We start from the raw sequence: 144,179 nt of genomic DNA, 5'->3' as shown, positions 1-144,179 counted from the left end.
GGATACTAAGTGCTGTGAGCTATAGATGGCAACAGAGAGAAGCTATAGTTCTTACTCTTGCTAAGCTCCATAGTATGATATAAATAAAAGACACACACAACCAGATAGATCAACCAATACAAGGTTAAATGCTGAAATTATGTATAGAGTAAGAAAAGTTGTGGCTTCCTTTGGCCGCATATGGCTCCCCAGAGCTATTTACTTTCCAAGGCAGGTGAGAGTTCTTATGGCTATAGAATTTCTTAGCCTAGATATTACATTATGTCCCTCTCATATGTTATGATTTATTAATAACTAAAACCTATCCTTCAAGAAACTCTGACACTTGCATAAACAACTACACTCTGCTTCATATTTATAGATGCAAGCTTGAAAGTTTAGGTGTAGCAGTATGAGAATTGGTTATTTTATCTTTTCAGTTACGTTTAATTATATGTGCCCTTACCTTTCAAAATATTATTTATTGGCTTCCTCAAGTACAATGGTCTTCTAGAAGTTAATACATCAAATTGTTATATATCCTCTTAATTATTCCTCTCTGATTTAGTTAGAGGCTGCCACATATTGTAATGCTACTTCAGGATAAGAGAATGTGTTCTTTTCTATTAGTAACAAAAGCAATTACTCAAAGGGAAACACAGTGTCTTCATTCTGCCTATGTTCTGTTATCCAAATTACAGTTCCACTTTTATGAGAAACAGCTGGTCTCAAAATTGCTAGCTTGTTGTAGTTGCCCAGTGATTCACTTCATTTCTGAAGTTAAACCTGTTTGATTATGCATAATTGTTATTTATGTAGGTTTATGAATTTCAGTTATTTCAAGACTGTAAGAACTTGGTTCATATGTTTTGAAGGAGGAGCCAAGCTGTTTATATTCTCTGAACTCTATGAGTTTAAGAAAATCCTCACTCTGCCTCCAGCACTGGTTGTCAGATATTGTATTTTTAGACTTTTATTTTCACCATGTATCCCTGTTCTTAGAACACAACCGTGGTGGAGATATTCAGCCTTTCATCGAGAACCTGAGGAAACATGTATTTTCCTGATCCCGAGTCATTTTGTCTCTTTTGTATATGTACTTTACCATTGTAGATTCACAAAATGAAACTGGTTACTTTAGGGATGATTTCTTTTATGTCTCCTTCTGACACTGACTCCTTGAGGAAAGTGACCATGCCTGCCTTATTACTTTGTACAATTGGATGAATGAATGAATAGATTAATAAATGAATGAAGCTTTTGGTAGTTTTTCAGCACTGCCTTATTGCTTTTCACTGCCGTTGTCCAGCCAATTCCTTCTGCTTCTTTTAATCAATGTCGTAACTCTCATTACCCCATGCCTTTTCCAAGGCATCAGTCACACTCAAGTATATACGCTGTCATGGTCAGAACAGGAGTTAGCTTTTTCCATTCTTTTTTTTTTCCCTTTGCACAAATGAGGAAGAGTATTGTCACTCTTTAATAAAAAAAATTACAGACAGCAAAGTTTTTCATTGAAATGTCATATATCACCATTATCCACTCTCTTCACCCTTTTTGCAAGTCAGAAGTCTTTTAACAAAGCTTCCTTTCTACCTTTTTTCTCCCTCCATTCCTGCCTTCTTTCTTATCTACTTCCACTTTCTTTTTATTTTCATCTTTCTTTTTCTCTTCGTTTATTATACCATTATGTAAAACTGTTCATTTACAGAAGGTAAGACCCTTTATGACATATATAGATAAGCACAACTATGTGTATATAGCCCAGCTCTCTGATGTTTATGTGCCTGCTAAAGTATAGTCTTCTCCATAATCCTTTTTCTTGGCTCAATTTATGCACTTGGGATGCTGTTTGCTTTCAGAATAGGTTTTAGGCTCTTTGTTAAGAGTTTTGCCTAGGAAGTAGGACTTCCTGCTTGTTTTCTAGTCATTTGTGTTAGTCATACTGCAAAGTGGAACAATGAACAAGAACCATAGAAATGCTCCCCAAATTATATTTTATATAAACTTCAGATTATTCCTGCAAAAACTCTACCTGCAAATTGCTACGGCCTTGAATATCAGCACTCATCTGCGTTCAGTATATTCTTTAATATGGAGATTTGGTGATACTTCTTGGGAGCATTCTGGGTGATGCAGTAAAACCCATTCCCAGCTTCCTACACTTTCTTTTGAGTTCTGTCATCTTATCTCACTGGCCCTCCCACTTTATAATAACATATAGTAATTATATATTTTTTATTTTAAGTCTTATATTTGTTTAAAAAACAGCCTACGTGCCTTAGAATAAAATTCTGATTGAATCAGGAAAGCAGAAGAATAATCAATATTTTGCTTTTGCAGGAGCCAAATAGGGACAGGGTAAGGGAGCTAGTGGAGTCACATTCACAGCATGTAGTTAGGAAACTATTGTCATCATTAAGATATAGAATATCCTGGTCAAGAGAAACACAGCCATTTACTAGTTCAAGGTTCTTATCATTTACTGTATTCTGTGATGATTAAAATTTATGTCCAATAGTGATGCATATTCTTCATGTCGCAGGTATAACAAAATAAGAAGAATTAAAAAACAAAAAAATTCAGTATTATGAATTATTATTTTTGCAAACAGCCTACTAGTATGCTTCATTATAATGGAGTAAAATTATATAGTAACTGATTCAAATTTATTTTATTGTAGACTTTATCAAACAGCAGTAGTAAACACTCACTGCATGCTCAGGCTTCTAGTTTGCTCTAAACCTGTCATGGCTGTATGCTCATGTGGAACAGTTCACTGGCCATCATGTAACTTTATTAGAAATATTATTTCTGGCCGGGTGCAGTGGCTCATGCTTGTAATCCCAGCACTTTGGGAGGCCGAGGCAGGTGTATCACTTGAGGTCAGGAGTTCAAGACCAGCCTGGCCAACATAGTGAAACCCTGTCTCTACTAACAATACAAAAATTAGCCGAGTGTGGTGACGCATGCCTGTAGTCTCAGCTACTTGGGAGGCTGAGGCAGGAGAATCGTTTGAACCCAGGAGGCGGAGGTTGCAGTGAGCCAGGATCCCAACACTGCATTCCAGTCTGGGCAACAGAGTGAGACCCCGTCTCAAGAAAAAAAAAAAAAAAAGGAAAAGAAAGAAATATTATGTCTGAATTATTTATTGAATTACATATGATTCTGGTATCTATATATAAACTTTTCAAGCAATATTCTTATTTCACTCTTGTTCTCCTTGCTTTGTAAAATTTAACTATTAAAATTATAAATGACATAGTCAATATCTGGGCCCATATCATGTTATCAATGTTATTACCATGGTAAATAGATAATTGCATTATCATGTTCTAAAAATTGTATTTAAATGACATAGTGATATTGAATAAAACAATATTTACTTTATTCATGAAAATTTAAGAAGAAAACATAACAAACATGGAGAATGAATGGCAGAAAAAATTTAGACTAGACTATTTCCTAACTGATCTTCTAAAATCTTCTAAACTTATGATAAAAGTACTGGCACTATTCAGTTCTTTTGAATATAATCATAATTGCTTCTTTTCTGAATATTGCCATTTATGGCAGTTAACTTAGAATTTGCTGTCAAACAGGAAAAAAAATTGTATTACATTGTAGCTGGAAATTGCAGTAAGATATTCCTAAAAGAAGTAATACTTGCGTGAATTCTCAAAAAGAAAATAGGATATACCCAGGATAAATAAAAGTTTCTAAGATTCTGTGATGATGGGAAGCACATACATACATCTCAAAAGTAAAGAAGTGCAGGTATTTGGCTCCAGCATTATAATTAAAATGAAAAATGAGATTGGAGATTTAGGTAGAGGCTAAATTATAAAAACATTTTGAAGTGTAGTTTAAAAGATTGGAATTTATCTCAAAGGTAATTGTAGTATTTCAGTCTAAAATTTAAGAAGTATTTTAAGCAAAGGAAAGGCATGCTTAGATTTCTATTTTAAGAAGGGTCATCTGTCAGGAAAATGGTAGACAGGCTAGACTAAGGGAGTAATCAGACAGCTATCACAGTGTTGCAGGTTCTAAGCCTCTGTGGTGGCAACGGAAGTAGGAGATACACCTAAGGGATGGAATGTGGGGAGCTAGGTGAAAACAAAGCACTTTTCAAGGTTATTTTCCAGAAGATAAATTGAACAACCAGTTTTTTAGTTGCTATTCATTGGGCAAGATACAATTGGGATAGGTGGTTTTGGAGAGAAAAAAGGGCATTATGAGTTCAGCTCTAAAAATTTCAGGTTTTCTAACTGGAATTCTGTAACTGTAAGCTAATTCTCTACTTAAACATTAATTATACAAATACCGTATGTTTACAAAATGCTTCCTGCAGCTGCTTCTTAATGTTTGGGGAATACTGTGTTCCTCTGCAGGTCTGGTGAAAAGCTCTTTTAATTTTTAGCAGAAAGAGAACAGCATTTAGGTAAACTACTACCTGAGAGCGTCTCTGTTCCTGCTCAAAAATGCTTGGTTATATTGTCATATTCTACATTTTTCTGTAGAAGAGCAGTTAAGAGTGCAAGCTCTGGATCCAGATTGCGTTAGTTCATGATCCTAATTAGATTTGGAAGCTGTATTACCTATGCTTAGTCTTATATTTTCTTTACTTCACTTTACCCATCTGTATTAGTCGATTCTCATTCTGCTAATGAAAACATTCCCAAGACTGAGTAGTTTATAAAGGAAAGAGGTTTAATTGATTCACAGTTTCATATGACTGGAGAGGCCTCACAATCATATTGGAAGGGGAATGAGAAGCAAACTCATGTCTTGCATGGAAACAGGCAAAAGAGAGTGTGTGCAGGGGACTCCCTTTATTAAACCATCAGGTCTTGTGAGACTTATTCACTATCACGAGACCAGCATGGGAAAAACCTGCCCTCATGATTCAATTACCTCCCACAAGGTCCCTTCCACTACATGTGGAGATTATGGGAGCTACAATTCAAGATGAGATTTGGGTGAGGACACAGACAAACCTTATCATTCCACCTCTGGCCCCTCCCAAATCTCACATCATCACATTTCAAAACCAATAATGCTTTCAAAACAGTCCCCCAAAATCTTAACTCATTTTAGCATTAACTCAAAAGTTCACAGTCCAAAGTCTCATATGAAATAAGACAAGTCTATTCCACCTATAAGCCTATAAAATCAAAAGCAAGTTAGTTACTTCCTAGATACAATGGGGGTATAGACATTGGGTAAATATACCCATTCCATGTAGGAGAATTTGGCCGAAACAAAGGGGCTACAGACCCATGCAAATCCAAAATCCGAAAGGACAGTCAAATCTTAAAGCTCCAAAATGATCTCCTTTGGCCTCATGTCTCATATCCAGGGCATGCTGATGCAAGAGGTGGATTTCCATGGTCTTGAACAGCTCCAGATCTGTGGCTTTGCAGGGTACAGCCGCCTTCCTGTCTGCTTTCATGGGCTGGCATTGAGTGTGTGGCTTTTCCAGATGCACATTGCAAGCTGGCGGCAGATCTACCATTCTGGGGGCTGGAGGATGGTGGCCTCCCCTCGCAGCTCCAATAGGGAGTGCCCCAGTAGGACTCTGTGTGTGGGCTCCCACCACACATTTCCCTTCCACACTGCCCTAGCAGAGGTTTTTCATGAGGGCTTTACCCATGCAGAAAACTGCCTGAACATCCAGACATTTGCATACATCCTCTGAAATCCAGATACAGGTTCCCAAACCTCAATTCTTGACTTCTGTGTAGCTGCAGGCTCAACACCACATGGAAGCTGTCAAGACTTGGGGCTTGCACTCTCTGAAGCCATGGCCTGAGTTGCACCTTGGCCCCCTTTAGCCATTGCTAGAGCCCCAGTCCTTACGCTGCACACAGCAGGGGGGCCCTGAACCCTACACATGAAACCACTTTTCCCTCCTTGGCCTTTGGGCCTGTGATGGGAGGGGCTGTTGTGAAGGTCTGTAACATGCCCTGGAGACATTTTTTCCCATTTTATTGGTGATTAACATTCTGGTCCTTGTTACTTTTGCAAATTTCAACTGTTGGCTTGAATTTTTCCCCAGAAAATGGGTTTTTCTTTTCTACTGCATCATCAGGCTGCAAATTTTTCAAACTTTTATGCTCTGGTTCCTCTTGAATTCTTTGTTGCTTAGAAATTTCTTCTGCCAGATACTCTAAGTCATCTCTCTTAAGTTCAAAGTTTCACAGATTTCTAGGGCAGTGGCAAAATACCACCAGTCCCTTTGCATAACAAGAGTGAACGTTGATCCAGTTCCCAACAAGTTTCTCATCTCCATCTGAGACCACCTCAACCTGTACTTTATTTTCATATCACTATCAGCATTTAGTCAAAGCCATTCAACAAGTCTTTAGGAAGTTCTGAAATTTCCCACATCTTCTTGTCTTCTGACCCATATCCAATCTTTTTCTCAGCCTTCCTAACTGTTTCAACCTCTGTCTGTTACCCAGTTTCAAAGTTACTTCTACATTTTTGGTTATCTTTACAGCAGCACCCCAGTGCCTGGTACCAATTTACTGTATTAATTTGTTCTCATGCTGCTAATAAAGACATTCCTGAGACTGGGTAATTTATAGAGGAAAGAGGTTTACTTGACTCATAGTTCCACATGTCTGGGGCCTCATGTTCCAATCATGGTGGAAGGGAAATGATAAGCAAACTCATGTCTTACGTGGCATCTGGCAAAAGAGACAGTGTGCAGGGGATCTTCCCTTTATCACACCATCAGATCTCATGAGACTTATTTACTATCACAAGGACTGTGTGGGAAAAATCCATCCCCATGATTCATTTACCTCCCACAAGGTCCCTCCCACTGCATGTGGGGATTCTGGGAGCTACAATTCAAGATGAGATTTGGGTGGGGACACAGCCAAACCATATCACCATCTCCTAAAATAAATACATACAATGAAAAAAATAATAGTAATAATTCCCACCTTATAAAATTGAGTGATGCACAATGTGAGTTCTCAACAAAAGTTAGGTAGAAATGTCAATGTCTGTGATTAAAATTTTCTACTTGCTCTCTTCCTTGGATTTTGAAATTTAGCTATTCAATCCCCAATACAGCTGTTTACAGACACACTAGTAAATTAAGATCTTCCGATTACCTTGCTAAATTGTAAGAACGTGTTAAATCAATTGTTGAATTTTGAAATGGAACCTTCAGGCATGATTCTGTAGTAAAGATAAGAAGATTCAAAAAATTAAAGAAGGGTGAAGAAGAAATTAATCTCTGTCACCTATGGGGTTAGTTTTTAAACTTCTAGCAATTCTATTTGAGTAAATGTAGAAAATAAATTAGTAGTTGAAGATTTGTCCACAGATTTCATATATTGTCACTGCTGCTGGAATTCTAATGTGTCTCTAAGTTAGTAGTTCTTGATTCTGCCAGCTAATTGGAAACTGAGTCTGATTTCATTAGTGCAAGGTATGCCCTGGAATCTGATTCTGATTTAATTCCTTTGAGATGTGACCTAGGCGTTGAGCTTTTTTAAAGTCCTCATAGATTCTAATGACAGCCACTTTTGAGAACACTACTCTACAGGAATCTATTATTTCACATTCTCCCACTCTGAATTCCTGCCATGGAGTTTTACAGTCAGTTATAAAAACAGAAAATACAGGGTTTCATTCTTTTATTATTATTTATATTATAGATTTTTTCAAATAACATCGGCAAATATAAATCTTGAGTCATGAGATATGTTTATTGTGCTTTATTCAAATTGCTACAAAGGATTAGAAAACAATAGTAGGCATCTAAGGTATTCTAATCCTGCTATTTTTAATTAAAATCAAATTTCTAAATATTTGAAGTTCCAACACTAAATAACAGTAGCACTTTTATTATATGCTATATACTAATGTCACATTTATATATTATACATTCTTCCCATGTCACACTAAAATCTTTAGGAATTTTCTTTTCTCTAGCAACTATCCTTGCTCTCTGGGTTTCTAGATATTCTAGAAGTGTAGCTTTAGTACATGCATTTGTCTTTAGATTGTGAGTGCTAGAACTGATAAGCACTGCATAAAGTGTTTACCTCAAGTGTATATGAAAATTGTATTAAACAGAAAAGAAAACCTGCGCATAGAAAAATATTATATGGCATATTATCAAAGCATTTTGTAATACCATTGTTTGTAAATATGTGCATTTATTTGCTTGTAGGTTGGCTGTCATTTAACACATTTTTACTGGAAATCTGCTGTAGATAGTGGCTGGGTGTGGTGGCTTATGCCTGTAATCCCAGCACTTTGGGAGGCCCGGGAGGGTGGATCGCTTGAGGTCAGGAGTTCGAGACCAGCCTGGCCAACATGGTGAAACCCCATCTCTACTAATAATACAAAAAGTAGCCGGGCATGGTGGCAGGTGGCCTGTAATCACAGCTACTTGGGAGGCTGAGGCAGGAGAATAGCTTGAACCCGGAAGGTGGAGTTTGCAGTGAGCCGAGATTGCACCATTGCACTCCCGCAACAGAGTGAGAATCCGTCTCAAAAAAAAAAAAATTGCTTTCGGCACTGAGGGATACGTTATGTAGAAAAATGTTGTGCTTCTTGTTTGCTTACATATAAGAAGTAATTTATCTGCCCCAAAGAACATTGTTGTTATTTTTACTTATATTTTATACATTTGTATATGACACATTAGTCCAAAATAGTTTTAAGTATCTGCTGTGGGCAGATTAATGGGCCTCCAAAGATGTCTACATCCAAATTCCCAGAACCAGTGAATAGGTTATGTTGCAAGGCAAAGGGGAATTAAAGCTGCAGATAGAATTAAGTTTTCTAATCATCTGATCTTGAGATAGGGTAATCATCCTGGATTGCCTGATGGCACTAATATAATCACGGGGCCCTTATAAAGTGAAAGGGGAGGGGCAGAAGAGCCAGAGTCAGAGTGAGAAAGATTGGACTAATCATTACTGGCTTTGGAAATGGCAAGGGGCTAGTTGCCAAGGAATGAGGGCACCTTTTGGAAGCTAGAAAAAAGCAAGAGGATGGATTCTCCCATGGAATCATCAGAAAAAATATATATACACTGCTGACACCTTCATATTAGTCCTGTGAGACCCATTTCAGATTTCTGTCCTCCAGAATGATAAGGTCATAAATTTGTGTTGTCTTAGGCCAGCAAGTCTGTTCTAAGTAACAGCAGCAATAGGAAATTAATTCAGTAGTTTAAAGTAACTTAGGGCATATACCAAGATAAAATAAATTGAAAATATGTAGCAAGCATGACATAGTAGGAAATAAAAGTAAAATAATAATGTGGTATTAGGAATAAGGTTGCAACAATAATGGCAAGCTAAAAATGAAAAAAAATGCAGGGAAGGGAAAATGTTCAGCTACAAAATTAAAATGCCTATAAGGTAAAAAACAAAAGGATAATTTGGGCCACAGATACATGTTATAAAACTGTCATAGTCAAGTGTTTTTCCACAATGTGTTTGTCAGAATGCCAGTTCCATTAGATGCTTTGTACAACATGGGTTCTCTGATCCATGCTCCATTCTATCTAACCCTGCTGGAAGCACTGTTGAAATGAAACTTTTTCAATGAATTTCTGCCAGTGTTTCCAAACATAATTAGACATTTACTAGTAATATTTGTTACCTCATAAAAGTAGTATTATACTGTGAATATATTTTAGGAAATGAGTTAGAGATCATTGGATCTATGGTTGCTCAGAAGAAAGGAAGATTATTTTCACGTCTCATCACGGAAGTCTTTGCAGCATAAACATGCTATGTGCTGGAGCTTGATGAGATGAGGGGAAGGAATGGAGCATAGAGAACAGCAGTTTAGAGAGGGAATCAATGTGAGCAGAAATGTTCAAATGGAAAAGTGCAATGTGTGCTACAGGGATAGTAAGTAGACTTGCTTAGGGTAACCAAGAGAAATGTAGAGGTGGATGACCTGGAAAGATAGTGTGCGCCCACACCTAGAGGGAGCCTGAATAGAAAGATAAGGAGTCTGGAAATTATTCTGATACAGGAGTTGGGAAATTGACGCTGCTTGAGCAGGGTAGTAAATTGTCCAAATCCTTGCCTTCAGAAGGCTAGCCTGGCACTTTTATGCAAGATGAGGATTCAAACTTGATAAAATCCAGAGATGAGGAGACCCCTGAGCAAACTTTTAATGGTATGGAATAATAAGACTCTTCACTAGAGTAGGAGAGGAAATAGTTGGCAAAATTGAGAGATATTTTAAAGGAATAAAAATAACAGCTATTTTTAATTAATTAGGTAAAACCCAACTATTTGGGGGGAAAGATTTGGCACAGTGGCTAAACTATATGTTCTCTGATTCTCTATTACCTAGAATAGAGATAGCATTCATGTCTCTTTATAGAAATAGTATTTATATGATGCTTCTGTTCAGGACCACAAAATGATATGCAATTTTTCATTATTTCATTCAATCAGTGTATTCATTCATTAATTTATTCATGTAGCAAGTACCTCTTGAACTTATTGTGGCCCACACACTATGATAAGCCTGAGGATACAATAAGGAACATAAAGATTAACTGCATGCGCTATGTATTACATTATTTATTATCATTAGGAAAGGAACTTGTCAGTTGTTCAGTCTTGTGATATATTTCAATCTAAAAGGAAAATAACTTTGTGAGGAGCAGGGCAATGTTTGCAATATCCATAACTATACAGCTTCGTCTTCTTCATTTTTCCCTTTAATCAATTCATTTCTTAAAGTACTAAGTCTTGAACACTTGCTGTTTGCCATGGATATGTAGATTATGATGGCCCATTGTGTGTGCTTGTGCATGTGGGTATGTGCACGTGAACTGCACATATGAGTGTTGCTTGTGTGTGTTGCATTTGTATTGCTTCCTTGGTGCTTGTGTGTTGTTTCTGTGAGTGTTGTGTGAGAGTGAGTGTGTGATCCTGTGAGTGTATAACCTGAAGATGGAGGTCGGTATTGTTTCTTCTGTGTGCTTGTTATGGCTCCAGGACTGTTCATGCTATGGATCAGTGAAGCAGGCCCTTTTTCTTGTTCACAAATTGCTAGTTGTCATATGGTTTCTCCTCCCGTTCAAGCATTGCTTCCCCCAAATAAATGCATAGTAATGAAAAGAAGAATGTTTAACATTTAATAAATCATCTTTATAGCAGAAATTTTATGGTCTTTGTGCTTCCCATTTCTGACAAATAGAAATATGATCAACATTTCCAGCTGAACCAGCATGTAGGGTAAGGATGGTTTAGATAACTAGCTTCTGAAAGTTTCTTATAGAAAATTCATTGAGAAACCCTAGAATACCCCTTTCCCACGATACTTGCAGTTCATTTATAAAACATACAACTTAAAATGTCACTTAAGAGAATCTTATGTCATCATTATAATTTTTATATTGTCTGAATAATAATTTTTAATTTTTATATATAGTCTGTCACACTAACATCAGCACATAGGCTTCTATCAGGAAATTTCTGCAGGTTAGAAAAGAGGAATATTTGTTAAGTATTCACTAAGAAAAGCAGTCAAAATGCTATCATTAATAATACAACTGCCGGGCGCGGTGGCTCGCGCCTGTAATTGCAGCACTTTGGGAGGTCGAGGCGGGCAGATCACAAGGTCAAGAGATTGAGACCATCCTGGCCAACGTGGTGAAACCCTGTCTCCACTAAAAATACAAAAATTAGCTGGGTGTGGTGGCACGTGCCTGTAGTCCCAGCTACTCAGGAGGCTGAGGCAGAAGAATCGCTTGAACCCGGGAAGCAGAGGTTGCAGTGAGCCGAGATCACGCCATTGCACTCCGGCCTGGTGACAGAGCAAGATTTCATCTTAATAATAATAATAATAATAATAATAGTAATATTAATAATAATACAACTAACTGCATTTAAATTTCAAGCTCTTAGTTACAATATATAAAGAGGTTTCTTAGTTGCTGTCTGGGTAAGTCATGGTAGTGTGGATGTATGTGTGTGCATATGTCTGTGCATGTGTGTAAATGTTCTCTTCACCTTTATCAAGGATACACCCATGCTACTTGATCAAACTGAATGTGTATGCTTTTATTATGGTGCACTTGATTTTTGGATCATAAAAATGAAAAGAAGGGCTGTTTCTGAGTTTTATAATTAGGTTTAGGACTATGTTTGTTCATCCCATGGTAAAATAGAGGAGATTTCTGGAGATTTATTTTGAGTATTTTCCTATGTAAAGTAGAAGTAACTAATACAACACCTAAAACATAATTTCAAATGGCATTAAGTATTATTACAATTCAAGAATACTATAACTTTGTTACATTATTCAATGCATCTTTACTTGTTATATAAATATTCTTATTTTTAGTGAAAAACATATGCAACCAGGGCAACTAATTGATTTTGCATGTCCATCATGACTGGTTTAGCCTGTTTGGTTTCTATTTGACTGTCGTATTAATCTACCAAATGTAGGCACAGTCTCAGATTCAAGGTGGGGATTTAACAACAGCATTGGAACAAGAACAGTCAAAGAAACCTCATTGATTCCTATTTTTGCTAGGTTGGGAAACTAATGTGAATTAATGGTTTTCTCACCCAAAATCAATTCAAGAATTCTAAAGACACACTGACTTAAAAAATCCATTTTATTGTGATAAATTAAGTGTTGAATTTTTCTTCTAATTAAATGTAATACTTTGAGTGTACAGTTTAATGACTCTTTTCTCCAAGTGTATAAACCATTATCATCCTAATCATGATATTAAATATTTCTGCAGAAAATCCCCTCATAGTTCTTTGCAGGTAATCACACACCACCTTCTACGCATGTCCAAAGCAACCACTGATTTGATTTCTTTTACTATAGATTTACCTGTTACACAATTTCAATATATAGAACCATACATGTGCATATCGTTCTGTCTAGCTTCTTTCACTCAGCATGTTTTGGGAATTCATCCATGATTTTGTATTTATCAGTAGTTTATTCTTTTGTTTTGGTGAATAGTATTTCATTAAATAAATATAATATATAATATAATGTGTTTATCAATAACCATTTGATGGACATTTGTTTTATTTCTTGTTTTGACTCACCAGTAAAGTTGTTTTGAGCATTCCTGGTATAGACAAGTATTTTCTGTTTTTGTGTAAAGACCTAAAAATGAAAGTGCTGGGCCATACTGTAAACAATGCTTAAATTTATAAGAAATAACCTAACTATCTGCAAAAGTAGTTACATCATTTTACAATACCACTAATTGCTCTACATTTTCACTGACATTTGGTATTGTCAGTCTTTTATTTTCTTAGCCATTCTAGTGGGAGTGAAATAATATCTATCTCATTGTTATTTTATTTTATGTTATTTTTTTTCTTTTGAAACAAAGTCTCACTCTGTCATCCAGGCTGAAGTGCAGTTGGTCAATCATAGCTCACTACAACTTCCATCTCCTAGGGTCAAGCAGTCTTCCCACCTCAGCCTCTCAAGTAACTGGGATTATAGGTGTGCACCACCATGCCTGGCTAATGCTTTGCTTTTCTTTCTTTCTTTTCTTTTTCTTTCTTTCTTTCTTTTCTTTTTCTTTCTTTCTTTCTTTCTTTCTTTCTTTCTTTCTTTCTTTCTTTCTTTCTTTCTTTCTCTCTTTCTCTCTCTCTTTCTTTCTTTCTCTTTCTTTCTGTCTTTCTTTCCTTCTTTCCTTGCTTCCTTCTTTTTTTCTTTTCTTTCTGTTTCTTTCTCTCTCTCTTTCTTTCTTCCCTCCCTCCCTCCCTCCCTCCCTCCCTTCCTTCCTTCCATCCTTCCTTCCTTCCTTCCTTCCTTCTTTCCCTCCCTGCCTCCCTTCCTCCCTTCCTTCCTTCTCTCTCTCCTCTTCTCTCCTCTCCCCTCCTCTCCTCTCCCTTCTTCTTTCAAGATGGGGTCTCCCTGTGTTGCCCAGGCTGGTCTCAATCTCCTGGGCTCAAATGATCCTTCTACCTCTGCTTCCCAAGGTATTAGGATTACAGGCTTGAGCCACCACACCTGGCTCTCATTGTTAATTTAATTGGTCCTCCCTGATAATTAACAATGTTGAGTGTCTTCATAGGCATGTTAGCCATTTGTATGTCTTCTTTTGTTAAATGCCTGTTCAAAGCTTTGCCCATTTTATTGGGTCATCTTATAATTTTGAGTTATTCTTTATGCATTCTAAATACTACTACTTGTCATATATTTGCATTGCAAATATTTTCTCCATTTTATCTTGCCCTTGCTCTTTTGTCTCCTATTTTATCTTTCCCTAGAAGAGAAGGTTTTAATTTAGTTAGGCCCAACGTATCTTTTTTTTTTTTTTTTTTTTAGCATTTTTTTGTGTCTTGTCTGAAAAAATCATTAATTTTCCAAAGTCACATAAATTTTATTTTATACGTTCTTCTAAAATTTTATAGTTTTAGCTTCTATGTTTACGTCCATGGTCTATTTGAAGTTATAGTTTGAGGTAAGAGTCAAAGTTCACTTCTTTTGCATATGGATATCCAGCTGTTCCTGCACAATTTGCTGAAAAGACTGTGCTTTCTACATTGCATCACCCTGGTAATTTTGTGAAAAATCAGTTAAATACATATATGTGCATATACGCCTATTGATACTCTTTTTTCTTGAGTTGATTTGTATATGTCCTTATACCAATACCACACTAGCTAGATTAATGTAGATTTATAGTAATTCTTGAAAGCAGGTGTAAGTCTTTAGCTATCCCATTACAAACAAGGATATTACATTAAGGAGAATAGTGCAACCTCTGGCTCTGCTATGATTAGAAACTCTAGGTATTAATGTGCAAATTAATTTTTTACTTTCAGCCTCTATGTTCACTCATAACTGATACTGGTGGAAAATAATATCAACAGTTATTGCTAATAATAATAATTATTATGTCTAACATATGTTAAACATTCAGCATTTTGAATGCACTAAATAATTTTATCTTCACAAAAATTCTATCAGCTTGGTGCTATTAATAATCCTATAGCATAGGTGAGGTAACTAAGACAAAGAGAAAGTTAATTTCTCAACTGCATATATCAAATAAGTAGTGATGCTAGAAAGTTTAATCCAAGCAATTTGACTGCAACCTCCAAGTTTTTATAGCAACTAGTAACTTAGGTTATTACTTTAAAATGCTGGATGGCTGTATTAGTTCAATTTGTTAAAGCCAAACATAAGAGTTAGAATACTGAAACTATTGTATATTCATTGAGGTCAATTTTATGTGTATACCTTCTAGAATGCCCTTCAGAGCCATTTAGAAAATTCGGGTTTTTGACTTAAGTTCAATTTGCAGCCTACATAATAACCATTTATTAATATTTATTTATAAGTACAGCCACTTAATCTATCAAGACATTTCTTAGTTAAAATGAAAGGATACAGACTTTTTATTTCCCTTTACTGAAACTAAATGGTTAAAATATTTGTTCAGACTGTAAAGATTAATTATTTGAGGGCTAAGTTTAGAGGAAGTTTAGGGTAAATAATTATTTAATATGAGTTTTCATTTTCTGAGTATGTGATTTCAAGGGATAAAAAATATAAAATGGTATTTCGAATCATAAATAGAGAAAAATGCTTCATTCCAAAGAGGATTTTAAGAATAGAAAAACCCAATTATTGGTTATATTATCTAGTACCCGCAAGTTATCCATGGTACTCCCAGAGTAATGTTATGAATGAAGGTTTTTCCTTCTGTGAGATGACATATCCCACTTATTGAATCTAGATCTTCCAACTTTGTGATCATAACAACACCATGTTATGTACATGACAAAATATGTACATGACATTCTCATTTGGAGGCAGATCATACTAAATGTCATAAATTATTTAGTTAAGTGTGAATAGATGACCTATTTGCTTGATAATTGTCCAGGGATAATGCTAAACTTCCTTAAAAGTGCTGTATAGGCAGTTCCTTTACAGTCGTGCCATGTTAATATTCAATGATGTGGTCCTATCTAATTCCCTGAGTAAGAATGGAAACAAAAAAATAATAAATTATCACTTAAGAAATAATATCAATGAGATTGAGATAAAAATATAAGAATTTCTTAGTGTGTTTCACAGCTATCAAATATATTATTTTAAAATGCATGTATATATGACATACATGTCAAACATTTTATATATATATATATGTCATGGAGCAAAAATGCTTACACATAATTATATGATTTGAAAACACTTGATCAAAGTTAAAGAAATTTCCTTACTGGAGAAATTCTCCTTGCTTGCAATATTCTAACTGAGTGGTAGATTTAGAGAAGTATATAGAATATATTGCCTCCAACTTGTTTTAATGTTGTATTTTTTCAAGTATTTATGTTGATATGTGGTTCTAAACCTGAACAAAACTGAAAATTCAGAATAATTAAGTAGAACTACTTGTTTCTTTTGATGCATTGGAATTAATTTCATAGATTGTAAAGCTTGAAAGGAAGACACCTAGAAAACCATATAATCAAATCCCCTCATCTAACTGGTGAGGTCACTGAGAATCAGATACAGTAAGAATTGCCCCAAATCACATGGTAACTGCGGAGCTAAGACTGCAAGTAAGTTTATAACTTCAGCTGTCAAGTTCTATATTTAATACATTCGTGCTTTGGTATTAAAATTTTACTGTGGTTTGTTTACTGATCATGTGTCTTACTTTTCTGCCTCTAACTTAACCAAAAGTTCCATTAAGGAGTGGGGCCTTTCATTTTCTTTATGTTCCCATCGGGATTGAGTTATTCTGAGGCACAGAATAAGCGCTTAGTAAAATCTTGCACGTCGATTGTTCCATGCATATCAGAAGAAGTCAAGCAAAGAGAAGTCGAGCAACAGCTTTCAGGGTATTCAGTTGCAGCAGTATCAAGGCCTCAAATGAGGAAGACTTGCAGGATAGTCCACCCCCAACCTGAACCTGCTTTTGTCAGAGGTGAGTTTACTGGGGTCACAATGTGTCAAGTGTTCTGCTCTGCTCTTGTTCAGTTACAGCTTCAGAGAGAAGGATTCCCTCTGCCAATATTTGAAATCTGCTCTTAGCCATTAATCTGCCAAAGCACACTCAGATATTGACTCAGGGATTTCTGATAGCTGGATGTGGCTGTGCATTCTTCTAGTCACACAAACACACACATAATTGAGAGAGGAGTGAATGAAAGCAAAGTTGTTATCTTTTGTTATATCCTCTATTGATCAGTTGGACCATATACTGCAGGTGAAAATGTTGTATGACTTAATTGAGAAGGAAAGATCTTGCATTCTAATTATTTATTTGTCTTTGCATTTTGTGCAAATTTTAATTATCTCACTTAAATTTGTCTAATTATTTAATTGCCTTTGCATTTTGTGCAAACTAATTTTCTCACTTAAATTTGCCATTGTCTTTGATGACCTCATTACCTTTATCATTTACAATTTAGATTCTAATAAGTGGAAGTTGAAGATACATAATAAACTTATTTTTATTTTATTAACATTTCTATTGTGTATACATTTATGGCTTTTGTTTGTTCTGAATTATTATTTTGGTAGCTGAAAGTCCCTAGGCTTCAACAGCCCATGGATATAAAAAAGGTCAAAAGCATCTTATTCACATTTAACTTTTTTTTCCTGCGTGAAATATCTGTGTGCATACCAGGATATGACTTACCTGCTTTTTTTCATCCATACTAGTTGCTTCTTATGCTCTCCACTCTTGCACTCTTGCTGCTCTCTCTAGGCTCTCTCTTTATGCTTGCTATGCCTGAGCTGCCTTACCACACTGGTACCACCCTGTCTAGAGCTCCCCTCCAGCTTTCACATAAGCTGTAGTTCTGCCTAACACGGTCACTCAAGCCCAGGTGGGATGGAAGCTGATGCCACCTCTGCCACTAGTACTGTTAATTAGAAAAACTTCAGTTGAATTAAATTTAAAGGAGCTTGAGAGCAATGAACGATTCGCGAATCGGGCAGCCCCAAGAATCACAGCAGATTCAGAAACTCTAGGGGTGTTTCGTGGTCAGACCAGATTTATAGACAAAAAAAGTAAAGTAAGGTACAGAAATCGGAAGTGAAGTGTAGAAACAGCTGGATTGGTTACAGCTTGGCATTTGGCTTATTTGAACACAGTTTGAATACTGGTTGAAGAATGGCTGCTGGGATTGGCCAAGACTCAGCCGTTGTTACAGGCACATACTCCTAAATTAGGTTTTCAATTTTGTCTACCTATTAAGTTAGGTTGCAGTTCATCTACAAGGTCTCAAATATAGACTTACGGAGTCCTTCTCAGGCATATTTAGTCTGCTTTAACAGTACTCGAAAAAGACCATTGTTTGTTGCATGCTACTTCTGCATCTTCACAAGTAGTGATGCGATTGTATCTTCTGCTCCACCATGATGTTACGACAAAGACTCATTCCTTGGCCAAACGTTAGTCAGGTCCCTCTGAGCCCTCTTTTCAACTAGACCTCATCCTTGGGCTTCCATGTCCATCCTTGCAGTGTCTAGTTTTAGCAACAATCCTGCTAAGTCAGTGTAGAGAGAATCCTCCCACCCTCAATAGCTGATCAAATTCCTTAATCCCCCACTATCTCCTAGGTGATAACTGATTAGCCTGGCTGCCTTCAACGAGAATCCTATTAGGTCAGTTTAGCATGAATTCCCCTAGAATGGATGTCTTCCATGGTAAATTTGTGTTTGTTTGTTTGTTTTTGTTTTTTGTTTTGAGACGGAGTCTCGCTCTGTCGCCCAAGCTAGAGTGCAGTGGTGCGATCTCGGCTCACTGCAAGCTCCGCCGCCCGGGTTCACGCCATTCTCCTGCCTCAGTCTCCTGAGTAGCTGGGACTACAGGCGCCGGCCACCACGCCCGGCTAATTTTTTGTGTTTTTAGTAGAGACCTGGTTTCGCTGTGTTAGCCAGGATGGTCGCCAGCCTTGGCCTCCCAAAGTTCTGGGATTACAGGCATGAGCCATTGCGCCCAGCCCTTCCATAGTAATTTTTTATCAATTGACCCCTCACTTGGCTTTAGCTATAAATTCCCACTTTTACTTTTTGTTTTTGGATTTTAGCTTATTCCGTCTCCCCTATTGTTATATCACTGACACCTATCACAATAATCCTGAATAGTCTTTCTTATCATTTTGACAAATGTCAGAATAATTTCGTCTTTAACAGATACACTCTCTAGTAGGCTTGTTTTGGTGGTAGAGTGATATCTTTTTAAACTGAGGCCTTTCCTGAATAGAACATCCTAGTTGAAGTCTATGGCCTAGAAAGGATACAGAAAGTGACTCACAAAGCTCACTGATTCATAGAACAGTACTTATTTTCCTGACAAGTGTCATTTAGTAACCTTATTAATAGCTTATATTTATCAATACATATGTCCACTATTGGCAGTAAGCATCTATAAATTTCCAGAAATAATTTTCTTCCATCTTACGTGAATCTCTAAAATTCTAAGATAGAGAGGTTAATGAGATAGATATTATATCTGCAGTGTTGAACCAAACTTTCTATTCAATGAATGTATACATACACAAATACACACATATCTGATTTTAGAAAGACTAAAGGACTATTGTACACACATACACATATGTGAATATATTTATATATAATTTATGTATGTTTGTGTGTGTATTTGTCATGTAATCTTTCGAGAATTAATGTTATGTACAGTATGTGGTATTCTCTTGCTTTACTGCATTCACTTTCATTTCAGGAAGGGCCTTACAGATAAACATTATTCAAAGCAAGAAAGCATTTAAAATTACATTAAGGCAGAATCAGGTATTTTGGTAGTCATAATAGAGCTAGAAAGCAGCATGAAGTGAACAAAGGGCTACACAGCGGGAAATTTATGCTTCTGAAGAGGCAATTCACACCTGTTAACTACTGTGAACAGAATGAGACACAATACCAAGCTTTCCATCTAAATACAATGCTATTTTTTTTAATTCTTAACATTTAAATTTTTGGCAAAAATAGTTACTGAATTAAATGATTCCGTCTATAGAATAATATAAAATAATGCCTAAACAAGGATAATGTGACAAAAAGAAATGCAAAGACATAGAATAGTAAACAAAACATATGTATCATTATATTCCATAAGGATATTAGGAGAAAAAGGGAAAAAATAATGACTAAATTAGTTTAGAAAACAAAAATATGCAGAGCCAATAGTCAGCTGTGGCTGAAAGTGACCAAGGTACAGCTCGGGCCGTGGCTTCAGAGGGTGCAAGCCTCAAGCCTTGGCATCTTCAACATGGTGTTGAGCCTGCCAGTGCACAGAAGTCAAGAATTGAGGTTTGGGAACCTCTGCCTAGATTTCAGAAGATTTATGAAAATGCCTGGGTGTGCAGGCAGAAATTTGCTGCAGAGGCAGGGCTGTTGTGGAGAACCTCTACTAGGGCAGTGCAGGAGGGAAATTTGGGGTTGGAGTCCCCACACAGAGTCCCTACTGGGGTACAACCTAATGGAGCTGTGAGAAGAGGGCCACTGTCCTCCAGAACCCAGAATGGTAGATCCACTAACAGCTCACACCGTGTGCCTGCAAAAGCCACAGACACTCAGCACCAGCCCATGAAAGCAGCCAGGAGGGAGACTGTATCCTTCAAAGCCACAGGTGTAGAGCTGACCAAGACTATGGGAACAGACCTTTTGCATCAGTGTGACCTGGATATGAGACATGGAGTCAAAGAGATCATTTTGGAGCTTTAAGATTTGACTGCCTTGCTGGATTTTGGACTTGCATGTGGCCTGTAGCCCCTTTGTTTTGGCCAATTTCTCCCATTTGGAATGGCTGTATCTACCCAGTGCCTGTATCCCCATTGTATCTAGGAAGCAACTAACTTGCTTTTGATTTTACAAGCTTATAGGCCAAAGGGACTTGTCTTGTCTCAAATGAGACGTTGGACTGTGGACTTTTGGGTTGAGGCTGAAACGAGTTAAGACTTTGGGGGGCTGTTGGGAAGGCATGATTTGTTCTGAAATGTGAGAATATAAGATTTGGGAGGGGCCAGAGGCAGAATGATATGGTTTGGCTGTGTCCCCAGCCAAATCTCATCTTGAATTCTTATGTGTTGTCGGAGGGACCAGGTGGGAGTTAATTGAATTGTGGGGGCAGGTTTTTCCTATGCTGTTCTCATGATAGTGAATAAGTCTCACGAGATCTGATGGTTTTAAAAAGAGGAGTTTTTCTGCACAAGCTCTCTTCTCTTGTGGGCTGCCATGTGAGATGTGCCTTTCACCTTCTACCATGAGTGTAAGGCCTCCCCCAGCCATGTGGAACTGTAAGTCCAATAAACCTCTTTCTTTTGTAAATTGCCCAGTCTTGGGTATGTCTTTATCAGCAGTGTGAAAATGGACTAATACAATGAGGCTTTGGCTGCCTTCCTTCTGCTACACGTCTAAAAGGCAAGACCAAAAGGATCAAATCCCATTCACAAAGCAGAACCCCAGGACAACTTGGAAATTTGAGGCAACATTTCTTTCTGAACTGGGGATTGCAAGGTGGAGCTGAAAACAGAAAAATATATAATTGCTTTTTAAAGAACACCTGCATCTTCTGCTTCCTTATCCAGTACAGCCAGGATGCTGTGTCTGTCCTAGGATGGTACAAGATGAAAGGCTCTCTATCTCGTAAAGGTTAATAAAGAATTATTTAGAGATATTCTGGACCTGAGAAGTTCTAAAAGCAAGGTGATTAAATAATGGAACCTCCACTCTTTTTCATCCTTGGCTCATAGAACACTTGACTCTTGTTACAAATATACAAACTGCCAAAAAGAGAGGTGAGTATATCTGTATATGATAAGTAATATAGACATTGGGGTATTTCTGAAAAAAACTTTCCACTACAGGACCCACCACTGAATACACTTAACATTGACCACAGATATTTCAATAAAGGGCACCAGAAATTTGAAAAAAGTTCCTACGGAAAAGACACATATCAAAGCAAACAAAAAGGAGAAAAAAGAGAAAAATAAATAAAAATTACAGGGAACAGTGACAACACTAAGGGAAGGAACCTTTAGAAAGAAAACAGATCAAAATACATTGAGAGAAGTTCTATTTCTGCATGGAATATAAGAAGGTATGAGAGTACATAGTTCCCACTCTATAATCAAACAAAAAATTTGAGTAATTGACAAAATCAGAACTTTTCTTGAGCCTACCAAATAGCTGAGGTTGAGGACAATGGAGTAAAATAAATTTCAGGGAGGATCAAGCCCCTCACAGAAAGCAGGGAGGGGCACAGAAAGCATTCCACCTTTTGCCAGAGTGGGGAACTAGGGTGATCTCCATTAAAAGGAGATCAAGAGAAGTCAGTTAGATTCTAAGGAAGGTCTATAGGCTGACCGTGGGCCAGCGAGACTGGTTAGATCAACTGAGAACCACAATATAAGGGGGACTGCATTCACTTGTCAGCTTTCCTCCCAGGGTGTCCACAAGGAAGACTGGGAGCTGTGCTGGACAGAGCGAGCTACATAACAGCAAGGACGTTCAGGAAATGCTCAGCTATGGCTGAAGAGGGCACAAAACCCATTTCCCAGACCTTTCTCTTCTAAGAAACAAGAACTTTAAACTGCTGGGATGGGGACTGGAAATCTACCCAGAGGAAAGCAGGTATGGTTTCTAGAGGAGGGAGAGGCAAATGGCTTGCACTCATGAGGGAGGGGTAGAAAAGCTTTCTGTCCCAGGATGCTGCTGTGGTACCAAAAAGTAAACCGCTATTGCAGGTGGAGGGGGAGAGGAGTTGGGGCAGAGTGTACTCCCACAGTGCAAACTCTGCACCGTGAAAGAAAGCTGAATATTGCATGTTCTTACTCGTATGTGGAAGCTAAAAAAAAATAAAGTTGATCTCATGGAAGTGAAAGGTAGAACAGAGGATATCAGAAGCTGGGAAGGATTGGGAGAAGGGAGGGACAGGGAGAGATTTATTAAAGGACACAAAATTACATCTAGATAGGAGGAATGAGTTCTAGTGTTCTATAGCACTGTAGGGTGACTCTAGATAACAATAATATATAGCTTTAAATAACTAGAAGGAGGCTAGTGACTGTTTCCAACACAAAGAAGTGATAAATGTTTGAGATGATGGATATGCTAATTACCCTGATCTGATCAGTATACATTATATTTATCACCTTATTATGTGTCCTATGAATCTGTACAATTATTATGTGTCGATTAAAATATTTTTTAAAAAACTGGAAAGAAACCCTCAAAAAAACTGCACCTCTGGGGGCCAGACTCACCAGCTTACTGAGAAGTGTAATCAAGAAATGAAAAGCCCCCAAACACCACCGACTTGGCATCAAGTAACAAGCAGCAGGCAAGGCCTACAGGGAAGGCAGGGACCTGGAGAGAAATCCCTCCAGCTCAAGGGGACTGTTGGATCCTGATCAATTTCTCTCTTCCTGTACTTTGGGCCTAGTAAACTCAATTCATTTTCCCTTCTCTCAGGGATCTCTGGCCTTCATTCCCTGTTGTTCAGTATTTGAAAGCTTTTCCCCAATATTTTGCCTAACTGTTGTTTATGGTGCAGAGTAAATAAATCTCAGTAATTCTGTTATGGACACAAGTGGAAATCACATTAATGCTACATTTCTGTGATGGGGTGTTCTCAGTACAGACCTACAAGGATAGGCCAGTGTGCTACAGAGTAAAATAGTCAGAGGGGATCCTAAAAGAAGAGAAAAATTCTTTTGGAGGTGTAGAGTTTCTCATAGGATTAGATATTTAAGGCTCTCCTATCTTGATCTCAAGAGCTGGATTAAATTTAGCTTGGATTAAATATTTACCTGTCATCTATCAATCATCTGTCTATCTATCTATCATCTATCTACCTACCTATCTACCAACTGTCAGATCGATCTATCTATCTATCTATCTATCTATCTATCTATCTATCTATCTATCTATCTATCTATCATCTATCAGACCTGTCTATCCATCTATCTTTCCATCTATGTGTATACATACAGCAGGTACAAAGTGACTAGCCTGTTGTAAGCACTCTAGAAATTAAGATAATAATATTATTACACAGAGCATTAGGAGAAAGTTTAAATACTAGCAACAATGATAATAAAACAGTTAAAATATTAAAGTGGATTATGAAAGCAGGCTTAAGTTTACTTAAATAATATGTAATAAGTGAATCCTGGACTCTAAAAGTACATAATAACTTAGGTAACTTAATTAACATTCATTTTTCCTCATATATGTCAAGCAAAAGCATGACTTTAAGAGTGACATTAATTAAATGATTATGCAAATACAACTTTCTCTCTCTCTCTTTTTGCATATTGCCACAGTCCTAGTTTGAATGTTGGATTGCTATCCAGGAACCTAATCTAGGACCAACTAGCTGTTTAAAATTTAATTTATTAAATCTGCTACAACATAACTACAGATCTCATTTCTGGCACAGTTCTTAAGGTAACCATCATGATGTGAAGTAAATCCAGGGCCAGCTTTATGAGTTTACAACATATACATTCACACAGACTTCTGTACCTGGCTTAATGCCCTACTGTCACCATCTTGAAAATCCTAATAATTTTTGAACAAGGGGCCCAGAATTTTCATTTTGCACTGAAACCCCCAAAATTGTTTGGCCTCATCCTGACTAAATTAGGAGTTTGCTTCATGAAGGCCCAGGCTGTTGAATTCACTAATGCAAGGAGACATTGCTACAAATCCTGGAAATGAGGAACGTTTCAGGTAGCAAGCATATGATTTTGCTTCAATAGTTGGAGCTCTGACTCTCATTGATCGCTTGTCAATAATGGTAGATTAAACAAACATTCTTACTAACCTGGGTTCAGTATTTGTCAGGGCTGATCACTCTAAAATTTGGTGGTCAATCTGTGACTCTTCATTGTAATATAATAGGATTTACTCCAGAACAGATGTTGTTAATTTATATTTTAAAGCCAGGACTTTTTCATTTGCACAGACTAAAAAATAATAATAATTTATGTGGAAAGTTTTATTGCCACTGTCCATTAGATAGAGAGATATTGACAGTATAAAAGTATTAATCTGGGGCTTGTTATGTGGTGAACACAAGCAGAAACTAAATGCAATTGAATCACACTATGAAGATTTTCCACTACAGCTAAAGAGAGATTGATAGCTAAATATAAATATCTGGAATGGTATCCAATGAAGATGAATGGAAAACTCGTTTTTTTTCACTTAGTAGCATAAATTAAATTCTATTTTGTATGCACATATTCTTTTAAGGTAACTTTTTCCCTCTTTTCTTCATTCTCTAGGTTTCATGATTTTCAATTTTCTCCATTGACATAGATCTCTTTTCTTCTATCTCAAGACCAATTTTCTTTTAAAAGGAGTTCTACAAGGGTAATTAAGTATATTTCATGATTGCAAATGTTTTTCTAGGGATCTATGCTCAAATGAACTATTCGGATTTTTCTTTGATGGGAGGGAGAGGGAGACATTTCATAAAATGTCTTACTTGTCTTTGCATATTTAACAATATTATTTCATTTAATCATCTCAAAATCTCAACCCTGAGCGATTATATGTATAATTTTACTAGATGTTTTTGTTATTTGGAAAATTATATAGCACACTTCATTTTACTACCAAAGAAAATGTGCCCATTTAAACATATCTGAAGACATATTTGATTTTTTTAAATCAATTGATAATTGCTTATTTTATTTATTAGCTAATACCTCTTGAGCACTCAATATATCCCCACATAGATTTTATATACATGGTTTGACATGATGTTGGTATTATCAACATTTTTTAAATGACTAAATTAAACGATGTAGAGGTTGCCTTACATTTACATATGGATGAACTTTAAATAATTCTTTATGTTTATACAATTAGTAGTAGCAGAATACAAAATTGAATTTGGATCCGCCTAACTTGAAGGCCATGCCATTTCCACTGTATTATGAGAGAAGTGGAGATTTTTGACCCCTAATGAGGTAATTGGAAAATTACTGTATTAGAGCCTCAAAGTGAACAGGGATAATATTTGGAGTCAATAGAATGGAAAAAGGCCATGGGTGTGCATCATGAAAAGTTCACAGGGTAAAGAAACTTCCAAATGTAATATCTGTTTTTATTAAGATATTTAAATTTAGACTGTTTGGTGCATAAGAATTGCTTGTCAAGAAATCTGCCAAGCCATGTATCTATCTACCTACCCACCTATAATTGCACTATACAGATCCTCAGATTAATAATATAGTTAAAACAATGTAGCTACAGTCTAATATTTTATAATAGTTATTGTTAACTAATTTGGTTATTTCACAATCAATTCCATGAATGCTTGATAAAACCTGAGGTCATATAGTAATATAGTCATTAAAATATTATCTTTTTATATTAGACCATCTGGGTTCTAACTTGGTTTCTTCATTTGCAAGTTAATTTAGCAAGTAATTAATCTCTCTAAGCTTAGGTTTTTCTCATCTAAAAAATAGGCTGTCTAAAGTTAACTATCCCTTAAGATTTTTGTGATGTAATATATGTAAAAGGCACTATCTGGGACATAGGTGGCAGTCAATATATGCTAACTGTTATAATCAGATGAGGCTTCAAATTTCTAAAATTGCTAGACATGTTCTGGAAACTATCCAATTTAACTGAAAATGAGTTAGAATATATTCCAATTACTGAATGATTGCAAATCACCAGAAACACACATAATGAATACAGTTGAGTCACAAAAATGGATACATAGAAATTAAGTCAAGTAGTGAAAAGTCTAGATACACTTCATATTTAATTTTTTATGAATAGTAATCTGTGAAAGTCAAAGAATATGAAAGATGAAAGCATATTTTCCATAGCAATGAAAAATCTATCTAAATATAGGTCTCACAGGGCTAATGTAATTTATGTGCATTTTCTATACGTTCTCTTTGCCAAGGACATTGTCACACTTCACATATTGATGTGGAAGCAAGATTTCTGTATCAGTTAAGAATATCCATTCTTAAGTTATATGACATATATATGATATATAATATATATAAAATATGACAGATATACAATATATAATATATACATATGTAACATATTCTATATACATACATTTTATATATAACATATAATATATACATGTTATAATATATAATTTCCTCTGCAAAACTGTGAAAATGTAGTTTTAATAGAAGCCCTACTTAGTTCTTTGTTCCTCTTAAAGTCTCTAACAATTTTTTGATAACAGATACTTTTCTAAAAACAATTAAATGAATTATTCATAGAATTGTTTTTTGTTCAATTACTTATAATACTGGAAATGCATTATAATGTGTAATTATATTTTTCCAACATAATTACTAAGTGTAATGACAATGTATAATTCTTTATGAGACTCCATGAAGAAAATTGTACTGCTCATGCATAATGCTATAATAGTTACACTTTGTTATTCCAAAAAATTATTATGATTTACTGTTTTAAATAGGCTGTGAGATAATTTTACAGACAGAAAAAAAATGATTTTTTGTTTAGGGTGAGTGAGATAGCACTTTGAAAATTAAAAAAAATTTGAAAATTCTATCACAATGTACTTCAAGCTCATGGGTTTTTATTTATAGTATAATATAATTTACACAAATTGGTACTTGATTTTCCATAAAAGACATGATAAAAAGCATTTTGGTGAAGTAAAATTTTCTCATACAAATCAGCCTCTTGTGTGAAAATAAAATAATGTAAATCAAATTATATTTTTCCAGGACCAAAATACATGTTAGTGTTATATAAGGACTTTTGGGAAGCTAGGTTTTCTATTTTTGGTCATTGAATCTCCTTCACTAAGTGATTGTTTTAGTAAAGTCAGCTATATCAAATTAGTTAGCAACTTATGCTCCTTTCTTTTGAGTAGTTAGCAAGCTAGAAAACCTGAGTCACTCTAATGTTGGTGAGTTTTATAATTTACAGTTACTCTTCACTCATAATTCAAAAGAACATCATAACAATAGTACTTCTAAATTCAAGTTTTCCATATAACACAGTTTAAAAGCTAAAGCAACAAAATTTGCTGTAATTATGTTTATTCAACAGCAAAAAGCTTGTTTCAACTATGTCTAAAGATAAGTTATCTTGAATTGTTTTACCTCACTTTTTTCTACGTAATAAAAATGCAAATTGGAATTTGCCTGAAAGAATAATTTTGTTTTATTGGACATGTTAACAGTGTGAAATTTTTCACATATGTGCGCCAAGAGAACTACAAAATTCTTTGTCAAGGTAACTGTCCACAGTTCCATTTAAAATGCAGTTTTTATTTTTATGAGAAGAAAAGCACCTAATTTCAGAGGTATCAAAAATACAGTTAAAAGTAGGTCCATGTAAATGGCTTGGAAGAAATCTAAATCACACCGTGCATGAAAAGCACAGAACACAGAAATAATGTAAAAACCTCTGTTTCTCTTCTTTTAGGCTGCCCTGTCCCCAGATTTATCTGAATGCTAAACATAAACTTTTGGGGTGGTTAGGTATGGTTTCATATGGAGTCTCTGATTTTGGGTTCAGTTCCTTTTGTTAACATGCAGAGACAAAAATATTTCATACATGTAGAATATTGGTTTGTGAAAAATGGTTAACAGCACTACTGAAATTTCTCTTCTAGTTAGGGCTTTTATTTGTGATTTTGGTTTATTTGAAATTATATACAAACATTATTGAAAACTGAAAGAAAAAATTTATGAAAAACTCTAAACTTTGAAAGTTTGGTTACCCCCAAAAGTGTGTACTTATATATTGGTAAGTTGTCATTTTTAGAACACAATTTTAATCACAAAATTTACTTTAGTATATTTAAAAGATGATACATAAAAGCAGGCTGATGAAGAAAATTAACTGAATGAATCTGAGATCAAGATTAGAATATGTAAACTATTTCCTTAAACGTTCCAGTTCCTGAATGTGTAAAAATAAAAATACAATAAACATAGCTGCAACAAAATTATAGCAAAGACAATATTTCTGAAATATTTTATATATCAGAGACATTAAATTTTCCTGCACAATTTTGTATTCTCTCATTATAAATATCGATTAGTTTATTTAAAACCACTTTGCTACGTTAATACAAGTAGATAATATGGGTCTACACAAATAACTCACACATTTGAATTTTAATATTCTTTATTTAATGAAGAAACAGTAACTTTTGCTTCCGTTAGGGAGATTGGCTTTTGCTTTGTTTTATTTAACTCTTAAAGTTAATTTGAATTATGTTGCATATTAAAATATTTTACTTTTTCTATACAAGTGTTCTGGGATAAGGCGTGAATAGACACATCTATTATACTGGAAGTTAAAATAAAAGAGATGAAATACATATGAGAGGTTTAGGACTTTTTCCTCAGAGTGAGTGAAGTAACAGGTTGGATAATATTCTGATAATGTAGCTGTATAGCATATTCTAGATACATTATCCTTGTTTAATTAATACTAATATACATAAATAGGTATATAGGAAGAAGACCCAGTAGGATGTAAGTTTAAAACATTTAAGTGCTATTCACCAAAACATTTTGAGGGACTTGTGTGTGCCAGACAATAAAGAAAAGAGAGAATTCCCTGGATCCTTTGATTCGTGGAAACGCAGTCCACTTAACCCAAGTATTGTAGCAATAACGTGGTCTTTTTAAAAATGTGTTTTTTTAATGGGTTGAAAAACAACATTCTATGAGTTTCCAATCATATATATTTATATAATTGTGTGTGTCTGTTTCTCTGCATAACCGTATATGTGTAGTGAATGGCTCAGATAATTTCTTATACTGAATAATCTAAAAACTACTTCAGCCTTGGCTTGTTAATACATAAGAGTTAAACTGATAAATATTTAATTGTTTTTTATGTTTTCAATTTTCATGACTGCAAATCAGGTAATATTTCCTGTACCCATTGTCATCCTAATTAGAAGGTAGAATGAACTCTTCTGTCCATTGTACCCTATATATATATTTCTGCCATAGATCCCATAATTACTCATTGTGATTATTTCATTGTGTTGTATTTTTTATTTAATTTAATGTTTTATTTCCATTTTTATTTTAGATTCAAGGGTACATGTCCAAGTTACTTATTAGGATATATTGCATGGTACTGAGGTTTGGGCCTCAAAGAGCAGAGAGAGAGTTCTTCTGCGAGTTCTTCCTGTCACCCAGACAGTGAGCATAGTACTCTCTCTAACAATATTTATCTTAAAGGTAATGATCATATATCTTTAATCTTTGTTACCCTCATTCAGCATGATTCAGTATGGATATATGCATTATGAATTGATGATGGTTTGTGTTTGAATGAATCATGACTGGTTGGAGAATGTGGAGAATTCACCCATAGAATTAAGAAAGATTAAGATTAAGAAAGATGCAAAGGCATAAGAATGACACAGTGGACTTTGGGACTCAGGTGGGAAGTGGGAGAGGGATAAAAGACTACAAATTGTGTGCAGTGTATACCACTTGGGTGATGGGTGCACTAAAATCTCACAAATCACCACTAAAAAACTTACTCATGTAACCAACCACCACCTACTCCCCAAGAACCTATGGAAATAAAAAAATTTAAAAAAAATGAAGAAAGATAAGATTAATTAAGATCACCACAAAAATAATTCTAAAACAGAAGTCTTCCTATAAAAATCAAGGTCTAGCTGGGCATGGTGGCTCACGCCAGCACTTTGGGAGGTTGAGGCGGACGGATCACGAGGTCAGGAGTTTGAGAACAGCCTGGCCAGTATGGTGAAACCCCATCTCTACTAAAAATACAAAAATTAGCCAGGCATGGTGATGCACGCCTGTAACCCCTGCTACTCAGGAGGCTGAGGCAGGAGAATTATTTGAACCAGGGAGGCAGAGGTTGAGTGAGCAGAGATCACACCATTGCACACCAGCCTGGGCAACAGAGCAAGACTCCATCTCAAATAAATAAATAAATAAATAAATAAATAAATAAATAATCAAGGTGCACCACTAAAGTGACATATTCTGATAAAGAAATGAATATAAAACTTACCTTAGAGATGAAATTAATGTAAGTTAGTAAAAGTATTAAGAGTTCTTCTGAGAAACAGAACCAATAGGATAGATAGATAGATACATACATACGTACGTACATACATACATACATAGACAGACAGATAGATAGATAAGATGCAATTTATTAAGGGAATTGGCTCAGATAATTATGAATGCGGGGAAATCCAAGATCAAGTCACCAGTAGCTTAGGGCCATATCTCTCTGTTTGTTTTGTTTGAATGCTGCATCCTCTGGAGGGGAGGAGCTCTGCCTTCACATGGCAGAAAAGCAGAAGAGAGTGAACTCACTCCCACAAGAATTTTTAAAGCTGCCTGAATATACATTCATGAGAGTGGAGCCCCTAAAAACCTGACACCTCCCATGAGGCCTCACTGTTGCATTGAGAGTTACGTTTTAACATGAATTTTTGGAGGGGTCAAAACATTCAAACCATAGCAGTAAAAAGCAGTGACAGGCATGAAAGATGAAAGAAAGAAAAAGAAAGAAAGAAAAGAAAGCAAGCAAGCAAGAAAGAAAGAGAAAGGAAGGAAGAAAGAAAGGAAGGGAGAGAGAACAAAAGGGAGAACAAAAGAACGAAAGAATGAAAGAATGAAAGAACGAAAGAAAGAAAGAAAGAAGGAAAGAAAAAGAAAGAGAAAGAAAAAGGAAGGAAGGAAGGAAGGGGAAATGGACACAAATTATTCCTTCTCTGGAAAAAAACAATTGGTTGAAAAATTTTTTAAATGAAGAAATTAGCAGCTAACTATGTTTATACTTCAGGAATTTTTTGTTTATTTTTCTTTTAGATATAGTCATTTAAAAATTTTGGGCTAAATATAACGTAACAGAATATTATAATTAACATGTGAAGAGAACTAAATAAGTTAACTTATGTATAAATACTAATCTATAAACTTGAATTACCCAGCCCCATTGGATATCCTGAAAACTAACTGAGTAAATACAAAGTGGAGATTTTGTTTAGCCTCATAAAATGTGATTAAGTGCCTCATTAGTCATTTAAGAAGTGTACCAGTGAAATAACTCCCTGGAAGTATGTCTGGTGACAGATTAGAAGGGATCAAGGTTAATGGAGTAGTTGGAAATGATACTTATACATAATGCAGGTTGGAAATGAAAGATGTTATATAGGAGAAAGATTACTTTAGGAAGTAAATGGGAAACAAAACCTCATACAGGAACTAAAGTCTTAAATTTCTATACAATGTAAGAAGCAAAGGATAAAGTATTTAATAATACAATTACACAATTTAAAAAGAGATGGTTTCCCCTGGGTACATTCAAATATCATTAGTGCTTTACAAACTATGAATACAATATAATTATTTGGGAATTAATATAATTTGTTTTAAAAATCATGTTTCCAAATAAGTTGCATTTCAAGAATTCTATTTGCCTTTCATTGGTTAAATTTCGGTTCATCTATATTTATACATATTATTTCTGACCACTCCTTACTATACACCCTTCTTCAATCATTTCATATGTTATAATAGCAGTGAACTTTTCAGTGGACTTCAAATTTAACATATTTGGAGAATATGCTGACATATTCATAGTTTGCTTGAATATGCATTAAGCTTTAAGATATATTTTAATGAAAATACAATTGATAAAATTAACATTTTTTTCAAAGTAGAACTATAAATTATCGGACTAGAAAATTGAGAATTAGTAGAAATTGGCAATAAAACTATATTTGCAAAAGTTACTGCAGTACGTATTTTGAAATGACTTACTTCGGTTAACTCCACAGCACATGGATTGAAGTTTGAAAGCAAGTGACATTTTAGAAATTTCTTTAATGAATTTTTCATTCAAATGGCATTGGTGAGCCTTGAGGAATATCTAACTCTATTATAATTAAAGTTTAGTAAGAGTCAGGAAAGAGACGATTGAAAATGGCAAAGTGATGTGTTCTTGTATCAAGATATTTTTTCTACTTTAAGAAACCGTACTCCTCATTATTGATATGGTTTTATTCAACATGATTGTCAGTAGAAAGAGTTTTTTACTGGAAAATATATAATGGCATATACATGACTAATGGACTGATAGTTGGTAGAAAGTGTACTTCAATAGTTTTAAATCCCATTTTGAATTTAGTTCTGGAAAATTAATACAGACAGTCCCTGACTAATTAAGGGGGGAAGAAATCTTTAAAATGGCATTAAGAAAAAATACATTTTTACTATTTGTAGGAATTTTCTGTTATTTTCAAAATGTAACTTGCAAAATTAGACTGGAATATTCACAAGGGAGGGCACATTCTCAAAAATTATATATGGAGATGCTTAATGGACAGAATAACAGCAAAGAAAGAATAATAAATGGAGATTTCTTAGAACTCTAGGATGACTAATTTAGGCCATTTGAACGTGGGCTTATCCAAGGAATACACCACTATTTCTGATTATGACTTTGATAGCTGAGAATTATTTTCCATTTCAAGTATAAAAGTGAATGCTTTAATAAAATAAAAGAAAACAAAGATTAACATGGTTCTAGAATATGAAAAAAATAATCGTTTTTGCCTTTTTTCAGTTAATTAAAATTGAATTGCTTTGTGGTTGCTTTCCACAAAAAGCCACAAAGGAAAGGTTAGTTTCCTTTGTTTTTAGGCAGAATTAACTTATACATAACAGTAAAGCTTGCATGGAAAGTGTGTCCTCCACGCCCACATGTTCACAGAGCAGTGTGTCGGTGAAGCACAAGAGCTGCACCCACTTGAGAGCCTTTTGCTCCTCTTGTGAAAGGCTATTTTATGACAGGGCCATATATGCAAAAGGGCCCCCAAACTCAGAATGAGCCAAGAAAACAAAGGATGAAGCAGACGAACCCAATTTGTTGCTATAGAGTGATTTATTTGGGGGAACTTATGAACAGAAGCATGGTGTTGGGTGGCTGAAAGACACACCCCGCTCCATTACTCTCCAGCCTCCCCGCTCCATTACTCTCCAGGCACAAGGCTTATCTACCATAGAGAAAGTGTGTATCTGCTCTATAGAGACAATTAAAGACAATGCTAGAACAGGCAAAATACTTTATGTGTAATAGTCTGTAACTTGTCCCATAACATCAAAGTTCACATGTTCTTATACTGAGGACAGGAAATAAAATAAAAGTCAGGAGGCATAGATGGGACTGGGCTAATCAGAAGTCAACATGCTGGATTAGCATCCAAGATAGAGTCACTTTTGACTCCATAAGACTGTCAAAAGCAGTCACACACTGGCACAATCCCTGAACAAGAACCATATGGTGAAGTAAAGGTCTGATGTGCTGTTGGACTTTGTGCTGAAATAAACACAAATATGCACGTGTCTTTTTAGCTTCTTTTCCACTAACTTAGTAGTGGGAGAGCTGGATTGAGTGGTAGATCTTTCAGTTCTCTGTGAAATTTTGAAACTGTTTTCCATAGACGTAGTATTAATTTACATTCCCACTAATTTACATTCACAGAGCAGTGTATACATGTTCCCTTTTCACTACACCTGCAGCCACGTCTATTATTTTTTTTATTTTCTAATAATGACTTCTGGCTGGGGTAAGGTGACATATTGCAGTTTTAATTTGCATTTCCCTGATGATTAGTGATATTCAGCGTTTTTTCAATATATTTTTGAAAATTGGCCAATATGGTTTTGGTCATTTATATATCTTATTTTGAGAAATGTCTGTTCATGTGATTTGCTCACTTTCTAATGGGATTATTTGTTTTTTTTTCTTGATGATTTTTTTGAATTCCTTAGAGATTCTAGATATTAATCCTTTGTCAGAGTTTGCAAATATTTTCTCCCATTCTTTAAGTTGTCTGTTTACTCTGTTGATTATTCCTTTTGCTGTTCAGAAGCTTTTTAGTTTAATTAGGTCCCATTAATTTTTTTCTTGTTGCATTTGCTTTGGGGGTCTTGGTCATAAATTCTTTGCCTAGGTTGATGTCCAGAAGAGTTTTTTCTAGATTTTCTCCTAGACTTTTTATGGTTTCAGGTCTTAGATTTAAGTTGTTCATCCACCTTGAGTTAATTTGTGTGTATGGTGAGAGACAGGGATCCAGTTTCTTTCTTGTACATGTGGCTATCCAATCTTGCCTCCAATGTTTATCGAATAGTATGTCCTTTCCCCAGAATATGTTTTTATCTGCTTTAAGATCAGTTACTTGTAAGTATTGGCTGAATTTCTGAGCTCTCTGTTCTGTTACCTTGGTCTATGTGTTTGTTTTTATACCAGTACCATGCTGTTTTGGTTACTCTGGCCTTGGTTTACTTGAAGTTGGGTAATGTTATACCTCCAGATTTGTTCTTTTTGTTTAGGATTGTTTTGGCTATTTGAGCTCTTTCTTGGTTCCTTATGAGTTTTGGGATTTTTTTAGGATTTTTTTTTTCTAATTCTGTGAAAAATGGCACTGGTATTTTGACGGGAATTGCATTGAGAGAGTAGATTGCTTTAGGCAGTATGATCATTTTTACAGTATTGATTCTTCCTAATTTATGAGCATGGGGAGGTTTTTCTGTTTGTGTCATCTATGGTTTCTTTCATGAGGGTTTTGTAGTTCCCCTTGTAGAGATCTTTCACCTCCTTAGCTAAATATATTTCTAGGTATTTTATTTTATTTTTGCAGCTGTTGTAAATGTGATTGAGTTTTTGATTTGATTCTCAGCTTGCTTGTTTTTGGTGTATTGATTTGTATATGTTGATTTTAAAAGCTGAGACTTTACTGAATTCATTTATCAAATCTAGGAGTCTCTTGGAGTAGTCTTCAGGGTTGTCTAAGCATCATCAGCAAACAGAGATAGTTCGACTTCCTCCTTTCCAGTTTGGATGCCCTCATTTCTTTCTCTTGCTTGATTGCTCTGGCTAAGTCTTACAGAACTAATGTCGAATTGAAGTGGTCAAAGTGGACATCCTTGACTTGTTCTAGTTTTCAGGGCGAATGCTTTCAATGGTTACCCATTCAGTAGGATGTTGGCTTTGGGTTTGTTGTGTATGGCTTTTACTATTTTGAGGTCTCTTCCTTCCATGCCTAGTTTGTTGAGAGTTTGTATCATAAAGGGGATGCTAGATCTTATCAAATGTTTTTTTCTGTATATATTAAGATTATCATATGGTTTTGTTTTAATTCTGTTTATGAGGTGAATTGAATCACATTTATTTACTTGTGTATGTTGAATCACCCTTGAATCTCTGGGATGAAATCCACTTGATTAAGGTGAATTATCTTTTTGGTGCTGTTGGATTTGGTTTGCTAGATTTTTGTTGAGCATTTTTACATCTACATTAATCAAGGATATTGGACTGCAGTTTTTGTTTTTGTTTTTTTAATGTCTTTCCTGGCTTTGGTATCGGGGTAGTACTGGTTTCATAGGATGATTTAGGAATGATTCCCTCCTTTTTGATCTTTTGTAATAGTTTCAGTAGGATTGGTGTTTTTTGTTTATTTTATATATTTGTCCATATGACACAGTCATATGTTCTTATTCTTTATTATATATTATTATGTAGGAAAAAATGACAATTAAAAATGTCTGTGGATTTTAAATTGTTTAGCAATACCTTAGTAATTTTTTTAAAGGTAGGGTATAAGTATGACAAGATCCAACAACTAACTAGAAAAAGTTTTAAGTCTTAAAGTCTCCTACTAAATCACCTAGAAGGTTTAAGTAAAAACTTAAAATATTCTTGAGATCTTAGCAGAAAATATGTGCCTGTCTCTTAAGAGAGTACTTGTTAAAATGGCAATTGCATTTTAAATGAATTACTACTTATTTGTTTAAAAAATGTTAAATTCTTCACACTTTTCAAGTAATAAAGAAAATGAAGAAGGCTTAAAATTATCTAGACTCCAACAGTCCAAAAATAAGCACTATAAAAAACACAGACTAGATTCTAAAAATCTCTCTATATTAACACTTAAAAGAAAATTAAAATCCTTAAAATAATAGTTCAATAATATTTTTATTTTAACAGAAAAATTAAATGACACTTTAGTTTTTCAAATGATACTCATTCCTAAATTATACTTCCAGAAATAAGAAGTATTACTAAAAAAAGAAAAAGAAATTCCAATCTTGTATTTTAAAACCTTTTCAGGAACAATAGTAGGTATGAATTTATCTCTTTTTCCCCCTTCACATCTTTTATATTCAATCTGTTCATTTTGATTTTATCATTTTCAATTTTCTTTTGTTATCCCTTCTGTCTTATACACCATTTTTCTAAGATATTTTTGGAAAGTTTATTTATTATACTTAATGAAATAAGCATTTCTGAAATGTGCTGATATTTCTATTTGTATTTATCCTTTCATTCTGAAGATAGGCTCACTTTCCAATCCTCCTTTTTACTGACTACCTATTCTGTAAAACCATGTATCTTTCTTATGCTTTATAAAAGTAGGACTGCATCAGCTATAATTTATTTAAGAGTATGACAATTTCTTTGAGATCATTCTATATTTCCTTGAGTCATTCTACTTTTATTCTGTGTTCCAGCTGTTTTCTGCTTATGTTGATTTCCTTCTTTTTCTCTTACATCCATGCACAGCTCCTATGAATTGCTTTGTGATTAATCTAAGTTATTAAGGACTATTTAACTATGAATTGAAGAACCAGCGGAATTTTGACAAGTAAGTTGGAGGCACATAACCTTCTAGTTTGTGTCTGTTGTCTCTCACTCATTATGTATGGATACGTATATTGTAGCTATCACCTAAATTTTTCAGACAACCTATGTCCTTCCTTGGTCATTGACCCTTTAGTTAAGATCTGACAGTCACCATATTCCTTTTCTTCTAACCCTGGTAGTGTCCCAGAGCAAAGAGCCTATGTCAAAGGATTAGGGCAATTTAACTGAGATCTCAGGAAATAGCTGCAGCCCTTTGATAGTGACCTGTGCTTTGTGCAGTTTTCACAGGGTTAGCAGATATGTTTTATAATTTGACAGTATTTATTTATTTATTTAGAAGGAGACTTGCTCTGTCACCCAGGCTGGAGTACAGTGAAGCAATCTCGGGCTCACTGCAAACTGCGCCTCCTGGGTTCAAGCGGTTCTCCTGCTTTAGCCTCCTGAGTAGCTGGGATTACAGCTGTGCACTAGCACACCCAGCTAATTTTTGTAATTTTACTAGAGATAGGGTTTCACCATGTTGGACAGGCTGGTCTTGAACTCCTGACCTCAACTGATCCACCTGTCTCAACCTCCCAAAATGCTGGGATTACAGGCATGAGCCACCACTTTTGGCCACTATTTACTTTTGAATATAAAGGTTTTCTTTTCTTTCAACTGTTTTGTTATAAGAATAAGAGTGGATTTTAAAAGTCTTTACTAGAAGATTCCAGCTAAAATTCTGGAAATTTTAAATATTTTAAAATTGGATATGTAATATCATAAACTACTGAAAAAATTCCCTTATGAAGAGACTAAACAGAGATATTAATAGTGCATAATGCAAAAAAGCCTATTATTATATTGTTATTTCATCCAACTTAGAAAAATTTCATTTTTCTAACTAGGTAAGTACCAGTTGAGCATTTCTATTTACCATGCACTGAACTAGCTATGGTGTAAATCACAAAAATGAATGAAGCATAAACTCTGAACACTAGGTATTTTAAATGTCATTGAGATGATATTGGTATGCATATGTCTGTGGTTAGGAAATGTTATGATTTGGGCTTAAGGAGAAGGAAAAATATTATCATATATGGTATTGCTTGTGGCTTTAGCTTAAGGTAAAAGAGAGAATTTAGATGACAAATGGTGTTTCTTGTGACACAGAAAGACATGAAACAGATAGTAAATCAGGATGGAATGGTAACTTTAAAAAAGCAGTGAAGATGGTACAACAAGGTTTATATTTACTAGAACAGTGTAATAAGTCCTAGTACCTGCTGAGTGTTCTGTATGAAACGAGAGCAAGAGAACCACAGTCAGATGAGTGCACAAAAATGTGGATCTGACTCATGAGTAATGGGGTGGAAGGCAGTTTGTGGGACACCAAGGACAACATAAGCTAAGTAAAGACGTTTATTTGTAATTGAATAAACAGACATAGGTCACAGTTTATGTAATCAAAAAATATATATATATATATAACCTGTGTAAAACTGGGCTTCTATAAGTCTTTCACTATCATGTCAAATTTTAAGACCCAAGTCAAACTCCCCAAAAGGAAAAAAAACAAAAAGTAAAAAATAAAACTAAAACCTTTTAAAACCAACCAACAAAGGAATTTAATTAAATATATAAGCCCTGCAGTAGTGCTTAAAACTGTCCTCACGCCTGTAATCCCAGCACTTTGGGAGGCCGAGGCGGGCGGATCACGAGGTCAGGAGATCGAGACCATCCTGGCTAACACGGTGAAACCCGCTCTCTACTAAAAATACAAAAAATTAACTGGGCGTGGTGGCGGGCGCCTGTAGTCCCAGCTACTCTGGAGACTGAGACAGGAGAATCACTTGAATCCGGGAAGCGGAGGTTGCAGTGAGCAGAGATCACGCCACTGCACTCCAGCCTGGGCAACAGAGAGAGACTCCGTCTCAAAACAAAACAAAACAAAAAACAAACAAAAAAACTGTCCTTCTCTCTCAATATTTTAGAGATGAATGCCCTTCTCACTGTCTCTTGACTCCCCAAAACTTTTCTTTCTCTCTTGCTTGTTCCTTGCCTTCACATACTATAGTTTCTCTCGTGGGTTGCCTGGGGCAATGGAAATTGAAGAAACCTTTGCAGAAACTCTGGTACTATGCTTAGTTTATTACCTCTTTCAGCAAAACAAAAGATCTGAGAAGACTCCAACATCAAAGATAGCTTAGCAATTGAGAAAGAAAAACATCTCAACACTATTGATCCTCTCACTTAAGTAAGCAGTGTTTCTGAAACTGGTTTCTTGAAACCCAGATATTGAACGAGGTGTATTTAGATGATGCCTCTTTTATTTTGATGAAAATATTAATATGTGTACATTCTGAAGTATTTAATTACCTGATAACCAAATATTGCCATGCAGTTTGAGCCAATATTTTTATTAATTGTGCATGATTGATTTTCATTTCAGAAGGAGAAAAAAAGAAAAGTGATCTTAAGTAAATGTAAATGATGCTTTCTCACTACATGTAAATGAGTTAAGAAGACTAATTATTCAAGAGAAATACTCTTATAACCAGTTTACACCACTAGTATGAGCACATTTAGAAGTTAATAATGATGGCTGGACTGTTGATTTCAGTTTTGAATATTAAAAATGTTTAGCCTCACTCGCATATTATCTTGTTAAATGGGAAACACAAAAAGAAGAATGAAAATGGTGTTTATGTATTTGCGTACATATGATTCAAAAAAATTCTACATGTATTAACGTTGCTCAAACTTTTGTTCCACCTCGTACAAAAAGGCTTCCAATAATTGGAACTCATCACCTAATCTATCTTGTCTTTTTTTTCTACTTAAATAATCTTTCTTCTTTTTTCCCTGTTTCTTCTTTCCTCTTATCAAGTGTTTCCTACTTGCTTAAAATACCTTTCTCGCTCCACTCCACCAAAATGAAACAAATCAAAATGAAAATTGCAATTATTTCTAAGTCCAATACGAACACACACTTTATGAGAATTTCTCTTCTTCCATCATTATCAGTCAACATCCATAAAAGATTTGAATGACATCTGATTTAGATCACAATCACAAATATGTACAAAAATAGCTTAGCTTATCAAGTACCTGTCCTAAAGTTTGCTCACTTTAATTGACCTCACTCAGATGGGAAACTACTGACTCAGAACTGCATGCATAGTTAAGTTTATTGATTTCGCAAGATTGGTTGTCTGGCTTGTTGCATCTGACAGCAGATTAGAAGCTTTCCTGATAGCTTAACACATTGAGCTATAATAAAGAAGTAGGAGATAAGAGAGGTGCACCATCAATTAGAGATCAGTCTGTGTACTGCAAATACTATTAAATACCTTACCAGCTCCTAAAGGTATCATTCTATGGACCCTGATACCAAAATTAATGTTAATAATAATAATGAAGAGATCTAAATACAAGATATTTATAAGCTGGTACTGTCAGTATCTTATTTAGGTGTTTGCAGGTTTTTATTTAGAAGTACATAAAATGCATAATAAAAATCAAATTATAAAATAATATATAGTACTTGGATAGATCTTAATAAAACCCAGTGAGGAATTTCTTCTTTATCATTTCTTACATTTTTTTTTCTTGAACACTCTATTCTCTTGTCTAGCTAGTACAAATTGACAGAAAATTCTTCTTCATACTGAACTGAACTTTGCCTTTCTCTGACATGAAGCAATTGATCCTCTTTTTTTTTTAATAAAACAATTCTGAAATTAGGTGACTTCTCTTCTAAATAAAAACTTTTTTAACCTTTAAAATGTTTATCTTCTTTAAGAAATATATTTCTTTAATAAAATTTATTAGTTTCTAATAATTATCTGCTATGACTTTCATTGTTCCTGTTACATAATTTCCAGGTTTAATGTAGTTTTCAAATGATTTGGAGTTAAGTTTATTCTTTCCGATCCTGACTTAATGAAATTTAATTTGAACCAAAGTAAAACTCTACATTTATTCTTAATCAAAACTTGTGAACTTGTAAAACTATTATATAAAAGCTTGATTTTATCATTTAATTTTTAAACCCACCTTACCACCTAGTATCTTTATGCATATATTTAATTTTGTCTATCTTTTTATCTGTTGATGAAAATATGGGTTGTTTACACTTTTTGTTTATGTGCTGTAAATAATGCTGCTATAAACATTTATATATTTTCTGTGTGTGGATAGATGTATTCATTTCTGCTAGGTAGATACATAGAAAATGGAATTTTTGGATTTCCTAAGTGTATTTAACTTTAAAACAAGTTGTCAGGTAGTGTGATGGCTCCAGATTTGCAGCATGGTACTGGTACAAAAACAGATACATAGAACAATGGAACAGAACAGAGGCCTCAGAAATAATACCACACATCTACAACCATCTGATCTTTGACAAACCTGACACACACAATCAATGGGGAAAAGATTCCCTATTTAATAAATGGTGTTGGGAAAACTGGCTAGCCATATGGAGAAACTGAATCTGGATCCCTTCCTTACACCTTACAAAAAAATCAACTCAAGAGGGATCAAAGACTTAAATGTAAGACCTAGGATCATAAAAATCCTAGAAGAAAACCTGGGCAATACCATTCAGGACATAGGCATGGGCAAAAACTTCATGTGTAAAACACCAAAAGCAATGCCAACAAAAGCCAAAATTGACAAATGGGATCTAATTAAACTAAAGAGCTTCTGCACACCGAAGGAAACTATCATCAGAGTAGTAAGACCCCGAGGTTTTTCTCCAATACTGTATTGATTGATTAAGCAAAATTTGAAAATAATTGTTTCTCAACTGTATGAATTGTCTTCCTAACTAGATCGAAAGTTCTTAAACATTGAGAATGAGTTCTCTATTTCACACGCCTAATGACTCCACAAGCATAGAACACACAAGGTGAATTAAATTCCATTTTATCATTTGCATATTATGTATTTATTTTCAGGAAAATATTGTTTGATATGTCTCAGACACTTGAGGCATAACATATACCTTTAAATAAAATGGAATATTTCAAATATGAGAAGAATATACAAAATAATAATTTATCCACTAAGAGTTATAGCTTTGTGGGATTAAGAGTATACTTACCGAATTAATCCATGAAGTTTCTATTTAGCTTTATTTCGAGTATGAAAAAGCATAGAAATTATGAACAAAATTATTAATTGTTTCCTGTTAAGTTGGTGTAGATCTGAAAGATGTTTTGAAGTAAGGTTGTAAATACGTGGGAGAATGAATATGTTGCTATTTACTGGTAAGTAAAATTCTGTATTCCATTTTAATAAATGTTTCTTGCTGTGTGAAAGATTGTTGTACTCTCAACTTGATTCTACATAAGAATGTGTAAATTAGTTTTGCTCCTGTTAATGCCTTCCTTCTTATACAAATCTCCATACTTAGCTCTTGTGGAATGCTATTAATGCAATTCTTAAAGACTATTAACTAATGTCTTAATACCTAACACTTAATGAAACTTTACTTTGAGAGACTGTTGTAAATGTCTCAGACTTCAGACATGAGAAAATAGACTTCAAATTATCTTTTAAAATACTCCACAGAAAAGTTTTTCCTGAAATCAGAGGACATGAAAGGTTTCCTGGGAAACCATAAAGGATCCATACTGATTTGCCCAGGTTGTCTGTTATCCAATGACCTCTCTCTAATTGGGGGAGGAGCGAAGAACAAAGAAGGAAGGCAGAGAACAGCTGGACCAGATAAGAGAGAACTGGAAAGAACAAAGCCATTGAAAACAGAATTGGAAACCCTTGAGCCAGACCATCTCTATTTTCAGGCTAATCTTCATACTCTGCAGAAGTCCTTTTGGTGCCTAACCTAGAGACAACCAAAATGGCATGTTCATGCTCAAATTCTTTTTTTTCATGCACTGTTAGAGAATAGCAGTTATAAAAGCTTTTATTCTCGAATGCATCCACTACCTCCCTTCAGTTTTTTTCATGTTGTGATTTTACAGAGTATCATTACTCTGACAAATGGTCACCCATCCACAAAATCATAAATTACCTACCATCTGCCAGAGTTCTAAGATCCTAGATACCTATATCTTCATTCAATATTTGACTTTTCAAAAACAAGCCATCTGAGAATGAACGTGCATTTGATTAAAGAAAAATTATAAAAATATAAGTATCTTGTATATAATAGTGACTACATGATATGTTTAATCCATAAAACATATTGAAAATATTTTCTTCCATTTTGACCAAATACAAATAGTTATCACTAGATTTAACTATGAGCTTTAATTTGTGTATTAATTCATTTTGGAATTCTGCGCTTCATAGTTTGGATTTTCCCTAACATTTCATAAGCTATTTATTATAACAATCGCCCTTTACCTACAAAACTTAAGCCATGTTATGCAAAAAAATGCCATTTGAGATATACTACTGTTAATTTTTCCACTTGAAACGATAATTCCTTTATCACTAGTACTTCCTTTGCACCTCAAAAAATATATGCTGAACACCTGCAATGTGATAGGCATTGTGTTTGACTATACAGGGGGTAGAAAAGCAAGATCCAGTTTCTGTTGTAATGGATATTAAAACCCAGTAGAGAGAATTTAATAAACACCAAAATAACAGACACAATTTAGATGATAAATATAAAACATATACGTATTTTGTGAGATTTCATGCTGAAAGAGAAAACATGTATTGAAAGAAGATCTTTGAGTCATGTCCTAACGTTCAGTTATAATTCAATTGGTTAAAGATTGGAAAAAAATAGAGTCCAGTTGTAATTGTTTTGCTGGAGCCTAAATTACATGTAATGTACAATTATAAGGAAAAACTTACAAGGTAGAATGGGATCACATGATAGCATTCCTTAAATTTTAGGTAGAGAAGTTTTCAGTTAATTTTGTAGGAAATCCACAAATATAATGAATAACATTTTCTCGGGAAAATCTCCGTTATTCAGGGACCTGTTTTCCCATGCACGAAATCACCTGAGGATTCCATTTCAGGTTTTGGACTACAAGAGTATTATTGATTATGGTTGGGGATTATTTTTCGGGAAAGCACAAGTTACTCTAAAATACAGATGAAAAGTTTTGTACACTTGTTAGAAGATATAGAAAAGAAAATATACAGAAATTTTAGTAAATAATATAAAATGGCAGGAGAAAGGGAAATTGATCAAAATATTCCAAAGCTTATCCTGCAAATTAGAGATTTAAGAAAGAGCCCACAAGTTAATACTGTGAGGAAATAATAGAAAACAATATGAATGTTATCTTAAGGGGACTGAGTGCAAAGAAGAAAAATGAGGAGGGAGGCCCTGACGATGAGGATAATAGATGCTCCTCCCCTTCACCCTACTGACCTCTATGTGTCAGGAGCTCAGCTGAGCTGTGTTTGTGTGTGTGTGGGGGGGGGGTGGGGGTGGGGGTGGGGGAGAGAGACATAGAGAGAGAGAGAGAGCATGCTGAACTGTCAGGTGACAGAGTAGCCAATTAAAGCAACAAGCCAAAAGGTAAAAGAGTTAAGCCTTTACTCACTCATTGCTATGGTGTAAGCAAAAGGCTAAAACTGAGGATAATGCAGACTCCCTCTACTCAATTTTGCCCCGTGGAAAGGCACACCAGGGGAAAGTCAGGAAGATCAGCACAGACATGGTGTCTTTCTAAGTGTTGAGGGAGACCAAAAACAAAGGCTCTGACAGTTTCATAGACCCTGTAGTTGAGGGTGGGGGATTAAGGGGTGGAAAATTACTGAGTAATGAGTGAAAACGGGGAAAGTGCCTTTAAGGTTTTCCCCTCCTTCCCGTTGATATGGAGGCCTCAGCCAATGGGCCTGAAGCCGACCTAGGTGTTAGGTTTCAGATAAAAAGACCTAGGAATGTGAATATGTGTAAAGAGCATGGTAGGAAAGGGCTCAAGTCCTTGACTGTAACTCCCTTCAGAGACTGCAATGCCCTGGGTGTACCCCAAGGCTGGTGTTGGGAGGCCAGCTTCCTCTTATGAAGCCTGCCAGGTAAAGCCTTTGTCATTGCCTATGGTCAAGGCTAAAAAAATCACAGGTAGGTTTTTAACCAGAAGATAGACTACTCACTGTGTCATATTATGAGGTTGAGAAAATACTTTGATCCCATTACCCGAAGTTAACTTTAACTCAAAGAACTGCTGTCTGCCTTTCTAGTGGACAAGACCCAATTGCATTAAGTTTCTGTCTTAAATAAACACACACACACACCCCAGACACCATCTCATACTCTTTCTTCCTGACCTTTTTCTTCCTCCCGAGTCTCAAACTATAGAGATTTAAGTAGAAATGAAGATATTAATAAAACAACTTATGAAGGAGATACAAGCCTATGTTTTCAAGATTCTTTTCAATACTAGTTGTCTTCTTAATAAATGCTCTGTTGAAACAAGGAAATATTTTAAAAATACTAATTATAGATCAGATTTCTCTTTTCAAATCACTGGTGCTGGCCGGGCGCGGTTGCTCACGCCTGTAATCCCAGCACTTTGGGAGGACCAGGAGGGCGGATCATGAGGTCAGGAGATCGAGACTATCCTGGCTAATTCGGTGAAACCCCGTCTCTACTAAAAAAATATGAAAAAAGTTAGCCGGGCGTGGTGGCGGGCGCCTGCAGTCCCACCTACTCGGGAGGCTGAGGCAGGAGAATGGCGTGAACCTGGGAGGCGGAGCTTGCAGTGAGCTGAGATCGCGCCACTGCACTCCAGCCTGGGCGACAGAGAGAGACTGTCTCAAAAACAACAACAACAACAAAAACAAAAATCACGAGTGCTATCACCAATATTTTGTGTTAGACCATAAAAGGAAATGGTTTATCCTCCTAAATGAAAATTTGGTGATATGTTTTTGGATGGGTGAGAGAGAAAGGAATAAGGAGCACGTTATCAAGTAAGAGGCTTCATCAGTGGTACAGGGGTGTGTAAAGAGAATTGAAATAGGGTGGCTTTAGTTGAAAGGGAACAGGTAGGACACATGAAACAACATACATAAAAGACATCCATTTACTACTAACTAGATTCACCAAACATTAAATTTTTATTTACTTCTGATGATTCTTAAAGGAAAAGTTATTGATAACATTTGAATCCATCTCCCAACTTCTACTCCCTCTCTGCCTACCCAGACAAAGGAACTGTCCTGCAGTTGATGTTTATCAGTCCCATCCATGTATTTTATACTTGTAGTACAAATACAAGTATGGATAAACAATCATTAGTGCTTTTACTTCTTAAAATGTACATGCATGTAATATCTTCTGTATAATTTAAAAATACGGGTTTTACTAAAAAAAGTAAGCATGCTGTTATTAGTTTACCATGAAACATGTAGAATTTGCATTTTTCAGTTCAATTGCTGTATGAACTTGTTAGACTTGATACATAATAATTGTTTATGCAAACAGACATAGATACTTATTTCCTTTTATTTGTTGGCTGCTATAAAATTCTGCTCATATCCACAAGTATTTATATGTGTGTGTGTATATACATGTATCTTTAACTTTCGATATATCTTTAACTTACAGAAATGTTATCACATTATTCTTTTAAATATATGATACATATTTATGTTTCGATTGTCAATATGCGAGAGTGTACAACTCCCTTCCACAAATTTACGAAAGCTTGAAATTGCATAATTTCAAAATTTTGACAGTATAATGCTTATGAATGGGATATTATTTTAATTTCACACATTATTACTGAGAATGAGCATCATCTCAATCAAGGCCTTTGTGAAACATCTTATATTTGGCAGCTGCAAAGGAGGCCCTGAATTTCTGATTCCTAGAGACTCATGATTTAGCCACTGACCTGTAAACCTGATTGCCAGAACACTGCAGTTGCCTTTCCGCTGCTTTGGCCTACAAAGGTAACTGTGGCCCAACTGATAATTTCTGAAACTAAGTAATTCTACCTGCCCATTGCTGTTGCAGAGGTTGATGGAAATCAGTTCCAAGGCATCATCTCTCCACTTCATCTTAAATAAATCAGCCACCTCAAAGATTTCCAAGGATTTTTCTGTTCCTTCGCTGAGGGATTAATATTCCTTTCTAAGAAAGTTCTGGCATCTCAAGCTCATTAACTGTTGGGCTACTTTTGAATTTAAGCTTCAATAACCTAACCAAACATGCTTACACAGTAAATCCCAAGTCCCAACTGATTATGTGACCCAATCTCATATTTAATCTTTCTGGATCAAATCCCTATAAAACCCATTTCCACACTAGAATCCTGCAATCTATCTAGATCCCACAATTCTTAGTGTACTCTACATCCTCTCAGAACTGACATTGCAGTTTTCACTCTGGGCCATGATGGAATTAGCTTTCATTAGGACTTCTGAGGCAAAGAGAAGTGATAAAATATGTCTTGAGTAGAATGGGCACTCACATTGTGAGTCAATGCTCCTGATGAAATCCTTGAAATATCTTTATGCTGGGGTGAGCATGTTTCTTCAGAAAAGGAATGAGAGATTGCTTCCATATGCATAGAATTTTAAAGATGATTTGGAAATTAAATTTAATCTGTTTCTAACCAAATGTCTCAACTATAAATCCGAGGATACTAATCTTTCAAAATCAATATCATGTTAACTTTAGTGAGGTGTGCCTTTAATTGGCATTATAATTTCATTACACTCAAAATTATGTTTGGGATTTTATCTTCAGCCATGTCTGTCTACCTGGTCTAAAAGGAAGGAGATTTTTTTTCTTTTAATACTGGCATAGAAGACATTTGATTCTCTACCTTTGTCTTAGATTTGGAGCGTAAGATGTTAAAATTATTTTAAATTTCTTTCTAACAGAAAGAGCTAGTGCTCTAACAGTCAAAAAGAGCTAGTGCATCCTACCTGCTTTGTAGTAGTTTCAATGTTACAGCACATATATGCAACTTGGTCAACCAAAGTCTTGCCCTCTAAGTGTGATCCCATCCTCCCCACCAGTGGTGATAATTTGAATAACTGGGATGCTACATGTCAAAGATGCTGGTGAGCCCTTTTTTTCTTCAGCAAGGAAGTCACTGAGGGTGCATAAAATACATGAGTAATTCAGGGCCAAAGTTTTATCTTGAAGAACTCTTTCTTGGGGCCACCCTTGATACTAACCTTTGTACTATTCAATGGTCAAACAAGAAACAAATTTAAGTAAGATGAATAAAGAATATTTAATGAAGATATGATCTAGAGAATTGTGAACTAGGTTAAGGGAAGCAACAAATAATGTTGAAGTTCCCAGAGACTATTGGGAAGCTGTTCCCATTCTAGTCTTGGAGGGGCAATGGATGGAAATAGTGTTGCTTAAGTGGTAACGTTAGTAATATTAGCTGGAGCTGTGGAGAAGGAGCAGCCTGACTGGAACTATTTTTGTGGGAGGGGTAGCTTCTTCCAGAAGTTATAGCCCATGGAATTGAGAATGGGGAAAAAAGAATAGCCCCCACCCTTTCTCCTGTCTCCATGTCCTGCTGGTGTCTCTTAACTAAATTCAGCTGGAAGTTAATCAGCAAAAGCCCAGATAATGCAATACATGAGGTTGGCTTTCTGTATTACAGAACAGGATAGAGAAAAGAAGAAAAAAAACAGAAAAAGATCAATTTGGGGAAGGGGTACAAATGGGGATGCCTGGCACAAATGATCTTTCTCTGCATTTCAACAATTCCTTAAAGTAATAACATATTTGCTTTTGCTTCATATTCAGACTCTTTACTTATTGTTATGGTTTCTGTCTGGGAAGTGTGTGTCTGTGTGTGTGTGTGTGAGTGAGGAAAATAGTGTGTGTGTGTGGTTGTTGAGTGAGGAAAATAGTGTGTGTGTGTGTGTGTGTGTGTGTGTGTGTGTGTGGTTGTTGAGAGAGGAAAATATGCCTCTTTCAATATGTCATAGGTGTGACCCCAGGTCTTAATCATGATCCTTGGATATAATTTTCTTAGAATGCTTTGATTCTCCACACGAATTTGGAATTTTTTTTCTAGTCATTTCTAGCTATATGACTGTCACCTTAGAATTTCTTGTTATTGTACTTCTAAGTTTGTCCATTTTCACACTTTCTTGATTTTTTTTCATTTCCTTGAAATATATTTTCACATTTTAAAATCAAGAATTCAGAGGAAGTAACATTCTTCAGGAGCTCTGTGTGTAAGAAAACCTTAGTTGTGTTCTTGAATTTGAATGATAATTTGACTAGATATAGAATTCTAGATTGAAAATTTTTTTTCTCATATTTGGAGGCATCACTCCAGTTTCTCATAGCACTCTGTGTTATGAATAAAAGGTCAAAAGTAAATCTGATCCTCAAAATTTTATAGGTAAACTTTTAAATTTTCTTTTCATAATAATTTGTGATTCTGTCTTTATCATTGGTGTTCTAAACTGTTATCTGTCTATATCTACATCTGGTTCTTTCTTCATATATGCTACTTTGCCCTTTGTCAACAGCTTAAAGACCTCTTATTGAGCCAACAAATTCCTTGTATTTTTTTTTTGATTAATTAGATGAAAATAATCGAACAGGTTTTTGGGTGGGCCACCAATAATGTTTGTTGCACTTTGTAGATATAACTCCTGGATTTTCACCTCCGTGATCTTAACTTCATGTTTTCTGTTGTTTTCTTTTTGCATTGTGTTCTTACTTTTCTTAATTTTATCTTTCAAGCTTCCTATTAAATCAATTATTCCTGCATTCATGGTGTTTCCCCTGATTTCTAGCAATTCTTTTACAGATAAAATACCTTTGGGCATCTGTCGGAGGAAACTAATTAGAAAATGTTAAGGTTATCTCATGTGCCATGAAACTGTGTTTGTCTGAGGATCACTTGTATTGTTTATTTAGATTTAGTTTTGTATTACATTATTATGAAAAATTATCAAAAGAAGAATGAGTAATAAATTTTACTCTGTTATTCCATTCCCTGGCTTGAATATTTTGCTGTTTTTTTAATTCTGTTTCTCAATCCCTCATTTGTTGTTGTTTTTGGGGTTTTCTGGGCTATTTAAAGAAAGCTCTAAAAAGGCCACATTTATCATTTCACAGAAAATTACTTTTGTAAGTATCTTTAACAGGTAGACTTAAATAAACAAAAATGTAATCACACTCAACAATATTAACAACAATGTCTTAATAGTTTTGTGAACCAAATAACCAGGTCATGCTCAGTTTGCATTTGCCTCAAAAATGTATATCTATTTTTCTTCACTTGATTTAGGGATGAAACAAGGTACACACTTGCATTCAGGATATATGTCTCATAAGACTCTTTAACTCTATAATAGTTGCTCTCTTCTATTTTAATTTTTGCCATTTATTTTTTGAAAATCTGTGTCATTTTCATTTGTTGAAATATTTCATATTTTGAAATTTGATAATCACATTCTGCAGTTAGTGTTCATTATGTTTCCTTATTCATCAAATATGCTCTAAATTGATAGTTAGCTACAAAGACTAAAATAGACATAGAGGCTATTTTTTGCCTTTGTGTTGATAAAATTATCCTGCATAGTGTTATGTACTTCTTCTTATCTTAAGTCAGAAGGCTAAATGATTACGTTATTTTTTTGTGATGCTAAAATTAATCAGTGATTTCAAGTGTCAGCCTGATTGATCTACTAATACCATGTGCCTTCCCACTGTCACCTGATTCATCTATTATAAGGTCCACTTCAAACTTTCAACTAATGGTTTTAACAGCCAGCCATGGCCGAACATGGCTAATTATTTCCTGAGGTATGGCAAAATGGTACTCTAATTCTCTTATTTCTTCTGCATTTAATAGCTATAAGAAATTATTGATGAAGAAATTTTTCAGACATCCTCCCTGGATGTGAAAGAAGAAATTTCCCAGACCAACTACTTGGATATATTAAATACAGTCTATAAAGGAAGAGCATGATAAATGCTTCTTTCTCTTAATTCATCAATTTTTAAAATAATGAGTTGGTGCCTTAACAATCAACAAATGGGAATATCATTATAAACTCATTGATGTTTTACATATTTGATGTATTTCAATCCATTACATTTATTAATCTTTCTGATGTTCAAATTATTTTATCTTTAGGTCCCTCATATTAGTTCCTATGTCCCTTACACATAACACCAGAATATTAGCTTCTTTGCTTTTAGTTGCAACAACATGTCTGAAGCTTACTATGCATATTTCCTTCCACAGATCTGGAATCAACCCTTTATCTAAAAAGCTTTAGTTTATTGCACGGTAAACAATATTCAGCAACCACAATTTGTTCACTAAGGGTGTTCATTCCTATTAAGTTTTTCATGATTTTATATATAATCAATGAAAATAACTAGGAAATATGTTGGTTTTGTTTTGTTCTTTTTTTAAACTCTAATTTTAGTTTCAGGGGTACATGTGCAGATCTGTTATATAGGAAAGTTGTATGTCATAGGGGTTTGGTGTAGATCATTTGGTGTACAGGTAATAAGCATGGTATCAGGTAATTTTTTGATCCTCACCCTTCTCCCAACGTCCACCCTTAGCGTGGCCCTGGTGTTTATTTTCTCCTGTGTCCATGAGTACTCATTGTTTAACTTCTACTTATAAGTGAAAACATATGGTATTTGGTTTTCTGTTCTTGTGTTATTTGGCTCGGGATAATGGCCTCCAGCTCTGTCCACGTTGCTGAAAAGGACAGGATTTTGTTCTTTTTTATGGCTGTGTAGTATTCCATGGTATATATGTACAATATTTTATTTATCCAGTCTGTAATTAATGAGCATCTAGATGCCTGTGTCTTTGCTATTGTAAATAGTGCTGTGATAAGCATACAAGTGCATGTGTCTTTACAGTAGAATGATTTATATATATTCTTTTGGGTACATAATAGTAAAATTGCTGGGTGAAATGGCAGTTCTGTTTTAAGTTCTTTGAAAAATTACCAAACTGCTTTCCACAGGGGGTGAAATAATTTACATTCCCACCATCAGTGTATAAGCATTTCCTTTTCTCCTCAACCTTGCCAGCATCTGTGAACTTTTGATTTTGTAATGATAGCCATTCTGACTGGTGTGAGATGGTATCTTATTGTGTTTTTGATTTGCATTTCTCTAATTAGTGATGTTAAGAGTTTTATCATATGCTTGCTGACCACATGTATGTCTTCTTTTGAAAAGTGTGTATTCATGTCCTGAGTCCGCTTTTTAATAGAGTTGTTTGGTTTTTGCTTGTTAATTTAATTTTCTCATAGGTTCTGGATATTAGATCTTTGTTGGATGTATAGTTTAAAATTTTTTCTCCCATTCTGTGGGTTGTCTGTTTACTCTGTTGATAATTTCTTTTAATGTGCAGAAGCTCTTTAGTTTAATTAGATATCATTTGTCAATTTTTGTGTTGCTCATGCTTTTGCAGTCTTTGTCAGGAAATCTTTGCCAGGGCATATGTTCAGAGTGGTATTTCGTAGGTTTTCTTTAAGGGTTTTTAATACTTCTTGGTTTTACACTTATGTTTTTAATCCATATTGAGCTTATTTTTGTATGTGGTGTATGGAAGGGGTCCAGTTTCCATCTTCTGCATACAGCTAGCCAGCTATCCCAGCATCATTTATTGAATAGGGGGTCCTTTCCCTATTGCTTATTTTTATTGACTTTGTCGAAGATCAGATGGCTTTACATGTGCGGCTTTATTTCTGGGTTCTGTATTCTGTTCCATGGATCTATGTGTCTGTTTTTGTAACAGTACCAGGCTGTTTGGGTTACTGTAGCCTTATAGTATAGTTTGAAATCAGGTAATGTGATGCCTCTGGCTTTGTTCTCTTTGCTTATGATTGCTTTGTCTATTTGGGTTCATTTTTGGTTCCATATGAATTTTAGTTTTTTTTTTTTTCTGATTCTGTAAAGAATGTCATTGGTAGTTTGATAAAAATAGCATTGAATCTGTAAGATCACTTTGGGCAGTGTGGCCATTTTAACAATGTCAGTTCTTTCTATCTAAGAGCACAGAATGTTTTTCCATTTGTTTGTGTCATTACTGACTTCTAGATCTTTTACTTCCTTGGTTAGCTGTATTCCTAGGAATTTTATTCTTTTCTGTGACTATTTCAGTGGGATTGCATTCTTGATTTGGCATTCAGCTTGGGTGTTGTTGGTATATAGAAATGCTACTAATTTTTGTACATTGAGTTTGTATTCTGAAACTTTGCTGAAGTTGTTAATTTTGGGCAGAGATGCTGGGGTTTTCTATGTTTAAAATTATATCAACTACAAACGGAGATAATTTCACTTCCTCTCTTCCTATTTGGATGCCTTTTATTTCTTTTTCTTGTTTGATTGCTCTGGCCAGGACTTCCAGTATTATATTGATTAGGAGAGGTAAGAGTGGGTACCCCTGTCTTGTTCCATTTCTCAAGAGGAATGTTTTCAGCTTTTGCCCATTTTATATGATGTTAGCTGTGGGAATGTCACAGATGGCTCTTATTATTTTGAGGTATGTTCCTTCAACACCTAGTTTTTTGAGAGTTTTAAACCTGAAGAAATGTTGAATTTTACTGAAATACTTTTTTTTGCATCTATTGAGATGATCATGTGATTTTGGCTTTTAGTTCTGTTTATGTGGTGAATCACATTTACTGATTTATGTATGTGGAAACAACCTTGCATTCCAGGGATAAGGCCTACTCTATAAGTGTGGATTAGCTTTTTAATGTGCTGTTGGATTAACTTTGCTAGTGTTTTGTTGAGGATTTTTGCATCTGTGCTCATCAAAAATATTGGCATGAAGTTTTCTTTTTTTGCTGGGTCTCTGCCAGGTTTTGGTATCAGAATAATGCTCACCTCATAGAAGGAGTTAGGGAGGAATCCTTCCTCAACTTTTTGGAATAGTTTTGATAGGAATGGTACCAGCTCTTCTTTTATGTCTGGTAGAATTTGCCTGTGACTATGTATGGTCCTGGTCTTTTTCTAGTTGGTAGGCTTTTTATTTTTATTTTTTTTGAGACAGAGTCTTTCTCTGTTGCCCAGGCTGCAGTGCAGTGGTGTGATCTTGGCTCACTGCAACCTCCACCTCCCAGGTTCAAGCAATTCCCCTGCCTCAGCCTCCTGAGTAGCTGGGATTACAGGCACCTGCCACCATGCCTGGCTGATTGTTGTATTTTTAGTAGAGACGAGGTTTCACCATGTTGGCCAGGCTGGTCTTGAGCTCCTGACCTCAAGTGATCCTCTAGCTTTGGCTTCTCAAAGTTCTGGGATTACAAGTGTGAGCCACCACACCAGGAAGTTAGTAGGGTTTTTATTACTGATTAAACTTTGAAACTCATTATTGGTCTGTTCAGCATTTCAATTTTTTTTCTGGTTCAATAATGGGAGGTCATATGTTTCCAGGAATTTATTTGTTTCCTGTAGGTTTTCCAGTTTGTGTGCATAGATGTGGTCCTAATAGTCTCTGAGGGTTTTTTGTATTTCTTAGGGGTTGGTGGTAATGTCCCTTTTGTCATTTCTTATTGTGTTTATTTGGATCTTGTCTCTTTTTTTTTTATTAGTCTAGCTAGCGTTCATCCATTTTTTTTTATTCTTTCAACAAACAACTTATTATTTTCTTGTTCTTGTGTGTGGTTTTTCACATCTCATTTTCCTTCAGTTCTTCTCTGATTTAGGTAATTTCTTGTCTTGTGTTATCTTCAGAACTGAGTTACTCTTGTTTTTCTGGTTCCTCTATATGAGATGTTAAGTTGTTAATTTGAGATCTTTCTAACTTTTGATGTGGTCATTCAGCACTATAAAATTTTCTCTTAACACTGCTTTAACAGAGATTCTGGTATATTACATCCTTGTTCTCATTAGATAATTTATTAATTTTGGCCTTAATTTCATTGTTTACTCAGAAGTTATTCAAGAGCAGGTTGTTTAATTTCCATGTAATTAAGAAATGACTGCCTTAGTACTGATTTCTAGTTTCATTGTGATGTAGTTCAAGAGTGTGGTTGGTATGTTTTTAGTTTCTGTGAATTTGCTGAGAATTGTTCTATGGCCAATTGTGTGGTCAATTTTAGAGTATATGCCATGTGCCAGTGATAAGAATGTACATTCTGTTGGTTTTGTGTGGAGAGTTCTGTAGATGTCTCTTAGGTTCATTGGTCAAGTGTTGAGTTTTTTTGTAGGTCTCTCAGAACTTCTTTTATGAATATGGATGCTCCTGTGCTGGGTGCATGTATGTTTAGGATAGTAATGTTTTCTTGTTGAATTAAACCCTTTACCATTATGTAATGTCCTTCTTTGTCTTTTTTGATTGCTGTTGGTTTAAATTTTGTTTTGTCTAAAATTAGAATAGCAACCCCCACATTATTTTTGTTTTCTGTTTGCCTGGTATATTTTTCTCTATCCCTATACTTTGAGCCCATAGGTGTCATTCATGTGAGATAGAGCTCTTGTAGATAGCATGCAATTGTGTTTTGTTTCTTTATCCAACTTGCCACTCTGTGCCTTCTAATTGTGGCATTTAGCCCATTTATATTCAATTTTAATATTGATATGTGTGGATTTAATTCTTTGAAGGTGTTGTCAGCTGGCTATTATGCAGACTTGATTGTGTGGTTGCTTTATAGTGTAAATGGTCCATGAACTTAAGGTGTTTTGGTGGTAGCCGGTAATAGTCTTTTGTTTCCGTATTTAGCACTCTCATAAGGTCCTTTTGTAAAGCAGGTCTGGTGATAATGAATTCCTGTAGCATTTGCTTGTTTGAAAAATATATTATTTCTCTTTCACTTATAAATCTTAGTCTGACTGGATATTAAATTCTTGCTTACAGTTTTGTTTCATTTTAATTTTAAGAATATTGAATACAAACCCTCAATCCTTTCCAGCTTCTGGGGTTTCTGCTAAAAGGTCTTAATGGGGTTCCCTTTGTAGGTGACCTACTATTGCGGGATCTGGCCAGCAGCCCACAATGCAATGGGGCTTTTTCTTTGCTCCCAGGTGGATCGGCAGGTCGAGAAAAAATAGACACACACAAGATAGTGAAAGCTGGGTCCAGGGGGTTCACCACCTTCTGGTCCTGCAGTGCCACAAATGCGCTGGATATACCAGAATTTATTGTTAAGTTTAGTGAGGGCGGGGGTAGGTTAGTGAGGGATTTAGGGTCATTTGATTATGAGGTGAGATGGTCACATGGGGATGAAGTAATTCTTTAACAGAACATCTATATGCAGAAGTACAGTATACAGAGATAAGAATTTACAATATAGTGTGTGCATCAGTAATTTCTAACAGAGCCTTAAAACAGAAACATAGTCTTTCATAACCTATGATTAGCAAGATATTAATCAGCAGTAACAGTTGCAGCAAAAGCTGGTTGCAAACAATCCATAGAAACAGGACGTGAAGCTAGGCAACCAGTTAGACCAGAAATTCTCAGAAGGGAGTATGCCTTAACCCTAAAGAGGCCTAGAAGAGCCGTGGCAAGATGAGGGCATTTATAGCCTTATCTTATCCATATGGACAGGCGCCCACCATGCGTCCATTTATAGGCTCTCCACAAGGGTCGCATTCCATTCCCAGAGCTATGAGCATCTGCTTTTCTGGGATAGGAATCTTGGTGATGTGAAACCTCCCTGACTGCATGTCCGTTCATAGGCTCTCTGCAGGGGGAAGCACATCATGTGCTGTTGGCTCATTCTGGCAGTCCAACCTGGCATTGTCTTTACACAATCCTGCATGCAAATTTGTATTTACAGTAATCAGGAGCATTTCATCTTTTGTTCCATAGCAATAGTTTCAGGGGTCTCTTTAAAACCTACCTCTTCTATCTATCTACCTTTAATATTTTTTTCTTTCTTAGCAATGTCCTTCTTGTTTATTATCTTGCAGGGGTTTGCTGCATTTCCTGAATTTGAATGCTGGTCTCTCTAGCAAGGTTGGGGACATTTCCATGGATGAGATCCTCAAATATGTTTTCCAAGTTGCTTGGTTTTTCTCTTTCTCTTTCAGGGATGCCAGTTAGTGGTAGATTTGGTCTCTTTACATAATCCTGTATTTCTTGGAAGAATCCTTCATTCTTTTTAATTATTTTTCTTTATTTTTGTCTGACTGAGTTAATTTGAAGAACTGGTCTTTAAGCTCTGAGATTCTTTCCTCAGCTTGGTCTGTTCTGTTGTTAATGCTTGCTAATTGTATTATGAAATTATTTTAGTTTGTTTTTCAGCTCTATAATCAGTTTGATTCTTCCTTAAAATGACTTTTTCATCTTTCATCTCCTGTAATGTTTTGTTGTATTTCTTGGATTCTTTAAGTGAGTTTTGACTTTCTCCTAATTCTCAATGATCTTCATTCCCATGCTTATTCTGAATTCTAGGTCTGTCATTTCAGCCATTTTAGCCTAGTTAAGAACCGTTGCTGGAGAACTAGTGCAGTTGTTTAGAGTTAAGAAGACACTCTGGCTTTTTGAGTTGTCAGAGTTCTTGCCCTGGTCTTTTCTCATCTGTGTGAGCTGATGTTCGTTCAGTCTTTGAAGGTGCTCTCCTTTGGATGGGTATTTTTGCTTTTATCTTCTTTGATGTCCTTGGGGGTTTGATTGTGGTGTAACGTGGGTTCAGTCAACTGGCTTTGATTCTGGAAGATTTCAGAGGACTCAGCTCAGCATTCCTGGGCTGCATGCTCTAACTCTGGAAGGTTGGTACCAGGTATCTGGCTTTATTCTCTGGCCCCTCGAGGTTAGGAATCTGCTGCGCTTAAGGAGCTGAGGTTTTCCTGGTCCGTTGGCAGCAACACTCTGATGGGGGGGTGCCAGCCAAAGCATTTTGTCAGGGCGATGGCAGCGGGATCTGTGCTTTCTTATGTGTGCCAGCACCCACGGCGACATGGTGACTTGCGCATGTGTAGGCTGGGGTGAGGTGCTGGGGGAAGCCTTTGCCTTAATTTTTAAAGGCACTATATACTGGCAAAATATTTTGGTGTTGTATTTTGGGCTGCAGTCCAGTGGGTGGTGCTTAAGAGTGTTAGCCAGCAGCTTAACTCTTATCCTGCTGCATAGCTCTTTTGTGTTTTGGTGCGGTTGGAAGTAGTGCTCTGTGGTGGAGAGGGAAAGAGATGGCCCTCTTACCTAGTCCACTCCTGGGACTTGGAGGAGCTCGCTCTGACCACTGGTTCCATGCCTGCATTGCTTTTGTCGAGTGTTCTGGTCCATAGGGCTCCCTCATGCAGGGGCCGTAGTTGGCAGACAGGCTGTATGCTTGCCATATTGGCCCTGCAGAGGGAGGCACCGCCTGCTCCTTCACGAGCCTGCAAAGCTGGGCATCTCACCTCTCTCACTGATCCAAGAGTGAGGGTTCCCTCTGCTTGGGCACCACCCAAGCCAGCAAATCTCAGTTGGCTAGGAGCTGCGGCATGGATAGGGTCGCCAAATTTGCTGTTAAGGTGCTTCCCAGGAGAACACAGTGTTTTGCCTTCTCACATAGTTCAGGCAGAAGCAGGACAGCTGGCCTGGAAGCAGGCGTGCCTCACATGGCTAGGAGAGGCACAGACACCCTGCACTCCAGGTGTTTCGCAGGGCAACAGGAACCTGTGTGCCTCAGCAGAATTCAGGCAGAAGCAAGTCCCCTAGGCTGGAAGCTCTAGCACCTGTGGCTCTAGCCACAGGTGGAGTTACCTGTCCTGCTGTCTGGGTTTTTCCTGGGGCAATAAGAGGCTGCAGCCACAGACTGAGTTCAGGCAGAAGTGGAACTGCTGGGTCTAAAGCTGGCACTGAGGGCTATTGGAGGTGGAGCAATCTTACTGCTCCTAGGCACTGTGACTGCAACTTCTATTGGGGCTATGACACTGGTGCCAATCTGTTTCAGAGTCCACGGCTTGTAGAAGTCTTGCTGGAATTGACAGTTGCCTCTGCAAAAACTCCAGGTGGCTTTCTTCCTCAGTTTAGCAGCATGGTGGGCCAGGGGTATTCTCCTGTTCCCAGGCTTGCGCAGGTCCCTGTGGAGAGTGTGAATCCCTGTGAGGCTCTCACTCACTCACCCTTTCCTGTGCTGGGATCTCCTCCTGGCTCTGCATTGACCCCAGATGGGCTGCTGCGCAGCTTTGCTCCTCTCTGCTCTCTGTGTCCCCTTGCTGCCTTGATAGACCTTGATGAGGTTTCTTAGCGGAGCAGCTTGTAGGGTCAGTGTTCACTAGCTCTTTTATTTTTCTCTCCATCAGAGTGGTGCACTTGAGCTGCTTCTGGTCCACCATCTTGATGATATTCAGAATTTTATTTACTCTGAACTGTTTCTTGTAATGACCTGTGCTGAAAGCATGTTGGTGCTTGGAAGGAAAGCTGGGAATAAAAACTGGAAATATATTTTTTAAGACAGAGAAAAATAAAGCAAGTTTATAGTAATGTTTCTAAATCAAATTAAATATATGATTTTAACTTAATTTTGTTCATTTTATATTTGTATTTTTTCTTACATTGAAAATTTTGCTTCCTAATTACCTTAACATAATTTATTATGTCCTTTTTTATACAAATGAAATATCAGTTTAAATTTCTGTAGGATTCTTTTTTCCCTCTTAAGATATCTCTTACTAAAAAAAATACTGTCAAAATTATGTGTTTAAAAACCAGTGGAATTAATTCTTCTCTGTATTAATATGATACCAACTGAATATACATATGGGCAAATTTGGTCTTAAAAGTTGTTCTGGGGGATTGATTGTTTTCCTTTAAAATCATTTTAATTAGGTCAACATTTATTTGGTTCCAAACTCAAAATTATAAAATTGAGAGACCTAGCTTCCATCCCCGTGACTATCCTCATGTTTTTTTCCTTTTCTTGTCGGAAACCATTTGTAAATGTTTTTGTTATCCTTTAAGGATTTCTTCTGAAAAACTAATACACACCTATACAAACACAAACATACGTATATACCCTTATACATCACATTCTCAATTTATTACATAATATTTGCATACTGTATATTCTTCTTAAACTTGCTGGATTTTTTCTTAACAATGAAATGTTCTGGAGACTACTACAGAGAAGGGTAGAGAGCTCTGTCTGACTGCTCTTTAATGTGCCATGTATTTTTGTAAGGAATTTATCCAGCTTATTTAAAATGTCTCCTATTAAGGGGGATAGTGTTGGTTCCATTTTTTTGCTATTACAAATAATATAACAGTCTTATGATTGTGTCACCATATTTTTCTTATATGTTTTTGAGAGGAAAGCCCTAGAAATATGATTTCTGAGTCAAAGAGGTAAACATTTATGTAATTTTCTATGTACAATCATATTTCTCATAACGATGTTTTGGTCAAGATGTACTGCATAAATGATGGTGGTCTCATAAGATTGTAAAGGAGCTGAAAAATTCCTATAGCCTAGTGACATCATGGCTGATGTAATGTCATCACACAATGCATTACTTATGTGTTTGTGGTGATGCTGGTGTAAACAAACTTACTCAACTCTCAGTCATATAAAAGTATAGCACATACAGTTATGTACAACACATAATACTTGATAATAATAATAAATGATTATATTACTGTTTTACATATTTACGATACTAATAATTTTTATTGTTATTTTAGTGTATACCCCTTTGACTTATATTAAAAAATAGTTAACTGCTAACCAACCTTAAGCAGATCCTTCAGGAAATATCATAGAAGAAGGGATTTATTTTTTGTTTTTTCTTTTTTATTTTCTTTTCTTTCTTTCTTTTTTTTTGTTTTTTTTTTTTTTTTTTTTTTTTAGACAGAGTCTTGCTCTGTCGCCCAGGCTGGGGTGTAGGGGCATGATCTCATCTCACTGCAACCTGTGCCTCCTGGGTTCAAGCAATTCTCCTGCCTCAGCCTCCTGAGTAGCAGGGATTACAAGCATGCACCACTACACCTAGCTAATTTTTGTATTTTCAGTACAGACAGGGTTTCACCATGTTGGCCAGGCTGGTCTAGAACTCCTGACCTCATGATCTGCCTGTCTCGGCCTCCCAAAGTGCTGGGATTACAGGTGTAAGCCACCATGCCTGGCCAGGAGGCATTGTTTTCATAGGAGACAACAGTTCTATGTATGTTATTGCCCCGAAGACCTTCCAGTGGGACAAGATGTGGGGGTAGAAGATAGTGATATTGATGATCCCAATTTTTTGTAGGCCTTGGCTAATTTGTGTGTTTTAGTTTTAGTTTTTGACAAAAAGGATTTAAAACAAAATTTTAAAAAGTTAAAGGGAAGAACAACTTACAGGTGAAGGGTGTAAAATAGAATACTCTTGTACAGCCATACAGTGTGTTTGTGTTTTAAGCTAAGTGCTATTACAAAAGAGTCAGTGTAAAAAAATTTAAAGTTTACAAAATAAAAAATTTACAGTTTGTTTGATTTATTATTGAAAAAATAAGAAATCATTAAAAAAATTTAATGTAGCTCAGGTCTACAGTGTTTATAAAGTCTACAGTAGTGTATAGTCATGTCATAGGCCTTCATATTTAGCCACCACTCCACCACTCACTCATTGACTCTACCAAGGCAACGTTGAGCCCTGCAGCTTCCATTCATAGTAAATACCCTACTACAGTGTTCCATTTTTTATACAATACTTTATCTTTTCCATATTTAGATACACATATACCTACCATTGTGTGACAGTTGCCTACAATATTCAGTACGCTAATATGTGGTACAGGTTTGTAGCCTAGGAGCAATAGGCTATACCATGTAGCCTGGGTGTGTAGTAGGCTGTGTCATCTAGGTTTATGTAAGTGCACCCCATGATGTTCCCACGAGGACAGTTTCCTCAAGGGTCCCTTTCTCTGAACGTAACCCTGTTGTTAAGCGACTAATGACTGCACTGCCAAATACTGCTCCGTAGAGTAAACACTAGTAGTTATTACGACTAGTAGGACAGTGAAGGTTTCCCAGTCTCCCTAGTATCTCCTCAGATCTCTGAGTAAACTAATTAGGAAAACAGGGAATTCTAAGGTTATTTTTTGGGCCTGTCTTATCTGGGTTTCCTTGAAGGTCAGTTGGACTGTTATGTTTTCATTTGTTTGTTTTGTTTTATTTCAATGTCATGCATTATTTGGTCCTTATATTCTATTTAAATTATTCTGAATGAAGAACCATGTTGATTCATCTAAATCGTTCGCTGAAGTTGTTATTTTATAAATTTATTTCCTCATCAAGATTCTTAGTTGAAAGTAAGGTTTGACTGTACACTGCATATGCGCACGTGGGTGCTCACTGGACAGAATCTACATTACATGAGAGAGAAACAAGCAGCATGCACACTGAGCTCCTCCCACCTCAAGGCAGAAAATGTTGACATTACTCTGTGACCCTGTCAGCCACACTAGAAACCCTAGTTTTACTAAAGCATATAATTGTCATCATTTTATAGAAAATATTCCTCAAGTTTTAGCATAAACAAAATAAAGCAGTTGCAATTCAAAGAGGGAAGAGGTGAACAGTGCAGAAATTCTATAAGTAGAGTTAATTATATTACGTCCAGATAGTTTCTTACCTGATTTGCGCTGCCTTCCAACTCCTGTTTTTGTTATCTGCTGAATAAAATGATTGTCTCTACTGTCAGCTGCCACGTGTTTCTGCTAAAAGGACAGTTCTGCTATTTATCTCCAAGATTTCTATAGTTATGTCAAAACATCTAATCTACTGCCTTCCTCCAATTCCCTAGTTACTAATTTCTTTCACTTTATAAGTCTTAACTACTATTTAAATGAGACTTGATATGGGGTGGAATTAACTAAATGTGTGCAGACCTTAATTGATACATTGATGAAAATAATTCCATTTCTGTAGAATACAAAAAAAAGTTGAGTTACATTATTTATCAAGTCCAAACTTACATTTTTTATGGTAACTATTGGATACCCACTGAAATTATTGAAGGCATAATATAAAAACTCTTTAGTCCCATGAACTTTTTTCTTTTTTTCTGAGATGGGGTCTTGCTCTGTCACTCAAGTTGGAGTGCAGTGGCATGATCATAAGCTCACTGCAGCCTTGAACTTTTGGGCTCAATTGATCCTCCCCCTTCAGCCTCCAGAGTAGCTGTGACTCCAGGCACCTGATGCCATATCTGGATAATTGTTCTTACAAAATTGTTTTAGGCTGAGCACGGTGGTTCACAGCTGTAATCCCAGCACTTTTGAAGGCTGAGGCAGGTGGATCACTTGAGGTCAGGAGTTATAGAGCAACCTGGCTAACGTGGCAAAACCCCTCTCTAATAAAGGTACACAAATTAGCTGGATGTCGTGGCATGCACCTGTAGTTCCAGCTATTTGGGAGGCTGAGACATGAGAATCACTCGAACCCAGGAGGTGGAAGTTGCAGTGAGTCAAGATCACGCCACTGCACTCCACCCTGGCGATAGAGCTAGACTCTCTCCTCTCCCCCCACCCCCAAAAAATTGTTCTGGAGATGGGGGTCTGTGCTATGTTGCTCAAGCTGGTCTTGAACTTCTGGGCTTTAAGTGATCCTCCTGCCTTAGCCTCTGGAGTAGTTGGTATTACAGGTGCAACCACCATGTCCGGCTCTTGAACTTATATTTATGAAGTACATGGGCTGAACATTTTCACACATTATCATTTCTCCATCTCTAATATACTTTATTTTTAAAAATAGTTTTAGATGAAAAAAAATTTGGACAATATAGTACAAAGATTTCCCATATACTCTACACGCAGTTTTCCCTATCATTAACATCTCACTTTAGTATGATACCTTGGCATAATTCAGAAACTATTATTGATACATAAATATTTAACATCCATAAATTTCCCATATTTCCTCCATTTTTTTGTTGTTGTTGAGACAGAGTTTCGCTCTGTCACCCAGGCTGGAGTGCAGTGATGCAATCTCAGCTCACTGCAATCTTCACCTCCCAGATTCAAGCGATTCTCCTGTCTCAGCCTCCTGAGTAGTTGGGATTACAGGTGCCCACCACCATGCCAGCTAATTTTTGTATTTTTAGTAGAGACAGAGTTTCACCATGTTGGCTAGGCTGGTCTCAGACTCCTGACCTCAGGTGATCTGCCCGCCTTGGCCTCCCAAAGTGCTGGGATTACAGGTGTGAGGCACTGTGCCTGGCCTGCTTAGTTTGTACATAATGTCTTTTTTCTATTCCAGAAGACTATCCGAAATACCACATTATATTCAGTTGTCTTGTCTCCTTAGGCTCCTCCTTGCTCTGGCAGTTTCATAGACTTTTCTTGTCTTTGACGACCTTTACAGTTTTAAGGAATGTTACCTACTTTGTAGTCACCCTGCTATTGAAATTTATTTCATGTTTTTCTCATGATAAGACTGAGATCACACTTTATAGGAAAGACCACAGAGGTAAAGTGCCATTTTTTCATCACACTTTATCCCAGGTACATTTTATCAACATGATTTCTCACAGTTGATGTTGACCTTGATTACCTGACTGAGATTGTGTTGTCAAGTTTATCCATTGTAAAGTCATTCTTATTTTTTTTCTGCCTTCTTTTCATATTGTATTTTTGCAGGTATCTATGTGCAGCCTACACCTTAGAAGTGTGTAGTTATGTTCTTCATTCTTGATGGTAGAATATCTACACTAATTATTTTAAATTCTTCTTCATGGGGAATTTGTCTCTTTTCTCCCATTAATTTATTCCAAATTTAATTTATATCATGGATGTGTGTGTGTGTGTGTTTAAATGTTGGATTATAATCCAATACTACTTGATTTTGTTGCTCAAAATGTTCAGCATTGGCCATTGAGAGCTGATTTTGGCTCCTGTGATCTTTAGACATATCTCCATTAATGTATTTTGTTTCTTTTTCTTTTTTTCCCAGCACGTCCTTACTCTGGCACTACGAAATGCTCCAGACTCGTGTGTATTTCTTGCTCCACCATAGAATCAGCCATTTCTACAAATGTCACTGGTTTCTTTTATGGAGAATGACATTGGAAACCAAGATCTGACTACTAAGTGTGTTCTTTGCTACTGGGTTGTCATTTCTCTTAAGGCTTCCAAGCTGACAGAGCAAACGAGTATATGACACATCTGATTTTTTATTTGACTGTGGAACTCTGTATCTATGTGAGAGGATTTAATTGTTTCTGATTAAAATTTCTCATAACTAGTTCTACAATGATATTTTAATTACAACTGATACAAAGCCTATAACTTAAAAGATTCTCTTTTGGTATGAGAGAGTGATAAGTTGGTTTGATAAAATTTTTCTAAACTCATGTCTGAGTTGTTATGTATTTATACTCATTAAAATTTTAGAACTTACTATCAAGACCTTTATGATATACTTTTTGTCCTATAAATTCTGGCATGGTCTTTGCCCCAAATAGCAAAATTTGACATGACTCTAAGAGATCTTCTTCAAAGTCATAAAAAGCAATGAATTTAATAGGAAAGCAGACTCATGATCTTTAGAAGTGAAATTGAAATGCAACTTAAATATCAAGATTTCTGTTGTTTCTATTTGTCAGTTGTCACTTTATTAATTACTATCTGCTAAAAAACTGTCAGAATCAGGATTTTGTAAGTCATAAACTCAAAATCATGCTTCTTATGGTATCTATAGAAAATACAACTAATAGACTGAATTTTACTTCCTAGAAGTATATTATGTAAACCTGTTCAACAATAATAAAATTGATATACAAAGTCATTGCCTTTCTTACAGTAAGTTACAACATCGAACTAATTAGATTATTGTTTAGTTTCCGTGTCTCAACTTGTTGCATAATTTAAATGACAAATGTAATTATTTGGTTTTATATTATTTAGAATCTTGTATCAGAAGTTGTGGAATTCCAGAGTTTCTGAAGTATATGGGTTTTAATATAAAAATTAATTTTTGTTTAAAATCAAATTATTACAATATAGATTAATATAGTACAGAAGTTAAAATGGTAAAACAATTCTTAAGCTGTACTTGTGTTTGCTAGGTTAAGTTAAAAGACAAGATTGTCTAAAATATCAGCTTATGAGGTTATGAGGCTACTAAAATCATTTTAAGCCAATATTCTTAAAAATGTCTTCCTCATTCTTACAGTATGTATGTAGTACACAGCCGTTTAACACTTGTATGATAGACACATAATGATCGTGATCATCCGTTTCAGATAATTCTTTGTAAGTTGTCAAATCTTGCTGAAAAGGCATACACTGGAGAAGTGACTTTTTTGCTTGCTTTGCACTTCGCTGACTTAGACAGGGATCTAATAGAAGTTGTAATTGGCTTTTCTGATCGACAATGAAGAGCACATTTCTTACTGCTTTGATTCTCTTTGTGGATTGATAAATGCTGTGAGATATGGTACTGTGCTGAAGTGAAGTGTGCTAATGTGAAGGGAATGTGAGCTAATGACTTACTAAGCACTACAGGGTGGCAATCGCCTCGTTTTTTGGTCCCAGTTCTTTAATGCTTCATTTTGTCCTCTTTTGGAAAGGTTCTTAATCTTTCTGGCTCAATCAACAAAATAAGTACTATATTTACCTGACATATGATACATGACTTGGGTGTAATGGGCCATTTTTGATGGGAAGAGGCAGTACCATTTGTTAAATGATACCCTTGGCTCCTGGAAAAGTTAATAAAGTTTCCCCAAAGCACTTAACCTCCTTCAAATGAATCATTTATACACTAGGAGAAACTGTCTCAATGATTATCGACACTAGGCCTAACACTTTATAAAATAGATAGAGGATACCAAATCATTTGGTTAACTATCAAAAATCTCTAGATGAAAATCTTGCTACAGATTGATCTTAAATTATTTTAAAATAATTGAATCTGAATGTGGTACTGAAATATTCTTGTTTAACAGTATTTCTTTAAAAGGAACATCTGACTGAACATTTTTTATCATAAGACATTAAGTCTACAAAGAAGATTTAATTTGTAAATGTTTATAGGCTATAATTACTAATTAGTTTTTACCTCCCCCTTCTTTACTGTAAATAGATTCTTTGATCCTCATTTTCTCAGTGGGCATCTAAAATGCCAAATAATCTTTTTTTCCCGAAGGCCTACTTTTATCAATAATAAATTAGGAATGAAGCTTACAAATACAGAGCAACTTACTTATTCCTAGTACATAATTATCCATACAGATGTGCACAATCAGTATGCACATGTGTAAGAAAATACAAATGTGTATGGTTGTCCTTCTTTCTTTCATTTACCTGTATCTACCTATTTACTTATCTGTTTTTACTGTATATGCTTTATTGCAGATATTGTACATCCAAATTAATAGTAAATACTAGTGCCTTCTTTTAAAGTAAAACACGTTTCCTTTTTTCTTTTTTCTTTTTTTTTTTTTTGAGAAGGAGTTTCACTCTTGTTGCCCAGGCTAGAGTGCAATGGCGCGATCTTGGCTCACTGCAACCTCCAACTCCCGTGTTCAAGTCATTCTCCAGACTCAGCTTCCTGAGTAGCTGGGATTACAGGCGCCTGCCACCGTGCCCAGCTAATTTTTGTATTTTTTAGTCGAGACAAGGTTTCACTATGTTGGCCAAGCTGGTCTCGAACTCCTGACCTCAGGTAATCCGCCCGCCTCGGCCTCCCAAAGTGCTGGGATTACAGGCATGAGCCACCACACCTGGCCAAAACATGTTAATTTTTAAATATCAAGAGTCTAGATATCATTTGCAATAAGTCAATAAATATTTGCTTGGTTATATAAAGATAGAAGGTGTCACACCAGATATCAAAGTCCTGCCATTCAACTAAATCAAACACTCAGGAGAATGTGACAGCTTGGACTCAGGAATTTAAATTCTGTAATGTAAATTGAGAACTATTTATTATTATTCTCATAATTGTTTACATTTCTGAATTTCAATTTCTTCCTTTCACTATAAAGGAAAACACAGTCCAAAAGGAAAAAAATAAATTTAATGCTTTTTCAGTTCATAATTCACAAACATTCACATACATGATCTCATTTTACTTCATAACACTCTATGAAGTATAGAAAGCAGACACTATTACCACCATATAGCAGATGAAAAAACCATATTTTAAAAAATTATAATTAATATGCTAAAGACACCTAGGTATCAATAGTAATAATGTATTAGAACAAAGCATGAACGATATTTTGGGCCCCAATTTTTATCTTGCTGTTAATATTGTTGCTATTATTGCAAATAACATGGATCCTATGACATAAAATATTGTGGCTTAAATGTAAAGGGGCAGAGTATTTTATTTCCAAGCATTTACAAAACATATTAGCTATAATAATTTTTTACCAAAGTATTGTTATACTGTATGCTTAGCTTTCCTTCAATTGAAAAAAAAGTCATTTAAGAAAGAAAAATATGACCATACTTCAGATTAATATAATTATACTTCGGTAATAATATTTCATTATTATATTTAAAGATTCAAATCAGAGATTGTAACCCTATAGTATGTTCTCTGTACCAAATCAGGGAGCAAAAGGTTTGTGAGCTACCAAAGAATGCTTATATTTTTAAGACTTTATCAAAATATGCTTCCTCCACTTTTTTTTTCATCAGTTAATGCTAGGTTGGTTTCATAACAACATCTGGAGAAAGTGCTATTTTCTTTCTAATATGGCAACAGAGAAATTGTGTGTCTCCTCTAAGTATCAAAATATTTGTATAATCTTTTAATAATATCTATTTTAAAATTATTCTGTATTTTAATATTTCTGTTGTATTTTCCCTAAGATACACTTGCAATTCTTATCAAGTAAAAATACATCAAAGATATCAACAACCACAGACGTATACACCCGACAAGGTAATGGAAATTTTTTTTTTGTCTTTTACAATTTTTTTAATAGATTTAGGGGTACCAGTGCAGTTGTGTTATATGGGTATATCATATAGTGGTGAAGCCTGGGCTTTCACTGCAGTCATCACCTGAATAGTGAACATGGTGCCTTATAAGTAGTATTTCATCTCTTATACCCCTCTCAGCCTCCCACATTTCAGAGTCTCCAGTGTCCATTATTTCATTTTGTATGTCCATGTGTACCTATTATTTAGCTGCTACTCAGAAGTGAGGCCAAGTGATTTTTGACTGTTTCTGAATCATTTCACTTAGGATATGGCCTCTAGTTCCATCCATGTTGCTTGCAATAGACATAATTTTATTCTATTTTGTGGTTGAGTAGTATTCCACAATATATGTATGTGTGTATATACAGATATATAGATAGATATAGATATATATAGATAGATATAGATATATGTAGATAGATACACACACACACACACACACACACACAACATTGTGTTGTATATATATTCTTATATACCCCACACCCAGTTTTCCCTATTATTCATATCTAACAATAGTGTGTCACATTTGTCACTATTGATTTATTTTGGTAAGTTATTATTACCTAAAATACATAGTTTATTCAAATTATCTTAGTTTTTACCTAATATTCTTTCTCTGTTCCAGGATTCTATCTAGGGTACCATAACATGGAATTTAATATCCTTGACAAACATTATTTGTATATATATGCTTGAATTCCTTTCTGGGCTCTCTATTCTGTTCCATTGGTCTACAATTTCTGTTCTTATGCCAATATCATACATTTTAAGTTAATATAGCTTTATAGTATAACTTGAAATCAGGGAGTGTGATGCCTCCAGGTTTTTTTCTTCTTTTCCTTAAGATTGCTTTTGCCATTTGGGGTCTTTTGTGGGTCCATGCAAACTTCAGAAGAGTTTTTCTATTTCTAGAGAAAAGAAATTTTGATGGGGACTGTATTGATTCTGTAGGTCACTTGGGTGTTATGGACATTTTAACAATATTAAGTCTTTGATTCCATGAATATGGAACATCTCTTCACTTATTTGTGTCTTCTTCAAATTATTTCATCAATGTCTTACAGTTTTTAGTGTACAGATCTTTTATCTCCTTGGTTAAATTCATTAAATATTTTTCATGCAATTATAAATATAATTGATTTTCTTAATCTCTCTCTCTTTTTTTTTTTTGTTTTGAGACGAAGTCTTGCTCTGTCACCTAGGCTGGAGTGCAGTGGCACGATCTCATCTCACTGCAACTTCCACCTCCTGGGTTCAAGCGATTCTCCTGCCTCAGCCTCCCGAGTAGCTGGGACTACAGGCGTGAGCCACTACGCCCCGCCCTTAATTTCTTTTTTAGGTAGTTTGTTGTTAGTGCACAACTGATTTTTGTATGTTAATTTTCTATCTTCCATTTAGTCATATGTCTACTACTACAATAATTTTTACTCCTTCCACAGCACACTAACTCTGAATTTCTCTTCACAATCATGTATAGAACCGCTGTATATTCTAGTACATCATTTATTGGACCAACAAATACATGGCATCTGGCAAGGTAATTTTGATGAACTATTTAAGTAGCTGTATGATTTCATCTTGACTCTGGTTAGAATGTTTATCATTTGTTACTGTAAGACTGATAAATGGATAATGTCTGTCACTGTCAAAGTACTGGTATTATCTTCATTCATAGGTAAAACATTGTATATATAATAAGTATGCCTTGTGTGTTGGCATGAGGTAAAACATCATCTGAATATATATTTATTATATCTACAAATTGGTAGGTTGTTTTAGAATTGCAACAGAAATTTAATGAGTTTGAATAACAAATTAACATTTGCTGATTAAAATTAAAGGTTAATTTTTCAATTAGCTAAGTTGCTCTCAGCCAATTCTTCAGATTATTTGGTTCAGATGACTGTCTAGATTCCAATAATTAAGACCTTTTTATTTTTTCAAATAAATTGCTTGCTTTTTTTCAAGAACTAATCTCTCTTGCTGAAAAAGTATTTCGAATAGCAGACTTCCTCCCAATTAATTCTGTTATTTGCTTCTTAACTTGTCATCTTGGATTCTTTATTTGTAATTGTTTTGTTCATGTGAATTTCAATGACTCTACTGAATATGTAACACATCATATCTAACTTCAGTGGACATCAGATGGGCTATATATAATGTTGCTTGATTAAAGTCATACTCTTTTGCTCTAAAACTCTGATTCTTTTATTGACTCATCATATTTTAATAAAATTGAATTAAAACGCAGAAATGTGTAAAGACTAATAATCTATTACCAATCCTCACATGCTATTGTATTTTAGAAATTAGATTCTATATAATCAGCCTGATTCTTCCCATCACCTATCTTAATGAATCTCACCCAAAGCTATGTATTTCAGAAAAGATGAGAATTTTCATCCAGACAAAACATGCTCTAAATAAGAACTGAGAACACTGCCTGTTCGGAAGAAAGAAGACTAGTGCTTAAAAATCTTTCTCTTATATGTATGACTTTGAGCCACTTAAAATTTCCAAGTCTAAATTTCTTCCTTTGAAAATGGGAATGAAGCTTATCTTTGAGTGCTCTTAATATTAATAAATTATATATGTAAAGTACTTTAGATGATTCTTAAGATAGATGTTCTGAAATAAATATTATTTGTTGTATAACCCGATAATATATTAGAATAAATTATTATTCTAATAATATAATGGCACTATTACTATAAAATAGACTATTTTTTAAGGTCAAGTTGCATGAATTCAATAAACACTGAGTGCATCTTATATACCAGCTATTAAGCTCTTGGGATTGAATAAGAGTAAACAAAAATCTTTGTTCTTATATCTCGGCTCTCATAAAGTTTATAACCTGGCAGGAATGAGGAATACAGACAATATATAAATGTATGGTAACTAAATGCATTTATAATAACAATATATAAAAAATATATAGTTTGTCAGACAATAAGTTTTATTTTTAAAAAATCAGGAAAGGGGAATATGGAGTGGTTGGTGAGAACTGTGGATTAAATTAAAAAAGTGATGTAAGATAAAATGTCACTGATAAAGAGATTACAGTTTTCTAATGCTGGAATATATTCATTTGTTCATTCCTATTTTCTCACTTTTTATTTTAATTTTGTTTAAACTTTAGAGTAGTTGAAAGAATCGTACAATGAATATTCTCACAATCTTCACCTAAAATTAATAATTTTTAACATTTTGTCACATTTGCTTATCATTTTCTCTGAATATATATATATATATATATGCATAAGTATGCCTTGTGTGTTGGCAGGACTATATATATATATATATATTCAAAGCATATATATATATATTCAAAGCATATATATATATATATGCTTTTGTTTCCTAGATGAAGTATTACAGAATAAGTAACAGAGAGTAATACGCTTTAATTCTAAATCTTCAAGTCCCTACCCCCTAAATACAAGAATATACTCCTACATATCAATAATGATGCTCCTTAAATTTTAAATAACATTTTATTATATCCAGCCAATATTCAATGTAACCTAGTATCACAACATTATTATTGACAGCTGTGTTTTGTTTGTTGCTTGGTGTAGGATATCATGAGATGGTCATTATCACTTGCTACATTAAAACAAAGCAATACAGTTGCTTGAAACACCAGTGGTTTATTATTTCTTACGACTCTGTTGGTCCGGAGTTTGGGCAAGCCTCAGCTGGTTGGTCCATTTGCTACACATGATGTAGTCTGGGGTCACTCACATAGCTACAGTCACTCAGAGACGGACCGAGGCTGGAATATCCATGTGGTTACTAGTTATTCAGAAGTCTAGCCCGAACTTTCTTATATGATGGCAGATGGGATCCAAGAGCAAAGACAGAGATTCCTAGACTCTTAAAGTCTTGGCTGAGAATGGCTATGCTTCACTTCTGCTTCAGTTTATGATTCAAAGCAATTCAGAAATCCAACCTAGGTTCAAAGAAAAGGGAATTTGTTCTGCCTCTTGTTGGAAGGAGGTACAAAGAATTTGTCGTCATTTAAATTCTATTATATCAAGGATCCCACATTGCATTAAGATTAAAGATATATCTCTTTGTCCCATTTTGATCTAGAGCAGCAATACTCCTTTTAAAATTGTAGCTCCTTTTAAAATTGTATTTTTTCATGACAATAACATTTTGAGGTCTATCTGTTAATAGGAGTCTTATATAATACCCCAGTAATCCGGATTTGTCTATTTCATCATTATTTATTAAACATTTTGGTTAAGATAGTATATAAGTAATATTGTAAACTTTTCAATACATTACATCAGAAGGCAATTTTTACTGGGCTCATTTTTCCCCTTTCATTTCTTTTGTTTAAGATAAGATCCACCATAATTAACCCTTTAAAGCTACCACTCCACATGGTAACTAGTAAGTGTTTGTGGGTATTTAAATCATGTGTGTTCCCGGTTTTCTATCACCCTTTGACTTAATGTATTTTAACACACATTGGTTATCCTTCCCTGAATTGATCATTACATAAAAGTTACAAAATATTTTCTAATTCTATAATTTATTGTATATCGTGATGTTCTTCTATAAAGAGTAGCCTTTTTTCCTTCTTTTCAGTATCATTATGAATTCTTTTTATACAAATATTATAACTTATCACGATTTCTCTTTATTTATTTTTAAATAGCATTATTTCATACCACGCAATTCATACCATACAACCTCATACCATACGATTAAGCCATTTTAAGTTTGAAGATTTTTGTAAACTTATAGAGTTGGATAATCATCATCAAAATCCACTTTTAAAATATTTCCATCATACCAAAACATTATTTTGTGGCCACTTAGAGTCAATCTCACTACAACTTCCAGTCACAAGCAACCACCTATCTGCCTTTTTTCTCCATAGGTTTTTTTCTGTTTCATGTAAATGATATTATACAATATTTACACTCTTATTTCTGGCTTCTTTCAGTTAGCATAATGTTTTCAAGGTTTATCCATGCCTTTGAATGTATTCCTAGTTTGTTCCACTTAAGTGGTGAATATTTCATTGCATGAATATACTATATTGTGCTTATTTATACACCAGTTTATGTTTAGGCTGCTTCAGTTTTTAACATTTGTGAATATATTGCCTTGAACATTCAGTGGAAGTCTTTTTGTGGACATTCATTTTTATTTATCTTGGGTAAATACCTTGAATGCAACAGGTGGGTTAATATGGTAATTATATGTTTCACTTTCTAAGAAACTATTCTATTTTACACTCCCATCAGCAATGCATGATGGTTTTATTACTATTTCTGATGATAAATTGTCCAATGTTTGGACAATTGAAATTATAAGAAAATTAGGACAAAGACTTAAAGGTCTAAGGAAGTGAGCCCTACGTATATTTGGGGAAAAGCGTTTCCTGCAGAGGGAAAACAAAGTGCAAATGCCAATGCAGAACACAGCAGCGCGGCTAGAAACAGTGAGCCGGGGAGAAATTACAAAGAGATGAGTTCAGAGAGATAACAGGACCATATTTTTCAGGACCTTGTAGTCCACTGTAAGTACTTTTGCTTTGACACTGAGTGTGGTAGGGGAATAACAGAGGGTTTAGAGAAAAGGATTCACATGATCAAACTTATGTTTTAACAATACCACTTTAGGTCCTAATTTTAAATTATATGAGTGTGACGAGGAGGGAAGCAAGGATATTCGAGAACCAGTATTGCATAGTTAGTGTGACAGTGGAGGGTGGATTGTGGCAAAAAAAAAAAAAAAAAAAAAAAAAAAAAAGCAAAGAATGAGATCTAAGAGTGATTAATGCATTCATTGAAAAACTGGGACCTTTTTTTTGTGTGTGTGATGAATGAAACTATTGTGATGAGCCTGATGGTCTAACCTGCTGCAAGTTCTGGGAGATGAACTATGGAATCCAAATCCTTACACGTTCAAATCTAGTGGAGGTTACTACCTGCTCCAGTAAATGTTAATGAGACTATCCTATGTCTGGTTGGCTGCAATTCCAGGACACTGGCAGCAAATCCAGGAATCTCCTAATTGGTTGAAACAAATTTGATTGATGGTATATGTGAAGCTGGGGAAAGGAGGACACCTGGGATGCTTCATCTTCCCTCCTATAAGATGACTGTCAGGTCCTTGCACAGTTTCAGGCTCTTATAGTCCTCAAAAGAAAATAAAACAGTCCAGCCAGACTCCTCTTTCAGAATAGTCACTATAAGAAAGAGGAGTCCATTACTCTCTTACTATATCCTAATAAAGTTTTGTGGTGACTGTTACATTGTCATTAACTGTGTTTTGCAGAGCAAACAAGATTCTCTGATAGGTCAGAAAAAGAGAAGAGTAAGAGATGACCCTAAATGTTTTGTTCTGAACAACTGGAAGAGGGGAAAAAATGAAGAAAGGAAGAATGAGTTGATAGAAAAATATAGTATTAGTTTTAGGTTAGCATTAGATTGGAATAGATTACTATTAGCATTTTTCTTAGATGTATGAAGTTTGAGAAAAAAAATTGAATTTATTCTATATGAGAAATGCAATCATTCAATCTAAGGCAGTTTGTTAATGTTTTTACATGGATTTTTCAGGATTTCAAAGTCAGTCACTAACTTTGAACTCTTGTTTTGGGGTTCCCATAAAATCCTCTCTACCCCACCCATGATCTCTAGCATGGTATCTCACATATCCTAGCTTTTTCCGGAGTTCAAATATTTTTTTTTGCCATTATCTCCATTAGAACTATATAGATTTCTCTCCTGGATCCTTCCTCCTGCTAACTAATCAATAAAATAATCCTCTCACTCATTCCTTTGCTGAAAAACATTTATTGTAAGTGTACTTAAGAATGTCTTGTGTTTCATAAAATGATAAATGAAGGACAAAGGGTCAGTCTGTTCATAGCATGGGGGATGGGGTGACGTGGGGAAGAGGAGCCTTGCGATAAATAAGTAAACAAAAATGTTAAATATTTGAAAAATTATAAAGCATATTCATTATAGAGATAATTCAGTGTTTTATTATGAAGAATATTAAGAAATACACCAGTAAGAAGGTAATATTTAGGCTCATACTTGAAAAATAAAAATAAAATCAAAAAAGAGCCTTCTGAGCAAAGGATTTGAACATTGTTAAGGTTTAATAATGGAAAAACCTTGTTCACTTTCAGGAATTGAAAAGTGGCTTGTCTATCTGGAATACAGGGAGGAAGGAGTTGAAATGAGATGGGAAGGTAAGCAGGGTCCAGATTTCTACAGAGCTTTGCAGGCTGTAATTTATAAAGGGGTTTACATGCTATTTTACATTTAAAGGAAAGCTATTAAAATGTTTTTTAAAGAGAAAAGGAGGAGTAGAATCTGGATGTGGATTAAACTTTCCTCATAAATACTTTTAAATGATGTCTTTATTGAAATGCAAAGAATGTTATTAATAAAAAGTAAGAAATTATAGAGATAATTTGGAGCACTCAGTTGTCTAAGTAAAAGATGAAGTGCCTGGGACTGTTAAGAAGGTATGGAAATAGAGAGAAGTACATGGAACTAAGATAAATTTTGGAAATAGAAAATTTTGACATAAAAGAATTCATTGAAAGATTAGCCACTGGGGAAGGGGGAGGTTGGTGATAGAGTAGAATCGAGTATGGTTTTTGAATTCTGGTTCATTTGGAAATGCTCAAGAGGAATGGATTGACGTGTGTGTGTGCACATGCTTGTGCATGTGTGTGCGTTTTATCTGTGGGACATGCAAGGGACAATGTCTATTGAAAAGTAAATAAACAAATATAGATGTCAAATATATGGCCTATAGTTTTTTTTTACTTTTATTTTAGAGTCATCTGTATGCAGAGGAGGTATAAAGTCATGCAAATGGATAAGATTTCAAGAAGAAAGAAGAAAAAGGTAGGCTCTGAGTTTGGAGAGTTGAATGAGCCTACAGAGATAATGAAGTTGTTGCTGGAGAGGTAAGATGAAAATGAAGAGTGAGTGCTTCAGGGAAAACAAGGAGCTTGTTTCAAAAAAGAAATATCAACTGTGTTAATGTTTCTAGGAAGTCAAACAGTATTTGAAACCGAGAAATCAGAAATATGAAATCATGCTTGGCAACATGGAATTCATTACTGAACTTTAATCTTGTAGAATACTAATGGAGAGTAGTTTAACTTTATCTACTACTGGACACAGGACATAATATAAAGTGTACAGTGTTAATTCTGAAGTATCATTTTTAGTTATACTTCTAAATTTTACCTGCTCATATTAACTTTAGAAAAATGAACTGGACAATTTTGGTATTGAAATTTTCTTTTTCTTGAAACACCTGTCTGCTTGTCAGTATGTGTTGCAAGAGTATCTCAATCTATTCTCTGCCAGGTAGTAAAAGGGACCTTATTGAATATACTAGTTCAGGGATAAAGTATCCAGAAGATCTTTGCCATATTTCTCATGATTATGTACCCACTGTATAAGTTGCTTATTGCTGCTATAATAATATACCACAGAGTTAGTGCCTTAAAATAACAAACATTTGTAATTTTCTAGTTCCGGAAATCAGAATTCTAAAATGTGTTGCAAGTGTTGCATTCCTTCTGAAGGCTCTAAGGGAGAATCTGTTTCTTTGTATTTTCCAGCTTCTGGGGGCTGTCTACGTCCCTTGTCTGGTGGCTACTTTCCTCTATTTTCAAAGCCAGCAACAGTGGGTTGCATGGCTATCTCTCTTATCCTGCTTCTATTGTCACACTTTTTTTCTCTGCCTACAGTCTAGAAATATTTTCCACTTTCAAAGACCCATGTGATTACATTGGTTCTATGTGGATAATCCACATGTAGCCTCCCTGTTTCAAGATCATTAACTTAAGCATATCTGTAACGTCCTGTTACTATATAAAATAATTTATTTACAGGTTATTAGAGATCAGGCTGTGGATGTTTAGTGGGGTAGGCAGTACTCCTCCTCCTCCAATCAACCTTAGTATGTATTGCTCAGCTGATTCCAACCTTGGATGATAAAGAGGGGGTATATATTGGCCAACTAAAACATTAACACAATGTAATGACTAAAATGGAAATTTCAGATAAAATGATGGGTGAAGAGGCAAAAAACTATGTAATATCATGTTAGTCACTATCAAATGGACACTACACGAAGTTTACACACATACACCTCTAAAACTACTTTGGCTTAATATGTTTTTTCTTTCCTTGCATCAGTATTTCTATAAAAATGAAATATATAATAAATTGTGAGAAAACTAACCTTATATCTGAACAACGTCTTGGATTTTGTTTGTTTCTTAGCCTTGTTGTTCAACTCCCTGATTTCTTTTGTAAAGAGAGAATGGCTATGTAGGGATACAGAGAATTAGCATACTGTTAAATATTATGCCATTCTGGAGTGTGCAGCTATATACATTCAGTTTTATAAAAATCCAGTAGTGTAAAATAGGCCTAGTGGCCCAATCACTCTGTCACTCCAAATAATGACACCATTTTTTGAGCTGGTATTCATGAACATGAAATTAGCCATTTTGAATTGAACCATCCAGTGGCATGCAGTACATTCAAACTGTTGTACAGTCTTCACCTCTGTCCAGTTCCAAAATATTTTCATCACCTCAAAGGGAAATCTTATATCCATTAAACAGTTGCTCCCCATTGCCCCTTCTGTTAACCAATATGTTGTCTCTATGGATTTACCTATTCTATTTATCTCATACAAATGAAATCATACAATGTATGATTTTTGTGTCTACCTTCTGCCTCAGCACACTATTTTAGAGGATCATCTATATGTAGCCTGAGTGTTGACCATCTTTTCATGTGATTGTTGGTTGTTTGTGTATCTTCTTTGAATAAATATTTATGTAAGTTTTGCTCATTTTAAAATTGTCTTCAAATCATTGAGTTGTAAGAGTTATTTATATACTCTTAATATTAAACCTTTATTAGGTACATGATTTGCAAGTATTTTCTCCTATTCTGTAGGTTGCAGTTTCAACTTTTTCAAAATGCCCTGTGATAGTCAAACATTTTTAATTTTGATAAAGTCTTACTTATCTTCTTTTTAGTTGTGGCTTGTGCTTTGGTGTTATATCTAAGAAGTCATTGCCAAACACGAGGTCATGAAGATTTATTGCCTCCACAACGTCTTCTGTCTTCTAATTTTTTAAAGGTTGTAGCTCTTATATTTAAGTAATTGATCCCTTTTAACTTATTTTAACACATAATGTGATGTAGAGGTCCAACCTTCTTTTTCTTTTTTGGATGTGGATACCAACTTGCCCCAGCACTACTTTTTGATGAGACTATTTCTCTTCATTGAACAGTCTTGTCATGCTTGTCAAAAATAAATTGGCTAAAGATACATGAGCTTATTTCTTGACTCTCAATTTTATTCCCTTAATCTATATGTCTGTTTTTATACTAGTACCACACTGTTTTGATTACTGTAGTTTTATTGAAGTTTTGAAATCAAGGAAATATGAATGCTCTTTCTTTTCTTTTTTAATGCTTTTGTTATTCAGGGTCCCTTGGTATTCCGTGACTTTGAGGCACAGATTTTCTATTTCTGTAAAAAACGCTGTTTGATTTGTAATAGGGATTACATTGAATCTGTAGCTCAATGTTAGCAGTATTCTCACTTTATAAAGTCTTCTAATCTATGAACATTTCTGCTTATTTTTGTCTTTAATTTCTTTCAGCAGAGTTTTCAGTATACACGTCTTTCATCTCTTTGGTTAAATTTATTCCTAGGTATTTTATTCTTTTGCAAGCTATTATAAATGAAATTGTTTTCTTAATTTTATTTTCAGATTGCTGATTGACTGGTGGCAAAACACAATTTTGCGTATTGAAACTATTCTGTAACTGACCTCATTTATTAGCTCTAGTAGTATTTTGTTTTTTTCTTGGGATTTTCTGTGTATAAAATTATGTCATCTCTAGTAGAAACAGCTTAAATTGTTTCTAACTGGGATGCCATTTTTTTTCTTTTTCTTGCCTACTTTCATATATATATATATATATATATATATATGGCAAACTTCTAATACAATGTTGAATATTGATGGTGAAAAAGGTTATTCTTATCTTATTCCTGATCTTAGGGGCAAAGCTTTCCACATTTCACCTTTGTGCATAATGTAAGCTGTGAGTTTTTAATAAATGTCCTGTATCTTGTTAAGAAAATTCCTTCCTATTGCTAGATTATTGTTTTTTTTTCTACCATAAAAAGTGTTGGAATCTATCAAATTTTTTTTCTTTTAAAAATGTTCCTTAGTTCTATTAATGTGTGTATTACTTAGATTGATTTTCTCTATTTGAACAACCCTTGTATTACTGGGATAAGTCCCACTTGTTTCATGGTGTATAATACTTAAAATATGCTATTAAATTCCATTTGCCTGTATTCTGTTAAGGATGTTGGCATGAAATTCACAAGAGCTATTGGTTGGTTGTCTTTTTTTCTTGACATATCTTTGTCTGCGTTTGGTATAGGTCATACTGGCATCATAGAATATGCTAGTACATGTGATTCCTCTTTAATTTTTAAATAGAGATTGAAGAAGATTGTTGTTACATCTTTAGATATTTTGTAGAAATCATGAGTGAAACCATTTGATCTTGGACTTTTCATTGCTGAAAGTTATTATTACTATTACTATTGCTGGTTAAATCTAATTTCTTCTCACAGGTTTTCAGATTTTGTTTTTTCATAATCCAGTTTTTGTAGATTGTGTGTTTCTAAACATTTGTCTATTGCTCTTTGGTCACCAAGTTTGGTGTACATTTGTTCATAATTGTTTTTATAATCCTTTATATTTCTATAAGGATAAATAGGGATGGCCTCACTTTCATTTCTAGTTTTGGTTATTTGTGTATTCTCTCTTTTTACTTTGTATTTAAAGCTAAAGTTTTGCCAGTTTTTTGACCTTTTCCAAGAGCCAATTTTGTGTTTCATTCTCTTTCTATTCCCTATTTTATTTGTTTCAGCTCTAATTATTAATATTCCATCATTCTGCTAGTTTTGGGTTTAGTTTTCTCTTATTTTTCTAGTAACCATGGTGTAAAGTTGAGTTATTGATTTGAGATATATCTTCGTAGTTTTAAGTTTAATATTTAGTGCTTTAAATTTCCCTTCAGAACTGCTTTCACTGCATTCCATGTTTCTATATGTTGTGTTTTTGTTTTTATGCTTTACATGATTTAAATATTTTCAAATTCCTTGAAATTTATTTTATGGCCTGAAATATTCTGGAGACTGTATAATGTGCACTATAGAAGAATGTACTCTCTGCTGTACTGGGAGAGTGTTCTGTATATGGCTTTTGGGTCTCACTAGTTTACAGAATTTCTCACATTCTCTATTATTCATCTTCTATCTACCCATTATTAAAAGCAGTGTATTAAATTCCCCATTTTCTTAGTAGAAATGCTTATTTTTCCCTCCAATTCTGTCAATGTTTGCCCCATATGCTTCGGGAGTTCTGTTGTTTGGTGCATATACTTTTATAATTGTCACATCTTCTTGATGGATTCATTTTTTGTCAATATATACTCTTCTTATTTCTTGAAATATCTTTTGACTTAAAGTCTATTTTGTATCGTATTAATATAACCAACTCGGTTTGCCTTTGATTACTATTTGCAAGGAGTATCTTTTTTTCTTCCATTTTTCACTTTCAAATTATTTGTGATTTTGGATCTAAATTTAAAAGACTGTTATTTATATCAACTCTGCCTCTCTCTGTATTATGATTGGAGAGTTTAATCCACTTATATTTAAAGTAATTACTGATAACAAGGGGCTTCTGCCATTTTGTTATTTGTTTTTTTCTGTCATCCCTTCTTTGTCATTTCCTACATCACTGCCTTCTTTTATGTTTAATAGATTTTACCATACCATTTTGATTTTCTTCTTATTTCCTTTTGCAAACAATTTTTAGATATTTTCTTAGGGATTACTATTAAAATTCTAAATTCATAACAATCTACTTTAAATAGATACCAACTTAGCTTCAATAGCATTCAAAAACTGTGCTCTTATACAAATCTATCCCACAATTTTTTTGTCACAAATAGTATCTTTATATAATTTGTACCCATTAATATAAATTTATAAATACTGTTTTATATATTTGTCTTTCAAAATATGTAGGAAATAGAAAGATGAGTTGCAAACTAGAAGTGTAATAATAGACATTTATATTTAGCTGAAGGACACCTTTTAGTATTTCTTACAGGGCAATTCTGTTAGCAAATGAAGTTTATTAGCTTTCGTTTATTTAGAAAGGCCTTTTTCCTTTATGTTGGAGGATTATTTTGCCAGATATAGAATACTTTTGGTGAATATAGAATTTTGGGGTGAGTTTTTTTCATTCTTTTGGCACTCTAAAAATGTCTTCTCACTCTTTTCCAGCCTCCATAACTTCTGTTGAGAAATCGGCCTTAATCTTATTGATGATGACTTTCACATGGTGAGTTTCTTCTCTCTTGGTTCCTTCAAGGTTCCATCTTTGTCCTTGGCTTTTCACAATCTGTTTATAATGTGTCTCCATGTTAATATCTTTATGTTTATTCTTCATGTACCTCACTGAGCTTCTTGATGTGTAAATTCATGTCTTTTTAAATATCTGAGACATTTTCAGTCATTACTTCTTCAAATATTATTTCTTCCCACTTCTCTCCATTTTTTCCTCTGAGATTCTCATTATGCGTATATTGGCATGCTTGATAGTGCCCCACAGGTCACCTAGTCTGTTTACTTTGTTCATTCCTTTTTCTTTCTTCTGCTCAGACTCATTAATTTAAATTTTTCCTGTCTTCAACTTCTCTGATACTTCTTTCTGACTACTCAATTCTACTACCGAAACCCTGTAGCATGTTTATACATTTTAGTTCTTAAAATATTTATCTGTAGAATTTCTGTTCGATTTCTATTAAAGTTTGGTCTCTTTATTAATATTCTCTATTTGTTAATACATTGTTCTCTGCGTTTTCTTTAGCTCTTTATCTATGGCTTCTTTTAGCTCTTTGAGAATATTTAAGGCAGGTGATTTAAAGTGTTAGTCTAGTAAGTCCAATGTCTATACTTTCTCAGCGATAGTTTCTGTTCATTTCTTTTGCAAAGTGGCAACACTTTCTTCTTTCTTTGTATGCCTTTGATTTTGTTGTTTGTTTTTGTTGGGCATTTTGAATACTATAATGTGGTAGCTTCAGAAGTCAGATTCTTTCCCTTCTTTAGGGTTTGTTGTTGTTTATTTTCATAAGGTATAGATGGTTACTTGTTTAGTAACTTTTATAAAGTCTTTTTTGTCATATAGTCTGTATTTTCTGTCACGTGTGGTCTCTGATGTCTCTGTTTCTTTAGTGTGTGTTCAACTAGTGTTTTTAACAGATTTCTCTCTGAGCAACACAAGAGGAAAAATTAAAATAAGAGAGAGAGAGAAAGAGACAGAGAGAGACAGAGGAGAGGAAAAGAAAGCAAAAACAAAACAACAAATATAATCTCAGTCTTTGCTTATAGTATATGCTGGGGCCTTCAACACTTAGTAAGGCAGTTTATAACTCTGCTGTCACTGAGACTAGAGATTATCTAAAGTTGAAAGCTTAGAGTCTTCTCAGGATTTTTGTGTGCATACATTATGCTCTGGGTGTGCACGTGGCTTTCTCTACACCCCATATAAATAGGCATTTTTGAATGGCCTAATTTTGCAAAGAAATCCTCCCCCCAAATTTTTCCTCCAAGGCTTTTGATGTTCTATTGTATGCTTCAACTGTAATGTCGCCCCAGGTGGCTGCAGTTTGTTCATTGGCCTTACAATGTTTTTGGGAAATGTCCCCTGCTTTGTGGTCCAGTGTGAGTTTCAAGTTAGAAAAACCAAAGACAAATGACTTGTGTCAGTCCTTCAGGTAGCTTCTAAACAGGTTGAAACAGACAAACACAATTCTTTGGGAATAAGGTCTGAAACAGAGCCTCTGGTCACGGGTACCCACATTGGAAATGGTATCTTAGAAGAAATAGCCAAAAATTAAATATTATTGATAGTCTTTAAAATACATTTTTACAAGTAATTTGCTCAAATTTAGATTCTAACAAGGTATACATATGCGTTTTCTATCATAAATTTATTGCAAATAAATTTATGTTTTCTTTTAAAATATCCCACATCATACTTTTTACTTTGATTCGTCAAGGGGTCATTTCACTTTATATAAATAATAAGTTATCCTTAAAATGTGATGAGATTCAGAGAAGTTTTGGCAAACTTCCTTCATAGGTTGTTCTGGGTGCTTCACGTTTAGCGCCACATCCAGAGGAACAAAATCTATTTTTAGTGGTTAGGACTGCAAATAGCTCCACTGCAAGATTTTCTTTCAACCTTTCATGTCATAATTTTATAGTCCTTATTCTTTGCCTGATTCAATCATTTCATTACCGTTGATAACCATGGCTTTCTATTTCTATTATTTATCCTACATTTATCAGTTATAATTCTTCAGTAAAGATTTTCCCCTCGTCAACGTAGACTATTTGGAAAGGCAAAAAAAAAACCTAATGCTTTGTTTTGATAGTTTATAAGTTTGTTTTTGGTCTTTTTTTCCTACTTTTTTGAGTTAATATCATAACTTTTTATATAGTCAGTGTTTGCTCAATAGTATTTATCATTATTTTTGATGCTCAAATTATTCATCATTGGCCTATAGGTGCTCCCTTATGTGGGCTTATGTATCTTTAAAATATATGTAGCTTCTTTTTCTTTCTTCTTCTTCTTCTTTTTTTTTTTTTTTTTTTGAGACGTAGTCTTGCTTTGTCGCCCAGGCTGGGGTGCAATGCCATGATCTTGGCTCACTGCAACCTCCACCTCCTAGGTTCAAGTGATTCTCCTGCCTCCACCTCCCGAGTAGCTGGGATTCCTGGTATCCGCCACCATGCCCGGCTAATTTTTGTATTTTTAATTGAGACGGGGTTTCACCATGTTGGCCAGGCTGTTCTGGAACTCCTGACCTCAGGTGATCTGCCCGCCTTGACCTCCCAAAGTGCTGGGATTACCGGTGTGAGCCACCGCTCCCGGCCAAAATATATATAATTTCTAAACACTAAAAAAGGTGTTTTTTACAGCCCTGAAATGTTTTTCTTTGTTGCTCTTATAAAGCATTAAAACACACATAAAAACAACAGCTTTTCACATTATATGAATACTAGCTTGTTTTTATTTGTAGATAAAATAAAGCAAACAAATACAATAGTTATATAATTTTGTATAATGCCTCTTGTTATTTCCATTTTGTCTGACTATTAATATTAGTCTAGAGAAAGGCATGGCAGTGATTTAATTTCTATAAATTGATTAGAGTTTAAAGGCAGCAAACATTCAGGGAGCCACATCATTCTATCTCTGAGTATTGTTTTCTGAGTCCTCTCTTCAAATCAGCTTGCTGAAGGATAAGGGCTTGCCCCTTTTATTCAGGTAAAGTCAACTCAATATGAAACATAAAAATTATTGTATTTCTCATTTTTTGAGTGATGCTTAAAGCATTAAAAAATAGTTGGGTAGCTATAAAGCATTATATCATAACTTCTCAGCAATTGTATTTCTAAGCAATTTAAAAATAAATTCTGCATTTAAATTATTTATGCATTTTGTGCTGACCTTTTGATAAAACATACAGTGGTAGATGGGGTGATGATGTTCTGATATAGCAAGGCCAGGAATGCTTTCAAGGAGAGAAAAGCAAATTAAAAGCTTGAAAACTATGTTCATTCAACTGTTGTATTCTTTAAAAGTTTTTACTTTTGGGATAGCCTTATATAATACATCTGTTGCTTCTCTGTGTTATCCAGAGGATTTTATTCTAACAAATCCACAATTAATGTATAGCATTTAGTCTCTAAATTACTCCTCAAAGAAGGTAATATTGATCAATTATAACTCTATATCACTAAATTTTCAAATAAATATTAAAGAAACTCACAAGCTCACTCATCCCTGTTACGCATTTGGAAACCTATAATGAAAAAAGGTATGAAATTATTCTGAAAGCTTCTAGAGAAATTACAGGATTACATAGCCACCTGAATACAAAACAGCTTTTCACAAAACATATTCATTTAAATAAAAATAAGGGAGATTGTTTCTTTTTTATTGCTGTTGTTCTTATAAAGTATTATTTCTTTTTATTTGTGAAAAATCAGTACTGTAGTAGGAATGAAGTCATGTGTGCAAGCAGCTGTTTATTTCATGGAGATTGTGAAAAAGTTTCCGTTAATACAGATCCTCAGATATCTGCCTCTAGATCCCAGATGAGCACCAGTTGCAGCAGTCAAACGTCATCTATCTGTATATCAAGATAAATTATGAAAGGATTATATACCAACTGTCTAAATGACAAAGAGAAGAAAGGTAAGTAGCCTGGAAGAAAGGAAGTGACTTAGAGGCCCCTAATGTTTCCCTAAGCAAGAATAAACTTCAGCCAGACTTCCTGGCTCTAGGCCCCTGCCCACCAAGTTCTTAGAACATTTACTTTAGAAAACTTGTAATTATAATCTTTTTCTGGGCCCATTTGATGTGAAAATCTTTTAGAAAGCCTTTACCTAGCTTTAGTAATCAGGACTTTTTTTTCCTCAAATACCTGGCAGCCATTTCTTTGAAATGTAATCATCAAGAAAGATGGAATCTCTACCTCCCAATGTCTTGGGAGAGTAGGAGCTTGACCTCTGTGATCCCCTTGCACTAAATTGCAAAACTACCTCCTGTCATGAACATACAAGACAGTTTACTTTTTATGGGTGTCGGCGGGCAGGGTGGGGCCGTGCAGGGGCGGAGGGTAAGACCAATTAGCAAATACAAACAGCCTGTGATCCTCTTGCCCTATGCCATCTCTACCTCAATTCTTAGAAACTCTTCATCCATTTGTTTTAGTAAAGTTGAATTGCCCTGTTGCAATAGCCTGGAATAAGTCTTCCTTGTCTGTGTAATTTCAGACAGTACAATTTTTGCTGTGGCACAATGTTTGAAGAAAGGTAGGAGAGAGAGAGAAACCGTAGAGAGACTAGAAGATAACATAATTGTTTATAGGAATAATTATGTTATTTATTCTTATAATATTTATAGGAAGTTAGGAAAAACTTCCTAACACTCAAAATTCTAAAACAATAAAATAAATTTTGATACACTTTAACACTATATAATTATTTTGCATAACAAAAAATGATCAAAGTTATAAATCAAATGAACTGATGAAAAAAAATTCTCATACTTTATAGCACAGAGAAAAGGTTAACATCCCTGATATAAAAAGAATTCCTAAAAATCAAGAACAACACATAACAGAACATGGGCAAAAAGGAATAAATAATCACATCACATTTTTAAAAAAAGTTAAAAAGAGTCTTATGCCCACAAGAAGATGCTCAATTTTGCCAAAATAGCAGAAATGCAAATTAAAACTTCATTAAAATATTTTTACCTACTTAGCAGAATTTTTTTAAAAAATTTCAAACTTTAGCAGCATACTCTTTTAATTCCCTTTTTCTTTTACTGTCTGCCTTTATTCCCTTTGATAAAAATTTTATTTTTTGAATATATAAAATATGCATAAATTATCAAATTCAATGCTACATAAAAAGAATTATTATGAGGGTTCTAATTATATCTCTGCCTTCCATCCTTGTCTTTCCCTACCATTATAGAAAGCATTTGTATTAATTTTTATTTACTTTTCTAAAACTTATTTTAGCAAATATATATGTATATGAGTGAACACGTTAATACATATACACATTTCTCTTCCTCTTTCTTATAGAAAAAGTGGCATGCAGTACTTATTGTTCTGCACTTTGCCTTTTTCATTTTATATTCCATTCTGCAGATTATTTCCAGTCAGTGCAGAGATGTTCTTTCTTCATTTTTAAAGCTACGGAATGTTTCAGTATGTGGATGAACTATAAATTATTCAACTAGTCCTGCACTCACAGACACCTGAATTATTTCCAAACTTTTGTAATTACAAATTATACCACAGTAAATAACCTTAGACCCAAGCCTTCTTACATTTTTGACAATGTTTCATAGAAGTGGTCTTGCTGGGTCAAGAGCTAAATGAACATATACGTTTTATAGATATTGTTAAATTTATCTCTACTGGGGTTGAACCATTATTTATTCCCAATGTCAATGTAAGATAGATCTCCCCAAAAGTAATGTATTGTCATGCTTTTGTGATGGGGCCCATCTGCAGGTGTAAATGACATCTCTGAGTAGTATTAATTTGCATTTCTCCTATTATGAGTGAAATTGACCCTAATGTGGCCTAACTTTCACAGTAGTGAGGACCAAGTTCTGATTTTTTTTTTAATCTTGCCCAAATTCCCATCTAATGGGTCTGGGGAGTTAAGCCCTACAAACCATAAATTCTCATCAGATGGGTTTTATTTAACTCTGTATATCATGACTTACTTTCCAATCTGACTCTGGCAACACAAGGAGGAAAATCAAAATATTTTTCTCCAAAACATGTTTCTCTGCCATATCTTGAAATTGCCCAGTAAAGTCTCTTGTGGGAAAAATTCACTTCTATAGAGAATCCCCTCTCCCCGTTGTTTTCCTTCCTTCCTTTCCAGATCCATGAGATAACCAACTAAGAACCAGGCACCCTTTTAGGTCCAATAAGAAACATTTTGTCACCTGCTCTCTCTCTGAAGTCTGCTATGTGAGATATTCCTCTGCACAATAAAACTTCATGTCCCATAACCTTTATCTTAACCTGAACATCTCCTTTCTATTGATCCCAGGTCTTCAGATAAACTCAACTGTCAACCAGAAAATGTTTAAATTTACCTATAGCGCTGGAAGCCCCCACTTTGAGTTGTCCCGCCTTTCTGAACCAAACCAATGTATTTCTTAAATGTGTTTGATTGATGTCTCATGCCTCCTTAAAATATATAAAACGAAGCTGTACCTCTACCACCTTGGGCACATGTTCTCAGGACCTCCACGGACCATGATCACTCATATTTGGCTCAGAATAAATCTCTTAAAATATTTTATATAGTTTGACTCTTTTCATTGACAGTAGTTATATACTATCTCTCCTATTCATTTTCCTTCCTGTAGCTTCAGAACTTTGACTTACCCTAAGCTGATGAGTTTTTCTCATTCACTGAATTAATAAACCAAATAGCATGATAATTTTCTCTACTCCCAACACCTCTTTACACTTGTGCTTATATACTCTACGTCAGCAAAGTGCAGAGACAGTGCCGTGTTTTTCTAACTTAAAATGTATGCAAACAAAAAATCCTTTTTTGATCCAACCACCCTTCTTTGCCATTGTTCTGCTTCCAAAATAACTCTTCAAAAATTATCTCTATTTCTTGTCATCATTTTTTGTCTCTCTGAAGTTCACACTTGTCCCTTCACTGGGCTGATTTCATCAAGGTTCCCCAAATCCTCCATGCAGTTAAGCCCCAAAGCCAACCAGAAGCCTTTCTAATTTAGCCTATCAGCATAATTTTATACACATGATCAAATCCTTCTTGAAATACTGTCTTTGCTTCCAAGACAGCACAACCTGGCTTGTTTTCTTTCTCATAAGATGTTATTTTTCACCCCTCCTTGGAACTCTTCCATTCTCCCTGACTCTCCCCTGGGGATTTCACCTAATTTCATGGCTTTAAATGTTAGCTGTATGATAATTAATTACCAAGAGAGACAATAAGCAGGGTTAACAGACACACAGACATTTGCTCTATCAGTTAGTAACTCTTTGTCTTTGGCACAAATACTTAATTTCTTTATGTCTTAGCCTTCTCATGGTAAAATGTTGATAATAATAGTACCTATGGGAATTTTGTATAAATTAAAAACTCATACATATAGTAGAGAAAACAGTTCCTAGGGTATAATAAATACAAAAGAAGCATGAATGGATATTATTTTAGTCTCAGGGAAAATCTCTCTTACTGAAACTGCAGACTCCTAAACACACAGTTATTTTTTTAACACTTTCACCTAGTTATTTTATGAGGCCTCTAAACAATATATACAGAATGCCTCTTGATTTTATGTCTCAAATCTCTCCTCAAATTCTCTTCTAGGTAAAGGGGAGTTCCATTCTTACTTTCACATTCTAAATTTGTTCTATCAGCAAATTCTTTTGACTTTCCCTTCAAAATGGATCAATAACTTGACAATTTCTCACCATCTCTGTTGCTACTATTCTAGTTGGAGCGAGCATCATCTCTTATATCAATTCTTGCCTCAAAATGATCTACTTCTGTTCTTGGCCCTCTTTAACATACATTTCCACACAGCAGCCAGAGTGACTCAGTAGACTATATATTATCTCTTTTTCTGCTTCAATCACTCCCATGACTTTCCTTCATGAAACGCCAAACTCACTGCTCTGGCTTGAAAGATCTCAGAGAATACATTGCCATATGCTTGACCTCGCTGATTTCTAATTCTAGACTTTCTTCCCTCTGGCCTCACTGGCTTCATTCCTACTCCCAGAACATTCGCCTGTGTTCAGCTTCAGGATATTTCTTTTTCTTGTTGGTTTCTCTGTCTGGAATGGTCTCCCTAGAGACATCTACATTTCAGACTTCCTTATAAATTCTTTACTCAGAAATCAATTTAATGGAAAGACCTTCTCTTGTCAAACTATTTAACATTAAATTTCCTCCCTCTACCACCCTTGCACTTCTGTTACCGGTTTTACTTCTTTCATTCACACTTTGAGCATTCTATTTTATTGATTTTTTTCTCATTTATTTTTTGTCTTTCTGTTGCTATAAATGTAAATTCCATAGTACTCTTAAATTTTGTCCCCACTGTGAAACCCTCAGTGTTGGAACAGTGCCTAGCACAAAGAAGACATGTGGCCCGGCACGGTGGCTCACGCCTGTAATCCCAGCACTTTGGGAGGCCAAGGCAGGTGGATCACGAGATCAGGAAATCAAGACCATCCTGGCTAACACAGTGAAACCCTGTCTCTACTAAAAATACAAAAAATTAGCTGGGCGTGGTGGCAGGCTCCTGTAGTCCCAGCTACTCGGGAGGCTGAGGCAGGAGAATGGTGTGAATCCGGGAGGCGGATGTTGCACTGAGCCGCGAACGTGCCACTGCACTCCAGCCTGGGAGGCACAGCGAGACTCTGTCTAAAAAAAAAAAAAAAAAAAAAAAGGCATATATAAATATTAGCTAGATAAATCAATGAATTGAGTAGGCTATTGATTGTTAAAAAAACAAAAAAATGTTTTTTTTATAGACCACTATGTATTTGAAAAGGCAATTTTCCAGAATATAACAAATAAAGGTACGCAAAACATTTGTTTGCATTCATATGTAGTAAATTAAATAGAAGAAAATAAGGGTATTTTCTCTTTTTATTTCTCTCTCTGCTTCTCTATGCATATACACACGTATGCTTATATACACATAAAACTTAAGCACACTTTAATTACTTGCACGTTATGCTTATTTAAGATTCAAAAATTTAAAATATCATGCACAAACAGCTCAAGAGAGATAAAAGAAGCCACAAAGAATTCCTTCATTCAGAAGTTGCTATAGATATTTTAACATGTAAATGTAATATTGTTTATATATATGTTTTATAGAAAATTGAGATTTTTATACTTGTATGAACCCATATTATAATTAAGCAATAGAATCCCATCTTGGTAGGTAGCTACTATGCTGTATACTTACTCCAAATTGTTTTATATTCCTCCATCCTTTACACATAGAAAACTATATTTTATCATATTTTTCCATTTAGATGAGACCAAGTAATTAGCTCAGGCCATGGAAATGTGAGCAGAGTAAATGCACTTCATATCTATAATGAAAAAAAGAAATGCCCTTCAGACTTTCTTTAGGAAGGCTATGCAGCTGTGAAAGAAGCATTCTGGATCTCTGAGTCAGCACCTTGAGATCAGATGCCCAGGATTGGCTCAGTCTGTAGTAGTTTCTGTGTGAGTGAGAAAGACACTTTTGTTAGTTTGTTGAGAGTTACAAGTTGCTTATTACTTCAGCATAGCTTATTCTATTAAGACTAGTACACCCATGAGGGTATCTTCCCCAATCGTTAATTATTTTTCTATATTTCTATTTTATTTCTTATATATCATTCTCTCATAGATGTTTTAAAATCTAAGTACTAATAAAGCAATGATTTAACTATTTCCTAAAATTCCAGTTTCTGATTTGCTTAGCAGTTTGTTCTTCCTCTAGAAAAGTTATTTGCTCTCATATTGCCAATTCTGATCCATTGTCCTCAATAAAAGAGCACGTTGGACTCTAAAGGTAGAATATAAAATATTTATTCCACCTTTTTATATTGGCAATACTGAGAAATTTCCTTGGGTATAAAGTAACAATCTCAGTTTCACTCCCACTTAAGGGATTATTTTCTGAAATAGAACAGCCATTATTAATGGCCTCTGTGATCCACCTGCAAAAGAGGATTTTGACTGGCCCAATTACTTTCTTCTCATACCTTAACTCTGATGCAGGCGTTGTCCTAAGAGTCAAATTATTTCAAGTGTTATAGAACAGAAGCAAGGGGGATTAAAAAAAAGGCAAAGAGATAATGCTGGCTGACAGCTGGAGCGGTGGTTTTCAGTGGGGTGAGGTATAACAGAAGTAAAAGAGTAATCGTGCTGAGTAAAGGAAGTGGCTGAAAAAGAAAAATTATTTCTATTATCTATGACATTTCTATGTATATATCTATAATTTATTGATTATCTATCTATCTATCTATCTATCTATCTATCTATCTAATTTATTTATGTCTCTATCTCCCCCTAATCACATTTAATTAATTCAAGAAAATAGTTTTGACTTTAACTTTGATTTCTGGACTGTGATCTTTGATGAAGATTCAGATCTGAGGTCCGGTTATATTTTATATTATATAAGCAACTCCTACCCTTTTAATTCTATTCATGTTTCAAATCAAGTTTTTAATTACCTCAACCTTTGTTTCATTTATCTTTTCCAAACAGTTTTGCAAACACATCTGTAATAACTGAAATGTATCTCAATTTTTATTTTATTTTTCTCAAACTCAAATGCTCTAGTTCAAATTATATTCATAGATAAAACATGAATTAGATAATCACAACCTGGAAATCTAAAAACCATTGTCAGAAATCAGTTATTCTAATAACTGATTTGTTCCTATCTCTACCGGTATAGTGAAAATGACTTGATTTGCAGTTTATTAGATGACACTACTGGACTTTTATAGTTGCTATTGTTTCTCTTTGGAGAAAATAGTTGGCATGACTAAAATTTAAATACAAAAAGTTAACACAAATATAATAATTATGAAGAGTTCAAATTCAGTTTTCTTTGACAAATTTAATGTTAGTTTTGATCAAATAAAAATATGACATTATCTTAACAGCTATCATAAATATAAACTACTTTTGTCTTCAGAAAATCTCCTGGAGACAGTTAAAGATATCTTATTGATAACACAATTTACATTATATCTCAGTTTTATAGCCTAAAGGGAGAGGCTGACTGTGTATATTATATCAGCATACAGATTTATATGATTCAATATATTTACATCCAGGGAAGTTCAATATTTTATTTTCTGAAGCAAGAAAGTTTTCCTCTCACTGACTCACCCCAGAAGAATGGTGATATACATAACTATATTGGCCAAACTAGAACACATGTCTATATTGGTACTACATCTAGTAGACAAAATATATAAATATATAAATATATAATAAATAAAAATATAAAAATGCATATACAGGCATAGTTATTAAATACAGGCAAATGAATTCAATAATCTAAAATTATTAGTAAAATTGGCAAACAGTTAACAAAACTAATTCTTATTTTCAGTAAGAATGCAGAAAAATGTAAAAACTCATTCAGTTAGTAAAGGGTAAATTGTTACACTAAAAAATAGGTTTATTTTTACATATGAGACAATTTTTTATATGCATGACTCAGAAATTCTACACACAGAAACTTATGCTCTGTAGAAAATAATGATGTTTTATGAAAATATTCTGAAGCTGGGATGCTTATCAGATATTGTTTATTGTCACAAATATTTGAAAAAAGTCAAATAGGTTAAAACAAAGACACAAATAAGTAATCATTAAATTATAAGAGAATACATTCATATGATACAATACCTTCCTTTATTTACATTGGAGAATAATATTTATTTCCTTGGAAAAATATTTCTATTATCTGAAAGAGCTTTTTATTATGTTATTGATACTGACAAGAGACAGGCAAATTCCTAGGTAGACATGGATGGGTTCCTAGTGAAGCCCGACCTTCAAGCCAAGGACAATTTAAAGCCTGAAAACCGAGCTGCCAGATCCAGATTGATTCCACAACTAGAGTGAGAACTTCTATCCCCATCTTACCCACTATCTCTTCATTAGTTCGTTTGGAATGATGCCTTTTAACCAATTGAATGGTGCTTTTTCCAAGGCCACCCACGGACCAATAAGCATGCACTCCCCTACTCTAAGCCCATAAAAACCCCAAACTTAGCCTCACAGATGGCTACCCACTTTCAGACATCCTCTTGTTGCAGAGAGCTTTCTTTCTGTCACTTAATAACATTTTACTCTGCCTTACTCACTCTCCGGTGTCCATGTACCTTATTCCTCTTCGTCATAAGACCAGAACCCAGAACTCACCGAACTGTGGGACTGAAAGAGCTCCTGCTCCTCAAGCTACAGGTGGAGGAAGTAAAAGAGCTGTAATAGTCCCTCCTGCTAGCCAAACAACCAGAGAGGAGAAGCCACTGGGTGCCACTCCCTCCTGCTCACTGAACTATGGGAACAAAAAAGCCACAACATTACTATACTTAGTATAGATACTATATATGATATTCCTGTGACATCTGTGTGTGTATATTTGGGTATATGTGATTTTGGTATATGTGATATTTATTATATAAATATACACACACACTTATATAATAAATATATATATATTTAGAAAGAGAGAGAGAGATTGACAAAATACAAAGGTTTTAATGTTCCATATTATTGAAAATTTCTCATTTTCGTCATGATTTAATTGTCCTTTTTTAACGTTTATCTTTAACCACTGAAGTTCAGTTGGGGCCTCTGCTCCACGTCATTGTCATCACTCCATGTCTTGGACTCATGGAAAAGCTATCATTTTGAGCGGTTCTGTTTCTAGTTGCACTAACAGAGAAAAAGTTACATGGAAAATCATTCCATTTGCTTCTTGTGGAGATGTCCAGAAGTCAGGCATGGCCAAAGTAAGACTCACAGGCCCTGTAACTCCAAAGGGCATGGAGGTGAGCCACTCTGTGCTGCATGTGCTTAGACTAAAGAGTGCTGGAGGTATTGTGAACAGCATTAATGATGCCCACACTTACGTGGCAGGTGGGGAAGAGAGAGAAAAAGAAAGACAGGAAGTAAGACATTTCCATTGAAGAGATAGTCTTTACTGACAGCCATTTATTTTTTTTTGTGGTAATTACAGCTCTTGCCTTGAAATTTGTTTCATAAACTTCCTATGGTGGTTATTGAGACACCTAGCACCATTTGGCCTGTGGGTTCATCTAAGAGACACAAACTCATTTAAATCAAACCAAAAGAAAGCTATACAAATCCTAGCAGAACATACTGAGTTTTAGGTCCATCGCCTCATTTTTATAAAGTTTAACTTAATTTATTTTACTCCTCTATATGTATGATTATCTATATTGTTATGACTTATAATTACACAACTCTTATTTAGTAAGCAGTAATGAGTTAAAGATAAAAGTGCTGAGGTGGTGTTTCTCTGATTCTATGTCAGCCAACAGCCTTTGATATATGGCTACTTTGATTTAAAGAAACAGAGAGCATATAAATAAAGTTTTTTCTTACTTTCTTGATAAGAACTCTCTTCTTTGTGGAACTACACAGAACTTAGATGTTTCCTATCCAAAAGCTAGATTTTCTTGTAGGTTAGATAAATAATTTCTTCTACAACACGAAGGGAGAGAAGAAGCTTCAGAAAGACACAGGGCATCAGAACGCACCATAAACTGAGTTTATTCCCAACAGAGAAGCTAGTGATGCAAGGGAAAAGTTAGTCACATACGCGATATAGGACCCAAAACAGGGGAATGTCGGAATTCAATGGCAGAAGTCAAGGAAGTGAAGTATGTGTTGCACAGGTAGCAGAGGATAGGAAATTTTTATTAGGGATTTAGAAAAAAGAATAACAATTTAAAGGGAAGAAAGAAAAAAAAAATGAAACCAGTGGGTTCTTGAAGATTTGGCCAAGCACTGCAAATCTAGTAATAACAGTAATAAATACCCAATCTGTCACCTTCAGAGGAAAGTACAAAGCAGCTACAATACATGCTACCATAGGTAGGGACTTCATAAGAGAAAGGATTAATTTAGCCAGTAGAATTTATACATATGTGTGTGTGTGTGTGTGTGTGTGTGTGTGTGTGTGTATCTTGAGGAGGGCAAAATTAACAGATTTTGATATCAAATTAGGCCAGAGGTAAGACAGGCAACCATCAACTCACATTTGAGAATATATATACATTTGTAATTTTTATTTATGTGTTTAATTTGACTACTTAGCAATTAAAATTAATTCCACAATGAGTCCATGAGTTAGGTAGTCAGATGTGCTCTGTCTTTGAAAGTTTAATGTATGTAGTTAATGTAGTATGGTTTTTAAGACAAAAATCAAGGAATCTAGATGAAGACATCTCATCCCAGATTAAGACCATTCTCAGTGGCTAGAGTTTTTCTATCCACAATAAGAGAAGTCTCAGAACTAAATCCAAATAGAAGCAGTTTGGCTTAACTTACATGATATTCATTCACATCAAGGAGAAATGCATGAGAATTGTAGCTAATCTGAATTCCCTTTGGAATGGAATTATTTCCATGGCTAATTATTTGCCTCCTGGAAAGACTGCAGGCAGCTTTGAGTGCTATGTGGCTCCCACAGGGAAACATTTATTAGGGACAAGGACACAAGATGATAATAGCATGCAGGCATCAGTCCTAGAAGACTGATATTATAAATACATGGTCTAATATGGTTGGCAGGAAAATACAAATGTTTTCATATAGAAAGAAAATTGGAAAAGTTAAGCTATTTGATGTTAAAAAAGAGTCACGTTAGTATTGAGTAATATGGTGATTATAGCTAATGTTATTATTAGAAATAATAGTGCCACCTCAAATAGAAGAGTCATTCCAAATTCACCACTTTCAAAGACTGTGTTCATCTAATTAGGAATTTTAGGTCCTTATTCCCACAATGAAAACACATGAAATGCATGAATAAGACTGTTAATTATGATACATTTCAGCTTCAAAGAAACTTTAGCAGGAATGAGGACACCAAGGAAAGCGTTAAATTCAAATTAAGGTAATTAGGAGTTACAAGGGAATACTTATATTTATGCTTTTTAAAAGCTATGGTCTTCCAGTGCACAGTGTCCTTCTTGGAATAAAACTTTATATTTTCCGGAAGTTTTCTTAACCCATCTCAGTTATGATTACAAATACGCAATAGAAAAGCATTAATTTTATAAAAACTGCCCAGTAGGATGCTTAAACCAACAAAGTTATTTGTTGATGGTTACCTTTTGACCAATGACATTATAGTTAACATTTTAAGGGAAAGAATGTAATCCTCAATGTCAACAGACTTCACTAGTCTTAGAAAATGCACAAACTATTGTTGATGGATCTGTTTTTAGATAGTGCTGGTCACAGTGGCTCATGCCTGCAACCCAAGAAGGCCAAGAGGGAAGATCGGTTGAAGCTACGAGTTCAAGACCAGCCTGGGCAATGTAGTGAGGCCATGATCTCTACCAGAAAAAGAATTAGCTGGGCATGGTGGCAGGCACCTGTGGTCCCAGGGACTCAGGAGGCTGAGGTGGCATGATGGCTTGAGCCCAGGAGTTTGAGGCTACAATGACCCATGATCACACCACTGCACTCCAGCCTGGGTGGCAGAACATGACCCTGTCTCTAATAAAATAAATAAATAAATAAATAAATAAATATTGTTAGAGTTTAAATAATCATAGTCAATGGGATGATTTTTTGTTTTTTTGTTTGTTTTTACCAGACACCCAAAACATTCTGATGTTGATGAGTTGCTTGTGTCATAATTATGAGTCTTTCGGGGCCAACTTAACGTCATTATGTACAAAAGGATTGAATGCTCCAGCAAGTGTTACTTTTTCTTGGTTACAGGGTGTATTCGTCCATTTTCAAGCTGCTAATAAAGACATACCTGAGACTGGGTAAATTATGAAGAAAAAGAAGTTTAATGGGAGCACAGTACCACCTGGCCGGGGAGGCTTCAAGCTCACGCCAGAAGGCAAAAGTCACATCTTACATGGCAGCGAGCAAGAAATAAAATGAGAGCCAAGCAGAAAGGGAAACCCCTTATAAAACCATCAGATCTCATGAGACTTATTTACTACCACGAGAACAGTATGTGGGAAACCGCCCCCATGATTCATTATCTCTTACTGGGTCCCTCCCAAAACATGTGGGATTTATGGAAGCTACAATTAAAGATGAGATTTGAATGGAGACACATCCAAACCATATCACTGGCCCCCCAACCCCTGCAAAGGTCTCTGAAGTGCCCTGGAGAAACTTTCACCGTTGTCATGGTGATTAACATTTGGCTCCTCTTTACTTATACAAATTTCTGCAGAGGGCTTGATTTTTTTTCCCCAGAAAATGGGTTTTCTTTTCTTCAGCATCATTAGGCTGCAAATTTTCCAAACTTTTATGCTTTGTCACCTTTTGAATGCATTGCTGCTTATAAATTTTTCCACCATATACCCTAAGTCATCTCTCTCAAGTTCAAATTTCCACAGATTTCTAGGGCAGGGGCAAAGTACTGCCAGTCTCTTTGCATAGCAAGAGGGACCTTTACTCCAGTTCCCAACAAGTTCCTCATCTCCATCTGAGACCACCTCAGCCTGGATTTCATTGTCCCCATCATTATCAGCATTTTGGTCAAAGCTATTCAACAAGTCACTAGGAAGTTCCAAACTTTCCCACATTTTTCTATCCACTTCTGAGCCTTCCAAATGGTTCCAACCTCTGCCTGTTACCCAATTCCAAAGTTGTTTCCCTATTTTTGGTTATCTTCACAGCAGTACCCTACTACCCAGTATCAATTTACTGTACTATTCCATTTTCATGCTACTGATAAAGACATGCCTGAGACTGGGTAATTTATAAAGAAAAAGAGGTTTAATGGACTCACAGTTCCACATGCCTATGGAGGCTTCACAGTCGTGGTGGAAGGCAAAAGGCATGTCTTACAGGGTGGCAGGCAAAAAGAGAAAATGAGAGCCAAGCGAAAACAAAACCCCTTATAAAACCATCAGATTTTGTGACACTTATTCACTACCATTAGAACAGTATGGGGTAAACCCATCCTGTGATTCAATTATCTCCCACCATGTCCCTCTCACAACATGTAGGAATTATGGGAGCTACAATGAAAGATGAGATTTGAATGGGACACAGCCAAACCATATCACAGGGTATACAATCAAGGACCTCATAAACTGATGCCTTTGAATAACAATTTCAGAAAATCATAAATAATTTGAAGGCTAAATATCATGCTTTAAGAAAGACCTGTATCAACCTTCCACAAGAGAATACTATCAAAATTTGTCAACATCATAGAGTTAAAACTCAAATCTGATTATTCATATATAATACAATAGTTCTGATGAAAAGTCAAGGAGGCCAAAATACTTATTTGATTAAAAGTGTCTATCTTTTTTTAAGGTCTCTAAATGAAATATAAAGTCATTTTCAATTTCAGCTTGCTCAAATACCACTCTACACTCGTTAGAAAATCTCAATTCTAAACCTATGTACTTTTCTTTATTCCTTTGCATGTGTGATGCTTCTCCCCACATAGAATTGTATATATTTCCTTCCCATGTCCTCCTTTTTGGACTAGATGAAACTTACTTATTCTTCAGATTACACTTCAATCAAAAATTTCCCAGGGGAGCCTTTCTTCATCTCTCTTAATCCCTTGGTCCCACAGTGAAGAATTACTTCCTGTGTTACATGCCTCTATGCCTTCTCTTTTTTACATCCCAGGCTCTTACCTTCTATAGCTATATAACAGGGACCGGTAAGTAGGTTATTATTATATGAATTTTGTTTTATGCTTTCCCTCTTTCATTTGTCCCAGTGTTCCTTGGTGCTCATAAATCAGGTCAGGTAGATGGACCTTCAAGAATCTCCACAAAACATAAGAGTACGTCAAGCTGGAGACCAAATGTATACATGGTTACATCTCATTGGCTGTCAGGACTGGTGAGACAAATCAAGGACCATTTGCAATGACTGATGCCGAGGAATGAGAATGCAGCCTTCCCATGACACTGTCTAAGCATCTATTCAAAGGAGAGAAAGTAGGACCTAAAAGTTTGAAATTAATTTAGGACTACATATGACATTTCATTAACCAGATTTATCCAGATATGAGTTGCTCATTTTTGTGCATTAGAACCAATGGAGAATTTATAGACAAATACATACAATCATAGAAAAATTAAGAAAATTGCATTTTTACATTCCTTATTTATTATTTTAAAAATTTATATACCTTAGATATATATGTGTGATTTTTTATCAATGTCTGTCTTCCTTACCAGTATATAAAACTTCATACGGAAACAATATTTTCTTCCTTTAAATTTTATCTCCTTCAACCTGCATTTTTAGCAGAGCACCTTACACACCATAGAAGCTAAGTAACCACTGAATAAATATGTCATAAATATGGAGTAAAATTATAATAATATATATCATTTGCATATAAATATTATATATGTTATAAACATAATATATGTTATATAATTAAAGTATATTTATTGGAATTTTTTATTGTCAAAAATTCATGCAAATTTGATACTTCCAGAATTCATTTTAAGTTAATATTGGGATAGAGATGCACCTTCATTCATTTCATATGGTTATTAATTGACACAATACTATACAATTATGCATTGCATAAGGGCATTTTCACCAGCAATGGACTAAATATATGACAGGGGTCCCATAAGATTATAATGCCATCTTTCTATTGTAGCTTTTCTATGTTTAGATATGATTAGATACACAAATACCACTGTGTTACAATTGCCTACATGCTATACAGGTTTGTAGCCTAGGGGTAATAGGTTATACCATAGCATCTAGGTATTTATTAGGCTGTAACATCTAGGTTTCTGTTAGTACACTCTATGATGTTCACACAAGAATAAATTTGCCTATGGACACATTTCTCAGAAAGTATCCCTAAGGATAAGTGATGGAGTGATGCATGGGTGTATATTAGAGAATTAATAGTAGTCTCACATTTTACAAATCCATCTGTTATTTCATTTTTGTTACTGCATCACACAAAAATATCTGGATGGATGTTCAACAATTTAAAGAGTATTTTGGATGTGGTTTAGTGTGAATTACAGTGTGTGTATATGATAGAAAATTCAGTTTTAAAAGAGCAAAGGAAATTCAATGGAAAAAAGATAATATTTTCAATAAATGGTGCTGGAATAACTGAACATGCACATGCAAGTAATAAATCTGATCAGAAACTTTAAACTTTTCAGAAAAATTAACTCAAAATGGATTACAGGCCTGAATTTAAAATGCAAAATTATAAAGATTCCATACTCTATTCGGAAGGCAGAACAGAAGAAAATCTAAGAAACCTTAGGTATGATGATGACTCTTTCAATACATTCAAAAGCACAATCCATGAAAGAAAAATAAAATGATAATTTGGACTTAATCAAAATTAAAAATCTACTCTCTGCGAAAGACGGTGTCAGGAGAATAATAAGACAAACTACAGACTGAAAGAAAATTCTTGCAAAACACATAACTGATAAATGACTGTTATGAAAAATTTACAAAGAACACTCAAAACTCAACAAGAAAACAAACACAAAAATTTGTAATGGATGGTATGATTTGACTCTGTCTCCACTCAAATCTCATCTTGAAATGTATTTCTCAAAATCCCCACTTGTCACGGGAGGGACCTGGTGGGAGGTAATTGAATCATGGGAGTGGTTACCTCCATGCTGTTCTCGTGATAGTGAGTGAGTTCTCATGAGATCTGATGATTTTACAAGGGGCTTTCCCTTCACTTCACTCTGCACTTCTCCTTGCTGCCACCATGTGAAGAAGGATGTGTTTGCTGCCCCTTCTGCCATGATTGTAAGTTTCCTGAGGCCTCTCCAGTCATGCTGAACTGTGAATCAATTAAATCTCTTTCCTTTGTAAATTGCCAGTCTTGGGTATGTCTTTATTTGCAGCGTGAGAATGCACTAATACAATGGAGAAAATATATGAACAATTTACCAAAAAAGATACACAGATGAGAAATAAGTATATGAAAAGATTATCAACATCATATGTCATTAGGGAGTTGTAAATTAAAGGAATGTTATATGACTATCCATTAAATGGCTGAAATGTGAAGCACTGAGAATGGCAAATGTTGGTGGGGATGTGCAACAACAAGAGCTCTCATTCATTGCTGGTGGGAATACAAAATGGTACAGCTCTTTTGGAGACATACTGGTAGTTTCTTACAAAGCTAAATATACTCTCACCACACAATCCAAGAATCATGCTCCTGAGTATTCCAATGGGATGGAAATTGATTTTCTCAAAAACCTTCACACAAGTGTTTATAGCCTTTTTATTTATAATTGCCTGAATTTGGCAAAAACCAAGATGCTCCCAACAATAGATGAATGAACAAACAAACTGTGATATATCCATGCCATGGCATATTATTTAGTGGTGAAAAGAAATATAATATCAAGTCATCAAAAGACAAGGAAGAAACTTAAATGTATATTGCTAAGTGGAAGAAGTAAATCTGAAAAGCCTGCATACTGCGTGATCCCAATTATATGACATTTGGAATAGGGAAAACAGTAAAAATAGCAATGGTTGCCAGTGTTTTGGAAAGATGGAGGTAACAGTGACTACGTAGAGCACAGGGGCTTTTTAGGGTGATGGAACTATTTTTTATGGTGCTGTAATAGTGGATACATGTTATTATACATTTATCAAAAGAACACCATGGACTACAGTTAATACTAGTATATCAGTACTGGTTTATAAATTGTAACAAATGTACAACTCTAATTGAAGATATTAATAATAAAGAAGTCTGTTGGGGTGGGTTGACAGGTGAGGGGAAGAAGGCAGGTATGGAAGAACTCTGTACTTTCTGCTCAATTTTTTATAAATCTAAAACTGCTTTAAAAATAAAGTTAGTTAATTTAAAAAATTTACTTTGAAGAACCTTGCTTAAGGATGAACTTCTTAAAAAAATAAGCACAACAGATTCTATCCAGATCCATTTATGCTACTTCCACTGATGTGCCTTGGGTAAATCATTTTATCACTTTTGTCTCAGTTTTCTATCTACAAAATAGAGTGATGCTGCCACCACATAAAGTGATTTAGGACTACAACTGGAACAGGGTCTGGCACGCAGTAAGTTTATTATTTTCAGCACAACAATTATCCATGAGAAAAACTGAAACTGAAGTAGAACAAGAAGGTGACAAGAGAAATGTGTCATAGGTATGAGATTATATGACCAGACAACACAATCCTGTTTTAAGTCCCACACTGAGCAATTGTGATATTGAACAGTCATTAGACTGGAAAGCATTCCTTTGTGATTGATTAATTTCTCACATGGGCATGTATGTTAATTTTGTCTATAAAGACTATTGATTCACCCAATCAATTTTGTGAAGATCATCAAGTAATGTTAACCACAGGCATCTATTCAAAACTTTTATTTTCTAGGCACTGTTCTAAGAGTTTTGCATCTTACATAATTTGCACATAAACTCTTAAATAGGTACTACAATTCTTCTCATTTGATAAATGAGGAAACTGAGGTTAATTGACTTAACTTCTCATGGCACACTGCAAATGAGTAGAAAACCTGAAACTTGAAAATAAGCAGCCTGATTCTAAAACCCAAATTTTGACATGCTGTCAACTTTATAATACATGCATTATATATATGTGCTTATCTTTGTTTCTTGTTCTATATTAAGATTTGAATTTGGCTCCACAATTTATTCATTTTGTTCTCTTAAGCATCTTTATTGGCCTCTATGGAGAGAATGTTAATATCACAAGATTTTGAAAGGATTAAATAGGCAAATGCATATAAATTACTTTTAATAGTCCTTGAAGTAAAGCACATACATCAAACATGTTATCTTTTGTTATAATTGAAACTATTTGTTAATTAGTTTGTTATTTCAATATTATTACTGGCTATGCCAATAGCAACTTTTAGAATTTTTATAACTTTATTACATATTTATATTAAACTATTTTGTAGAATATGAATAATATTTATAAATGTTTTATCATAGCCAATAATGATTCCTACTTTACCGTAAAGATAGATCTAGGATCATTAACTAGAAGATTTTTAGTGGAGCAGTTCTATCATTGAAGAGTAAGGGATAACACTGAATTTGACACAGTGACTTTTCTGTAGAAGGCTCTCCATAAATATTTTATGAATGAATTAATAGCATTCATTGCAGTACTGCCCTCCTAGAGAACAAGCATAGCAAATGACAACACTAGCCCTAATGCCATGGTTAACCACAAACACAGGAGGAAACTCAGCTCGACTGAACAAATATAACACACTTAAACCTAAAACACTTGGTAAAGTCATAAATCTTACAAAGGTCCAAAGGAGTTTCTAGGAAAAAATCTTTGTCAGTGGAAGATTAACAGAGAAGGTAAGACTTAAGTTTAGATTTCATAGCTTAATAGAATTTATTGAGGAGAAAGTATTCCATTCATCAAGTCATGTGTATTATAAATAAAAGAATTACCACTTAGTGCTAGGGTTAGAATAGTAAATTAGTAATTATTAAATATTCTTTTTTCCATATGATGATTTATTGAACATATTACATAAACCTCATGTAGCTATATGCAAATTTATATACATCTAGTAATCTAGTAATGTTTTATGCAACCATTTCTGTGATAATGCTACCTAACAGACCACTGCAAAATTCAGTGACTTGAATGACACACCTGGCCTGACTAGAACGGATTATAGTTAAGCCAGTCTTGGCTAGGCTCTTCTGGGTGGATATACTTCAAGATGCAAGTCAACCAGCATAAAGTGGGTTAGGTTCAGGCCTACTTCAATTTTCTTTTATCCACATTAGACCAGTGGCTACTCAAGACAAATTCTCCTTATGGTGAATTGACAGAAGGTCCAGAGGCCAGTGCAAAGGCTTCTGCTTCTTTTACATCCAGTAACTTTCCATTGGTCAAAGTAAGTCATGTGGTCAATTCTAACTATAAAGGATTGTATATAATGTGCTCAAACTCTCCAGTGCAACACAAGAGGCATGCATTTTGTTCAGGGAACCATAAATGCACATATACTGTCATTTTGAAGAAAAAAGAAACATTGCCAGTCTTTCTGGGGAAAGAATAATTAACTCTAAGCCAAAAATTATGCAAAGCAGTTAGTCATCTGAATAAGAGAGATTAGAGACATTGGATAAATTTGAGTCCCAGAAGTAAAATGAAATGTGTTACTCAAGGAAGAAAATTTGGGGCTTTGCCTGACTGGGAATAGACACTCATAAGAATTAAAACATAAAGCCAAAGAGTCAGACAAAGAAACCATGGACTAATAATTATTTGGACTTCAATGTTAGGGTAGTAAGACCCCAATCTTGGGATTCTTCCTAAGCTGAAATGTACATATTTTCTATACCTTCTATGTAAAATTATACTTACCTATGTGAATATGTTTTTAACTTCAAAAATCATGCTACCTGATTTTGTAATAGACATATTTTTACTGCATGCAGTTGGCACAATTCTTGAGATAACTCTCATGGCCCACATTTATTTGCAATTCTCTCCCCTTGAGTGTGGTGGGACATGGAACCTGCTTCTAAACAATAGAACATGACAAAGGTGAAGGGATTTTGATGACATAACTAATCAATTAGTTGACTTTAAGTTAATAAAAAGACCAATGTGGGTGGGCCTGCCCTAATCAGGTGAGCTATTTTAACAGTGGTCTAAAGGTCGGAATTGGAAGGAAAACACCAGTGTCTGTTTCTCTCTTTCTCTCTCCCTTTTTCTGGCTTTGAAGTAGCAACTTTAAATGAATTCTATAGCTTCAAGGAAATGAGTGCTGCTGACAACAAACTGATCCTTCCCTAGCTGAGCCTCCAGATGAGAACACAACATGTCCAACACCTTGAATTCAACTTTCCTGACAGCCTGAGCAGAAGACCCAGAGAAGCCTAGCTCTTGACTCATGGAAACTGTGAGATAAAAATGTAACAAAGAGAAAAATAATAAACTAAAATAAAGTAAAATTATATCTTAAGTCTGTGTTTGTGATAGTTCGTTACATAGCAATAGAAAACAGATGCATTGCATTAAAATTAAAAAGCATGGATGATACTACGATTCAATAAACATTTTGTAATGAGTCTCAGATAGAAGGAAACATTCCATCTGGGGATCATGTGCACAAGGCGAGAACCTGTCCATGGTTTTAGAGCAAAACTTGGATGGTTATTCTGTGTACCTAGTGAGGCTACTTGATCTTTTCAAATGTGCCCTGAATATAATTACTTTACTGTAATTTTACTGATGTAAAAATTAATTCACACTCAAAATGACATAAGGCAAAAACCTTATTATTTGCCAACATATAAATTGATTTTATTATTTTTATTAACATATTTAATATCAAGACCCTTATATTTTTTTGTGTCAAAAGCTATTTGAATACAATGTAACAGAAGAAAAATATTTCAACATACATCAGATATATTAACAGGAAAAAGTTGAAGTGTTAAAGATTGGTGGGTTTGTTTTCCTAATATACTTTAAATATCGTGTCACTGGTCACATTTCTTGGGGGCAGACTCAAAGACAAAAATGTGGTTGCAGGAAGTGTATTCTAGACTGCTCTCCGAATCAAAGCCTCTAGGAAAAAGGGAAGAAAGTAGAATTGATTGGGCAAGGCAAGAAAGTGTTCTGTAATGCATTCTCAACCGGAACCTCAGTTGGTCTTCTGATAAGTTCTGAAGCTGAGGCGATCCTTCAAAGATGTACTGAATTTGGGCCAACTGTCTAAGCCTTTATATCCCTTACCGAGAACATTCACTGGGTGCTGGTTACACAGAAAAGAGGAATAGCAACTCTCTTAGGTTGCAAACAATTCCTGGAAAAGGCTGTCAACGGAGGCCTGACATCTGGCAACACTCCTAGCAGCTGAGGGAGAATTTCTTTAGTTCTAAAAGAGGACTGGATGGAGCATCAGCATGTTCCTGATACTGATTTGATATTTTATCTCAGTTCAGGCTAAGTACATTAAGCTGGAAATCAGGAGTAGAAGGTAAATCAGTGACCATTTTCTTACTTTCCTAAACAAGAATAGACTAAATTACTTTGCCTTTCTTTTGTTTTTCCCACATGTAAAATGAGGATAATAGGAGTTGTGCCCCTAATAACCTCATGGGACTATTCCTTGAATTAGAATGGTGAGTGGGTAGGGGTGGTACAAATAGATGAAAACATCTTTAAAGTTCTTTCAGGAAGATGTATATATTAAAATTATGCTGAAGTTCATAGTAAATTGCTATCAAAATGATATATTTGAAAACATAGAAACTGCTTCTGACAAAGCTACTTGTAATTGGGAATTAAGCCTTTCATGACATTGTCACGTTTGGATCTATCTTAAGTCCTGGACAGTCTTGTGATAGTGAATACTTTTATTGATCTCTGGACCCTAAATAAAAGAAAATTCAATGGAAGCCATAGAATTTCTAGTGGGGCAGTCGCAGAGCCAGTGATTAAGAGCCTGGTCTTTCACCTAAGCATTACAATTCTGCCCTGAGAAGCTTAACACCTCACCTAAAGACTCAGGCAAGTCCCAAGTGACTGTGAGCGGACATCATAAACACATGTCTAAATTAAACAAAGAAAAAAAAATAAAATTGGGGGAAAATTTTACAAGAAACTTTTGAGTTTGGAGTAAAGAACAAGGAAAAGCTTAATGAAATCATTTTTAAAAGTCTTTAAAGAGAAGAAACACAACAAAACACAACTCTGTTTTAACTGAAGATTAGGCTACCAGAGGAGAGCTCAATTGTGTCCAGATAAAGTGCTATCATCCTTTACCTTAATGAACTCTGTACTGACAAGTCTTTTATGACAAATTTTGTGCTCTAGCAGCAACTTCAAATCTATATGAGATTTGGAGCTTCATTTAAAAAGTCATATCTGGCTCTGTCATGCGTGTGTGACAAGTTCACTCAGTCCTCATCTGGGTCACTAAATGGGGATCCCATGATAGAGAAAACAGACATTCCATCCATCTTGCTTTGCATGAGTGCGCCTCTGTCAGTGAAACTACATAACAGTGTTCATTTTATATACTCTCAAGAACAGCAGACCTGAATCGGCTTCCAATAGTCCAAACAGAAGCATCTTGCAAGTGTCAATTTAGAATACATTCGGTCCCCTTAACCAAAAAGCAAAAACTAAGCCAACAATTTCTCCAACCCCATAGCATATAATTTTTCAGAGTTCTTGTATACCTCTTTGTTTCAAAAGGAAAGATTAATTGCTCTTCCTTGTTTGAAACAAGAAAAAAACCATATCATGTAGACAGTAAAGAGAGTTTATTGTGCAGTTAATTAAATTTTATTAACATTTTACTTCAATTATTTCCTCAAAGAAATTACATAAAAATTTGCCAGCAGTTTAAAATGGAAAAGATTTCATCTTAGAGGTGTAGCAGTCTTTTGCGCAATTTTATGTTTTTTTCCTATCTTTGTTTTCATTTGTTACATGGGTTATTTGATTTTCCTTTAAGCAATGTGAAAAAAAAAACAAACCTGTGGCCTTTCTGTTTTCTTGTAAGACCTGAGACATCTCACGATTAGTGAAAAAGTTGTATTCCTAGAACTCCTCAAAAATATTCTTTGGTTTTTAAAAAAAGTCAAGTTGCTGTAAGTAATTTTAAAATAATATGCAAGTCAAATTAAAAGTGGTCTTGTCATCTATACAACAAAAGTGAGGCATGCACATAATTTTTAAAAAGGCATCATGAAGTCTCTTACGTGTTGCTTCATCTTTATGGTGGATAGGAAAGTCTTATGAAACTGCTTAGCCCTTATGAAGCTTGGAAGTAATAAAGAGAATAACCCGAGTCTGTTCAACTGTAAATGCTTACTAAAGATGAGCTTCGAATGGATTGTAAAGTTACTGGCTTCAAATAGCAATAAAAAGAACAATAATTGAAAAGGATAGAATGACAAGCTGGACTTTACTATTACAAAAAAAAAATGTAACCACTGTATACAAAAGGACAAGGCTGCAATGTCTGAAACTTCGAAATACCATTTAGGAGTCATATTTTTCCCCTAAGATTTTCTCCAACACACATTTTGTGAGAATTCTTTCTGACCTCTTGTCTATAGAGATGCTGGTATCTGTAGAGGAAATTTTATAGAAAGCATCCCCTTGAAATGAAGGAACAACTTACATTTGCCCTTCACTGATATAAACTATATTGAAAACAACTTATGTTGCTCAGCAACAGTTAATATACCAAAATAAAACACCACCCTCCACCTGGCTCTTAAAAGCAACAAAATTGAATTTCTTAACATGGCTTCTGATATCTATTTAGTTTAGATTAAATATAGGTTAAAGTGTAATCTTTCTGTAATCTGATCACAGATTCCAACAAATAAGATAGCTAGAGGCAGGACATGAAATAGAAAATTCCAAATTGTTTTAAGCATGTTTGTATCTAGACTGTGAAGCAGAGTCCCCAGTGGCTTCCAGTGCCAGCCTTGCATCTTCCAAAGGATGTGGTATCTCTCAGTGAACTCCCTCTGAACTCCACTTGTCAAAATAATGGCGAAATAACCACATCACGTAAACAAAACAAAACAAGAGGCTGGATTGCTGCTATTGTTAGCATCATTAAAAATTAAGGATGGCTGTTTTCGAGCAAATATTTAATGCTGACGATTCCATTCTTTGTAATGTTTTTCTCTAAAATGTAGAGTTGTTTTTTCAAAATATTTTAAAGCTGTTACTTTACTTTCATAAATCATATTTGATTTCCTTTTTATATTGTTAAATTTTTGTTTTACCTCACAGATTATTTTATTTATGAGATTTGAGATCCCATTTAAGCATGTCACATTATAACATAGCAACATATAAACTGTTGTAAAACAGGAAAGCAATTCTTTCTCCTTCAAATATCGATTAGAAGTTATATAAGTGTTGAAATAACAAAATAAATACATACCAAATGTGTATGAAACTTCTAATGATTCTGAGGTATCAATAAAGCATCTATTACTTAGGCGAAACATTGAAACAAGTTTTCCATCTAAATCTATAAGGAAGTATATTGAAAATGCAGAAAAAAAACCTTTATCTCAGAGGTTAGTTTTGAGGTCCTCTTGCTTATAATTTGATTTGCAAAACCCCCATGTACAAGCCCTGTTATTGGTCCTATTTTGTGAATAAAAGTAAAATTTGAGTCAGCTCTGACACTGTAGAACAGGTGCTCCATGTCAAGTTTTAAGTTTCTATTCTAATTCCATCAAATATGAATAGTTTATACCTGCTATGGTATTCATACCAGCAAAGGCAAATATTAGAGTCATACGGACGTTTTTATTTTGACAAGAGAAAAGCCTACAGTCAATGGGATGAAAATACAGTCCTGAAATGTATAGAGTTTATATGATCGGTGTTGAATTCTGGGGCAAGTTAGCAGCCTCTCAACAGCTGTATGTATAGTCATGTGATTGACCCTTCTGATGTCTTTTTGGCCTGCAGTGCTAAAAAATAATTCCCAAGGAATCACAGGTGTTAGAAGTGATGCTATAAAAGTAACAGTTACTAAAGTGATGATAGACTATACGTGTTTTTTTCTTAGAATATCATCAATTTTTGGCTGAATCAATGTCTTTGCCTCAGATTCCGTTCTCCAGTGTTTTTCAATTTACAAACTGTCCTCTCCTTGTTCTGCCTTTTTATTTTGCGCATCCCATTTCCCCTTCTTAGAATTTTCTTCCTCTACCTTAGTTCAGGTAAAACCCTGCTTATACGTCATTCCTGAAGTTGGATGTTCCTTTGCTAGGAAGCTATTTACATAACCACGTCCATCTCAGGTCAAAGTAGGTGCTGCTTCCTGTACTTCTAGAGCAGCACTCCCTTCTCCAATCAGAGTGTTTATTAGATGGTGTCATTTGAGCACCTAAACACCATCTATCTTATTCATTGCTGTTTTTCTCTCTGCACACAATACTGTGTCTGGCAGGTAGTAGATTCTTGACTAAGTAAAAGTCAATAATCACAGTCTCGTATCTTAACACTCCCTCATTTGTGCTACTTACCCCAGTCATTTGGAACAATTTGCCATCCTTCTACTTTTTCATGTTGTCTTGTATCTTTGCACCATAACTCCTTCTACTCAGAATTGCCTTCCGTCATTCATCCTCTACCCCCCTAAGCTGGCTAGTTTTTACTATCCTTCAAGATTCAACTTAGCCATCACCTCATCTGGGAAGCTGCCTATGACCATAACCAACCTACTTTTGACATAAAAGAGCATTGTCTCAGTCTGCTCCTGGAATTCTCATTCAAATTTCATATAGATAGAACTGTGCTGAAATTATCCTAAATTTTGTACTCCCCAATTTGATTAAAATATCTTAAAGGCAAAGGTGCTAACTGACTTCACTATATCTTATGCCCCATATCTATCTATATTATTCTATACTCATGGAAGATATTCAAGTACATAGAAGATGTTCCAAGGTGTTTACTCAGATTTAAAAAGTCTGAGCCCAGGCTCCACAGTGTCCTTCCTGTATAATCTTTGTTAAGTTACTTAACATTTCTGAACTTTAGTTTTGTTATTTTTGAAATGGGAGCTGTAATACTTGTTATATCTATAAATGGACAGTTTCCTTTGCCATGACATAATGTTTCCAAGTGGAAAGATTTCAGCTGGAGTAGAATAATTCTTCTCTCCGTATGCCTTACTCGCCGATACCTGTGAAAGAGGAGTGACTTTTCTGGGTGGTAAGCTTGGGGTTGTATTTATCTTATTAGTCTATACACTACAGAGTGTGTATTCTCTATACTACACTAAAAGACCTCCCTGCAATTCTCCATATTGCCTGTGACTATGTAGATAAGATGTTTAACACCCCACTGTCAACATTAGACAGATCAACGAGACAGAAAGTTCACAAAGATATCCAGGAATTGAACTCAGCTCTGCACCAAGCAGACCTAATAGACATCTACAGAACTCTCCACCCCAAATCAACAGAATATACATTCTTTTCAGCACCACACCACACCTATTCCAAAATTGACCACATAGTTGGAAGTAAAGCTCTCCTCAGAAAATGTAAAAGAACAGAAATTATAACAAACTCTCTCTCAGACCACAGTGCAATCAAACTAGAACTCAGGATTAAGAAACTCACTCAAAACAGCTCAACTACATGGAAACTGAACAACTTGCTCCTGTATGACTACTGGGTACATAACGAAATGAAGGCAGAAATAAAGATGTTCTTTGAAACCAACAAGAACAAAGACACAACATACCAGAATCTCTGGGACACATTCAAAACAGTGTGTAGAGGGAAATTTATAACACTAAATACCCACAAGAGAAAGCAGGAAAGATAAAAAATTGACACCCTAACATCACAATTAAAAGAACTAGAGAAGCAAGAGCAAACACATTCAAAAGCTAGCAGAAGACAAGAAATAACTAAGATCAGAGCAGAAGTGAAGGAAATAGAGACACAAAAAACCCTTCAAAAAATCAATGAGTTCAGGAGCTGGTTTTTTGAAAAGATCAACAAAATTGATAGACCGCTAGCAAGACTAATAAAGAAGAAAAGAGAGAAGAATCAAATAGACAATAAAAAATGACGAAGGGGATATCACCACCAATCCCATAGAAATACAAACTACCATCAGTGAATACTATAAACACCTCTACGCAAATAAACTAGGAAATCTAGAAGAAATGGATTAATTCCTCCACACATACACTCTCCCAAGACTAAACCAGGAAGAAGTTGAATCTCTGTATAGACCAATAACAGGCTCTGAAATTGAGGCAATAATTAATATCTTACCAACCAAAAAAAGTCCAGGATCAGATGGATTCACAGCCGAATTCTACCAGAGGTACAAGGAGGAACTGGTACCCTTCCTTCTGAAACTAGTCCAATCAATAGGAAAAGAGGGAATCCTCCCTAACTCATTTTATGAGGCCAGCATCATCCTGATACCAAAGCCTGGCAGAGACACAACAAAAAAAGGGAATTTTAGACCAATATCCTTGATGAACATTGATGCAAAAATCCTCAATAAAATACTGGCAAACCGAATCCAGCAACACATCAAAAAGCTTATCCACCATCATCAAGTGGGCTTCATCCCCGGGATGCAAGGCTGGTTCAACATATGAAAATCAATAAATGTAATCCAGCATATAAACAGAACCAAAGACAAAAACCACATTATTATCTCAATAGATGCAGAAAAGGCCTTTGACAAAATTCAACAACCCTTCATGCTAAAAACTCTCAATAAATTAGGTATTGATGGGATGTATCTCAAAATAATAAGAGCTACCTATGACAAACCCACAGCCAATATCGTACTGAATGGATAAAAACTGAAAGCATTCCCTTTGAAAACTGGCACAAGACAGGGAGGCCCTCTCTCACCATTCCTATTCAACATAGTGTTGGAAGTTCTGGCCAGGGCAATCAGTCAGGAGAAGGAAATAAAGGGCATTCAATTAGGAAAAGAGGAGGTCAAATTGTCCCTGTTTGCAGATGACATGATTGTATATCTAGAAAACCCCATCATCTCAGCCCAAAATCTCCTTAAGCTGATAAGCAACTTCAGCAAAGTCTCAGGATACAAAATCAATGTGCAAAAATCACAAGCATTCTTATACACCAATAACAGACAAACAGAGAGCCAAATCATGAGTGAAATCCCATTCACAATTGCTTCAAAGAGAATAAAATACCTAGGAATCCAACTTACAAGGGATGTGAAAGACCTCTTCAAGGAGAACTACAAACCACTGCTCAATGAAGTAAAAGAGGATACAAACAAATGGAAGAACCTTCCATGCTCATGGGTAGGAAGAATAAATATCGTGAAAATGGCCATACTGCCCAAGGTAATTTATAGATTCAATGTCATCCCCATCAAGCTACCAATGACTTTCTTCACAGAATTGGAAAAAACTACTTTAAAGTTCATATAGAAGCAAAAAAGAGCCCGTGTCACCAAGTCAATCCTAACCCAAAAGAACAAAGCTGGAGGCATCATGCTACCTGACTTCAAACTATACTACAAGTCTACAGTAACCAAAACAGCATGGTACTGGTACCAAAACAGAGATATAGACCAATGGAACAGAACAGAGCCCTCAGAAATAATGCCGCATATCTACAACTATCTGATCTTTGACAAACCTGACAAAAACAAGCAATGGGGAAAGGATTCCCTATTTAATAAATGGTGCTGGGAAAACTGGCTAGCCATATGTAGAAAGCTGAAACTGCCCTTCCTTACACCTTATACAAAAATTAATTCAAGATGGATTAAAGACTTACATGTTAGACCTAAAACCATAAAAACCCTAGAAGAAAACCCAGGTGATACCATTCAGGACATAGGCATGGGCAAAGGACTTCATGTCTAAAACACCAAAAGCAATGGAAACAAAAGCCAAAATTGACAAATGGGGTCTAATTAAACTAAAGAGCTTCTGCACAGCAAAAGAAACCACCATCAGAGTGAACAGGAAACCTACAAAATGGGAGAAAATTTTCGCAACCTACTCATCTGACAAAGGGCTAATATCCAGAATCTACAATGAACTCAAACAAATTTACAAGAAAAAAACAATCCCATCAAAAAGTGGGCAAAGGATATGAACAGACACTTCTCAAAAGAAGACATTTATGCAGCCAAAAAACACATGAAAAAATGCTCATCATCACTGGTCATCAGAGAAATGCAAATCAAAACCACAATGAGATACCATCTCACACCAGTTAGAATGGCAATCATTAAAAAGTCAGGAAACAGCAGGTGCTGGAGAGGATGTGGAGAAATAGGAACACTTTTACACTGTTGGTGGGACTGTAAACTATTTCAACCATTGTGGAAGTCAGTGAGGCGATTCCTCAGGGATCTAGAACTAGAAATACCATTTGACCCAGCCATCCCATTACTGGGTATATACCCAAAGGAATATAAATCTTGCTGCTATAAAGACACATGCACACGTATGTTTATCGTGGCACTATTCACAATAGCAAAGATTTGGAACCAACCCAAGTGTCCATCAATGATAGACTGGATTAAGAAAATGTGGCACATGTACACCATGGAATACTATGCAGCCATAAAAAATGATGAGTTCATATCCCTTGTAGGGACATGGATGAAGCTGGCAACCATCATTCTTAGCAAACTATCGCAAGGACAAAAAACCAAACACCGCATGTTCTCACTCATAGATGGGAATTGAACAATGAGAACACATGGACACAGGAAGGGGAACATCACACCCCAGGGCCTGTTGTGGGGTGGGCGGAGGGGGGAGGGATAGCATTAGGAGATGTACCTAATGCTAAATGACAAGTTAATGGGTGCAGCACACCAACATGGCACCTGTATACATATGTAACAAACCTGCACGTTGTGCACATGTACCCTAAAACTTAAAGTATAATAATCATAAAAAAAGAGGAACAACAACAACAGCAACAACAAAAAAGACTTTATATTTCACAGATTAAGAGTGAACAGGCCTCTTTTGCCTCAGATCTGAAGCTACGTTCACTAATAGACTTTTCCTCTTATAATAATAGTAAGCTCTTTATCTGTTTATCAACAGTTGTAATAACACTCCAGGGAAAGGATGTTATCACAGAATTAAGAGTATAACAAGGAGTTAGGAGGTAGGGCAAGATGACCAAATCGAACCTTCCACTGATCATTCTCCATGCAGGAACACCAAATTGAACAACTATCCACACGAAAAAGCACCAAAAATCAGATGAGTGATCACAGCACCTGGTTTTAACATCATGTTAAGGAAAGAGGCAATGAAGAGGGAAGGGAAGATAGTCTTGACTCACCTACAACACCCCTGCCCCATCCCCTAGCAGTGGCTCCATGGCACAGAGAGACGATTAGTGTGCTTGGGGGAGGGAGAGCATGGTCATTGTGCGACTTCACATTGGAACTCAGTGCTGTCCTGTCACGGCAGAAAGCAGCACAGGGCAGAACTGAGCCAGCACCCAAGGAGGAAGCATTTAGACCAGTCTTAACCAGAAGCCAATAGCTTATCCCAGTGGTTGGAACCTGAGTTCTTGCAAGCTACACCACCATGGATTAAAGTGCTCTGGGGTTCTAAATAAACTTGAAAGGACTTGAAAGTCCACAAGGATTGCAATTCCTGGGCAAGCCCTGGTACTGCCCTGAGCTTGGAGCCAGATTGGAGTGCATGGGACTTACACCAGCTGGGGCAGCCAAGGGTATGTTTGCATCACCCTTCCCCAAACCCCAGGCAGCACAACTTGCAGCTCCGGGCGAGGTTCCTTCCCTCCGTTTGAAGAGAGAAGAGAGAGAGTAAAGAGGACTTTTTTTTGCAATTTGGATATGAGCTGAGCCACAATAAAATAGGGCACCAGACAGAGACCTGAGGCCCCTATTCCAAGCCCTAGTCATGAATGACATTTCTAGACACACCCTGGGCCAGAAGGTAACTGGCAGACTTGAAATAGAAATCTAGTCCTAGTAGGATTCATTACCTGCTGACTAAAGGGAGCTTGGGCCCTGAATAATCAGCAGTAGGGGCCAGGCAGTACTTAGCACAGGCCTTAGGTGAGACTCAGAGCCATGCTGGCTTCAGGTGTGAGCCAGCACATCCACAGCTGTGGTGGCTATGAGGAGAGAACCTGTTAGAGGAAAGGAGAGGGAAGAGTAGAGGGGATTTTGTATTGAGTCTTGGGTGCCATCTCAGCCCCAGTGTAGTAGAGCACCAAGTGGGCTCCTGGGGTCCACCATTCCAGGCCTTGGCTCTTGGATGGCATTTATGGACCTGCTCTCAATGAGCTCACTGCCCTGTATGGAGAGACTCAGGACTAACATCATTCACCACAGGCTGAAGAGCCCCTGGGCCTTGAATGAATACTGGCAGCTGCCAGCAGCCATACTCACTGAGTGTCTGGGACAGTGGTGGCCAACGGGGAGAGACTCCTCTGCTTGTGGGAAGGGGAGGGAAGTGTGGGAAGATCTTTGTCTTATGGCTTGGGTGCCAACTCATCTGCAGCAGAATGGAGCACAGGTAGATTCCTGAATACCCAACTCCAGATCCTGGCTCCTTGATGGCATCTATGGACTTTCCTGAAATTTTCGTGAAGTTGCCACCCTGAAGGGAAGGAGAGAAGCCTGGCTAGATTCACCACCTGCTGATTGTAGAGCCTGTAGGCCTTGAGTGAACATAGGCAGTAGCCAGGCAGTGGTCACCATAGGCTCTGAGATCCAGGGCTGTGTTGGCTTAGGTCTGACCCAGCACAATCCCAGTGGTGGTGAGCACAGGAATGCTTATGTAACACATGCCCAGCTCCAAGCAGCTCAATACAGACAGAGAGACTCTGTTTGTTTGGGGAAAAGTAAGGGAGAAGAAAAAGAATCTCTTCCTAGTAGTCAAGGGAATTCTCCCAGATCTAACCTAGGAAAACCAAGAACATCTCTTCTAGTCTGCAAGAGTCACAATATTACGGAGCTTGGGGTGTCCCCTAATGCAGATATGGCTGCAATGACCAAAGACTTAGATTATAACACCTATGTGCCTTTGAATATTTGGAAAGCCTTCCCAAGAAGGATGGCTACAAATAAGCCCAGATTCCAAACACTACAATAAACACCAAACTTTTCAATCTCAAGACATTAACAAATACCCACAAAGGCAAAACCATGCAGGAAAATATTACCTTAACAAATGAAGTAAATAAGGCACTAGTGACCAGTCCTACAAAGACAGAGATATGTGACCTTTCACAGAAAGAATTCAAAATAGCTGTGTTAAGGAAGCTCAATAAAATTCAAGATAACATAGAGAAGATATTCAGAACCCTGTAAGATAAATTTAACAGAGATCAAAATAATTGAAAAGAATAAAGCAGAAATTCTGGAGCTGAAAATGCAACTGACATACCGAAGAATGCATCAGAGTCTCTTAACAGCAGAATTGACAAGCAAAAGAAATAATTAGAGAGCTTAAAGACAGGCTATTTGAAAACGTACAGTCAGAGGACACAGAAGAAAAGAGAACAAAGAAGAATGAAACATGCCTTCAAGGTCTAGAAAATACCCTCAAAAGAACAAATCTGAGTAATTGGCCTTAAAGAGAAAGTACAGAGATAGGGGTGGAAGGTTTATTCAAAAAGAAAATAACAGAAATTTCCAAACCTAGAGAAAGATATCAATATTCAAGTACAAGAAGGGTATAGAACACCTAGTTAATTTAACCCAAATAAGACTATCTCAAGACATGTAATAATCAAACTTCTAAAAGTAAAGAATAAAGAAAGGATACTAAAAGCAGAAAGACGAATGAAAGAAATAACATACGAAGAGGCTTCAATATGTTTGGCAGCCGACTTCTCAGTGGAAACCTTACAGGCCAGGAGAGAGTGGCATGAGACATTTAAAGTGCTGAAGGGAAACAAACAAACAAAAAAGCTTTTATCCTGGGATAGTATAACCAGCCAAAAATTCCCTCAAACATGAAAGAGAAATAAAGACTTTCCAAGACAAACCAAAGCTGAGGGATATTGTTAACACCAGACCTGTCCTACAAGAAATGTTACAGGGAGTTCTTCAACCTGAAGAAAAAGGACATTAATGAGCAATAAGAAATTATCTGAAGTTATACAACTTTCTGGTGATAGTAAGTACATGGAAAAACACAATATTAGAACACTGTAATGATAGTGTATAAACTACTCATACTTTGAGTAGAAAGACTAAAAAATGAACATATCAAAAATAATAACTATAACTTTTCAAGACATAGTATATATAATAAGATAAATAGAAACAACAAAAAGTTAAAAAGCAGGGGAATAAACTTAAAGTGTAGAGAGTTTTTAATAGTTTTCTCTTTGTTTATGCAATCAGTGTTGTCTTCGGTTTAAAACAATAGATTATAAGACGTTATTTGCAAGCCTCATGGTAAATTCAAATCCAAAACCACAACAGATATACAAAAAATTAAAAACAATAAATTAAAACACAGAACCCGAGAAAATCACCCTCAGTAACAGGAACAGGAAGGAATGAAAGAAGGAAAACCACAAAACAACCAGAAAACAAATAAGAAAATGGCAGAAGTAAGTCCTTAATAGTAATATGGAATGTAAATGAACTAAATCCCCCAAGCAGAAGACATAGAGTGGTTGAATATTTTTTTAAATAATCCAATAATCTGTTGCCTATAAGAAACATACCTCACCTATAAAGACACACATAGCCTGAAAATAAAGGGATGGAAAAATATATTTCATGCAAATGGAAACTAGAAAAGAACAGGAAAGCTATACTTAAATCAGACAAAATATATTTCAAGAAAAAAATTATAAAAAGAGACAAGGTCATGATATACTGATAAAGGGGTCAATTCAGCAAGAGGATATAACAATTTGCAAATATATGTGCACCCAACACTGGAGCACCCAGATATATATCAAATATTATTAGAGCTAAAGAGAGAGATAGACTCTAATACAATAATAGCTGGAGACTTCAACATCCCACTTTCAGCATTGGACAGAGCTTCCAGACAGAAAATCAACAAAGAAACATTGGATTTAATCTGTACAATAGACCAAATAGACCTAGTAGATATTTACAGAACGTGTCATCCAACAGCTGCAGAATACACATTCTTCTCCTCACAACATGGATCATTCTCAAGGATAGCCCATATGTAAGACCACAAAACAGGCCTTACTGTATTCAAAAAATTAAAAGTATTTCAAGTAATTCCTCTTACCACAACGGAATAAAACTAGAAATCAATAAGAGGAATTTTGGAAAATGCAAACACATGAAAATTAAACAATATGTACTGAATAGGTAGTGGGTTAATGAAGAAAATAAGAAGGAAATTAAAAAATTTCTTGAAACAAATGATAATGGAAAGGTAACATACCAAAACATATGGGATATAGCAAAAGCTGTTCTAAGGAGAAAGTTAATGGCAGTAAGCACTTACATCAAAAAAGTAGAAAAAAACTTCAAGTAAACAACATAACAAAGAATATTAATAAACTAGAAAAGCAGGAGCAAAACTAACTCAGAATTAGTAGAAGAAAAGAAATAAAAAAGCTCAGAGCATGAATAAAGGAAACTGAAATAAAAATATAAACAATCAACAAAAGGAAAAGTGGCTTTTTTTGAAAAGATAAATAAAATCATCAAACCTTTAGAAACACAGAAAGAGAGAAGTCCCAAATAAATAAAATCAGAGATGAAAAAGGAGACATTACAACCAATACTGCAGAAATTCAAAGGATTATTAGAGGCTACTACGAGCAACTATATGCCAATAAAGTGGAAACTGTAGAAAAAAGGGATACATTCCTAGACAATGCAACCTCTTAGAATTGAACAATGAAGACATCTAAAACCTGAACAGATCAACAGCAAGAACTGAGATTGAAGCCAGAAAATAAAGTCTCCTAGCAAAGAAAATCCCAGTACCTGAAGGCTTATTTAGCAAAATTTACCAAACTTTTCAAGAAGTAATACCAATCTTACTCAAACTAGTCTGAAAAATAGAGGATGAGGGAATATTTCCAAATCCATTCTATGAGGCCAGTATCACCCTGACACAAAAACCAAACAAAGTCAGAAAGAAAGAAAGAAAGAAAGAAAGAAAGAAAGAAAGAAAGAAAGAAAGAAAGAAAGAGAGAGAGAGAGAGAGAGAGAGAGAGAAAGAAAGGAAAGAAAGAAAGAAAGAAAGAAAGAAAGAAAGAAAGAAAGAAAGAAAGATTCTACTGTGCAGAATCCCTGATGAACATTGATGCAAAAATTCTCATCAAAATACTAGCAAACCGAGTTCAAGAACACATTAAAAACATCATTCATTATGACCAAGCAGGATTTATCCCAGGCATTCAAAGATGAGTCAACATATGCAAATCCATCAACGTGATACATCATATCAACAGAATGAAAGACAATAACTGTATTATCATTTTAATTGATTCTAAGACAACATTTGATATAATTCAGCATCCCCTCATGATGAAAACCTCAGAAAATCTGGTACAGAAAGAACATACCTCAGCAAATAAAAGCCATATACAACAGACCCACAGCTAATATTACATTGAATGACAAAGATGGAAAGCATTTCCTCTATGATCTGGAACACAAGGATGCCCACTTTCCACTGTTATTCAACATAGTACTAGAAGTGCTAGCTGGAGCAATCAGGCAAGTGAAAAGAATAAAGGACATCCAAACTGGAAAAGAAAAGTCACATTATCCTTGTTTGCAGATGACATGACCTTATATTTGAAAAAACTAAAGACACCACCAAAAAGCTGTTAGAACTGTTAAACAAATTCAGTAAACTTGCAGGACACAAACTCAAATTACAAAAAACAGTAGCAATTTTACATGTCGACAGTGAACAATCTGAAAAAGAAGTCAAGAAAATAATCCCATCTATAATCACTACAAATAAAATAAAATATGTAGGAATAAACTTAACCAAAGAAATGAAAGATCTCTACAATGAAAACAGTAAAATACTCGATAAAAGAAGCTGATGAGGACACACAGAAAATGGAAAGATATTCCATATTCATGAATTGGATCAATATTGTTAAAGTGTCCATATTACCTAAAGCAATCTACAGATTCAGTGCAATTGTTATTGAAATACCAATGACATTCTTCACAAAAATAGGAAAATAATCTTAAAATTTATGTAGAATGATAAAATACTCAGAGGAGCCAAAGCTATCCTGAGCAAAAAGAACAAAACTGGAGGAATCACATTACTTGATTTCAAATTACAGAGCTACAGTAACCAAAACAGCATGGTACTGGCATAAAAACAGAAACATAGACCAATGGAGTAGAATAAATCTATACATGCACAGTGAATTCATTTTCAACAAGAGTGTCAAGAACATACATTGGAGAAAGGAGAGTCTCTTCAATAAACGGTGTTGAGAAAACAAGATATCCATATGCAGAAGAATGAAACTAGACTTCTATCTCTCACCACATACAAAAATCAAGTAAAAATGGATTCACAACTTAAATCTAAGACCCCAAACTATGCAACTACTAAAAGAAAGCATTGGAGAAGCTCTCCAGGACATTGGAGGGCAAAGAGTTCTTGAATAATACCCCAAAAACACAGGCAATCAAAGCAAAAGTGGGCAAATGGGATCATATCAAATTAAGAAGCTTCTGCACAACAGTGGAAACAATCAACAGAGAGAAAAGACAACCCACAAAATGGGAGAAAATATTTGCAAACTACCTGTCTGACAAGGGAATAATAACCAGAATATATAAGGAGCTCAAACAACTCTACAAGAAAAAAAAATTTAATAATCCAATTTAAAAATGGGCAAAATATCTTAATAGATATTTATCAAAAGACATACAAATGGAAAACAGGTATATGAAAAGGTACTCAACAATATTAACCATCAAAGTGAAAATCAAAACTATGAGATATCATCTCACCCCAGTTAAAATTGCTTTTATCCAAGAGACATGCAATGACAAATGCTGGAGAGGCTGTGGAGAAAAGGGAATCCTTGAACACTGTTGGTGGGAATGCAAATTAGTACAACCACTCTGAAGAACAGTTGGGAGGCTCCTCAAAAAACTAAAAATAGAACTACTACATGATCCAGCAATCCTATTCCTAGGTGTATTCTCAAAGAAAGGAAACCAGTATATCGAAGAGACAGTCTCTGAAAACCCAAAGTGAGTCCATTAGAGAAGTCATACATTGGGCAGAAATGGCTAGGTCTTTTCTTAGGCAATGACCGAGGTCTGCTCTGCAGAGTGTGAACTTGGCTTCAAAGCTGAAGCATACCCAGGCCTGAATAAGTTAAAGCCAGGTATTGCCATATAACCATAGTTCTAATAGTTGGGCAATGTGTATGCAGAATGTTCCTTTTTTTGTTTGTTTGTTTTTTTTGAGACGGTCTCACTCATTCACCCAGGCTGGAGTGCAGTGGCATGATCTCAGCTCACGGCAACCTCCTCCTCCTGGGTTCAAGTGATTCTCCTACCTCAGCCTCCCCAGTAGCTGGGATTACAGGCCTGTGCCACCACCCCTGGCTAATTTTTGTATTTTTAGTAGAGATGGAGTTTTTTCACGTTGGCCAGGCTGGTCTCAAACTCCTAGCCTCAAGTGATCTGCCAGCCTCAGCCTCCCAAAGTGTTGGGATCATAGGCGTGAGCCACTGCACCCTGCTTGTTTTGTCTTACAGTAGGTTTTGAATGGTACATGTCCATGTCTGTCACATGTGACATTATTCTCCCATCTTTTGGCTATAAGTTTCATTACATAGAGATTTTTGTTTTATTCACTGGCTTATGACATGTGTCTTCAAGAAAGTCAAGTATGAGTAGGAGCTAAATAAATATTTGTTGAATGAATGAATGAAATCTGTCTCATTTCTGTGTCCATCTCTCACTTTTTCCCAAATATTGGCAGGGATCAAGAATGTAGTTTATTGGATACCTTCTGTCCCCGAAATGTATATGGCCTATCTCATAGTATTTTGGTAAGGATCGTATTGAATAAAGTACATAAGTTGATATCAAAATTTTCATAGCAATGCACAAATGTTCAAAATCAATAGTACCAAATACTATTGCCAATTTAAAATTACTATTTCTGTCCTTTCCTTTTGTTTTTCTATTAATTATTGCTTTTAATTCACATTTTCCAGTTGCAAGGGTATCTATTCTTTCTTTCCATTTTATTCTCTGCCATACAATCTAACACATCTTACTCATTTATTGTTACTTCCAAATAAAATAGTGACAGTACTACATGAAGAGAGATAGATGAAATTCAAATTGGAAATTATTTTTCTAAGACAGCTTATATAAAACATTTTGTTGTATGAAAACTTTGAAACCAGAAACTACAGTGTAATGTGGACATTGTAAATTTGTCACTGATAGTGAAAATGAACTCACTATCTTGCACTCAACACACATCCCACTAACTGATCTTCTGTGCATTCTAAGAGGCATCAATTCATTGGATTCAGCCTTGACTGCATCACATCTACTGAACTGGGTGGTCTTTCAGGGCAGCCTCAGCTACCTTGGCCATAACCCCTCTGATCTGATTTCACTGTGTATGTCTTCCTTTTGAGTTACCTTAGACCTTTTCAGTTAACTCCTCCCATGCCTCAACTCCTTCCTAAATAGCTCCCATTCACATTACTTAAATATATTTAGAAACCCTAGTAAAGCATTACATACAAGGTAGCAATTGCAGCCAACTTTTTTGGAGTACTTTGTCTGTGTCTAATCCTGTGTTAATTCTTTTCATATATTATCACATTTGGTTCTCACAACAGTACTGTGAGATAGGTATATAATTATTATCCTCTTAATTTTATAAAACACAGAAAAGGAAATGAAAAGAAATAGCAATTTCCCCAGATTACACAGCTACCAGGTAGGAGAGTGAATATATGAACAGAGGTAAAATGGCCTAAAGGTTTACCTTCTTAATTGGATTGCTCGACTGCCGGGTTAGTTATTATTGGTATTTCCTCAAATACAGCATAATTATGTAACCTGTTGCGAAATATTTAATATCTATTAATTATTAAATAAGAAACAATTCAGCCTGACATTCAAACTTGTCTGCAGTAGTACAAACTCATTCTTCCAATTTCATCTTCTGTTCACTCCTCTCTCACGTTTTTTCTTAGCCGCCAAAGTATTCAACTAGTTTTCTCGCCCCATCCCCTATATATAAATGTATTTGTAACTTTTCCCAGCTCTATATTCTTATGCTGGTTAAATTTCACCCATACTTCAAAGAATACATTTTAAAAACAAAGTCCTCTCAATTCTCTATCCAAGGTGCTCCTTGAGAGATGAACTTGTATTATAATGCATTGTACGTACTGCCGTATAATATGGATATTCAAGTTCTATTTTACAACATAAACTGTGTCCTTCTTTGAGAGGTGGGTGTGTTACCATCTGAGTCTTAATCCTCACCACTTTCAGCAGAGTGACTTTTATATAATATGTCCAATAAATGATTCTGAATCGAAAGAAACCAAAACCAACCTGGTAGAAATTTTCCTTGTGGCCAAGAAGAAAAAGATACACTGAGAATGAAGTCATAAATGATTACAATAGTTTCCATATCTACAAAGGATATGTCCCAAGACCCCCAAGTTAATACCAAATCACAAATAGTACCAAAACCTATAAATACTATGATTTTTCTCTACATAGCTACCTATGGTTAAGTTTAATTTATAAATTAGGCACATTAAGAGATTAACAATAACTTATAATAAAATAGAACATGTATAACAATAACTGTAATAAAAATATGAATGTGGTCCCTCTCAAAATATCTTATTGTTTGTAATATTTTCAGACTCTGGTTGATCATGGGTAAATGAAATCAGGAAAAGTAAAACCACATATAACAGGGGAACTGCTGTGCTCTGTTTACAGCATTCTCTTTTGGAATGAAATTTTCACTCAGTTTGCTATAGATGCAAATATTGTTTTCTACTCAAATGTGTTTTGTTTTTTAATTCTAATTCTAAAAAGCTCCTTTTGCAATAGAAGTGAAGGAATTTTAGGAATGGTGCATTCTATATTGGCACAATACTCTTTGTATTTTTAGTACCAACTTCGGATATTACTTAACTCTACGAAGGAAAAAAAAATGCTGGCACCACATGAAAATCACATCTGCTGTCACAACTATTTTCATAGGTCCCTTTCTTTCTCCAAAATGGCAATAGAAAAGCTGTGCACAGAACAGAAGCCTGAAATGTGGGAGCCTGCCCAGGCGCCCCATTGTCCTTTCTGTCGTATTATAAATGAAACAAAAAGACAGCACAGGCAGTTGGCTACAGGTCTGACTGCCAACAGTAATAAATAAAATGTTTAAAGTTATGTCTTTTTCAAACGGGAATGTCTTGATACTCCACAAAAATAAACATATTAGTCCTAACATACAGCGAATTCATATAAAGTAGCAGCAAGTTTCCTGATAGAGGCGATCAATTCAATTCAGTTCTTAAATAGTAAGTCCTAGAAAATATGTGGAAAGTCACGGTGTAAGAGGAGAACTGCCTTTGCTTCCAAAATTTACCCAGGGGTAGTTCAATTTTTATTTAAATCTTAGCACTGGAGGCTTAGAAGGACAATGTGCTGTAGCGGAAAAAACAGGTTTTGAAACCTGACCTGATAAAAATACTGATTCTGGCATTTCATAATTGGAAGATGGTTTCATGTTACTTAATTTCTCTAATATTTCTTTTTTTAATTTATAAAATGAAGAAAATATTAACCTTTTTTGTATATACATAGTAGCTGTTAAAGATAGTCATTATGTCTGAAACATAGGTGTCCCACAAACAATAGCTAATTCTATTATTATTATCCCTGTATGTGAATAATGGCAAAAGGCATCAACATTCTGAATCGTATCCTATGTAAAGGAAACAAAGACTGCAGGACCTCATTAGAAATTTCCTTCGAGTTGAAAAGAGTCAAGTCACCTTCTCTCCTCTGGTCCTCAGTCGTTCATTCTAGAGGAATCATCTCCCCAATACAAAAATTAAAATAAGAAAACAAATAACCACAAAAAAACCACCCAAATGGGAGATGAATAAAAACTCTGGAAAGAGTTCAATACTTTTCTCCTAGCTACTTCTAATTTCCAGTTCTTTGAGATAATTGCCTATTAGTATTCATCCCATTAAGCAGCCAAAGTGTTTATAACAGAGGAGAATGACAACTGCTTTACCAGTCCTAATTTTAAACTGGGATAAAGATTACTACCTGACTATACTTATTAGCTTTTATTTTTAACAAATTACCCTGTAACATTAATTAATTCATTTTTCATTTTTTCTTCAACTGACATAACCAAATGTAGTTTACATGCCAGATGATACGATGTATATAGATTTGGATTTTGACTTTAAGAAGCCAAAAACTTAGTATTTAAAACAAGAGAAAAAAAGCAGTTACTGGTCCAGAGCTGTTTAGACTTCTGTAAAACAATAAAGAAAATTTTTAAAGTATTTTTTTTCTGGATATATTAGCACATATCCTAACACATATGCTAACATATCATATATTGTATGTAAACACATGATCCTTCACTTGTGATAGATAACTGGAATTCATGAGCTAAAACAAAGCTTCTAATTTATATTTCACTTTTATCCATCAAAAAATGATGTGGAGAGCATAGAGAAGATTGTTGAAAGAGAATAGAAACATAATATAAATGAAGATATAGCAAGGGTAATTTAGCTTATCTGTATAAATTCAAATCACTGAGCCCAGTTGAAGTACGTAGAAGGAGTTGGGAGAATTTGCAAAAGTGCTGCAAAACCAGTGTTGACAACATTTGTGAAACTAGGAAGAATAAGACAATCAGTGAAAAATGAAAGACTAGCAAATGTTTCTCCATGTAAGAAACTAAAGTTTCTAGCATAGACGGTTCAATAGATAATTTGTACATCTTAGAAATAAAAACATTGACCATTAGCAAGTGGCATATATTTACACAGAAGAGAAGCCAATTCACCCTTTAAAAAATCCTAAGTTAAACAGTGCATCACAATTGGATTAAGTTGTATACCAAAATCTCTCTTCATGGTTTTCAAGAAGAATGCAGAGATGTATCAAGAAGTCATTGTAAAACTTTCTGGTTTTAAATGTAGATTGATATAAGTTAGCAGGAACATTTCCAAATGGGTTTAATAAATTTTGTCTTTAGTCTTACTTGCCCAGAATTTTAATGGCATAAATTTGATAGGTGTAGCTAATAAGTTCTGTATCAGAATCAGAATATAAAACTATTTAAACATGGTAGATTAACTCTAACATAATGGAAGTAACTGGATAACTGTAAATTAATAGATGTTCATGTCATACAACAAACTATACTAGGATCAAGTGGTAAGACTGCCTTAAAAATGGCATGTATGTGTATATTTTAAGGTCAAACTTAAAGTTTGAAAGAATATTATATATAATTAAGTTAAAAATCCCACTGAATACAAATATTTCCTCCTGATTAATGATTAACTAGCTTTAATCTTAAGAGAGGGAATCACATTCTCCCTTTGCAAATATTTTTTGTGTTCCTTCAATCTAAAGTTGTGCAGGGAAGTAAAATTGATCATAGCACCATAAAATACATTATTTGCATATATATTGCAAATAATATATAATTGCATATATATGCAAATAATATATATTGCATATAATATTTGCATATTATATATAACTAATCACTTTTTACATCACTTACACATATAAAATTTTCTCCAACCAACCAAACGTTTTCAGCATAATGTAACCTCTGTATCAAACTAAGTTTCTTGTTGTCAAATGGTATATGCATAGATCATAGTGTGGAATACAGTGGAAATTGACGCAAAATTCAATTCAAATATTTCAAAAGAGGTAGGATTTTATACAAAAACAATGATGTGATGAAGAATGTTTGAATTGCATGCAAAATCTTTACAAATGAGCATCTGGCTATTTAAGCCAATCAATTTTGAAGTTAAATCATAAAATATTTATGACATGCTGAACATTTCCAAAGAGAACAACTTGAATATCAAAGAAATAAAAGAGGAACCTGTAGTAATTGATGGAGTGTACTACTATCTCAAGAATGATTTTCTTTATAATAATATTGTCGAACAGGAATTGAAAAATATCATGTTATGCTATTATAAAACTTTGTTAAAAAATTGCATACACACCCAAAATCTGTCAAAACTTGATGCATTCTAAGTTAACTCATATTTTCTACAATTCAAAATTTGTTGACTATCATATAGACTTTCCACTTTGAAAATACTAGTTTTAAGACAAGTTTATAAAAACAATTTTCAAACCTTTCTATGGAATTTTATTTCTTTTTGTAGAGTAGAATCATTTCAATTGCCTTTTTCTGACACTAGTTATGCTTAGCAGGCATCTCATCTGCTACCTGTTGAGAAACTTTATTCTGTATTTCAACAGATTAGACTTTATACTTTACTACCTATTCATTCATTAATGTATTCAAAAATATTTGTTGTGTTCCTTAAACCTGCTAAGATTTGTTGTAAAAGCCAAGGGACTGCAGTGAATAAAACAGATAAAAATCTATCTTTCAGGCATTTTATATTGAGTCAACATCTTAACCAATTCTCTTTCCATCTTCCGTCCATCCTGTCTTTTGTAATGGTACTTAACAAATCACCTCTGCAACATAATAGCCTTTCAAATTTTTGAAGTTGTCATGTTCTACTTTAATCCTCTCTTCTTCCTGTTAGAAATACCCAGGTCCTTTCATTGTATTCTGATTGACACAGTTTTGAAACATATCACCAACTGAGGCACCGTGATTTCTAAATTACTCCCTCATCCTTTTTAACTTTCTTTAGTGCCTTCCTATAATTTGTCAGAGAAGTTTTTAGAATGTAGCTTACCAAATGTAAATTTGATAGATATACAATATGCAAATATAGGATAGAGAATAAATACTCTATCCCTTGTCCAGGGCATTATATATCCATCTGTACAGATAATAACGTGTCTGTAATATTTTCAGGGACATATCAAAGCTTAGAGCCAAATTAAGCTTTTCTTCATCTAACTCACCCATAGTGATTTAGCTGCAAATATTTCAGTCAGATATTTTCAATCCTATATTTATTTGAGTTGAGGTTTTTCTTTTTCTTTTTTTTTTTTTTTTCCTTTTTTGGCACTGCAGGGCATCATATTTATCTCTGTTAAATTTCATTTTGTTGATTTTGGCCTATTGTTTTAGGCTTTTAGGGGGATGTTTAGTGTTGATTCTGTCCCAACAATATTTGTAATATTCCCTAGGTTTGTGTCACCTACAAATTTAATAAGCACACTTTTTTCCCACTAATTAAAAAATAAAAAATAATAAACCAGAGACAAGCATAGATCCCTGTAGTAACCTGCTGGAGATTGACACTGGCTACTTCTTTACATGAGGGTGTTAAACCAGGTCTCAATTTCCCTTTCTCTGTTATTATCCAATTTACGTTCCACAAGATTACAACCAACCCATCATGAATACAGTTATAATGCTTTTCTGAAACAGGAATATACCATGGTTACAGTATCCCCAGTAATTTCCCCCAAAAGAATTGTGTAGCTCCTTCCTCTGTGCATTTATTGCATGTTTTATGTACCTACAATATATTACCTACTAGAATTATGTTAGAGTCATTTGTTTCCACAGCAGGTCAAGCAATGGTACTCAATATTTATTAGTTGAACGAGTAAATGAGTGGTAGGTTAGCTTATGCTAACTTCTCAGTCAAGGACCCTAACAGAAAATGACACAAAGCTGTTGTCCTGTAAATGCTGAATGACTTCTGGCAACACCTAAGGTCTTAGCTAACAAGATTCAGTATATTAAGATCATTGCATGGCTATAAGTTGTACAGATGACAGGAATTGCTACTTGCATTTAGAGCTGGAGAAACTAGAGTAACTAAAAATTATGACTGCTCCAGGGTCTATGACAAAGCAACTTAAAATAGGACTCACACGTCCTACTTTACAGAAATGTTCCACTCAAATCAGGGACAAATCTGTCAAATCAGAGAAGCTGCTTGGGGGTATATCATGTTTTGCCAATGCAAATTAATGTAGCAGTTTAGAATTAATGTTTTCTTTTATTACATGATTTCTTTTGTTTGTTAATGTTTTATAACAGTGTAAGCAACTATTTTTATTATTAAGTATTTACCATGCATCAGCTATGTAGTATCTATTCTGCTATGTATTTGTAGCACTGTGGAGACTCTAGGAAATATACTAAATATAGGATATTTAATTTGCTATACATAATGCATATATGTATAGAAAAGTTCTCCTCACTCGTGGTGACTCACCATCTATTTGAGGAAGGCACATGCATGAGAAAATTAAATAGCTAAATATGCATGATTAAGTTCAACCAGTAGTTTGATAATGTAACAATAATGGTAATTTGGATTTTATTTAATTAATGATACAACACACATTTAATGAATGGTAACTATGTATTTGCTACGAAATTTCCCCACTGGGAAAAACAGTTATGGATCCTACACTTTATTAACCTATAGTTTAATATTAGAAACATTGCAGAAGTTTAGAGAAGAGAGATTTAGTTAGGCTATTTGGTCAGTAGAAGATTCATGAGGACATTGTACCTTGAATGCTGTTATCTTGACAGCTGAATAGTCACAGAATAGAGCAAAGCTGAATTCCAGGCTAGAGAATAATTGACTTTGCCTATGAAAAAGAACGGTAATGACAAAAATAGATGCTACTTCTTAAGAGATGCTGTTTTTTTTTTCTTTCTCTTCTTTTGTTCAATCCTTCATATATATCAAACACAGAAAGATAACGATACAGATTTCAACTGGAAGAGACCAAGGCTTGCACTGGGGAAAGATGAGCACAAAACTGTAACCTGATTAAATGAGTTTTAGCATCCTTTGAAAAAGTAAAATATTTACTGCTCTATTACACAAAGAATTTATTTTAAGTTCAAAACCTAAATATCTCATTTATACTCTCTGAATCTAAATGTCAAACTGGTGTGAAGACTAAAATAAAACACGACTTAAAGAGAGAGAACTCTCATACCACAAGCTTCCAACTTACCTAGAAAAGGCCACTGCAGTGCATTTTCAATGCTGCCTGTCATTCAATTTGCAAATTACAGGTCTGCTACCGAACATTGATGATCCATCACTGCCATGACAACAAAAGCGCTGCCTTGGCGACACTCACTGCTGGTGAGAGGCTGACACACTGCTTATAAATACTGTAGTTGGGAGATTAGAGTAAATTTCACAGAAAACAACATAATGAATCATGGTATGGAAATGCAATTGAAGTATGTCAATTTATTTGTATGCAAATGCATTCCAAAATTTTGTGTAGTCAAATGTACCTACTTAATTACAAGTTCAAAACAAATGCTCAAATGTACATATATAAACTTTAAATTTATACTTGATAACTTAATTGATGGTATACCACTTCTCATTTTTGATCAGAATTCAGAAAAATAAATATGAAATATAAAAACCTGTCAAATTAAACATACCTTGGGCAACTTTTTAATAAATGCCAGTTTTACTATATAAAAAAATCAGAAACATTGCTCAACAATTATTATTTTGTCATATTCACAGACATGAATTAGAATTTCATGTGACATTATTTACATTTATATATTTTAAATTATATTCCATTCTGTATGAGAAAATAAGAGAGTTTTGCAACTACATGTTAGAAAAAAGAAAAATTAATATGTGCTTGTTTGGAAAATATAAAATAAGACTAAAACACATTTATCTTATTTTAGTTTTGGGTTACATAAGAAAAAAGTAACATATGAATAGAATATTAAGTACGCAACACCCAGTTTGTTAAATTATCTGAAAATTTCCAATTGTCAACATGTTGAACATCTTAAAATTTCTGTGGAGTGAGTACTCATTGGATGAGTATTGGAAATGCTGACCCTGCAATGACTCAGCTTAGGAACAATAATGGTTTTGAGGTATCACTCTGGGAGTGGGCGGTTTTATTTTTTATACTGCTCATTGAGATTCTATTCTTACAATATTACATATTATTACACATTTACTATGTCTCTCTTTATTTCTCCAATCAACTTGAGGACAGTCTTTTTCTTTGTTTATTGTATTCCTCTATGGTGTTTAGGGTATTGATGAGCACATCATAGGCACTGAATGCATATTAGCTAAATTCAATGGAAACTAGCTTAAAATAGTTCTGACTAGTTCATGATTCATGAGAAATAGAGCTTTGAAAATAGTGCATTTGGTCTGAGTTCAAAGCTCTTTGTTTCACAAGAATCACTGGATTGGAAGACATCTTAGCTCTTTGGGTCCAAACTCCCATTCAGTTTGCCTGCCATAAATTCCTGGGACAATTGCATTCGGGACTTCATACAAACTCTTTAGGTTGTCCATTCTTCACTAAAGATCGTATTTTTGGAAACACCTTATAATATTTACCTGTTTACCAGAAGCTTTTATCATTTGGTTCTAAATTTATTCTTTCAGTCTCAAGAATTCATCAAATATAGATATTTTTCAATGGCAACAGAATTTTCTATGGATCAGGAACCATGCTAATAAATGGGCAGGGACTCAGAGATGATTTAAAAAGTTACTTGAACTCTGGAAAGAGTTTATAATAAGTAAAGGGACAATGACATACACATACACATACACACATGTATGTATCAGTACATATATGTTATTTGTATATCTATAATATCTATATATATATTGCATACACATACATTTATATACAGAGATGTACATTTTTTCAGGTTATAAAATAGTTATATGTCGACTGTAAAAATAGGAAAACATTCATAATCTGATTGAAATGCTTATATAACTACGTATTACCTTGTCTATTTTTTACATCTTCTAAAGCTTTTTGTTTTGAAGTAAAAAGTAATTTTACATTCAAAGGAAGTTGCAAAAATAATAAAGAAGTCTAATGTACTTAAAGGTAACACTTTAAACAGCTACAGTACCACATCAAATAAGGAAATGAACACTGGTAAAAATCCATAAACTTCATTCAGATTTTACTCGTTTTTCATACACTAACTTGTGTGTGTAATGATCTATGACATCTTCTCACATGTGTAAATATGTATAACTACTGCCACAGCAAAGATGTAGAACAGTTCAATCATCACACAGATCTGCATGCTGCTCCTTTACAGTCTCATGCCCCTCCCTCTCCCCACTCATGCCTAAAGCTTGGCAACCACTAATCTTTCTCCATCTTTATAATGTCATTTTTAGAAGGCTATAAAAATGGAAGTATATAGTGCGTAACCCTTTAAGATTGGTCCCACCTTTCACTATTCAATACAATGCCTCTTTAAAAAATTACTTTTTTAGAGATGGGATCTCTTTGTTGCTCAGGCTGGAGTGTAGTGGCATGAACTTAGTGCACTGCCATTTAGAACTCTTGGGCTCAAGGGATTCTCCCACTTCAGCCTCTTGAATAGCTGGAACTACAGGCTCCTGTCTCCACACCCAGGTATTTAAAAAATTTTTTTTTTGTACATATGGGGTCTCACTGTGTTGCTGAGGCTGGTTTTGAACTCCTGGGCTTAAGAGATCTCCCCATCTTGGCCTCCAAATGTGCTGGGATTACATGCGTGAACCACTGCACCTGACAAGCAGAAGGCCTTTGGCATACATTTAAATCATTATATGTATCCATAGTTTATCCCTTCTTATTGCTGAGTTGTATTTCATGTTATGAATATGCTATAGTTGATTTCGTCATTCACCCAGTGAAGGACATTTTGGTTATTTTCCGTTTGGAGTACTACAAATAAAGCTGCTATGAGCATTCATGTACAGATTTTTGTGTGAATATGTTTTCATGTTCCTGGGATAAATGCTTCTTAGTGCGGTCCTGGATGTATGGTAAGTGTAGGTTTGGTTTCTTAAGAAACTGGCAAACTATTTTCCAGAACAAGTAAACTACTTCATCTTCCAACCAATACTGTATGAGAGATCTACATCTATTTTATTTGTATCTTTGACAGAATGTACCTACAATTATTTTTATTTTCTGTCATATTTATATTTATATAATATGCATGTTTATTCAACTATAAGCTTATGATTTACAAAACTCCCTTTCCTGAAATAATTGTATAACGTACAAAACACACACACACATAATACATGTATTCAGTTTTGAAGTCTTTTTTACTTAATATTTTATTGCATTTCCTGATATTTTCATATATTCTGGTTTTTAATATTTTATTTTATTGTAATATCTACAGGCAAAAACTCATATCTTGAACAACTCTCAAGTAATGTCAAGTTCTTCATTTTTATATTTAAGTATCATTTATTTATTTAGCTAACTCTTATATAACACTAAGTCATTTAATCCCCAAACTAAACTTACCATATATGAAATATTGTCATCCCCATTATAGAAATTGAGGCAAGAGAGGTTAAGTAACTTATTAATGCTTGAATAATTACGTATTAGCAGACCCAGAATTCAAGTTCAGGTTGTTTGGTCTTACACACCCTGCTCTGTAACACTTCCCTAGCATACCAGAAATCTGTAATCATGAGAAACAAATAATACAATCTCATTCGAGGGACATTCTACAAAATGCTTGACAAGTAATGCTCAAAACTGGCAATGTCATTGAAAAGAAAGAAAATCTGAAACTTTCACAGGCAATAGGAGATTGAGGAGGTGTGAGTACTAAATGTCTTGTATTTATGCTTGATGGGGTCATGCAAAAGAAAAGAGACGTTGGAGAAAAACTGAAGACATTTGAATAAAGTGTGGACTTTAGTTAATATTAATATATCAATTATGATTCATTAGTTGTGACAAATGTACCATACTACCGGAAGATGTTAATAGGGGAAACTAGGTGTGAGATGTTTGGGAACTCTCTGTACTTTCTTTGCAATAGCTCTAAAATTGTTCTTAGAAAAGGTTTCTAAGAATTGCAAATTGCAGCATAATCTTTATAGTATTCTTTTTGTTAAAGTAAACAAAAAGTATTATAAATATAAAAAAGAGTATTATAAATACATAATATTTATCACATACATACATACACACACATATTTTATTATTTTGGAAAATGTGTAGAAAGAAAAAGACTAGGCTATTAACATTTACTACCCCAGTGACTACCTCAGGGAACGGAATGGAGAGGTGCTGAAAGAACATTGATAACTTTTATTTCACACATGCAATTGGCACTTAAGGAACCACTTGGACATCTTTCCTCTCTGAGTCAGGCCTCCAATGATTCTAATACCAGGAAAGAGACCCTGACATAGGGATTAATATGCTCTCCATTTCCTGTCCAATGCAGTTGCCAAACAATATTCAACTTCTCCCTCAAAGTGGTTGTTTTCAGTCATCCAAATTGCCTTTGGCTTCGGACTGATAAATATATACATTCAGATTAGGATTTAGAGCTGAGCTTCTACAAACTCTACCAGCTTTCCATTTCAGGAAAAAAGGAGAGAGAGAGTAAGAGAGAAGGAAGGAAGGGAGGGAGGAATGTAGGAAGCAAAGGAGGGAGAGAGGTAATAGGGAGAGAGAAAGAAATAAAAAAATGAAAGAAATAAGGAAGGAAAAAAGAGACAAAGAAAGAGAAGAAGAGAGAGAGAAAGAAAAAAAGAAAGGAGGGAAGGAAAGGAAAGAAGAAAGAAGAAAGGAAAGAAGGAAGGAAGGAAAAGAAAGAAAGAAGGGAGGAAAGAAAAAGAGAAAGAAAGAAAAAAAGAAAGAAGGAAAGAAAGAAAGAAAGGGAGAGAAAGAAAGAAAGATTGGTGAATTTATTGCCCCCTTTTACCTGGAATTTTCTGTTTCTTGCCTTCCTTGTATAAAAATGGTAGGCCTTGAAAATTTAAACTACAACTCTGGCTTTGAGATAAAAGTATAATAAACTTTATAATCTATATATGAAAAAATTACAAGTAATAGACAAAAGCATATCTATTCATAAAATAATTTTCACCAAGCAATGTGTTAGGTAATTTTTCATTTCTCACAGTACTTGGAACCCATCTTACACAGAATATTGAAGTAATACTGGCCCACCATCCTTTGATAAAATGTCAAAATGTATTAGTCACGCATAAGAAGGAAACATTATTACATCATGGAATATCAAGAATTTCAGACTCTATTTGAGAATTTCCTAAAGATTAGGATGATAACATATTGACAGCCTCACTAGTTTTAATGATCATTTGTCATTTTATAGATATTAAATGTAAAATAAAACACAAAAGGAAAAATGAAGCTTTTATAAAACTATTAACTACTTGAATAGTGCAAGCTCAAATCAGAGAAGCTTTGCAGTTCTGTACCAGTTTCTGAAAATACTGTCTCAAACCCCCTCTCTGTGTCCATCTTTGTTTACGTTTTTAGATTTTAAAATAAGTATTTTTATTAAAAAAAAATACTCTGGGGCCGGGTGCAGTGGCTCATGCCTGTAATCTCAGCACTTTGGGAGGCCGAGGCAGGCAGATCATAAGGTCAGAAGTTTGAGACCAGCCTGGCCTATATGGTGAAACCCCGTCTCTACTAATAATACAAAAATTAGCTGGCATGGTGGTGTGCACCTGTAGTCCCAGCTATTCGGGAGGCTGAGGCAGAATAATTGCTTGAACCCAGGAGGCAGAAGTTGCAGTGAGCCAAGATTACGCTACTGCACTCCAGCCTGGGCGACAGAGTGAGGCTCCATCTCAAAAAAAAAAAAAAAGAAAAAAAAATACTCTGACAAATGAAAATGTACCCTTTTATTTATCAACATACTATTTGGAAACTCCCAAATAGTCAAAATTTCTTCATTTTTTAATACTATTTATTTCCCCAAAACCCACAACAACAGGAAGACTCTTATGGGGAAAAAAAAGCAATTTATCTGCCTCATCTTTTTAGGCTTTTGAGAAAGTAAAAAATGCTTAGTGGGATACTTAATAGTCTAACTTTTACATTCTAAATAAAGTTAATAATTTGCAAGAAGGATATTTAAAACTTAAATCAATTTAGTGATTACGTGTGGCACTATTTATTTATTTATTTATTTTGAGATGGAGTCTTGCTCTGTTGCCAGACTGGAGTGCAGTGGCACCATCTCGGCTCACTGCAACCTCCGACTCTCTGGTTCAAGCGATTCTCCTACCTCAGCCTCCCGAGTAGCTGGAATTACAGGCACGCGCCCCCATGTCCAGCTAATTTTTGTATTTTTAGTAGAGAGGGGGTTTCACCATGTTGGTCAGGATGGTCTCAGTCTCCCGACCTCATGATTTGCCCGCCTCGGCTTCCCAAAGTGCTGGGATTACAGGGTTAGCCACCCCGCCCAGCCATTGATTGTTTAAAGCTATTAGAATTAAGTTCTCTAAAAGTTGCATACACTCTTGGTTTTGTTTTGCAGGATTTTCAAATATAATAATAATTATCCAAAAATCTAAATGATCTAAATTATAAAAAATAATGTCAGGGGATAAAAAGATGCCTATAAATTATTTAATTTTGATTTTATTCATGTAGAACATTTATTATTTCAAAATATCATTTTTCTAATTCTCCCCAAAATTTCAATGCCTAAAAGGTGTTTGCATATTTACCTATTTTATATTTGCTCTGAGATATTTTTTTCTTATTCTTTTTATTCTTTCATAATCAGCCTCTCTATTTGAAGACATTATTGGACTAGGAACATGTTCATTTCTGTTGTACACATAATAATTTGGCTTTTATCACATGTTTATATAAGACATGGTCATTGTTTTTGGAAAAAAACCTATTATATACATTGTCTGGCATAGTATTAAATTATGTTTGCATAAGCACTCATATGATAATACCAGTCTTCGAATTTACTGCCATGATTTCAAGCCATGAAATAAATATAGCCAATCTTATTCTTTTATGTTTTAGCTGTCAAGAAACTGAGAGAAAATTTAATGGCCATTTGCAATAACTATCCAATTCCATGTTTGGGAAACATTTTCCAAATCATTAGGAACTCTCTGTTTTAATTAAATTTTTCTTACGTGTATGTAAATGGCTTTGCTGTAACCATAAATAGTTCATCTTTCTTTACTTTCCCTTCTCCTATTTTTAAGCTTCTTTTTTGTTCACAGTATTTTTTTTTCTGCTTTTATTTCATTGCTATTTACTACAGTGTCTTCAACTCTGTTGTACTTGTGTATGCCTTCCAAATCTATGACCACCAATTCTAATTCTGCTTGGAATCTTCACTTGCTAATCTTATGATGATATCTCAATGTATCTAAAATACAAATTTTCTCCCTTGAAAAGTGGCTTCCATTATTTTTTTCTCAAATTTATAGGTATCATCACCATTTAAGCCCATCATTTAAACAAAAAACTTTGGACTTCACCTTTGAGGCTTTTCTGGGCTGTTACTAATCTATATTCATGAAATTTTTGTAGTCCAGGCACTCCATCTCCACATAAATCATTTCAACAATCTCTTAAATAACTTATCTTTCTTTAATCTCTATCACCACTTCATTCACTCTTTAACATGTTATTGTAATTAAGCTTTAAAACAGAGAAATAATTATGCCAATTCTATTTAAGCCTCTTACTTTCCTCTCCCTTTCCTACTGGAATAAATACAAACGTTTCCACAGCTTTTCAGATGCTTTGCACATTTTTACTAACCTGCCTCTCTTCCCATTCTTTCCGTGCTCCATCATACAACTTTCCCTTTCTCATGCCATGCAATTCTGTGTAGCAATTACTGACCTCGCTGTCTGACAAATGGCTATACATTGTTCAAGTCCAAACAAACAAAAAAATAAGAACATAAAATTAATAATAAGAATAATAAAAATATCTAATTTTTTAACATTTTACAATATATCAGGACTTGCTTTAAGGCCTTTATATCTAAAATTTAATTTAATATTTACAGCAACCATATTAAGTAAGCCATACTGTTAATAAGAGGCTAAATTTCACTGAAAATCCAGAGCTCTCTTTCTTAAACATCTCTGAATATTTTAAAGCCTTGTATGGGCCTCAATGTCTTCACTCATAGATGCGTTTAATGGTTGAATCCATTTCATACAGTAGTTATGAAGATCTTATTAGTTATACATGTGAAACATTTGGAACAAAAACCAGCATATGGCACTAATATATACATAAGCAATTGTTATTATTCACTACTATTTTCTAATGACTCAAATATCATCACCCCTATGGGTGCTGATATTTGAGTCATTAGGGGATAGCCATGAATAATAACATAATCTGTTATGATTATATTATTATTATTAATCTGTTATGATTACTTCATTAGAATAAGTTTTTCTATATTACTCTGATACCTCTAATTACTATCATGCAAGCACATTGTATATTTGTATTGTGTTTGTAGCATTTATCTCTGATTATCCTCAAATTTGGTAATTATATTTTATTTTTACAAGTATATTTATTGTACATATTTATTTTTATATATCTCCAGTGTCACACAGTCAGCGCTTAATAAATGCGTTTATATATAACTCTTGATTACCTACCTCTCAGTAGTTTAAGGAAGGGAACCAAAGAGCAAGAGTGACTGTTAAGCTGAGAAACATAGTTTTTTAATTGAGTCTCCATCCTGGAGAGGCTGTTTTCTAAGACCTTTCAGCCCCTCCTTCATCAGCCAGAATCTTATTGGGAGACATTTGCTTGGTAGCCAGTTTTGATTTTCTGCTCTGTCGTTGGTGTTGTTTTCTGAATTCTAACCAAACATAGCTTTATTCAGCAGCATCATTTCTCTCTAATGCTCACATCTCATCCCTTTAGCAAGCAAAGTGAGAAAATGGCTGACCCTTCCCCGCCGATTCTAAAATGTCTACTGTACGTGCAAGGAATGTTCTTTATCAATTCAGTTTTCTTAAAGACTTTTCTTATGAGGAACTTGAGACAAGTTCTCTCAAGGGCAAGACAGAGAAATATGACTATAGTACTTCAAATTATAGTATTAAAATATCCCCAACTCTTAATTCTGAATGTGTCACAGACAACACAATTCTCTCCAACAAATTCGTAAAGTAATAGCATACTCCATATAAAGTAGTCCATAAATGGATATGAAGGTACTTTTTAAGTCATTATTTTGTTTTAGATTCTTTAGTCGGGCATCCTGGTATCCAACTATAAGACGAAAGTCATCTTAATCGTTTCTCTGTATGCAAATAAAACTACTAAGGGCTCATTCTAATATGCCAGAGTTCACGAGGTGAGAATATGAATTAATTTACAATGACTCTTAGAGTATAAAATTAAATTAAGTAGGAAGAGCATAAATATTAAATCAGTGAAACACTGTCAGCACCAGGAATTATTGCTATTTTTATTGCTATATGCAAAATGTAGCAAACTTTCTCTCTTGCAAGTGAATCTTAAATATATGGAATGAAAATTCATTCACTCTCACCTTTATCTGGTGGAAAGTCATAAGAAAGCAGCCTACAAAACATTATTAGCAGCCCTGATTGCAACTAACCAAATACTACTTACCGAATTAATCTTTCAAGGGGATCACGAATTTGACCTGCAACTTTCTTTTAATTCAAATGTATTCTACTAAATCGGCTATTCTGATATCACTTGAATTTAATACACAAATAATATACCTTATTTTGTTTTTGTCTTCTCCTATATGACCTTTCATTTATGGCTGTATTCAAACATTAACAAGAAATTCTTACATTGAGAATGTTTTTTAAATCTTAGCTAATGGATCCTTTCCATCCAAACTATTTACAGCACCACCTTATGCTACCCTGCTTTCTCTCCCTGAACCCACTGCTGGAGTTGCTCCAAAGGCTGTAGCAAGGGAGTTCCCACATAAGAGTGCCCCAAACTCTCCTGAGATGGGGCCAGTTGGGATTACAAAGAAAGAAAGACTAAATACTAGTGTCATAAGTCCAAAGCATGTATTAAGATAACTAACTTATACAGCTAGATGTAGCATCTTCATGATGGATGTTCTACCTAGGTATGCCCATAGTGAAGTGGTTGGGGACAAGAATTTATATGAGGGTTTGAGGAATTTGACTCAGAACCAGTGGGGCCAATCTCCTTCAGTGTTTAGAGCAACAGCTTAGACACCTTTATCAGGGCCTAGATATGTTTAAGCCTCCAGCTTGGGTTCAGCCCTTTGGGTGAAACATGCAGCTGTCTAAGTCACAGAGCGGTCAAAGCATTCTGTGTTTCTTGGTCAGGACATAGAAAGAAAGCAGGGGGTTTTGAGGACATAACCAAATTCAGAAATCCAAATAAGACACATTTTAATATGTATCTAGTTCTACTTAAATTCTATTATTTTGTTAGTGTTATTATTATTTATACTGGTAAACAATGTTAGATTCCCATAAGGCCGGAAAAATTGCTATTGTCTGCCAAGATCAGCTCTATTCCAACATTTGGAGATTTGGATGTACATTCTAGATATTACTATAGAAAATGGATTTGTTTTTTAATGAGAAAAAAGTAATTTATTATTCAAATAATTTTAATCAAAATAGCAGTGAGATACCATTTCAGCTATAAAATTGGTAAATATTTTAAAATGAAAATATCTACTGTTACTGAAGTTGTTAAACCTGTATTTGCAGTGAGATAATCAGTTGAGGCAAAGTGGCTTGTTATGTGAAAGTTGGATTGTTTGTATTTTTGTCTTTTTTCTTTATATATACCTTTTGTTTTCTATAACAAACATGAAGTACTTTGTAATAAAATATACACCTTAATCACCCTTCCTTTTAATTTAAAGCAGTATTGCTGTTTTAATTTTCTCTTTTTATGCTTATCTTCTCCATACTAACCCATTCCAACTCCAATTTCTTTCATTTCTTCTTAGAAGGTCTAATTTTCATTCTGAAATTGTACATATAAGGCTTTTCAGGAATTTCTTCATTTTTGCCATGTGCTTAATTAAATTGAGCTTACTTTCTGAATCATTCTATCATAACAGGTTTAAATTTATTATTTATTTTCTATTTTTTTCACTTTGCAAATAAAAATTGTATATATTTATTAGGTACAACATTTGTGAAATACACACACATTGTGGAATGCTAAATAGAACTGATTAACAAATGCGTTACCTCATATACTTTTCTTTGTGATGAAGACACAAAATCTACTATCTTAGAAATTGTTGTGAATATAATATATTGTTATAAAGTTCATTTCTTAACCATTGTGATCAGACAGAAATCACATAGGTTAGAATTAATGAAACACAAGCATATATGGAGAGATAATATTGACTAATAATATTCAGCATTTTACTAAAATAGAGGTATAAATAGAGCATGTTTTTGTTGAAGTTATACACATTATTAGCCTGTGTATTGGATTCTTGGAAACCGGACTTTATTACTCAAAAATAGTTTAACCTAATAAAAACTAAGAATGCAAATTTGCTTGGTACCATCATTATGTCTTTGGATTAATAAAAATGTTTGTAAATTTTTTTATAGAGAGAGCTTCATTTAGTATTAAAAATTGCTAGATTTCTGACCCCTTTCTAAAACTGTTGCTTTTAGTAATTACATAGGAATATGTCTGCCATTTCACTATCACATAAGCTTTTACATCAACTTTTGTGTAAACTATATACCAAGTCCTACAATGATC

At 34.9% G+C, this 144,179-nt stretch overlaps 2 long non-coding RNA genes across 2 annotated transcripts; one reads left to right on the top strand and one right to left on the bottom strand.

Moving 5' to 3' along the window:
* The first annotated feature begins 65,386 nt into the window (after positions 1-65,386).
* LINC00374 (long intergenic non-protein coding RNA 374) lies at positions 65,387-86,807 on the top strand. The gene is made up of 7 exons (NR_132367.1): positions 65,387-65,669; positions 69,294-69,366; positions 70,888-70,947; positions 76,576-76,638; positions 77,236-77,367; positions 82,821-82,878; positions 86,677-86,807. It is a non-coding gene; the product is annotated as a long intergenic non-protein coding RNA 374 (long non-coding RNA).
* Positions 86,808-89,020: 2,213 nt separating this feature from the next.
* LINC02338 (long intergenic non-protein coding RNA 2338) lies at positions 89,021-132,677 on the bottom strand. The gene is made up of 3 exons (NR_120416.1): positions 132,597-132,677; positions 92,116-92,245; positions 89,021-91,562 (listed from the first exon to the last, which is right to left on the bottom strand). It is a non-coding gene; the product is annotated as a long intergenic non-protein coding RNA 2338 (long non-coding RNA).
* Positions 132,678-144,179: the final 11,502 nt, after the last annotated feature.

The sequence above is a fragment of the Homo sapiens genome, chromosome 13, assembly GCF_000001405.40.
Source record: "Homo sapiens chromosome 13, GRCh38.p14 Primary Assembly".
Lineage (NCBI taxonomy): Eukaryota > Metazoa > Chordata > Mammalia > Primates > Hominidae > Homo > Homo sapiens.
This window is presented reverse-complemented; position numbering and strand designations above follow the sequence as displayed.